This window comes from Zingiber officinale, chromosome 2B (assembly GCF_018446385.1).
Source record: "Zingiber officinale cultivar Zhangliang chromosome 2B, Zo_v1.1, whole genome shotgun sequence".
NCBI classification, from domain to species: Eukaryota; Viridiplantae; Streptophyta; class Magnoliopsida; order Zingiberales; family Zingiberaceae; genus Zingiber; species Zingiber officinale.
The window spans coordinates 4672580-4813529 of NC_055989.1; the positions used below are offsets into that span (position 1 = coordinate 4672580).

General features: G+C 37.5%; 13 protein-coding genes across 36 annotated transcripts in view; 7 read left to right on the forward strand and 6 right to left on the reverse strand.

The window, feature by feature from the left end:
* The window catches only part of LOC122045139 (tRNA ligase 1-like), a 49810-nt gene extending 44403 nt beyond the window's left edge, over positions 1–5407 (forward strand). For both annotated transcript variants that reach the window (XM_042605223.1, XM_042605224.1), the window contains exons 19-27: positions 1049–1146; positions 1236–1296; positions 1761–1837; positions 1926–1997; positions 2083–2159; positions 2402–2482; positions 3195–3297; positions 4444–4602; positions 4696–5407. In XM_042605223.1, coding sequence (XP_042461157.1) covers positions 1049–1146; positions 1236–1296; positions 1761–1837; positions 1926–1997; positions 2083–2159; positions 2402–2482; positions 3195–3297; positions 4444–4602; positions 4696–5088 — 1121 coding nt within the window. In that variant the 3' untranslated portion in view covers positions 5089–5407. The remainder of the gene's footprint in view (positions 1–1048; positions 1147–1235; positions 1297–1760; positions 1838–1925; positions 1998–2082; positions 2160–2401; positions 2483–3194; positions 3298–4443; positions 4603–4695) is intronic.
* Positions 5408–5442: 35 nt separating this feature from the next.
* Positions 5443–11031, reverse strand: LOC122045138 (protein NETWORKED 1A-like). Of its 7 annotated transcripts, none has more exons than XM_042605219.1 (6): positions 10922–11031; positions 10620–10837; positions 10320–10508; positions 8762–10200; positions 6989–8698; positions 5443–6819 (listed from the first exon to the last, which is right to left on the reverse strand). In XM_042605219.1, the coding sequence occupies exons 3-6, from the start codon at positions 10420–10422 to the stop codon at positions 5743–5745; spliced, it is 4329 nt and encodes a 1442-aa protein (XP_042461153.1). In that variant the 5' UTR covers positions 10423–10508; positions 10620–10837; positions 10922–11031; the 3' UTR covers positions 5443–5742. The 7 variants fall into 7 exon arrangements, with proteins under 7 accessions (XP_042461153.1, XP_042461155.1, XP_042461152.1 ...); XM_042605221.1 differs by having other exon boundaries at positions 10620–10829; positions 10922–11023; XM_042605218.1 differs by having other exon boundaries at positions 10620–10832; positions 10922–11023.
* Positions 11032–14107: 3076 nt separating this feature from the next.
* On the forward strand, positions 14108–18942 carry LOC122045140 (type I inositol polyphosphate 5-phosphatase 4-like). The gene is made up of 12 exons (XM_042605225.1): positions 14108–15464; positions 15550–15640; positions 15711–15779; positions 15859–15922; positions 15994–16098; positions 16195–16698; positions 16784–16925; positions 17016–17209; positions 17319–17427; positions 17612–17760; positions 17835–18207; positions 18295–18942. The coding sequence occupies exons 1-11, from the start codon at positions 15435–15437 to the stop codon at positions 18049–18051; spliced, it is 1674 nt and encodes a 557-aa protein (XP_042461159.1). The 5' UTR covers positions 14108–15434; the 3' UTR covers positions 18052–18207; positions 18295–18942.
* Positions 18943–20485: 1543 nt separating this feature from the next.
* On the reverse strand, positions 20486–25412 carry LOC122045141 (cationic amino acid transporter 2, vacuolar-like). Of its 2 annotated transcripts, none has more exons than XM_042605226.1 (14): positions 25053–25412; positions 24518–24719; positions 24255–24339; positions 23145–23285; positions 22948–23066; positions 22777–22873; positions 22532–22704; positions 22369–22435; positions 21918–22076; positions 21549–21819; positions 21282–21390; positions 20997–21112; positions 20856–20931; positions 20486–20777 (listed from the first exon to the last, which is right to left on the reverse strand). In XM_042605226.1, the coding sequence occupies exons 1-14, from the start codon at positions 25204–25206 to the stop codon at positions 20624–20626; spliced, it is 1923 nt and encodes a 640-aa protein (XP_042461160.1). In that variant the 5' UTR covers positions 25207–25412; the 3' UTR covers positions 20486–20623. The 2 variants fall into 2 exon arrangements, with proteins under 2 accessions (XP_042461160.1, XP_042461161.1); XM_042605227.1 differs by having other exon boundaries at positions 20997–21109; positions 25053–25411.
* Positions 25413–44388: 18976 nt separating this feature from the next.
* On the forward strand, positions 44389–67175 carry LOC122045142 (ubiquitin C-terminal hydrolase 12-like). Of its 4 annotated transcripts, none has more exons than XM_042605230.1 (32): positions 44389–44548; positions 44835–44901; positions 45085–45232; positions 45355–45512; positions 47926–48191; positions 48263–48481; positions 48571–48679; positions 48754–48869; positions 49714–49812; positions 51996–52105; positions 52711–52785; positions 53769–53847; positions 53939–54085; positions 54158–54238; positions 54322–54441; positions 55673–55795; positions 57301–57378; positions 57546–57634; positions 58734–58842; positions 60237–60305; positions 60384–60494; positions 62065–62120; positions 62217–62394; positions 62467–62568; positions 62649–62720; positions 63986–64051; positions 64414–64479; positions 64669–64755; positions 66072–66188; positions 66278–66352; positions 66417–66503; positions 66582–67175. In XM_042605230.1, the coding sequence occupies exons 1-32, from the start codon at positions 44519–44521 to the stop codon at positions 66621–66623; spliced, it is 3351 nt and encodes a 1116-aa protein (XP_042461164.1). In that variant the 5' UTR covers positions 44389–44518; the 3' UTR covers positions 66624–67175. The 4 variants fall into 4 exon arrangements, with proteins under 4 accessions (XP_042461164.1, XP_042461165.1, XP_042461162.1 ...); XM_042605231.1 differs by having other exon boundaries at positions 44838–44901; XM_042605228.1 differs by having other exon boundaries at positions 44405–44901.
* A 659-nt stretch (positions 67176–67834) lies between these two features.
* On the reverse strand, positions 67835–74746 carry LOC122045144. 3 transcript variants are annotated; one of them, XM_042605233.1, is made up of 14 exons: positions 74510–74746; positions 73539–73612; positions 73352–73466; positions 73194–73282; positions 72929–73097; positions 72603–72835; positions 70904–71091; positions 70709–70804; positions 70106–70227; positions 69116–69217; positions 68919–69034; positions 68728–68815; positions 68436–68638; positions 67835–68305 (listed from the first exon to the last, which is right to left on the reverse strand). In XM_042605233.1, exons 1-14 carry the CDS (start codon positions 74537–74539, stop codon positions 68107–68109), a joined length of 1824 nt encoding a protein of 607 aa, XP_042461167.1. In that variant the 5' UTR covers positions 74540–74746; the 3' UTR covers positions 67835–68106. The 3 variants fall into 3 exon arrangements, with proteins under 3 accessions (XP_042461167.1, XP_042461166.1, XP_042461168.1); XM_042605232.1 differs by having other exon boundaries at positions 73352–73478; XM_042605234.1 differs by having other exon boundaries at positions 68164–68305; positions 68554–68638; positions 73352–73478; positions 74510–74739.
* Positions 74747–75061: 315 nt separating this feature from the next.
* On the forward strand, positions 75062–78983 carry LOC122045145 (uncharacterized protein At2g39795, mitochondrial-like). Of its 2 annotated transcripts, none has more exons than XM_042605235.1 (3): positions 75062–75303; positions 75389–75726; positions 78583–78983. In XM_042605235.1, exons 1-3 carry the CDS (start codon positions 75112–75114, stop codon positions 78752–78754), a joined length of 702 nt encoding a protein of 233 aa, XP_042461169.1. In that variant the 5' UTR covers positions 75062–75111; the 3' UTR covers positions 78755–78983. The 2 variants fall into 2 exon arrangements, with proteins under 2 accessions (XP_042461169.1, XP_042461170.1); XM_042605236.1 differs by having other exon boundaries at positions 75425–75726.
* Positions 78984–80628: 1645 nt separating this feature from the next.
* Positions 80629–86970, forward strand: LOC122045146 (protein IQ-DOMAIN 5-like). Of its 10 annotated transcripts, none has more exons than XM_042605244.1 (8): positions 80629–80966; positions 81094–81204; positions 82513–82627; positions 83087–83327; positions 83516–83743; positions 84368–84481; positions 85193–85685; positions 86121–86969. In XM_042605244.1, exons 3-8 carry the CDS (start codon positions 82593–82595, stop codon positions 86267–86269), a joined length of 1260 nt encoding a protein of 419 aa, XP_042461178.1. In that variant the 5' UTR covers positions 80629–80966; positions 81094–81204; positions 82513–82592; the 3' UTR covers positions 86270–86969. The 10 variants fall into 10 exon arrangements, with proteins under 10 accessions (XP_042461178.1, XP_042461171.1, XP_042461173.1 ...); XM_042605237.1 differs by having other exon boundaries at positions 83094–83327; XM_042605239.1 differs by having other exon boundaries at positions 81113–81204; positions 83094–83327.
* A 1351-nt stretch (positions 86971–88321) lies between these two features.
* LOC122045148 (peroxisomal membrane protein 13-like) lies at positions 88322–91901 on the reverse strand. The gene is made up of 5 exons (XM_042605248.1): positions 91744–91901; positions 89539–89766; positions 89170–89459; positions 88966–89058; positions 88322–88877 (listed from the first exon to the last, which is right to left on the reverse strand). The coding sequence occupies exons 1-5, from the start codon at positions 91766–91768 to the stop codon at positions 88668–88670; spliced, it is 846 nt and encodes a 281-aa protein (XP_042461182.1). The 5' UTR covers positions 91769–91901; the 3' UTR covers positions 88322–88667.
* A 260-nt stretch (positions 91902–92161) lies between these two features.
* Positions 92162–93758, forward strand: LOC122045149 (F-box protein At5g46170-like). Its single transcript, XM_042605249.1, has one exon. It carries the CDS (start codon positions 92499–92501, stop codon positions 93630–93632), a length of 1134 nt encoding a protein of 377 aa, XP_042461183.1. The 5' UTR covers positions 92162–92498; the 3' UTR covers positions 93633–93758.
* A 12274-nt stretch (positions 93759–106032) lies between these two features.
* On the reverse strand, positions 106033–108032 carry LOC122045150 (phospholipase A1-Igamma1, chloroplastic-like). The gene has a single exon (XM_042605250.1). It carries the CDS (start codon positions 107893–107895, stop codon positions 106228–106230), a length of 1668 nt encoding a protein of 555 aa, XP_042461184.1. The 5' UTR covers positions 107896–108032; the 3' UTR covers positions 106033–106227.
* Positions 108033–127547: 19515 nt separating this feature from the next.
* On the reverse strand, positions 127548–129444 carry LOC122045151 (phospholipase A1-Igamma1, chloroplastic-like). Its single transcript, XM_042605251.1, has one exon. The coding sequence runs from the start codon at positions 129156–129158 to the stop codon at positions 127605–127607; it is 1554 nt and encodes a 517-aa protein (XP_042461185.1). The 5' UTR covers positions 129159–129444; the 3' UTR covers positions 127548–127604.
* Positions 129445–136694: 7250 nt separating this feature from the next.
* Positions 136695–138098, forward strand: LOC122048104 (probable aspartic protease At2g35615). The gene is made up of 2 exons (XM_042609710.1): positions 136695–136906; positions 136991–138098. Exons 1-2 carry the CDS (start codon positions 136695–136697, stop codon positions 138096–138098), a joined length of 1320 nt encoding a protein of 439 aa, XP_042465644.1.
* Positions 138099–140950: the final 2852 nt, after the last annotated feature.

Consider the following 140950-nt stretch of genomic DNA (forward strand, 5'->3'; position numbering starts at 1 on the left):
AGTTGAAGATAATAAAGATGATGGTTGCATAGGGAGAATTACCCTTGAAGGTCGTAAGTTCCACTGACTGCCTTGGAACTTAATGGCTGAATGTTTGGTTGCATCAATTGCTTTGACCCCCTTTGACCGGAGGTATTCCGCAACCTTTTCAACTCGGAATGCAAATCCCACGTTTGGAGTATTTGATAGTCTTGAGGTGATACTTCTTGTTACAAGCAGATTAGCTTCTGCTCCTTCCCATGACTCATATCCATGGGTTTGAATGGAAATCTGAATATGCCTGAAGAAATCTTTAATTGTTAACATAATATCAGGCATAACATATATTAGCTGGTGTCCCTCAGCGAGATCAATCTCCATTGCAGCAATAATGCTTCTATCATCAGTATTCCATCGAGTGTCTCTGAATACTATGAGAGCCATAGTCCCCGCATAGCGTCTATGGAGGATTTGGAAGCGTACCTGCAATATCCCAAGATGGATATATTCTAACTCTGCTTGAGCTAGGCGTTCATAAGAATCTTCCATTATGAAAGTACGGTCTTGCTGGTCTGAGCCAGTAATCAGCATCCTTTCTTCAGATAGTCTTGCCTCAGTTGCAATATTTCTTCTTTCAGTTGATTTTGTTGTTTCAGCAACTGCAGTAAATCTTCTCGTTGTTGTCTAACAATCTTTGAAAGACGGCTGATTTCTTCTAGCTGTGAGCCCTGTTCCTGGAGTTTAGTTCTCACGTCTAGAGTATGAATATTATTTTGCTTGCTTAAAGCAAATAAAGCCTTATTGCCAAGATCCACCCTATAGGCAGTAATTTTTAGATTATGGGCTAAATCTGTTTGCAAAGAAGAATCTAGATTTAAGTAGTCTAGATCTTTTCTATTTTGCCAAGAGTTTTTCCACAAAAGAAATTGATTTTCTATTTATATATGCAATTACTTTCAAAAGCTTTGTTGATTGTGAATCCAATCACACTGTTATAACATTTTAGTATGAACTCATATCCTTTTAAAAGTAAGAACAATGTTCACTAGCATATAATTTATCTTTTCAGGAAGATATTGGCAAAAAGTGGCTGATGAGCGAAAAAAGAGACCCTATGCCATAACTCTTGCAGACAAAAATGCCCCAAATGAAGAAGTGTGGAGGCAGGCAATGATCTACTAACTAGAATTTCTCCAAGTAATTCATATGCATCTTTATTTTGGCAAGTTTGGTTAACCTGTTCATTCAATTCCCAGATTGAAGATATGTGCCGAACAACAAAGGCATCAGCTATTCCTGTCATTCCTGAATCAGAAGGTTTGTTCTTAAAAGAAGATTTTCTGTGTGCTTGCTAAATAGTTTGTATTTTTTTTAATATTTTCATAATTGTTTTACCTTCAATAATCTTTTGATCTCCATCATTGACACATTTAATAGTGCCAAATCACTCCTTTGCTTTTCTTGACTTTAGCAATTTGGTAAATACCCTCGTTGTTAGTTCCTAGGTTGTCATCTACATAATGAAATCACCAAACTATACAATTTTCATTCCAGATAATTCTGTGTAAGTAAACGAAGAGAGGATTTATATTTTTTTCCTTCATCCTATCCATGTATCTGGTTAAGCATGCTTTTGTTATCCCCTATAGATGTACATTTGGGTATTTTCCCCAACCTTAAATTTTCTTCAGAGAAATGAGTTCTTTATAGAAACTAGTTCATCAGAAACGGTTAATATTTCTTCCTTAAGACACTATTTAAATTATTTTATTAATTTGCAGGGACTGATTCTAATCCATTTTCTCTTGATGCTTTGGCTGTCTTCATATTTCGTGTACTACAACGAGTAAACCATCCGGTAATTCCTATTTTCCTATAATTTTAAGAGTTCCAACAATGATTGCCTACTTACAGTTGTTGGCTTTGCTTTTGGCTCAACTTTAAAGGGAAATTTGGACAAGGCATCTCCAAATGCAGGTTATGTGTTGTTAATGTTTTATCACCTCTATGATGGCAAGGCATGTTAATCTGTCACTGTATGTTGAATTAGTAGAACTATTTTACAATTCATTCTCTTGATAAATGGGTGGGCATTTTCTTCAGGATCGCAGGGATTTTGAAAGCGAACTGTATGAGCGATTTGGCTCAGTGGTGAAGATGCCTTTGCTTAAACCAGATAGGTAAATAGATTGTTATGCTTTGCTTACTATGGTCAAATTGCAAAATTTGAAGTTCGTAAGCATTTCATCTGGTAAAGATGAACATTTGTAAAGTGGAAATTCATAAAAATAGGACCTGAAATCAAAGGAAATAAACAATAAACAAATACTTCTGTAATTGAGAATTTGTCAATTATAACTTCTTCACTCTTATGTCATATGGTATGCCCTATCAATTTAGATATGAACTTTGTTTTTTGCAGGAAACCCTTACCAGACTCAGTGAAGGATATATTGAATGAAGGCATAAACCTTTACAGGCTTCATACCAACAGACATGGAAGGTACATTAGAACTTAGAAATTAGAAATTAGAAATGTGATATTTTGTGCTGAATAATTCATTCCTCTCTTTGTCTTGATGCAACAATTTTGGTACAAAAGCTTAAAAATAAGTTATGCGTTTAATAATTGAGTTATTAATAACATGCTTTGTGTCAGGAAAAAAAAAAAAAGAAAAAAAGAAAAATCAAATACAAGATGTTTTCTTAAATCATCTGCTCTAGTTTGATATTATCAAATCTTTATAAATATACACCTAAATCAATAATTTAGTTTTAAGTCATTTTGCAATTCACATCCTGATCCATCTTATCTCAGCACTAAACTTCATCTATCACTTTCTGAAGCAAATAAATATTATTTTATATATTATGGCAATTTTTGTGAATACTTCTCCATTCAAGTTTTCTAGCTTAAATCTTTTATAAGATTCAAAGATACTAAAAATATTCTAACGTGTAAATCTACAACTTTTATAATCAAATCCACCTTTTTTGTACTCCTTTTTCTAGATCTAAAACATTCTCTATTATTATCTTTTGTATTAGCGACACTTGTTTTTATCTGTCTCTTATATTTTCATGTGTTTGTGAATTTATTTAATATATCCGTTTGACTGCAAATTGTTATATATTGACTTCTTAAAAATCTTTGTTAGTTGTATTATTGCATTGTGTGTCTTTTAAATGTTGATTGGCATGATATTGTAATCTAGACTGGAACCTGCCAAAGGTTCATATGCAAAGGAGTGGTCGCGGTGGGAAAAAAGGCTGAGAGAGATTTTATTTGGAAATGCTGATCATCTGAATGCGATTCAGGTAAGTAACTTCTTGTTTTTCACTCAGTTCACTGAACAAACTATTGCCTATGTTTAACTGGCTCATTCCTTGACACGTTTTTAGTTTGAATAGCCCTCTTGTGTAATACATCAGATTTCACAAATTACAATAGCTAAGAAAACATTTTTCCTATTTTTAACTTCGATATCCCATTCTCTCCAATATCTACTCACTATAGAAACAAGGGAATTATTATTTTCTCTGACAGGCCTTTTTACAATCTTGTGAGTGATCCATTGATAAAAAAAGAGCTTAACAATCTATCATTGCAATCATTGTTATTCGCAGTTCCTTCAAGACACGTTTTTAATCTGACATTTTAATTGCATTTGTTTATAAGGCATGAGTAATGACATAGATCTTATTAATTAAAATCTTTACCTCTTCAATTGATCATAGGTTGTATTATGTAAATCGCAACACTAAATCTACCTCTCCAGTAACTCATGTCTTCCCTCCTAGCCTGTCTCCTCAAGCCTACCAGTTTAGCTGCTTGGTTGCTAGCCCTAGTTCAAAATGTGGCCTCTCTTTAATAGAATCATTGTCATTAGGAACATTGTTGTCAGTGATGCCCTCACTGAGCCACTAGACTACATGCTTATGAAAGCTACTGACAACTTTGAGAGGCTATTTAGTGACCGCCTTGGTCATCACAAGCTTGTCGAATAAATCATCGCATGGTGAAGTCAGTTGTGTGGAATGCTAAAACGGGTGATTAGAGTAGGAAGCATGGTAATAAAGTGCATGTAAATCTTAGGTAGATAAGTATGGCTTGTGGTGGACATGAGATGACAAGTTTTTCTAATTAATAATACTAATATCATCTTTCATACTATATAGAGAAATGAAATTAAACTGTCTAATTAAGAATGGTATAAATGAAAACTTCAGCCTAAGTTTTTTGATGGAGATGTATTTTTGCAGCTATTGTAAAATATGAAAACATGTCATGGACAATAAACATTGTTACATCTTATACGCCTTATATATTTTATCTTAATATTGTCTAAATTATACATGTCAAGTTTTATATCCTTAAATCAAATTGCGCTACTAAAATAATTTGCTAGCTACGTCACTCGTCATTATATTTGTTAGTATATAAATTGAAACTTGTGGTTCCAGGTTCCATTTGACTTTGCTGTAAAAAGAGTCCTAGAGCAATTGAAAGATGTGGCGAAAGGGGGGTTCAAGACGCCAGAGAGTGAGAAGAGAAAGTTCGGTAACATTGTTTTTGCTGCCGTCACATTGCCTGTGGAAGAAATTAAAAGCGCCCTGGATAAGGTACCTCTTTGATCTCTCTCTCTCTCCCTCTCTCTCTCTCTCTCTCTGAACCGTTGCATCCAGACAGTAACCTATCAACTTGTGTCTGAACAGGTGGCCTGCACAGATGCAAAAGCCAAGGCTTTCATTGAAGGCAAAAACTTGGCAAACAGCCTGATGAAAGCTCATGTAACGCTAGCCCATAAAAGAAGTCACGGTGTCACTTCTGTTGCTAGCTATGGTGTCTTCCTGAAGCAGAATGTCCCAGTTGATTTTACGGCATTGCTATTCTCCGACAAACTGGCTGCTTTAGAAGTGCAACTGGGATCAATCAACAGCGAAAAGATAGACTCTAAAAATGAATGGCCTCATGCAACTCTTTGGACCGCACCTGGTACACCACCCAAAGAGGCAAATACCTTGTCTCATTTGGCTGCTGAGGGTAAAGCGACAAGAATAGACATCAAACCACCGATCACAGTAAGTGGAGTGCTGGATTTCTTTTGACTGCCCCAACTACTCTCCTAGCAACCATCAACGAGCATCCGATCAAAGAGTATTTAGTATTTAGTTTGAGAAATTGGCCAGATGAGTGAGGTTTCCCATGCATTCTGTACAGAATATGCAATAAAAAAACTTGGGACAGAAGCGTCGTTTTAGATAGGAAATGCATGAGAGATTTTACCGACGTGCTCTTGTGCTTTCTTCCTCACTTAGGGTTTTTGACATTCTTTTGAGGGTGCGTTATGTTAAATAAGTTAATTAAAATTGTGTTGCATTTTGATACGTCCAACCTTTTATCCTATGTGGTTTGATGTGAAATTTATGAAAGAGTGCACTTGAAATGGAGTTTGTACAGTCTGCACGGTTTGAACTCTAGTTGACAACTCTCATATCAGATACCTGTCATAGGTACAATGCTCATTTCAAATTCCATACAGAACACTACATCAATCCATTCCCAACACTATCACTCCCCAATAGAGGGTCTAAACAATCACCTCTATGTAACTGATTAGTTGTTAATTTGCCAGCAATTCTAGACGCGAACAACTTTCAAGGCACAACAATAAGAACAATGCACTGTCAACATATGAAAATTTTATAGCATTCTTGTAGCTACAATTATCATGCTTGCATGAAACCTTTATTTCCAAGAGATCAGTCACCCTTTGTCTTTGGCCTCATGCATCGACAGGAGCCTCTCTTCTTCTTACGAACTTCTCTCTTTCCATATATGTATTCTTTCAGAAGCATCCCAGATTTATCCACAATTTTAGTCTTTCTGATTCTGTTTTCTTCTTCTTCCATTTTCTGCACTTGTAACTGCAATTTCTGCAGCTCCAACTCCAGCTTTCCAATTTTTTCAGACACCTTCTCAGCCCGATCTGAGATTTGCCTTCTGTTTCTGCTTCCTGCATCTTTCTTGATCTCCCTGACTTCGTCGTTGGATTCAGTCAAGTCTCCAGCTTTATTTGTTAACTTGCTGTTGAGCTCAACCAGCTTAGAGATGGTTCCCTCAGCCTCCTTCAATTGTACTTTGACAGCATCGAATTCAAGTGAGGTGCTGTTGATGTTTTCTAGTGCTTCCATTTTCTTGTGTAGTTCTTGAACACTTGCTTGAAGTGCCAAGAGCCTCTGTGCATTAGAACAAAGTCTCTCCATCTCCATTTGGTTCCGTTCATGGTCGGATTCTATCTCAGATTTTTTAGGCTCCCCTAATTTGTCAACGCCCAACTCTTTCTCAGATACCAGCTCATTTGAAGCATGGCTTCTCTCCACTTCCTCAATTACGATGGGCGATTTCTGCTTTTGTTTACTGCTATCCTTTTCAGTTGTTCCCCACATTTCAAGCCTTTGATAAAAGGTTTCCTTGACATTTTCTCTCTTTCTTCCTTCATGAGAATGGATGTCCTTCAATTGTGTTGGCAGTGATGAAGCATTCAACACAATGTCAAGCTCTATATTTCTCATAATCTTTTCATATTTTTTCTTGCGGCTACCGTTATCAGAGTTGTCTTTTGATCTCAGTGCTTCTATTTCGTGCCATGCAGCCTCTAAGCTAGCATTTGAGTCTAACCTTTCCAGCTCCAAGAGGTTCCTGGTATCCTTCACCATCTTCTGAAGTGCCCTGATCTTCGCTTTTAAGTGGCACAATTCTGGGATTCCTAGCTGCGATCGAGCACCATGAGCTTTGTTTGTCTCTTGCTTCTTGTACATATGGCTGACTTGGTTGCCCTGAAAGAAAAAAAACTCGACTTTTTTGTTATAGAACAATGAGTATTAATAAGATTCCTAATTTCTATTAACTTGGTGAAAAATGTAGATTAGTAGCTACTTGACATGACAATTTGGTTCATTTGCTTGATTGGATAAAACTAGTTTCATTTGCTAAACTAAAGAGAACCTGTTTTCCCTGGTTGCTTGGTGATGGATGGTATTTCCCAAAAGATTGAGACTGTTCTTCCAAGATATTGATATCATCCAAGAAAGTCTCTAGAATTGACATATACGTATTGACTTCTTTGTTCAATCTTCTGTTGTCAACCTCAAGGCTATTCACTTTCTCCTTCAGTTCATTGACTGTTTCATCTCTGATCATGATTTCATCATGTAAAGCTTTCCTGTGCAGCATCCCATTTCTCTGTATGCTTTCACATTGCAGTATCTGTTCAATTACTTTGTCTCTAAAGAATGTTACACAAACTGTGGCACTCTGTATGTCGTTCAGCAATGATGAAATTTCTGCTTGATAGTCTGTTCCGATTCCACAATTATCACTTTTCTCCATTTCTTGTTTAGCTAACTTAGCTTCGATAACCTTGATCTTAGATTCTTCTATGTTCCTGTGCAACTCTGATTTTGTAACTTGCACCATGTCTTTATCTAGTAATAGCTTATCTTCACAAGCATTGATTACATTTCTAGCCATGTTCATATCATTGTGAAGCCTCGACAAACATCTTCTGCACTCGTTCAAGTCGGTGAATGATAATTCAAGCTGTTTGTTCTCAAGTTCAAGCATTTTAACTTTTCTATGGACCAGCATTATCTCCTTGATCAGTTCATCTTGTGCCTTGCAAAGATAGTCCCTTTCATCACTCACCAGCTTCAGCTCCAATCCTGTCTCAGCAAGGTAACTCGTGAGCGACGCGCAAAGGTAATCTAAGGTCATGATCTCTACAAGCAAGAAGTTGGCCTCCTCCTCCAAGTTGTCCTTCTTTATTGTCACTGCATTTAGTTTCTTCGAAAGAAGCTGGTTTTCTTCGACCACTCTAGCGGTTTGCCTTTGCAACTTGCGATGAGCCTCTTGTAACTGTGACAACTGCCTGAATAGAATGTCTGCTTCATCCTTCAATAGCTCCTCCCTCTGGTTGCTACTCTGCAACTTTTCCTCCAATTGTTTGTTAGCCTCGAAAATTTTATTGTTCTTTCCTATTAGCACTGTAAATTCCTTTTCCCTTGATTGAGTTTCCATGTTACAAGCCAAAACTTCTCCTCTAAGATCGGCGACATACAATCCAAACTGCTGAAGAAGAGTAACAACCACTGATTTTTCAAGAATCAGAATTTGCTTCTCGTCATGTGCCTCTGAAATAGAATTGATCAAGCGTCTGACTTCATGCAAAATAAGTTGTAAAAGAAATTCTTCTTTGGCATCATCCAATGAACCCCATTTCAGATCAATCTCAAGCATGTTTGTTATCTGAATGATCCAACCCCTTAATTTCTCACTTTTCTTTTCAAAGAATGCAATTTCTTTCTCTTTAGTGATGCACTTTTGCTCGATATCATGTAAACATCTTTGCAAGATGAATACTTCAATCTGACCATTGATGACCATTTGCCGTTCCACTTCCAGTTCTTCCTCCATTTTCCAACACTGCTGTTCCCCAAGGTGGAGCTGGTTTTCTAATGCACTCAGCTGACTTTTACTCGAATGAATGAGAGATTGATGCTTTTCCTTTTCGAGCCTCAGAAATTCTTGCAATTCAGCAACCTTTTGAAGTGCCGAAGCTTTTTCGCGCTCCAGATTTGAGCATTTACCTTCTAATTCAGTGTAGCTACTCTCCAAGTTCCTTAAACTCCAGCTGATTCTTTCGAACTGAGCCAATGACTATTTTTCAGGTTGCATCAGCTATGAATCTATAGCATAATATAAGATTGATAAAGAACATACCTTTGTCTGAAGAGTATCCTTTTCAGAAAGAAGTGAGTATTTCTGACCATGAAGAGATTGGCAACATTCATCTATGATCTTGAAATTTCCTTTCAGTGTATTCAGTTCAACATTCACATCAGAGAGGGAGTTCTCCAAGAATGTATTTCTTCCCAGGAGTTTCTCGATGTTCCGAGCAGCCACATCCATATGAGAGAGGAGCACATCCTTTTCATCTTCGTCCAGAAAAACCCTTCTCCTGATATTTTCATGTCTCTTCTCTAAAATTGTAACATTCTCTCTTAATGTTTCCAGTTCTTCATTTGCATCTGAAAGTGAAGCTTCCAGTATGGCATTCTGCTCCGACATCGATTGAATCTTTCTAAGGTTGTCTGAGTTAACAACTTGTTGACATTCATGGTTCTTGATGATCTCCTTCAAGTCATTGTTTCCATCTTTCAACTCTTTTATCATTGCCTGAAGATTCTCCATCTCCATAGTGACTGCTTGTATTTGCTCTTGCAAGATACTGTGCCTCTGTGCTGAATTAAGAACTTCCTTCTCCCCTCTACATCGTTCGAGTTCTTCTCCAAGTTTGGTATTTTCCTGCCTAACCCTCTCTAATTCTTCCTCTATGCTCAACTTTATCAGTTCCATGTCTTGCAATTTCTCATGCAAGTGTTCCAATTCATGCTCATGTTTCTTGACAAGTTCATGTAGATCCTCTCTGCAAATTTCAAGTTCTTCATTCAGTTTGGCCTTCGAATCCTTCAGGAAAACTATCTCATCCTTCAGATTTAGCATTTCTACAGTAAACATAAGACTTTGTTCATTCAGTCTGTTGTTTTCCTCCTCAACCTTCTCCTTCAGTTTCTCTAAATTGTTTCGGTCTTCTTTGATTTCACAGAGCTCCTGATACTGCAGCTCCTTTTCCTCCTTGAACAACTTCACTTCATCTTGAAGCTTTCCTTTGATTCCTCTCAGAGAAATTATCTCATCCTGAAGATCGATTATCTTGAGAGTAGATGAAAGTTTTTGCTCATTCACTCTGTTGTTTTCCTCCCTGACCTTCTGAAGTTCTTCCATTTCTTTAAGCTTCTCAAGTGTAAACATCTCAGGCAAGTTCTTCAGATCGATTGCCTCCGGAAAAGGTCTATCCATCTTCATGGCCTCATCATCACCATCAAAAAGTTCAAACATTTCAGAATCCATCGGCAGCTCATCAGAAACTTCAAGTGGGATCTGGTTTGGAAAAACAACAGCCATTGTTTGATGAGCCTGGCGAAGAACTCCGGTGGCATTGTCATATCTCTCTGCTAAAGCGCGGTAAGCGCGGTAGAATTCCTCCACTAGTTTCATGAGCTCAGGTCTCTTCTTGTAGTACATTTCTGCTCGTTTTGCAAATGAATCAGCATCCTCTTCTATGATCTTGATCATAACTTTTATCTTGCTATCCATGTCTGTTCAAGTAGTAGTATACGTTCAAATCTAGCTTACAAGTTCTAAATCAGATTCAAGCTGATAGCTAATTGAAGTTCTAAACTTCAAACAAGAACAAAGATGGATCGAAATTCTTCACCTGAGAGGTTCTCTTGAAGCCACTTGGAATTCTTAGGACTGATATGGCTGTTCCACCACCATGAATACAAGCGCCTCGACCCGGAGTGTGAAATTGTTGCCATGATTGAAGGCCAGGACTTAGCTACACTTTTAGTTTGATCCGATTTCAAATCCGAGGAAGAAGATCACATAACTGAACTGGCTGTGCCTGTCCAAGAACAGAGCTACAAAGTGATATTCACTAAATGGCAAATCACATCTGAAAACAACACAAAATTCACATTTAAGGCCCAGTAATCAAGAAAGAAAGATAACAGACAAGGATGAAAAGGACTTCTCTCCCAACATTGAGTTGGTGAGACAGCAACCAAAACCTTAGAATTGAATCCAAACTGATAGATAGCTATTTCACATCTGATCTCCATGAAATGGTGTTCCCAATAGACAGTGCACTATAGCAAGGCTCTTCATGAAAGTCATTGTCAAATTCTTCTTCTTCTTCTTCTTCTTCACAGGTATAAAATTCACACTGCTACTCTTGAAACCAAAGAAATCATCAACAGGACCAATCCATGGAGGCACTTAGAATAGATCATTTGTTTATGACTGAAAGCTGCATACCTAGAATAGATCATTTTTTTTAGCTGCCCTATTCCTTTGATGAGAACAAAGAGGGAGGAGATGGTGGCATCATTGTGGCAATTGTCACTACAGCTTGGAAAAGATGCAATAGTTCCTTTTCTTTTTAATAAATATGCAATTTTAGCATTAGAAGATGCATGGATTAAAATAGTGGAAATAAAAAATAGGAAGAAAAGAAAGAGAAATGCAGTGCCCTTGCTGTCACTTGTCCTTGTTCGCTCTCAGAAAATAAAGCATGCGTTGGCTCTTGACTACTGCCCAATTAAATACACCAAAGTCCTTTCCCTTCTCTATAATTTTTTTTTCAAAGAAAAAAAAAAGAGCTTTGCTGTTCATGTTGCTATGATCATCACGGGGAAAAAGAACATCCTTGAATAATGTTTTAAGCTACTATTTGGATGACATATATATATAACAAAGAAGTTGGTTGAAGCATTGATTTCTTTGTTCTCAAAGTTGAACCACAAACTTAAATGTCCAAAAAAAGAAATACCAATTCAAAACAGTATGAACAACTATTTTATTTACTTCATTAAATTATTTTCCCTGATTCTCCAATTCTTACTGTGACATTTTACCACAAATTTCCCCCTTTTAATATAATAATAATAATTTATCTTTGGGGGTGAATAATCTATTCAATTATTTGAAGGTACCAAGAACAAGAATTGGTGGATTGAACTCCATGAGATGCACCTTCCACTTTTGGGTAGTGATCTACATTTTTTTCTCTCTTTGGCAATGATAATATTCTCAATTGGGTCCAAAAAATTGTTTATTTATTTATTTTAAGTTTGAAGCAAGATTCTAAAGGAACTTTAGGCTTCTAAATTATTGGATAGCCTTTATCTACAAGGACCACTAATTGATTCATGCACTCATTTATTAACTTGAAAATTATTCATTTTTAAAGAGAGATATACATATTTATTATCAGCCCTTAGCTTGTAGTATAAACAAACAAAAAACAGATAAATTGTCATTCTAAAAGTAAATTCTAAAAGTTAAAAAAAAAATAGACAGAGGAAGTACAAGAAACACAGAAGATCAAAAACTGTTGCATATAAACTGACCTCTTGTGATGAAACTTGGAATTATTCTCCATATATAGATCTTACACATATCATAAAATTAATTATTATTATTATTATTATTTTTCAGAAATTAAAGTGGCTGCCCTACAACATATGAAATAGTACACTGACACACATGAAATGTTTCTTTGTCACTTGACAAGAGTGATCACTCTCTGTGACCACAACCACACAAAAATGGGTAGTGAGTTTTTTATCTTCTCCTTTTCTTGTTCTTTTTTTTTTTTGGTTTGAGAAAAAAGAGAGTGATTGTCTTGTTGCATATTTGTGCTATGAAAAAGTTAAAATTATTGATAAGAAATGAAGTCATCCTTGTGTTTATTTGGTTGCATTTGGATTTGAATGGCTTGAACTAAGACAATATATTTCATAGTGATCCCTGAGAGAGTCTCCTTGTCTTTACTTAATTTCTTTGTCTATTAGTACAGTACACTAAAATGACTTCTATCTTATGATTTAATTGTGTAAATATTGTTAATTCGAATTCCATTTTCACTGAATTATATATTTGACACAATCAATTGAACACACAAGTAGAATTCAATTATGGATTATATATATATATATATATAGTTTTGTTGATTTAATTGTCATGTATTATTCTGAAGAATAATATAACATACTTTTCTAAATAAATCCTTGAACTTTAACTAAATAAATGAATTCAACAATAGAAGATGATTTAATTTTATTGGACTAATAAGAGGCCCATAAGTCATTCTTGGGCCATGTTATTTCAAGCCCAGATTTTAGCCCAATAAAACCCTACATGAGAAAATAATTCAAATTACAATAATAGCCAATAATAACAACTATGGCGTAACGGTAAGGCATCCAAGTTATCACCTAGGTACCTGCGGTTCAAGCCCCAGCTATAGTGAATTTTTAGGAATTTCTTAATATGGCTTATATCCCTATTATATTATTATTTAAATAAATTTTATCTTATTTTATTATTATTAATCAAGTTTTTTTTATATTCCTCATTTAATATGAACATTTGTTATAGTTTTATATCGTTTAATTGGAGTATTTATTAATCGTCTAAGTATATATATATTTGTATCATCTTAACTATGACTTTTGAAAATTTCCCTCATAGGTGTAACCCCGATTTTTATCTTATTTTATTATTATTAATCAAGTTTTTTTTTTTGATATTCCTCATTTAATTAATATGAACATTTATTATAATTTTATATCGTTTAATTGGAGTATTTATTAGTCGTCTAAGTATATATTTGTATCATCTTAAATATGTCTTTTGAAAATTTCCCTCATAGGTGCAACCCCGGTTTTTTTCTAATATTTTTATTTTTTTTATGTTCATTCTGGTATGTCAGGACATTTACAACTCTCTATTCTTGTGTCATAACTTAACATACAATTCCACATAACATAATAGATTTAATCATCGTTTTATAAAATTTTCCTTTAAGTTAGAGGTCTTTTAGTATAAAAAAAACATAAAGTGTTCTTTCAAATTAAGTTAAAAAAATTCTCCTAAATTTGGTCGATAATTTTGATATGAAAGCTGTCTGAACATGAAAAAAAAAAAGATGATCATATACGAAATATCCAAATTTAATCTTCAAATTCAATTGAGATCACGCAGCATTTCATGGGTTAAATTACTCGAAAGTAAAATGATTTGCTTTGAAGATTTCATCCAAATATTCTATTTTTCTTCTAATCTAATAATACCTTTTTAAAAGTCGTTTTTTTAATATATATTATTATCGAAAATGGTAGATTTGATCTAGTTCGATAGGATCCTCCTACATTAATTATCGCAAGACCTTAAGATCAAGAATCTAACTTACTGTGTAGATCTAGCTAAAGCTGCTTTAGTTTAACCTCCTTTTTTCTCAATTATTTGCTCCTTTTGATGTGAAACTCCAAGAAAATGACTTGAGGGAAAGGCCAACCTCTATCAAATCGTTATGCGAGACTTCAGTCTATAAAGCTAAATAAGAAGGTCTTAAAGCTGAAAAAGAAAAGTGTTTGGAGAAGAAACTTTACTCCTTTGACTCTTCTTTCTCTCCCTCTCTATTTGTTTATATATTTATGTCTATATATTCTTCATAAGCTTCTCATGATGCAGAGCAAAAAGAAAAAAGAAAGCTTAATATTACAGTCATTCATATTAAACAAGTAGAGGATTGAATATGAAGTTTTGACATGACTGATGCATGGTTGTGAGGTGGAGGAGGTTGATGGAAGATCACAAGGAAGGGCATTCATGGCCTATTGATTGATCAGACAGTTTGATATGAAGGGCTACGTGCCTAGTAATTCTTTGGCAATTCTGAGGCAGCTTCTCCTCAGACAGTTCCCAAGATGGTTCGAGCAAGATCATGAGTGCCAGTGCAACTCACCTTAATTTATGGCCTTGAGGAGCTAAATCAAACAGGGTGTCTCCTATCTGCTCAGTGAAGGCCAGGCAGGAACCTGAATTCGAAGGACGCACGAACTGGTCTGCCCCTTAAATACAGCATTCGAGCAGCAGAGGAGCCCTACAGCCACGAGGAAGCTCGAGGTGGAGATGTTGTGGCAGTTGGTGCAGCAGTAGACAAGAACAGACAGCCCAGCGTTCTAGGAAACAATTGACTGCACGCAGAAAAGTGGCGAAGCTGTTCTAGACATTCCCCTTCCATTTAATGCAAAAGATAAACCAAAAACAGGAAGGGAAAAAAATCACATTTTTACGAGTAGAGAGACTTGTTTGCGATCAAACTATTCTATTGCGAGTAGAAAAATTCGATTTTTTTAAGCTAATAATCATCTCTCGAGGATCAGACGAGTCTTTGTCATTTGTGTTCTTCACTGGTTTTTGTTACTCCTGTAAAGGAACAGTGAGAAAAGAACAGCCAACTGACCGCGGGCAGGATTTTGAGGATGCAGGAGCAGAGTCAGCCTGGAGACAGGGACTGACGAGGGACGGGCAGCAGATGCGTAGTTGTCTACTCGTATTCTACGACTCTCTCTCTCTCTTGGACTCTTCTTACCAGCTTTGTTCTGGTTTTGGGGGAAGCAAAGTGCCTGGGAGGAAGAAGTCGAGGAGAGAGAAAGGCAGGTTTACGAGGGAGGATAAAGCTCCATGCTTCCGCTTTTTCTCCTCTTCAAATTGGACGCTTTGCTGTAGCGGAGTCCGAAAACAAGGCCTAGGCATTGGGGAGAGGGGAGGAAGGCAGTGCGCGCTCTCCCATTCGCTCTTCTTCCCTGAATCTGCGTCCACAATCACAGCTTTCCCCTTTCTTAGGATCCGTAGGCTTCGGATCCCTCTTTCTTTGCGGAAAAACTTCATCTTCTTCGTCGAAAAAAACCGGCCTTTTGCGCTTCTTCGACATCGACATCGGCATCAGCAGCGGTGTGCATGAAGGAGGACTTCTGGAACAATGAGAGATGACAGCTCGAGGAAAGACAAGGTTTTCTATCGCAGAAATGTTTGGTCTTCGAGAATTCTGATCTTGTTTTCTGATATATATATATATAATCTCGTTTTGATTGGAGAAGTCATCTTGGTCCAAGACGGTACGAAAATGGTTCGGCACCAAGAACAAACCTCAGCACTTCCACGCCGATGATGATGCGTTTGGAAGAGGTAGGCCTCGTATCCTGTTCTTGTTGCTGTTCTGTTCTCTCCCCCATTAACGATTCCGAGTTTTCATCAGAAGACGATGGGAAATGGAGTGCCAATTCAGCAGACATGGAGATAAACACAGCGAAGAAAAACAGAAGAGGTAAATACAATGTTGCCATCTCTCTTGTTCTGATCTTTTGACCACAAAAAAGTTAGTCATTTCCTTCCCGATTTCTCAGAGAGACAGTTCAAGAGGAACTCAGATGCTGACACAGCTCAAGTTGCAGATGTTCAGGATTACAAGTAATCAATTCTCTTGCTCCTTGCAACAATTTGCTTTCTGATATCTTATTGATGTGGTTTTTGGTTCATAGAATTTTTGTATCGACATGGAACGTTGGTGGCAAGTCCCCAACAAAGACTCTGAATCTTGAGGAATGGATCCATACATCACCACCTGCAGACATTTATGTTCTGGGGTTGGTTCTGCACTTCACTCAGCTAAATTTTGAGATGTTGAAGTAACATTTTGGTTAGTTCCTTTTTTTTATTCTTCTTCTTCTTCTCCTTTTCAGATTTCAAGAGATTGTTCCTCTCAATGCCGGCAACGTTCTCGGTTCAGAAGACAACATTCCGGCCAAGAAATGGCTGGCACTCATTAGAAAGACATTGAACACTCTTCCAGGCGCAGGTAATTGCGGCAGCTACCGTTTACCGTCTCCGATCCCCAATCCACTGGTTGAGCTAGATGCTGATTTTGAGGGATCCTCTACGAGGCACATGAATTCATCATTCTTCCATCAACCGTCGGTCCTCTACACGAGTCGTAGTTTGAGAATTGGTGATGATATCGCGGTAATGCAACCATGGTTGGATCGAAGGTATAGTGTTTGTGACCGGATGAGCATCGAGAGCAGGCCAAGCAACTTTGATCCCAATTTCAGTTATGGAGGCTCACCCTATGATGAGATTGGCAGGGGAGAATCACCTTATGCTGGTCTTTTCTCACCAATGCCATTTGCTTATGGAGCTCCACAGTATTTGGAAGAAACCGATACGTCCTCATCGGTTCACTCGAGGTGTTTGTTTCGATAATTCCATTGATTTACCTCTTCAGTGGTAGAAATCTTTATCTCAGAAAATGTCTTAATTCCTATGTTACAGTTCTAGATACTGCTTAGTTGCAAGTAAGCAGATGGTTGGCATATTCTTGACAATTTGGGTTCGAAGTGAAATTAGAACCGACATAACGAACTTGAAGGTCTCTTGTGTCGGAAGGGGACTAATGGGTTATCTCGGAAACAAGGTTAACATCTTGCTTCTTGCATCTTGCATCTTGCATTACACTGACTACTTTGTCTATTGGTACTAGCAAACTGTTTGTTTTCGTCTGCAGGGTTCGATAGCAATCAGCATGTGTTTGCATCGAACGAGCTTTTGCTTCGTCTGTAGTCATCTAACTTCAGGAGAGAAAGAAGGAGATGAGTTGCGGAGGAACTCAGATGTGATTGAGATATTAAGGAAAACAAAGTTTCCTCGAGTGCAGAAAGTGTTTGACGACAAGTCTCCCGAAACAATTCTTGATCATGAGTAGGATTAATCTTCACACTTTGCTATTCACTTGTTCATATTGCTCTCATGTGATCTGAAAGGAATGAATTGATGATAGTTTTCTCTTGTTATCATGTTCTTATTTCAGTCGCATTATATGGCTCGGCGACTTGAACTACCGTATTGCACTTTCGTATCAATCAGCAAAAGCTCTAGTTGAGATGCACAACTGGAGAGCATTGTTGCAAAGGGATCAGGTAGTTGGCCAATTCTTTCATAAGTGTTGTTTAAGTGGTAGCTTTTACTTTCTTAGTGTTGCTTTGAACTAATTTGATTGATCAAAAGTATGTGGATTCTCCCTGAGAGGGCAAAATGACTCCTTGTGGACTAGTTAAAAGCTATGAATCTTCTAAACTCAATACATTTTTTGTAAAAAAACAGCTTCGAATAGAGCAACGGTGCGGCCGTGTCTTCCAAGGATGGAAAGAAGGAAGGATATCCTTTCCCCCCACCTACAAATATTCAAACAACTCCGACCGATATGCCGGTGAAGACATACACCGTAAAGAGAAGAGGCGAACACCGGCATGGTAGTGTTATAATTCTTCTTTGGCATAACTTTCTCAAGTTGATCTAGTCTCTTAGCTAAGCAAGATCTTTTTAGGTGTGATCGCATATTATGGCATGGACAAGGCCTTACTCAGCTAGCTTATTTACACGGCGAGTCGAGATTTTCCGACCATAGACCAGTACATAGCATTTTCACCGCGGAGGTCGAAACAGTCAACCGCAATAGAATCAAAAGCACGAGCTCTAGCTCTCGGGTTGAGGTGGAAGAACTATTGCCATACTCTCATGGTTTCGCGGAAACTTACTATTAATTCATTGGCACAAACCACAAATCAAGGTCCCAAACCTTTTTCTTCATCAAAAACAATCCCTTTATGCACAAATCATAGAAGAATCACTCGGTATACTGATCAAAAACATCCCTTTATGCACAAATTATACAAGAATCACTCAAGCAAAGAAAGCAGGTGCTTATTATCTGTTTGTCAAATTTGTTCTTTTTTTTTTCCTTTAAATTTCTCAACTGAATGTTGCTCCTTTTTTCATGAAAACAGCAAGGGATTCAAACCAAAGCAGTATCAACAACTGAGCTCATTTCTGCTTGCTGACTGCCAGAAAAGATGCAAGAGGCCAGTTCCAGGCTTCCACCATAGAATTTTGCTGGCCACAAGATAACCAGATTTGTTTCTTCTTTTTTTTTCACTGGCAAGTCACTTGGCAGTTCCATTGAGTTGATCAAGGAAGATGCCCCAATAAAAGCAACCACTGGTGCCTTTCCCAAGAACTGCCAAGTGGTGTGTCAGTATAGTTTAAGCATTGATGTCTGAGAAAGAGTGCAGGAATATGTTTTTCAATAAAGAATGAGAGGATTGAGACAATTCATTGTAGGCAGAGAGTTCTTTCTGTTGAATATGCTGAAGAAAGGTGGTCAGTTCTGAGTAGACTCATTGCCACTGTCATAAAGAATTAGCAGTTGATGATTTGGTGGATAGTGTTCTTGAGCTTTTTCTTGGAAACAAACTGGAAAAGGGATGAAGATGGAGATAGCAGATCTGGTTGGGGAACTTGCAGACATGAGCTCAAGGACCCCTAAAATTAGGCAGAGGGAATAGGATATCTGAATATTTAATGTGAGTGTCAGTCAAAAGGAATGGAGTATCAGCCTTTAGAGGGAGGAATAAATTTGGTGTTTAATAATAATAAAAATAATAATTAATCAGATTAAATAACATCGAGTCTGAGTGGTTGATCCGACTCCACGGAAGTTATCAAGATAAATCAGGAAGCACTTTGTAGCAGACGGCCGAGAATTTCAATATCCTTTGTAAATCTCATTTGGAAGAAAAATACATCGTAACTGAAAATTAAATCGTGGATATATAGGAGACAACTGAATGTCTTGACCGCTGCATCATAGCTCCGAAGGTTGATGTTGACTTGATAAGAATTTAATTATGCTTGCTCATTAATTAAATGAACAATAATTAAAAAAATAAATTTGAATACAATAATATTCATTATGTTAATTAATAAAACTCTTATAATAGATATTAATATGATAGATAAATAAATAAATTTATCTTATCAAACTTAATAATCAATTAAATAAATTTAAAATATAAAACTTTTAAACAATCAAATAAATTTATAAATTTAGAATTCTATAATTTAAATGAATGAAACTAAAGTTAAATTTAAAACAAACTTATAAACAAAGAAATCAAATCAAACTTAATAATAATTTCAACACTTTGATTCATTTAAAACTTAACTTGATTTGATTATTTTATCAAACAAATTTAAATATCATAAAAAATAATTAATTAGATTTGTAACATTTAGGATGATCAACCCGATCCCATAAAAAATTTTCACCACTGTAAAAATAAATCAAAAAAATACACATAAAAATTCATTTTGACAATCAACATTCTTAAATTTACTATCGATTATGAAAAAAAAATTCTCAATAATACCTCACAACTAAATATCGATCTCTAGATTCCTAATCTTGGAGAACTTAACCATAACACCCTACCTCCGAGCACAAGTTTAAACATCACAAATTTGATCCCAATTAATTTGAGACTGTGTTCATTAAATGCTGGGGAGATCAATAACAAAGGTGAGTGTCTCACAGCTTGATCCATACACAACTAGGCTGAAGGTATTTTTGCTTAAATGGTTAGCCGTTGTGATTACATTATAAGGTCATTATTTAATCAAAATTTGAATATCGAATATACTCCTAGTCAACCGTCACTCGTCGATCGCCCGTCGGCCGTCACCCGTCCACCGCCCGCCGTCGCCGCTATCGATCGCCGGACGCCATCACCGTTGCCGATCGTCGGACATCGTTGTCGGTCGCCGCCGCCGCCGCCACCGGTCGCCCGCCGCCGCCGGTGGTCACCCGTCAACGCCGTCGCCGTCGCCGATCGCCGACAGCCGCAAACTTCGACATAGGTGCAACGACCGTCGGTAGAAATCACAGGATATTTTTATCATTTTATAATAATATGAATTATATTATTTATAAAAAATAATGGATACCAAACAAAAGAATATAATCATCCTTGTAATCAAAGATTACATACATTATTAATTATATTACCTAATGTAATCAAGATTACATTACATTACATTACAAATTTAATTACATTACAAGTTCGATTACATTACATCCAACCAAACATAACCATAATATATTAAATTGTTAAAAAATATATCAAAAATAGAAAAAGTCAATTTAAAAATGTATATAAAAATTATCTTTCTTCTCTGTTTTTGTTTAACAAACCATTTGCACTGGTTTAGGAGGTAGCAACAACTATATATGTTACAGCTCCTCTTCTTTCATAAGAACATGGTTGTGATGTTCCTACTCTATGCTACGAACTCTGAGGCTTTGAATATTTCATCCACATGTGCCCCGGGCACGTAAACAACACCGGTCAGTGAGCTCCGGGTTCGCCCGTAGAACAAGTACACGACGATCCCCAACAGCAGCCACACCGAAACACGGAGCCATGTGCCAGCACTATCATCAAACACACAATCAAACATGATGAGAGAGTGAGATTATCGCAAGACCGTTGTCGGGCAAGTATAGCCTTACCTGAGATTTACCAGTAGATATGTGTTAACGAGGATGCAACAAACGGGAAGAAACGGTACAAAGGGGCAAATGAAACCTGCAGAGACCACCAAAATATTGTAACTTATCGGAATGTGGAGGACAACATTGTAGGTAGTGTACCTCCGGCGTGCCCAAAGCTGTGGCGAGCATTGTCTTGGCCAATCCAGTAAAGCGCAAACAAACCAGCGAGAAGAAGCAAGCCACTGGCTGAGCATGCAGTGTAGCGTAGGAAACTACTAAGACACACGATTGGAAGGTCGTTAGGAATTGCTTATGTATATGAATTGTATAGTTCATTCAAATTCGGTCATTTCGTGATCGCTAATAGTCGTAAATAGTTCACTAGGACTACCAAGAGATGCATGAAGATGACCAGGATTCATCACTAGTATCTGAATTACTTACTCAGGCAAGAATGAGTAAGAAGCTGATATAGTGAGGATAAGCACTCCGGCACATACAAATGCTATGCTCCAAGCTGCTTTCTGCCGCCGAGCTTCTTCGTTCAAATTCTCTACAACGAAACAATGGCAGCAACTAATGCAGGCAAGAAATGCAAATGATGTTTGCTAAACATAAGTTGCATAATCATGAGGATACTGACATATGACATTGGCAATTAATGAAGAAGTTTATAGTTCAGAGATTTAATAGATTTTGAGTCATAATTACCTTTACTAGTTTCCTTCACGATCAGAGGATAATCAAATGATTCTTTAGAGATAGCTTCAGATATATCATCATCTTCTTGGTCATGTTTACTGCAGGTAATTTCAGAAGGAGCGGCATTTTCCTCATTATTTTGAGAATTATGGCAAAATGAAACTGAATCGATCGATTCCCGGAGAGAAGACGGCAGAGGAACCTCGCTTGGAGGAACATATCTCAGTATCAAGATTGAAACGGCAACTATGGTGAATGCAAGAAGTGTGCCAACACTGACCTATGCATTACAGAGTATACAAAATGCAGGGTGGTTAGTAGCTCTATGAAAGTTTGCACACCTACGCAAAGAACATAGGAGAGCCTAAAGTTATTTACCATTCCAGCTAATTGTGAAACGTCCATAAAGAATGTTAGGGATGACGCGAAGACCCCGGTTACAATCGTGCTCTTCACCGGTACTTTTGTGTGCTCATTAACATCAGAGAAAAATGATGGCAACAATCCATCTCTAGACATTGCCATTAGTATTCTAGGCTGGCAAAAAAAAAACATACAGAATTCAGAATATTAGTACATCGAAAACCATGACTAGTTACAGAGTTCAAATAAATATATTTGGTATGAAAAACAGTGTTGACGATCGCCAAAGTACCAATTGAATCTAGAAGTGACAATTCTTCACCTGTTGTTAAAAGAACCTACTCATCTTACTAAAAAAAGGTATTATATTTATACAATGTAAAATCATTTGTTTGATCATTTATGTTTCGGTCCTCGTCAAGTATTGGCGTAGGCTAGAATGCTCATTTATACATGTTTGGAGCACCTGTGGGAGCATTGAACCCATCAAAGCTGAGCAAAGTGCGAGACAAGCGCCCGATGTGATTATGTACCTGATTATCAAGAAGTCAAAGAAAAACAAAATCATGAAGGAAGGAGGAGAACATTACAGAATGACTATCAGGGAGATGCATGAGCAAGTAACTTACACTGCCCAGTGAACATCGTTCTTCGCAAATGCAGATGATATTGGAGTGTCAGGGTCCAAAGCAAAATATGGAACCAAGCCAACTACAACCATGGAGACCATCATATACAAGGAACAACATATGGTCAAAGCAGTTGCTATACCTAAAGGCAAGTCTCTTTGAGGATTCTTAACCTGCATAAACACGATGAACAATTAAGCATCGTGTACATCAGGATCACTAAAAGTAAAATAAATAAATCTAACCTCCTCAGCAGTGCTGGCAACAGAATCAAATCCTATGAATGCAAAGAAGACAGTTGCTGAACCAGCAAGCACTCCATTTACACCATAAGGGAAATACCTGAAACTTTACAATACACCATGAGAACTAGAATTAATTAAAATCTTTGAATGGAATGTTTAGTCATAAATTACCCGCCAGTTACACTATATCCAACCCATCCAGTCTGGAAGCAGATATATCCACCAGCAATGATGACAAATAACAGGACGCAGACATTTAGAGTAGTGACAATTCCTTGTACAAATGTGCTCTGCATTGTAAAGCATCAAAAGTTAAGAAAGCAAACTGCATAAGATTAGCATCGAAAGCCTGGCTGTTAGTGGCATACCTCCTTTATTCCTAAGCAGAGTAATATAGTTACAATCAGCACTAGAGAAGCGGCACAGGGATCAACTACAATATCGGTGCCTGGTATCTGAACACGTGCCAAAAATGAAGGCAGACTATCTTTTCCTCCAAAAACTAATGCCTGAGATCGATATTGTCAAGAGAACCAAGAGTCAAGGTATTTTTTTGGCATTATCATCATTTCTCCAAGAATTTCAGATGTTAAACATATTAACGCATTGTTTATATTTGTTAAAAGAAGCATTCAACAAAGTTGAGAGAAAACACACAAATGTTATTTGTTGAACTTTACAAGTTATTTATCGAGTAAGACAACAAACAAAAGAATATATAGACAAGACAAACAATTTGCATATGATGTTGCAAAAATATCAGTATAACAAAGGACTATGTTGTAATGTGAATACAAGTCACAAGTGATAGAGTTACTTGGAGTGTAACAAAAGAATTCCCGAAAATACTAACTTTTCATCAAATTCTAGTTGTTTTACATTGGCATAGATGATCCTACCAACGATATTCAAGCTCAACTTTCATGGTATCAATGAACGTTGAGAGTGCTAAATATATTGAAACTCAAAGCTAATCATGAATGCTTGAGTTATAGAGAAAAACTTTAGAAACTACAGTTTTAAAGTAAATTAAACCTCATTATATAAGATTCTTTCAATAATAAGAATTGAAAGATATCTAGACCTATTGTTCAACTAGGAGATGTAGAGATTGGGACATGCTGATGCAGATATCATTAAGAAGATAAAAACGCTAGTTAGTTGAAATGAAGGGAGCTATTGAAGTCTTGTGTGATTGTTATGTGCTCCTTGAGTTAAAAGAAAATTTATGGATTGTTGTTTAGTTGGTCATACTTTATGGATAGAAATATTGGGCAAATACAGAATAGCATGTATAAAAAGTTGATATAGCAACAATCAAATTGTTAAAATGGATATGTGAGATTCCTATAACAGATAAAAACGCAACCGTAGATATCCAAGAACATTGTTATATTTTACAAATGGCATATCTGTCATTCTAAATGAGTAACCAATCAACTTAGATAAAAAGCTCAAGGTAATGGAAACTCACTAACCAAGTTTGGAGATATGCCACGAGCAACAGCTGCTCCGCCAATGGAATACTCAAGAATTAAAGCCCAGCCAACAATCCAAGCAACCCTGACAAGAAAGATAACAAACATGAATTACCAACTAGCTTATGTCTGATAAATCAGCACATTCCCCCGATTTTGAAGCTCGAGTAATGCCAGAACTAGTTTAACTAAAATATCTTGCAATGATTCCTTCAGTAATAACACAAATTTGATTTTGCTATTGTAAAGAATTAAATAATCACCCTTCTCCAACACAAATGTATGAATAATGGTAGGCGCTTCCTGCAGAAGGGCAGCGACTTGAAAGCTCCGCGTAGCAGAAAGCTGAAAGAGCAGCTGCTATCCCAGCTATCAGAAAGGAGATGGTGAGAGCTGGTCCTGAATGCTCTCTGGCAGCAGTGCCAACAAGAACATAGACTCCAGCACCTATAGTCGTGCCAACACCTGTACAGATAGGAAGAAGAACAATTATGGCATCAAAATCTAAGGTGATCAAAAGTCGATTTCACGCTAGAAAACAAACAGAATATATAATTGTGTGTCAGACATCAACTTCCCTTAAAAGGAATTCGTTGACGAATTTAGCGACTGCAGGAAATATGACCATTTTTTTTAACCTTCCAGCGAAATCAATAACTAAACGACTAAAAGCATCAAAACTACTATTTTTAGGGCAAAAAGGAAGCAGAGTAACATATCACTCGAGTAGAAATCCAACTGCAAAAAACGAGCTTAGACTTGAAGCAAAGGAAGGACAAAAAGAATGGACGTGCTTACCTATGACCACAAGCTGAGGAACCGACAACGCCTTGGCGAGCTGGTGTCCTCCGCCAGTCCGATTAGAGTCTACCTGTTTCCGCCTCGTCAGGAAGCGGAACCCCACCCCGGAGTCTGCTCTCTCCTCCGCCGCCCCCTCCCTGAATTCCATCATAGAAAAGCACAATTTTGTATTATTATTATCGATAATCGAGATCAAACAGATCCCGCCCCAACAAAGATTGGAGCTTTTTTTGTGCCCCTGGCAGAAGGTAGGAGGGAGAGAGAGAGGGAGGAGACCAGGGAGAAGAAATCGAATTCCTCTCCCTCACTTATTAGTCCTTCCTCTTCTTCCCACCGCCTCCGTGCAAGGAGAGCTCTCCGCCGCCGTCTTGTAGGGGAAGGACGAGTTTATTAATCTTACTAGGATCCCCCCCAATCTCCCTTGCCACCCAAGACGAACAACGCCGCATCACTGCCGTCCAGGTTGATGGAACTCGGCGCTCACCGTTCACGTACACCGAATGAACAGCGGATCGTCGCAAGACTTGGCACGGCACATGGAAGGGGATCCGAAGATCATGGAAGAGGCAACGACTGTCGTCTCTCCCAATCGATGCGGATCAGTGGGTCCCACTTAATCATATCCGTCGTCATTCTCCAGCTGGAAAGCCTTGCCGGCTGTCAAGTTCGGTGAATTTTATTTGGCTAAGGATCGAGTGGTCTCCCGAATCTTCCAGCTCCCCCTTCTGGTCAATTTCCATGAAAATGCTTATACTTCTACGTTTTCGCACGTATTTTAATAAATTTATTTATAAAATATTAAACTAAATAATATCGAATTTGAAAAGACTGATTCAACCTTATTAAAATTTCTTATGACTACTAACGTAGATTAAAAAGTACAATAAATAATCATAAATAATCTAGAAGTTTAACATCCCATAATTATTCAATCTAATTGAAAGAAAACTTTTTATAAATACATCGTAATTGAGTATTGAACCATGATGTATGAGTGAAAACTTGAAGCTTATTACACCTTGCTTTATAAATTTATTTGTTATGACCTAGAGTTGTCAGAAATGAATCAAATATATCGATATGATCAGAGTCAATCCGAAAAATATAGGATTAGGGTTGGGGGTTTTTGAGTTCGGATTTAGAGTTTTTAGGTTATGTTAAGATCATGTTGGATTTATATTGGCCTAGATTGACCTAATTAGGGTTTAGGATTTTTTAGAATTAAATTAAATATTATTTTAAAAATTAAGATGTTTTATGTATATAATAGTTGAATGTTAGTATGATAATGAGAAGTATTAGAATAAAAATAAAAGATTATTAGGAAAATAATAAAAAAATATTTTTTTATCTGGTCAGTTAGATTATTCGGGTTAGTTGGGTTAGCCTAATTCGGATTCGAGTTTGGGATTTTTGGATTGTGCTTAGATTCAGAGTTCGGGATGAAATTTTTTTTATAATATTCTTATTTCTACTGATTTGAATCCATCCGATCTATCCAAATTGACATTGTTGGTGCAATCGACCCAAGTTTGATCGGTACGATCATGGTTTTGATGTGTGTGTCAAAGAGTTTAAATTAGGCTGTCATATGTGTTTGATATGCGTTTGAGTCTTGCAGGACTTGGTGAAACACACATGAGGAGTTTGGTGCAGCTAAGCTTGGGAAGCTCATCCTAGGGCTCGGATCCTTGAGTCGGTGAAGGATGGTGTGGAAGACATCGGAGGGACCACCGGACGAGGAGCAACGGAGTGGAGCCGAGGGAAGCGCACTTCAAGTCAACGTGAAGGATGACACGGAGAGGAGTCGCAGGCTCGGGTGCATCTGAGGGACGAAGGCCGAGGAAGAGGGCTTCAAGAGGGGCGATTCCGGAGAGGATGAGTGAGAGTGTGTAACCGGGGCAGTCGACTGCTAGAAGTTGCAGTCGACTGGTTCAATCGACAGGGAGCGAACAGAAGCATTATGTTCGCTCAGCCAGCGGCTACCAGTCGACTGGTAGTTTTACCAGTCGATTGGTAGTTTTACCAGTCGATTGGTAAATGACTGTTGGCAAACCGTTGGTGGTGTGAAGTAGTTGTTGGCTACCTCTAACGATAGCACCAGTTGACTAATGGTTTTGGCAGTCGACTGGTGCCGAGATGAGTTGATATGTTGATCAACTCTCTTCTCTTATTTAAGGGAAGCTTTGGGGCATGAAGGAGGTCACTCATGCTTATTGAATAACGTAACTCTTAGTCTTTGCTCAAAGCTTCCAAGTCTACTCTCTTCCTCCCAAACCTAAACTTCATTATTGTAAAAGAGGAAGAGATCTTTTGTGAGAGGTTTGCTCCACCGAGAAGGAGAAAGCTCTAGCCGGAGATTGTCGGGGATTGATCCACCGAAGGATCAAAGGTTCGCCCACCTCAAGGACACGCCGTGGAGTATGAGCAAGAAATCTCCGAACCACGTAAATGAATTGTGTTAGCGTTTGTATTCTTGCTTTGCTTTCATTGTTTTAGTTTTAGTATATTCCGCTTGCGTAAACTAACCGTGTAGAAAAGAAAGTAAATTGGGGGTGGCCTAGCTATCCAACCCCCCTTCAAGCCGGCCACCGATCCCTAACAGTTGGTATCAGAGCAAGGATGCCCTTCAACGGACTAATCGCCGAAAAGAGCACTTCATCAAAATGGTCGGTTCAAGCATCTATCCACCCAAGTTCGAAGGAGAATTCTCTTGGTGGAATAAGAGAATGAAGGTATTTTTCGAAACTGATTTTGACATTATGCTAATCATCGGAAATGGTTTTGAAATGCTTAGAGATCAAAACAATGAGATATTAGAGAAAATAAGATGGAATAAGAAGCAAAGGGAAGAGCATCTAGTAAACTCAAAGGCTTTACATCATCACTAAATGTCCTTCCCCAACAAGAAATAACAAGGGTTGGAAACTACTCAAGCACCAAGGAATTATGGGAAAAGCTAGTGGAGTTTCATGAAGGGACATCGGAAGCAAAACTAGCAAGAAGGGATCTTCTCCGAACTCAACTCAACAATATCAAACTCGAAAAAGGAGAAAATGTATCAATACTTCATGCTAGGATTAAAGAAATTTTGAATGGACTAACAAGTGTAGGTGAGAAACTTTCAAACCGAGATATCTTGATGAAAGCCATCAATGTCTTCCCAAGAACCTCGACATGGAGCTCCATTGTGGACTCGTTCTACATTTTAAAGGACCTAGAGAAGAACTCTCTAGATGGATTCTTTTCAACTATGGAGCTTCATGAGACATGAGTTGAAGGGCTAGATAGAGAAAGATCAAGAGGAGTAGCGCTTGTGGCAAACAAGGGAAAGGGGAAGAAGAAGAAAGCTCTATCTCAATCATCTTCCGATTCTGAGGAGTCAAGTGCCTCAACGGATAGTGATCAAGAGGCATATATGGTAAGGAAGATGAGAAAAGCATTTAAATCCTTTTCTACTAACAAATCCTATGCTAGGAAAAATTCAAGAAGCAAAAGTAAGACAAGAAAGATCATTTGCTACAATTGTCAAAGAGAAGGACACATAAGAGATGATTGTCCTCTCTTGAAGAAGAAGGAAGGAAAGAAGAAGGAGGAGAAGAAGACAAAAGAAAAGGGGAAGAAGGCTCACAATCTAAAAGCAACATGGGATGATCCATCGTCATCGGAGGAAGAAGAACATCATGTATCCCATTTTGCTCTAATGAGAATTGATGATGTAGCCTCCACCTCATCCGAACAAGATGAAGAAGGGAGCTCAAGTGAAGGGGGAGGTCAAACATCGGATTTGGACTTCTCGGTAGGTGAGGTACATAATCTTCCTCTTCATGTTTTAATTAAAATTATTACAAGTATAAATGATGATTTGTTTAAGGCAAAAAGAAAGAACAAATCTTTGAAAAATGATATTTGCATGCTTAAGAAAAAATTAGAATCCATGTGTTCTAAGGACAATGATATGCATGTTTCTTCTATAATTTCAAATGATTCATGTTTATTAGAAGAAAATAAGGCCTTAAGGGAAAATGTAGAATATCTTACCAATGCCCTTAGAAATTTTGAAATTGGCTCTAAAACCCTAAATATGATTAGGATACAATGAACCCAACAATGAAAATACCTATCATTGTCTACTTGCTATGGAGCAATCAAAAACTAAAACTATAGATAGAAAATGGATTCCCAAGGAATATTTGGTTAACCCAATTAGAAAGAATTTCTATTGGGTACCAAAATCAATCCTCAAGGGTTAGAGGATTTAGGGTCAAGTCAACCATGGAAATCATAATTTCAATTTTTTTTCTATATGGTTGACTTGAGACTTTAAGGGGGAGCATTTAGCCTTGATAGAAATTTATGAGGGCTAAGTAGAAGTTACCTTTATTTCATCTCACAATGACTTTCATTATTTTCTAAACATAGATGTGAGATGATAGGATGATACAAATAATTCACTTATGTTTATGACATTTTGACAAGTTATGAAATGTATCAATTCTTAGTGATCATTGGACAACTATGCAGAAAGTAAATGTTTAATTAATGGAGATTGTGCCCATAGATCATAGTTGGATATTTTAAATGTTTTGAAAATAATTCTATATTTTATTTACTATGGTATAGTTATTTTGAAACATATGAATTCAAAGTAAGGTTTCAAATTGATACAAACTTGAGTGATTTTCAAGGTGTTTGAGTTTTTATCAAAACTTCAAAAATATTATGAATTTTCATGGAAGCATATTTTTTCTTGTTAAATAACATTATAAGAAATATGTGTTCAAAATTTCATGATTTTTTGAATTTTCTAGAATTTTTTATGCATTTCTGAAGTTGGTTGCGGAAGGCTGAATTTCATATTGGTAATATGCCAGTCGATTGCAACAGATGGTAGTCGACTAGTACCTGTTTTCCAGCACTTTCAATATTTGGTTTTGGGTATTTTTATGTCCACTTTGATACCTTGGTATATGTACTTGTTTGGTACGATTTTTTATGGTGTCAAAGGGGGAGAAATGGGAAGGTTTAAGTTATTATGTGTAAAACTTGAAAATTAAGGATGAGAGCATATGTTAAGGGGGAACTTAGGCTTTATGCTTCATGTTTACATATTGCTTGTAATTTTCAATATTATTATTTGTGTCTAACTTAAACATATTGCCACACATCAAAAAGGGGGAGATTGTTAGTGCAATCGACCCAAGTTTGATTAGTATGATCATGGTTTTGATGTGTGTGTCAAAGAGTTTAAGTTATGTTTTCATATGTGTTTGAGTCTTGCAGGACTTGGTGAAACACACATGAGGAGCTTGGTGCAGCTAAGCTTGGGAAGCTCATCCTAGGGCTCAGATCCTTAAGTCGATGAAGGATGGTGTGGAAGACATTCGAGGGACCGCTGGACAAGGAGCAACGGAGTGGAACCTAGGGGAAGCGGACTTCAAGGCAATGTAAAGGATGACACGGAGAGGAGCCGCGAGCTTGGGTGCATCTGAGGGACGAAGGCCGAGGAAGAGGGCGACTCCGGAGAGAATGAGTGAGAGTGTGTAACCAGGGTAGTCGACTGCTAGAAGTTGCAGTCGACAGGGAGAGAACAAAAGTATTCTGTTCGCTCAGCCAATGGCTACCAGTCGACTGGTAAATGACCGTTGGCAAACCGTTGGTGCTGCGAAGTAGCTGTTGGCTACCTCCAACGGTGGCACCAGTCGATTGATGATTTTGGCAGTCGATTAGTGCCGAGATGAGTTGATATGTTGATCAACTCTCTCCTCTTATTTAAGGGAAGCTTTGGGGCATAAAGGAGGTCACTCATGCTTATTGAATAACTCCTAGTATTTGCCCAAAGTTTCAAAGTCTACTCCCTTCCTCTCAAACCTAAACTTCATTATTGAAAAAGAGGAAGAGATCTTTTGTGAGAGGTTTGCTCCACCGAGAAGGAGAAAGCTCTAGCCAGAGATTGTCGGAGATTGATCCACAGAAGGATCAAGAGTTCGTCCATCTCAAGGACACGCCGTGGAATAGGAGCAAACAATCTCCGAACCACGTAAAAGAATTGTGTTAGCGTTTGTATTCTTGCTTTGCTTTCATTGTTTTAGTTTTAGTATATTCCGCTTGTGTAAACTAACCGTGTAGAAAAGAAAGTAAATTGGAGGTGACCTAGTTATTCAACCCCCCTTTAAGCCGACCACCGATCCCTAACATACACCTCTATCACCTATTATTTTTTAAATATCTTTTATTAAATTTCTAACAAAGATGGGAAGAAAATTGGTTTTATATATATATATATATATATATATATATATATATATATATATATATATATATATATATATATATATATATATATATATATATAACTAAATTACTTAAATAGTTCTTAAAACAAATAACTACAAGTAACATTTTGTACTGGTCATATGGTCCAGAATTTATTCTACGAAAGGAAATATTTAGCTAATGCAGAAACTAAATTGGAAGGTTTTCGGATTGTACTGTCATTGTCCTGAGCTGGCTTATTGATCATTGCCTTCTGTCTCATTACCTGAAAAAGTTAAAATCTATGAGTCGAGAGATTCAGCATGCTTAAAGTCGTATTATACAATAGTTAGCACTTATAATTTAGTGTACTAAGGGGAACACATGCTAGGCAGCTTAGGATTTGCCTACATACATATCATGAACATAAGCATAGGCATCTTCATAAGCATAAGAGCACAAACATAAGTATGTAAATAAGCTATGAATAACAATAGACTTGATCCTAAGCATGTACATAAGCATACGAGCATAAACATCAACATTTGTTGGTTGCTACTCGGAAAACCTAATGGTTCCACTGTACAAAAATTTTGTACAAAGATATGAACCTTTTCCTAGCTACAATGTGTTCTTTTAAATTAAACTCGGATCGCCTGCGGAACTTAACACGTTTGATCCTAAGTTTAATTTATTTGTTCTTTTAGGTTTGGACTTGGATCTCCTGCGGAACTTAACACGTTCGATCCAAATCACCTAGGTTATTAATTCCATTAAATATTAATTTCCAAAATTGACTTCCAGGACTGCATGGCGAGGTACATGACCTTCTTGGATATTGGAACAACCACCACCGCCTAGACAAAGCATTTTAAGGAAAGCTAATATTTAATTTCCTTAAATAACTTTAGGTCAACAAAAAAGAACAATCAAATCACAAGGGAAAGAAAAATAAAAAAACACAACATCAAAAACTAATTCGAAATACTAGAATCGCATACCTCTTGTATTTGGTATTTTTACATGAAGATAAAACTAACATGATGCGGAAAACAATATTAGTTATACCTTACTTAGTAGATAATGACCTCTTGATCTTCTACCGTATTCCTCTTCTAATCTCGAACGTTGTGTGGGCAACGATCTTCCGAGACAAGGACCACCTAGCACCTTCTTCTCCTTCCTTTAAGTTTCGGCCAAGCTCAAAGCTTCCAAAGGATGAAGATCTTTTTCCACCAACCAAGCTCCAAGGGATGCAAGCTTTCTCTCCTTCTTCTCCAAGCTAAAATCCGGCCACCACTTGATCTCCAAAGAGGATGAGAGGTTCGGCCACAAGGATGGAGAGAAGAGAAAGGGAAGAGGTCGCCCACACCAAGGAAGAAAAGAGGGAGAAAATAATAGAGGTTGTTCACATTGAAGGCACCCAAAACACCCTCTTTTATAATCCTTAGCTTTGGCAAATAAGGAAATTTAATTACAATAAAATTTCCTTAACTTTTCTTGACATGAATTAATTAAGAAAAATTAAATAAAATTTCCTAATTAACCATGTCATGGTCGGCCACCTCATGGAGAGCAAACAAGGTAATTTTCAATCAACAATTAAAATTCCTTATTTGTCTTCGGAAATTTTAAAAAATAAAATTTTCCTTTAAAATACCTTCATGGTTGATCAAAAGAAATTTTTATAATTTTAATTTTTCAGCATGTGAATAATTTACAAAGAAGAAAAATAAAATATCCTTCTCATCTACAAATAAGGAAAGAAATTTTATCTCTTTCTTTAATCTTTTGTAGAAACTTATAAAAGAGATATTTTAATTTTTAATCTCTCCAATAAATTATATCTTCCACATAAGAAAATTTTAAAATTAAAAGTCTTTTCTAATTTAATAGGGCCGGCCACCTAAGCTTGGGTTCAAGCTAGGGCCGGCCACCCATGGACCAAGGTTTGGCCGGCCCTAGCTTGATCCTCAAGCTTGCTTGGTCGGCCCCTACACCATGGTTATGAAGGTGGGTATAGGTGGATATAGTACTCTATAACTAAGAGGCTATGATAGGGACCGAGAGGAGGAATTGATTTTGGTCTCCCGATAAAATTAACCATCCCGTGTTCGCCCCGAACACACAACTTAATTTTATCAATAATAATTCATTCCACTAGAGAACTATTATTGAACTACCGCATCAATCCCAAATTATATTTTTGGGCTCCTTCTTATTATGAGTGTGTTAGTCTCCCTGTGTTTAAGATGTCGAATGCCCACTAATTAAGTGAGTTACTGACAACTCATTTAATTAATATCTTAGTCCAAGAGTAGTACCACTCAACCTTATCGTCATGTCGGATTAAGTCCACCTGCAGGGTTTAACATGACAATCCTTATGAGCTCCTCTTGGGGACATTATCAACATAGATCACTAGGACACAATTTCCTTCTATAATTAACAACACACACTATAAGTGATATCATTTCCCAACTTATCGGGCTTATTGATTTATCGAACTAAATCTCACCCATTGATAAATTAAAGAAATAAATATCAAATATATGTGCTCGTTATTATATTAGGATTAAGAGCACACACTTCCATAATAACTGAGGTCTTGTTCCTTTATAAAGTAGTATAAAAGAAACGATCTCTGATGGTCCTACTCAATACACTCTAAGTGTACTAGTGTAATTATATAGTTAAGATAAACTAATACCTAATTACACTACGACCTTCCAATGGTTTGTTCCTTTCCATTTTGGTCGTGAGCTACTATTTATAATTTATAAGGTACTAATAACATTATCTTCTGTATGTGACACCACATACTATGTTATCTACAATATAAATTAATTGAACAACTACAAACAAATGTAGATAATTTGACCAAATGTGATTCTTTATTCAAAATAAATGTTTACAAAAGCTTAGGCTTTCAGTATACACTCTAACAGTAAATAAGCTAAGTATAGAAATACACATAATCATGAGCATGAACATATACAATCATAAACATAACCGTGTAGGGTTGATAAGCTCCAAGGCTAAGCTCACCGGTCACACTCAACCATATAGAATTTGGTGAACTTCCAGGCTAAGGACACCAGTCACACTCAATTACATAGGTTTAGTGAGCTCCCGGGCTAAGGACATCGGTTACACTCATCCATATAGATTTGGTGAGCTCCCAGGTAGACCCGACCCGGGGCTGGGTCTGGCACGGGCCTGGCCCGGGTCTGTAATAGGGTCAATAGGCCGGTTGCCCATTGACCCGGTTCACCAGGTCGAACCGAAACCGGCCCGGCAAGTTATTTGTACAAAATCGACGAACCGCCGGTTAATCGTCGGTTCGACCCACCGGTTCAATATTTATTTATTTTTTTTTTGACCGGCTTGAATCGTCGGTTAACCGGCGATTCATAACCGTTGGAAGAGGGTAGGAGTTTTTTTAGATATTTTTTTTCAACGGTCAGTATCATTTGACCATTTTTAATCAATGACTATAATTTAATGTATGTTACTATCAAAACTCTATAAATAAAGAGTTTATTTCATCATTTTCACACACATCTTCTCTACTTTTAATCTCAATTTCGTATTCTCTACACGCTTTCATTTCCATTTTTCAATTACAATGAAAGGAGGTTGCGGAGGTGCATCATCTCGAGCTCGGAATAAAAAGGAAATAATGAATTCGCGAGAGAAAAACCCCAACATTCAATTCACCGATGATGAGATCAAGTATCTTCCGAATCCGACATCCGAAACACAAGGAAGTACCGATGCAATTACTTCTAAGGTTCGGGAACTTCCTCCTCTAAAGTCTTCTATTTTTACTAAACATTTTGAGAAGGTCACTCTTCCGTCGGGAGAAATGCGTGCAAAATGTAAGCACTGCAATGCTTCCTACAAATTCCAAGCCGACGGCGGCTATGTGTCGTTGAAACGACATGTAGAAACGAAGCACCCGACGGAATATGGACTCGACCGTTCTCAAACATAATTATCAAGATTTTCTTCAACTACCGGTAGTACCGATTCTGGTTTATTTTTATATTCGGATAATAAATTAAGAGAATTATTAGCTAAATTTGTTTCCGTAGAACATCTTTCTTTTAGTTTTGGATCTAAATGCACATTTGAAGATTTTTGTAAAGAATCTCTTAATCCATGTGCTAAACGTGTTCCTAGGACTACACTTACTCGTACAATTAAAAAATTAGTAAAACAAGGAAAAAAGAATTTCACTACAAGAAAATTGGGATTCTACAACACTTAAACGACAACGCTTTTTATAAAAAATGTTGTCTATTTTTTTTTAACAACGCTTTTAGTGAAAAGCGTTGTCTATTTCATTATTTTCTTATTAATAGACAACACTTTTCTAAAAACCGTTGTCTATTAGTGATTTTTACGGGTCAAAGACAACACTTCATAAAAAGCGTTGTCTATTAGCCTTTTTTTTAATGTCTACGACAACGCTTTTTAAAAAGTATTGTTTATTGTTAAGTTCTCATCTAAATCTTGATTAATACAAACCGTTGGATCTAAATCTTGATTAATACAAACCATTGGATCTAGGTAAGGAGTAGAAAACCCGAACCCTTCTCCCAACTCCTATCTTCCGATCGTTTTTGATCCCGAACCCTTCTCCCAACTCCTCATCTCACGCGGCCTTCTCCATCCAACTCCTCTCCGGCAAACCCCTCTCTGGCGAACCCCTCTCCGCGAACCACTCCTCCAAACTCCTCTCCGTCAAGACCGCGGGATTAATCTCTTTGCCTCCGTCGCTTCCTTCACACTGCCCAATCTCTTTGATTCGTGGGATTAATCTCTTACCCGTCCGATATCGAGCAGTTCTTCCTTTTGCTTCAACGGGCGAAGGCGAAAAGGTTTCCTTTTGAACTCTCCGGCGGAACGCGAGCGTCCCGCGAGAGCGTTGCTTCGATTCGTGGGTATCCAGTCCGATCTCCGGCTTACGGCATTCGTTCACGCAAGGTACTCGATATTTGAAGCCCTCTGGATCGCTTCGTGTTCTGCTAGAGAGATCTCTAAGCTTTTTTTGTCCTCGATTTGTTTTAGAATTTAGATCTCGCTTCTGGATCCCTTCTGAACCTGTTCGGATCGATCCTTTTCTGGAGATTTGCCTTCCGTTCTGGTTTGCTTCTGTTTTTTTTTTCCTCTTGCTGTTTGAGCCTCGTGCAGTAGCTTTTGGCTCCGGTTACAACCATAGTGGCATTTACGTTTGCCCGTTGGAGTTGGGTTTGATGTGGTGATTTGATCTGGTGTTGTAGGGTTTAGAATCTAGTTGCTGCTTGCATGGGAGATGGTAGCGCCATGGCTATCGAAGTCATGAAGATTGAGCTGAGTTGTGTGGAGAACAAGCAACCGGGGGCTGCTTCGAGTTCATCCATGTCTGAAGGAAGTTATGGGTTTTCTGGGATGTCTCCGTCCGTTTGTAGCTCCTCGAGGTCTTCCCCATCCCATAGGTACTGCTTAGTTTGTTGTATTACGATTTGGATGCTTAATATGGAATGTTACTGTTCAATCTTTGCCCTTTTACTCACCATTGGTTTCCTGTTGAGTTTTTACTGTTTAATTTACTTGAAATTTTGCAATCTGCATTTTTTTCTACAGTTTTGACTGTTCAATTTCTATAAGATGCAGAGAATCTTTGTCTGAGTTAACTAATCAGTGTTAAGTTTGGTTTTTTATTAGCCTGTATGTATGAGTTCTTACTGTAGGGATCGAGTCAAGTCTGCTTTATCATCACTTGTTTATTTCGATGCTACTCAAAGAACACTGAATCGATCAATCCCAATAAGGTAGACACTCAAATATGCTCATTAGAACTGCCCTTAGTAGATACAAATAGGTGGTCTTTGTATGCAAAAGGTTTAGGAAGGTAAAGATTCTTATACAAGAAAGAAAAGGTTCATTCTTTGTGAGAAAAATAATATAGTGTTTAATCAGTTAAGCTTTACCTAAATAAAGTGGTTGTTCTTTGTCTAATTAGTTGTAAGATGTTATAGATTTTAAAATGTGAGCTAATGTAATATTTTGTGACCTTGACCATGGGTCATAGAAATATAAAAATATGTTATTTGTTAAGCTTTACCTAGAGTGGTTGTTTGTTAAGGGGTTTGATAGAGATTAGTTGTAAGATGTCATGTTATAGGACTTGTGTGATGGCACTTGATTCACCTAACAAAATTTAAAACATTTTAAATGTAAACTAATGTAAAAGTTATAATTTATATTAGAGTGGATATATATCTTGTAGTTATTTTTTTATCTTGTAGTGAGAGTCTTCAATATTACTTTTTCTATAAAATGCTCTAGTTAGTCGTATCCTTTTGACTTCCTAGTAAAATATATTTGATTTGTAAGTAATAGTTTCTCCTGCTTATTAATTTTCACTGTTGCTTATTAGTGGCTTCTTATCAATCCTAGTGGCTAGTCGCTTGGATGTAGATGCTCCAGTTCTAATCAACACATGACACTCTAAAATGGATAAGAACAAGAAGCCAGAGAAGGTGAGTGGAGAAATCCGGTTGGCGGACTTCTCTTCCGGACTGCTGCGCAACAGGAGCTCAAGTGACTGCCATCACTGTGATTTAAGTTTGTTCATAAAATTGTTGCATGACTGCCATCACTGTGATTTGAGTTAAGGAAGGACAGGCTAATGTTTAGTTCTCATTCATCTCGTGAAGGCTAATCACAGTTATCTAAACCATATAGGAACTATTCTCTTGTATAAATTGGACTTGTAAAAAATATATGGATTACAAGTTTTATATTTGGTTAATTAAACTCTTTCTTTTGATTAATAAAGTTAACAAGTTTTTCTTTTCTTTCTGTTTGTGTTTGCAGTGGTGGCGACATAATAGCCTATGCTGATGCAAAGTCAGATCATAATTTTGATGCACCTGGAGCAACCAACAAGAAGAAGTTGGTTGTTCTTGGAACAGGTTGGGCTGGCACTAGTTTCTTGAGAAATGTAGACACCTCCCAGTATGACGTGAAAGTGGTGTCGCCGCGTAACTACTTTCTGTTCACTCCTCTACTGCCAAGCGTCACTTGTGGAACTGTTGAACCACGTAGTATCGCAGAACCTATTCGCAATATCATGCGAAAGGTACGTCCGTATGCAATAACATAGTGATTTTCCTTATTATGAAGCCTTAGAAAATCTGGAGTTGCTGTAATTACTCTCGTTCATTAGAAGTTCTTTCTCTCTAATCTGCTGCTGTATTTAATAGAAAGGTGAGCAGATTCAATTTTGGGAAGCTGAGTGTCATAAGATCGATCCAGTTAACAAGAAAATTCTCTGCCGCTCCAATATTTGCACAAACTCGGAAGGGAAAGGGGAATTTGCATTAGATTATGATTACTTGGTCGTTGCACTCGGAGCAAAGCCGAATACCTTCAACACTCCTGGTGTAGTGGAGAAATCCGGTTGCAGGATGTTGTTTGAGTTGCTTGTTCTAACAGGAGCTCAAGTGGGGATGGACTGGACTACTATACTTCATACTGAAGAAGAGGAATGAATTCAGGTTAGAACTAATGCTAGAAACAGTTTTTATTCAGAGGAAAGTACTTGTTTCGAACAATTTAGAATCTTGAAAGAAATGTTGTGTGGCAGGGTGGCATTTGCTGAATTTAATGCAGAGTCGGTCTCCAAGTTCACAGAGAAGCAGATGGTTTCCATCAGTGTGGAACTGAAGCTGGATTTAGGAAGAGTTAGAGGAATATCACTATCTACTTTGAAATAGAATTAGTGTTAATTTTGATATTTACTAGCTTCTTATGTAATTAAATACTAATATTACTTTAATGTCAGAATTTTATTATTTTGGTATGAGTTTGAAATCATTAGCTGAGTTGATTATATGTAAAATTCGAATCTAGACATGGTAAAAGAAAAATAATAGTTTCATAAATATAAAAATAATGATTTTAAAATTTTTTTTAAAATTTTTTTCTTTAAAACGACAACGCTTTTAAAGTGTTGCAAAAAGTGTTGTCTTTGTAAAAAAAACAACAACGTTTTTAAAGCGTTGTCTTCGCTAAAAACGACAACGCTTTAAAAGCGTTGTCTTCGCTACAAACGACAACGCTTTAAAAGTGTTGTCGTTGAGCAGACTTTTAACAACAGTGCCTTTAACAACGCTTTTTCAGGCACAAAGACAACGCTTTAAAAGCGTTGTCTATTAGCTTTTTTCTTGTAGTGTTTAATTGATGAATTTAGTAAATTATATAATAAAGTTTCTTTATGTTCCGATATTTGAAGTGATCATTGGCAAACACATTCGTATATGGGTGTGACTTGCCATTGGATCGATAACTCTTGGAACCTCCAAAAAAGATTATTAGCTTATAGAGTTTTTGATGAATCATATAATGCTCATAATATCGCACAATTATTATGTTTAATTTTAGAAGAATATGGTTTAACTCATAAAATATTTTCAATATCATTAGATAATGCTAGTTCTAATACCGCTTGTATAGATGATCTAAAATTTGTTTGTCAACCTATTATTGGAGGTTTATTTTTTCATATTCGTTGTGTATGCCATGTTTTAAATTTTTGTGTTCAAGATGGTTTAAAAATTTTAGAAAGTTATATTAAACCAATTAGAATTGCAATTTCTTATTTATGGTCTCATCCATCTATAATGAAACAATGGGGTAGGTTTTGTAAAATTAATGGAATGAGACCTAAAAAATTTTCACGTGATGTACCAACACGTTGGAATTCAACATACCAATTATTACAAGATTCATTTCAATATAAAGAATTATTATGTTCATTTTTTGCACAAAACACTAATACTAATATATATTTATTTTCACAACAATGGAATATTTGTAGTAGTATTTGTGAAATTTTAAAAGTATTTAATGATGCAACCGAACAACTTTCCGGTGTTTATTATCCCACTGCTCAATTAGTTTTAGAAAATTTTTCTAATATAGTATTAGTTTTAAATGAACATATTAATAATGAATCTTTATCTCCTTGCATCTTAGCTATGAAAACTAAATGGGAAAAATATTTTTATTTAATTCCTGAAATTTATTTAATTGCATTTGCTTTAGATCCTAGATTTAAATTAGAAGTTTTACAAGAAATGTTAACTTTATATTATGATGCTTTAATTCCAATTAAAGATTCTTCTTCCCGATCCAATTAATATTATATATAATGTTAGAATTTATTTATATGATATTTATAATCAATATTATGCAAAATATGGAACACAAATTAATATTTATGAAATTCAACAAACTACTAGTAGTAATTTAAAACTTACAAAAGCACAACTCTTATTAAAAGAACGGACAAAACGTCCATGGGGATCCTCGAGTTCCACACAGGAACTTGAGAATTATTTTACGACTTCTTTTGATTTTAATGAAGCAGATAGCGAAAACTTCGATATCTTAAAGTGGTAGTCACAGAAGGCTCAAAGCTTTCCCGTTCTCTCCGTGATCGCAAAAGAAATTTTAGCTTGTCCAGTGTCAACTGTTGCTGTGGAGCAGACGTTCAGTGCCGGCGGCAACATATTAGATGAACGACGATCAACTTTGTCTCCCGACTCATTGGAAGCCCAAGCATTACTGGACGATTGGACCAGAGTGGAGAAAAGAATCCAAGGAATGTAACTTTCAGATGACGAAGTTGAAGATTTTGATACTGAAGGAACAAATACGACAGGAACAGGAAATGGAAGTGAATGAAAATGTAAAAGGATAAAAATGTAAAAGAACTACGTGGGCTTTGATTCCCCTAAAGGGATACATAGGCAACTTAAATAAGTGCAAGCCCTTTTTTTTAATAAATTTTAATTTCTAATTTTTAATGTTTAATGTTTAATGTTTAATTTTTAATTTTTAATTTTTTTTTAACATATTAATCTTGAACCGTGACGAACCGTGAACCGAACCGTGAACCGTAACCGTCTTGGGCGGTTAAGGTTAAGGGTCGACCTGCCTGGAACCGTCGAACCGGCGGTTCCGAACCGTGGTCAGGTCTGCTCCCAGGCTAAGGATACCGGTCACACTTAACCATATAAACATGGGCATAAGCATAATCATGCACTTAACATAAACTTGATCATCATTTAAACATGGACATAATCATAAATCTTCACATAAACATGCAAATTCATAGCATGAGCTTAAATATAGACTTGTGCATCAACATAGCATGAGCATGCATAACAACTTATACATGACATCATCGTAAATCTAAACATAAACATGCAAATTAATATCATATATACATTCTACTAAACTATCATGATATGAAGCAAGAGTAAGCACAAACACCATACTCGCTCAGGATGCTATGATTTACCTCCCTCGTGATGGCCTTAGGTCGGGTGCGGCGGGGACACTGGGGGCGAGCGATTTCACCTTTTGCCACAAGAGTAAGCACAAATACACTAAGCAATTTCTGAAACTTACAAATTCTAACATGATATCATCCTCTAAATAAACAGAGGAGCATAAAAAATCTATGAAATCTGAATCTTGAAAGTTGTAAGAATTAATATGGTATCATCTTCTAAAACAAACCAGCTTGAGAATTTATAAAATCCGTAACTTAATATTTTTACACTACAATTTAAGCATGCAAAGTCTCTATCTTCTAATGTTAATCATATGGAAAACATGAAGTAGTTATGAAGTTATCATCAAGATGAATAACTTATAAAATCTGTGAATGAAAACTCCCCTTAAATAAATTTGAAATTTAAAATTTCTACATTACAATTTGAACATGCAAAGCTCCCTATTTCTAATGGTAATCAAATAAAAAAAACATGGACAATTATAGAGCAACATCATGATGAGTAACCCACCAAAAACAGTGATTAAACTAAACCTATAAATCTGAAACTTACATATTATATAGTTCGAATTGAGTAGTGTTCGAAAATCCAATAATTCAATAAAGTAGGTTTATTTGATTAGTTTAGATTTAATTAAAATTTAATTTAATTTAATTTAATTAATTCGGTTAGGCTCAGTTATGAAATTTGGATTAATAGTAGGATATAAATAAAATTTATTATTCAAATACATGTATAGAAAAATTATCTATATGACACAGTAAATCTATAAAAATTTATAACTCATGTGTATATGGAATTTATAGGACTTAGTATATTTATAAAACTTAGTATAAAAATTTATATGGATAATAACACCTTAAGTATTGATATGTATGGCTATTAAGTGTTAATAAGATACTCATTGTTTGGACTTTGAAGCTCGATATCTTCCGAGTCATTCTTGACTGGACTCAATGCTCATAGCTCACAAGTACGGCGAAGTCGGATTGTTCTTATTTATTTTAAATTTGAAAATAATTAGATAAAAATTTAAATAATCCTCAGGTTAAATATAGGGAAAATATATGTTTTTAAATAAATAAAAATAATTAGGAGTGATTAAAAATTTAAATTAATCAAAACCAAACAGGCTGAATTTGAAAATTCTGCCACAATCAATTTGATGTATTTATTTTTTAAATTTATTTAATTTGATCGACTCGATTTTAATTGAATACTTAGGGGGCGTTTGGTTCTCTCCTAGGAATCGGAATGTGAATGTGTATCATAGTATTATGGAATGGGAATGAATATGAGCTTGGGTATCATTCTTAAAAATGATGTTTGATTAGTTAAATATTTTCAATCGGAATGAACCTAAATTTCCTTTTTTACCCTTACAGCAAAATAAGAAAAAAAATTAGATGGGAGAGAAAATTGAATGTGAGAGAAACATATGATGAGAGAGAAAATATGATGAGAGAGAAAATGTGATGAGAAAAAATAAAGAGAGAAAGTATGATGAGAGAAAATGAAGAGAGAGAAAGTGTGATGGAAAAAATGAAGTGAGAGAAAGTATGATAAGAGAAAATGAAAGAGTGAGGAGAGAGAAAGTATGATGAGAGAGAAAGTGGGTTGAGAGAGATAGAGTGATGGGGAAAAATGAAGAGAGAGAAAGTGTGATGAGAGAAAATGAAAGACTAGGGAGAGAGAAAATGTGTTGGGAAAAATGAAGAGAGAGAAAGTATGACGAGAGAAAATGAAAGGGTGAGGAGAGAGAAAGTATGCTGAGAGAGAAAGTGGGTTGAGAGAGAAAGAGTAATGGGAAAAAATGAAGAGAGAAAAAGTGTGATGAGAAAAAATGAGAGACTGAGGAGAGAGAAAGTATGATGAGTGAGAAATTGTGATTAGAGAAAATAAGGAGAGTGATGAGAGAGAATGAAGAGAGAGAAAGTGTGATGAGAGAAAATGAGGAGAGAGTATGTTAAGAGAGATTGAGGAGAGAGAAAGTATGATGAAAAAATAAGGAGAAAGTGTGTAATGGGAGAGAAAGTGTGATGGAAGAGAATGAAGAGAGAGAAAATGAGGGGAGAGAGTCTATGATGAGAGAGAATATCGAGAGAAAATTATAGATAATGTGTGATGATAGAGAATGAGGAGAGAGAAAGTATGTTGAGAGAGAAAGTGTGATGATAAAATAGGGAGAGAGAAAATATGATGAGAGAGAACAAGGAGAGAGTGTGTGAAATTAAAAAAAATTAAACAAATATACTAAGGGTATTTTTGTCCAAAACTTAAGGATGGAGGTGAGTTTCATCCAAACCCAAGGGAGGAGGTGGGTTTCATCCATACCCAAATTTTTGGATTTCATTCCAAAATTTTGATTCCATTCCCATCAACCAAACACAAGGTTTGGGAATGAATCCATTCCCTCATTCCCAAACCCATAAACCAGGTTCTTACTGTGGCGACAAGGTTTGGGAATTAATCATGTACTAATTTTATTTAATAAAAAATAATTATGCCCCTTTATTTCGAGTAACTAATAAAATAAAATTTGGATTTTATAAATTAAAGTCACATTTTGTTAAAATTAATAGATGAGACGGGTCAGTCCAAGTCGCACCCAGGTTCCTACTGTGGCGACACGAGGGACGATAATGGGACCCGCGTTCTTGCTTCCGATCCGTCGACGTGTAATAAAAACCTTCGCCCGTCGTCGGTACCGACTTCCTGTTTAGGCTTCGTCGCTTGATCCCGTGGAAGGGCACTTCCTCCTCTATCTCCTCCCATCAGTTCTCCTTTCCTCCACCGGCGATCCTCCGCCTCGGATCGGATCGTAACTGCTGCTGCAGCGACCGCCCTCCCATGACTATGATGACGCCGCCCCCTCTCGAAGTATGGTTCTCGCACCCTCGTTCTGACGCCTCATTCGTCAACCTAGTTATTGGTTAGTTAGAGCTCGGGGAAGGAGTAGGTTTGCCCTGTTGATCTCGCTCGCTCCAGCGCAATTCTCGTCAGTTCTAGGGTTTCAAGTGGGCCGCTGCCTACCAGGCACTCGGATCGAATTGGATCTCCACTGGACCCTTCGCGAGTCTGCTAGGGTGTTTTTGTTATCGAAGCTGCATGGTTGTTTATGGATCTGGGCTCTAATTTGCGCGCGCGTGCGCGTGTGTGTTTGCAGCAGCAGGAGGACGAGGAGATGTTGGTCCCGCATCAGGAGTTAACGGAGGGACCCCAGCCGATGGAAGGTAACTGTTATTGATTTTTTAGCCGAGGCTCGTGATTGCGAGGCATTCTATAGTTGGTTGCTGGAAAGTAGTGATTTCGAGCGCTTCTGCTGATTTGAAGATAAAATTGCTTTCGGCTGTGCCGCTTAGTGTGTTTGGCTTACTATTGTTCTTATTTTTCACGTTTCGCTTTTTCTGTGTTAGTTTTATCAGCTGAGACAGTCAGTGCTTCAGAAAACCAACAGGTGGAGGATCCTCCTACGTTAAAATACAGGTGGACAATTGAAAACTTCTCCAGGTTGAATACCAAGAAACTTTATTCTGACATTTTCCATGTCGTGGGGTATAAATGGTAAGCTGAAACATTTAGTGCCTTCATGGCTCTGTATTCTATATGCATGAGTTGGCTCTCTCTGTTAGGATTTAGTAATTTAATGACACTGAAGACCTTTTTTCTTGACTTGATTGTTACAGGCGGGTGCTAATTTTTCCCAAGGGAAATAATGTAGACCACTTGTCTTTATACCTTGATGTTGCTGATTCAGCTACTTTGCCATATGGTTGGAGTAGATATGCTCAGTTCTCACTTGCAGTTGTCAATCAAATTCATGGAAAGTACACAATAAGAAAAGGTATCTCATCCCTTGTGAATGGAAACTTTTGATCATTTCCATTCATTAGTTTTGCCTAAAAGTATTCATGAGAAAATATAATAAGTGGATCCAATTTCAAACTTCACTTTTCATCAGGATCCATGGGAGAAGTGAATTATTGTTTAATATGAGTACTTACCTCAATAGATTTCCATCCAATCCAAAAGGAACTTGAGTGTTTTGGAGTGCGATTAATTCTGAAATGAGTGCATAAATTGCTGGAAGCTGAGGTTTGTCAGTTCAGAACAAGTATTCAATGGCGCCAAGGAAAACCACTTCCAATTTGCTTGAGAGTTTGAAAGCTCAGAAATTACAAGCACGAATACTTCCTTTTTCTCTATGAGAGTGGCGTTGCTTTTGTCAAGAGGGGAAACTATTTTTATATGTAGAAAGAACTACTTGATGTGAACTTAATCAAATTTTGTCTCATTTAATTTCCAAAACACAGGACGGATAAGCTCTTACAATCTCTCTCTAGTAACACTCGTCTCACAGTCAGAAAACACTTCTATTACCCATGCTACAACACTTAACTTCGCAATCTATGTACCCCACGATGCCTTTTTAAGCTCTTAGTTCTTGATCACAACACAACTCTCTCAAAATGCAATTCTCTCACATTCAACGCCAAAAACAGCTTCTACTGCAAGTGACCTAACTGCCAATAATCCATCTCCATGGCCAACATGACCTATAGTTGAAGATAGAGACACTCTGTCATGTGAACATCTGTTAAGTTGTAGAGCTGTAGCTCTACTCGTGATCCATATCACTGCTATGGTTCCGGTGGTTCAAGAAGTAAATGGAGAGCTTAGTCCACCAAAATGACTAATCACCTTAGAGGAAGACACCTCCATGCAATATAAGTATGCTAATAAACCTCTGCACAGGCACATATGAGACTTATTTTGATATGGCACCTCACAAACCATCATGCATTATGATAATGAACAAAATTTCTATTCTAAAATTTCCTTGTACAGTTTAAAGAATGACGAAAGCCAAGTGTCAAGGAAGCATATAACTACACAATGAAATATAAGAGATGCAAAACAACTGTTGATGATAACTTGATGCAGAGATCACATTATTTTGAGAATTTAATACATCAGAAGTTATTTTATTTAAAAACTAAGATCATTTTCCCATACCTTATTATATCTGCTTTTGAAACATTTTCCTTCTCCCCTTGTAATATTAACAGAAGTGTCTGCAGATTTTGCTGACGTGAATTCTAGTATGGATGGCCAACATTGACTTATTTTGTCTTTATATTTATAAGCAAGTGAACTAAGTTCGCCACCTGTGGAATGCCATCTGAATTATTTGTCAAAATTTGCTAGCTAGTAATCGAGGTGTCTATAAGAGGTGATTTGGGATGATATTTTAGCTCTATGAAATGGTTTATCTCCCCTAATTAAACAAAATGAAAACATTAGAGAATGTTAATACAAGCATTGTTTTCTTTTCAGGAAAGGTAGTTTATGGTGAATATCTTTGACATCATCATGGATATTAGTTTCAACTATTAAGGGATGGCTACATGTATCTTATGTCACTTTCAATTACATAAACCAGAATCCTCACACCTTTATAATCTATTTAACTTACTGACTATTGGATCCTTTGGTCATTTTTGGACATTCATATTATCTCAACTTGTCATTGCTTATTTTCTCAATCATGGAAGCTATAACTAAATTATTATTATTATTATTATTATTATTATTATTATTATTATTATTCTCACCTTTTCTACATTATTTCTTTGTCTTCTGTTTTAATTGCCTATCACTCTGGTCTAGAAAATATCAAAGGTCTTACTACTATCTTATACAAATTTCTTTTAGCTAAAAGGCACATGACAATTTTGCAAGAATCTTGAAGTTCCTCTTTGTTTCAACCTTGCATATCCTATTAATGATACGTACTTTAATGTTTTGTTGAATAAAAGATCTTAAAACCCAAAACTCTTTTTTACATAATTTATGTCCATGCATCTCAATTACACCTTTTCTTTTCTTTTTATCGAACGACATTGTAACCATTAAATTAAACTGTCTACAAAATAAATTATTTCTATCATCAGACAAGGAGGACATCATATGAACTTTTTATTGATACGCTGTTTATAAGTCTACAACTGGACATGTGCCACCATTATGAGCTTTCGCAAGCAAACTTATTTTTTTTATTGAGGTAGGTAATATGACTGACATTCTGTGAAGGTTTCAAAGTGGTTGTTACCAAATGTATTGGAATTGTTGCATGTTACATCTCTATGCATATGCATAAGGATATGTCTGAGAATCTGTTTTCTGTTAAAAATATTGATTTTAGCAAAAAAAAACATGATATTTTTAGCATTGCCCTTGTCATTTTTTGATTACAGATACACAACACCAATTTAATGGGCGAGAAAGTGATTGGGGTTTCACTTCGTTTATGTCTCTAAGTGAACTCTATGATCCAAGTAGAGGATATCTAGTCAATGATACATTTGTAATTGAAGCTGAAGTTACTGTACGTAAAGTTGTAGATTACTGGAGTTATGATTCAAAAAAGGAAACAGGCTATGTTGGTTTAAAAAACCAAGGAGCTACTTGTTACATGAACTCTCTCCTTCAGACTTTGTATCATATTCCATACTTCAGAAAGGTAGAAGTGATAGTTCATTTAGTTGCATGATCATTTTGTTCGGTGAATAATCCTATAAATCTCATTTCCAGGCTGTTTATCATATGCCAACGACAGAGAATGATATGCCATCAGGGAGCATTCCCTTGGCACTGCAGAGTCTGTTCTATAAGCTTCAGTACAGTGACAACAGCGTTGCCACGAAGGAATTGACAAAATCTTTTGGTTGGGATACATATGATTCTTTTATGCAACATGATGTGCAAGAACTTAATAGGGTTCTTTGTGAAAAGTTGGAAGACAAGATGAAGGTTTGAAAATTGTGCTTAAACATTCTACGTTAAGTGTTGATGTTGGTCTTTTCATTCACTAAATTGTTGTATTTGAAATACTGGCACAGGGAACTGTGGTTGAGGGCACAATCCAGCATTTATTTGAAGGACATCACATGAATTATATTGAATGCATTAATGTCGACTATAAATCCACTCGAAAAGAGTCATTCTATGGTATCAAACTGTTATGAGTTTGCATTTTTTTTGATATGTTTACAATTAATGCTTCTTGGTTGTACTCTGTGTAGATTTACAGCTGGATGTAAAGGGTTGTCGAGATGTTTATGCTTCATTTGATAAATATGTTGAAGTAGAGCGGCTTGAAGGGGATAATAAATATCAAGCTGAAAACCATGGGTTACAGGTATTTCTATTATATCTGTTTTGATACAGAGATTCTTTAATTAATAACTACATAATTTCTGATCCTCACTAAATTCATAATCATATTCTATGGTGGGTAAAAGTGCTTTGTATGTGACTATTAAATTTGTTTGTATTTTATTGTTCTTGCCATGATATGCAGTCATTCTTTTTGGTCATTAGTTTTCTATAAGACTTTGAATATGCTTTTTGGTCTTTTTGGTTCGTTGCCATGACATTGACAGAGGTAAGTCTCTTTCATTATTTGTTTTCTATAAAATTTTGAATTTCGAGATTATATAAATAAAAAAATATATACTGTGGTTTGTTACTGTGTTCTGAGTTCCCAAAAATCATTTTGTTATCTTGCTCGATAAAATCATTGACAGTGCTTAATTATTCGCCAGGACCCTTATCATTTCCTATGTAACTTTTTTTTAGTGACTCTTAATATTGAATTTTGTTTTATTTAGTGTTGACATACAGAAAAGGGAATGTCTATGGCAAACATGATATCCGTGCTGCATAATTCTTACTTGACTTGTATTTATTAATGCAACATATTTAATTATGGTTCAGTGATTCTCTTCATTTTTTTCCTTCTGATGTTTCTATGATGCTCATTTTTTTTTAGCTATGACTGCCTTTTTTAAAAAATAAAAATGAGCAATTTAAGGATTTTCCATAAAGCATTTAGCAAAACAGGGGAAATAAGTAATTTCCCCATCTAGAAGTTGGAGCCACTGATACTTGTACATTATTTTCCTGCAATTTAAAAAATTTGTCTTTGTGGTGCTATGATGCTCGAGGATTTCCTTTTACGTCTAAAATTGTGTTTCGCTCAGGATGCTAAGAAAGGTGTTCTATTCATTGACTTCCCCCCAGTTTTGCAACTCCAGCTTAAACGTTTTGAATATGATTTCATGCGAGATACAATGGTGAAGGTCAGTGAGGCTTTGGCACTTTTTTATGCATTAATTGTGTTCATTGAATATTTTGTTCCTAGAACAGCTTTGGGTTTTAAGCTTGTGTAGTTCTCCTTGAGATCCTGAAATTTTGTCAATGAAATATGGTCGAATTTTTTCTCTTTTTAATACAAAATCCTACCTTTTCATTTTAAATTATATTTTGTTGTCATGAACATAATTTGAAATCTTGTACCATATCACTGGTATGATCAAAACATATGACTGATAAATTATTGAAACCCTATAGGCTATATCAAGGAATCTCTCCTATGACCCACTTGTGTCTCAGTATTATGCTGTGCTGAGATTCGACATGCTGTAATTTGCATTAAGATGAATTCTAGTAATATTTATTATTTGTTTATCTGCATTTTAGAATATTAATTTACTTGGTTATCTAGTTTCAACAAGAATATCTTTATAAATAAATAAGTTACGTGAAAGAAGATTATAATAATAAAATTTATATGAATTCATTCCGAAGCATATTGAAGGGAAATAAATATATTTTTAAATTCAATTGCCAATTGGTTTGATATGAACTTATTAAAAATATAAAATCTAAATGAAAAGGGACTATATGAGTAATATTCATATAAATTTATTTTGTCATGGTCTAACAGGTGGAAATGCCTCAAATATGAGCACAATATAATTGCTAGAAAATTTAATTCAATTGATTGTTCAATTGTTGTGGTATTAAAGAAATAAATATATCTAAATGCATCTCTAGTTCTCGACATACTAAAGCATGTTGAGTGCTAACATAATACAATGCCAAAGTTATATTATTCCAGTCGGGGATGAAACTGTTGCACAGAATGATCCTTTAAACTTTAACCTCAGATAAGTAACTGACTCTTCTTCTTCTTTATCTCCTTCCACCTTTAATTCACCATTGATACCATGTGCCAACACTTTATCATGGTACCAAAATTGTATTATCCTATTTAAATGCCTAAAGTTTTGCAAAGCTCAAGATTTCAAAGCTTGGTTATGAATTACCGTTTGCTTGTATTTTATCATTTTAACACATAAAATAATGGTCGAAATATTGTTCATGTGAGAGTTTGTCTATAATTAAAATAGTGTAGATTAGGCGTTGTGCTATGGTGACATTCGGCATACTTCAGAATGTGCAAAAATTAATTCATATGAGATCTAATTCTATGATCCTTCTATATAGCTGCTAAATGGTATCTTCAAATATAAGCCTATAACAATTAGAAGTCAATTATATTTAGATCATTGAGCAACAAGTTAATAATAATAATAAGTACCTCAACTTCACATTATACCTTAAAAATATCAAAATCAATGTGCGTGAAATGAGAGCATTGGTTCTTGTAGTTTCTGGAATTTTCCAAGACCTTAAATAATACTCTTATGAAGTCTAGTATTGAAATCAGTTCTTTACATGTCATGATGTCCATAAATATATTTAATCATCTAGAGTTGAACTTAGGCTTGGACTTGGATTGATAACCACGATAGGTAAACGATATGGTTACATTTTGGCTATTTAAACTTGGCATCAATTCTACTATTTGCTTTTTTGCTGCAATGATATTTACTTGTGCCAACACATTATCGGTACAGTCGAAGACCCAAATGGTACATTTTGGCTTTGTAATGGATATGATTGATACTTGATATTAGAAAATAATGTCAAATATTGGAGATCTTTTTACAGCATAATTGTGTGACATAGTGTAATAAAATTACCTATTTGATTTTGCACAATTTTTGGCAAAATAGAAGTGAAGTTACGATTCCAAAATGAATTTTAGTTAATATATTCTAAACTTTATCTTGATTTTTAATGTCATAACCAAACAGATCCACCTATGAGTCTCGTTGCACTTTTACTGGTTCTTTCCAGCCACCAGGCTGCTGTTTACATTCTCTTGGGCTTCTTATGTCTCTTTGACCATTGACTCGAAGATTTATTCTATGAAGTTAAATTTTTTACTCTGGTGGTGAAACTTTGTAACTTTAATTGAGAATATCATGTGCAAAATTCCATATGTTGGTTCAACTTTCAACTTAAAATTTCATATAAATGATTATTTACCAAATTGCATTCTATTGATACCACTGTATAGTTATGATATGTTTTTCTATTTCTAATCTATAAGCAATTCTTCTCTGGTTTGCAGATAAATGATCGTTATGAGTTTCCACTTCAGTTGGACCTTGATAAAGATAATGGTAAATATCTTTCTCCTGATGCAGACAGGAGGGTTCGAAATCTCTATACTCTTCACAGGTAATCTCCCTTTTAAATCAAGGACATTAGATATTATAGAAACTGAGTGGTGGATCCAGGCCCCCAACTGTATTACTAGAATCACTTATCACAACTGCATTTAAACAATTTGGATAGACAGAAAATGCTACAATTTCTCCCAAGTGCTAAAAATTAAATTCTTTGAATTTTCAACTATTTTCTGTACTATCAAATTCAGCTTTCACCTTCTAAATAAACAATCTCTATCAATAAATTATCATTCTGCTCCACAGTGTTCAAATATTCATTGTCCAGAAAAGCAAGTGGAATGTACAACAACTCTTAAAGTTTTAGCTTCATAATGGGAATGCTTTTTTTTTCTTCTACAATTTTTTTGGGTGAAATTCCACCTTTCTTGCAAGAGTGTCAATCTCATTTATAGAAGCAATCTACTATCAAGATGGGTTATAGTTAACAATGCTAATACATCTTAACTGGTTCTTGATGATAACAAAGCATATTGTGTGGTTTTCTACAACCTTATGAAATAAAGTATAGTTCAAAGATTCAAGCCGAGAGGTTCAAATAGTTTAAAGATGCTAAGCGGTAGTGACATTTATATTGCTTTTTTCTCTGGCGTGCAGTGTTCTTGTTCACAGTGGCGGAGTGCACGGTGGACATTATTATGCTTTCATCCGGCCAACTCTATCACATCTGTGGTATTCAACCTTTTGCTTGTATCTTCTATCAATTATCACTTCTGTTAGGTTCTTCAAAATATATGATGAAATTTGACTAAGAGAAATATGGTGAAAGATTGCTTGATACTTTGAGTGTGTTGCTTAATTTTCTTTTCTGAGATAATATTTCTGAATCATACAGTCCTCGCTATTTGGAAATATCTTGTGGGAAGATTTTTTTTTTATGCAATATCATGAATGACAGATTGTTTCACGAAGCTGTGAACTTTATGTTTTTGTAGATTTAGCTAAATACTTTAAATTCTATTCTCAATGTTGGTTTCTACTTTTTCTGTTGTCAACAAGTAAAGCTTTGTACCATGATCAACATTCTACTGTTAATTGATGTTTTTTACAACTGTTGTATTAATACTGTATTAGTGTGATAACATCCAACCAATTCTATAAGCCATTGATATAATGTTATAGGCACACAAATTCAGTCAATTTGGGTTGAAGGATGAAGAGTAGAATGATACTAAAGCAAACTTCATTTAGCACAATTAAAAGTTATTTATAAGAGTTTACACAACCTGAATCAATTAGAGTTGAAGGCGTGAGGATTAAAGGGTGGCTAAACAAAATTCCATTTAAATCAATTAGCAGGAATATAGAAAAACTTAATGCTGTTATTATATTATTTTATATGGTCTAATGGTAGGGCAAAATCAAAGTAGCTGACTCCATATGGTTGGGACTCAGCTTCTTTGCTGATGTATCAAATCTATATAATGAGCTCATATATGTTTTAATGGCAGAAAAGCAACTATGTTTTCTTAATAATTGACTGGTTTTAGTTTCCAGAATAAATTGGATTTGACCTTGCTTGAACCTGCAAGGCTGCAACACTCACTAATTGATCATTGAATTCATGGGTTCTTGCCAACCATTTTAAGAGTGAACTACATTCTAAATAGTAGGTTTTTATGAAATATGTGTAGTTAAGAAATCTTTTGTCACAGGTTTAAGTTTGATGATGAGAAAGTAACAAAGGAAGATGCTAAAAAGGCACTCGAGGAGCAGTATGGTGGTGAAGAGGAGGTTCAAACATTGACCACTGTCTTGTTTGAGTCTAATGCCTTTCTATACTTGTATATAACTATGTTTTTCTTTTACCATTTGGGTCTTGCAGTTACCTCAGACAAATCCAGGCTTGAACAATACAACTTTTAAATTTACAAAGTATTCCAATGCTTATATGCTTGTGTACATTCGTGAAAGTGACAAGGAGAAAATTATGTGTGATGTTGATGAGAAAGACATTGCAGAACACCTCAGAGTATGTTGGTGAGATCATTAGCTCTATGTTGGTTGAGTATTTTTTCAGATAATTCACAATTTATATCTACAGATTAGGTTGAAGAAGGAACAAGAAGAGAAGGAGCACAAGAAGAAAGAGAAAGCTGAGGCTCATCTGTATACTATCATAAAGGTTTGCTGTTGGGTTTCATGGTACTGAGATGACTTTTTTATTTTGCTTTCGTTTCAATTGAATCTTTTTTACCTTTGCGTCAGGTAGCTCGGAATGAGGATTTGATGGAACAGATCGGAAAGGAAATATTTTTTGATCTTGTAGACCATGACAAAGTTCGAGCCTTTCGCATCCAAAAGCAGTTGCCATTCAATCATTTTAAGGTGAAATCATAAAAATGATTAAGCTATTTGAACAAATGAAAGTGATTAATAGAATTGCAAAAGACGTCCATGTATGAATAAATATATACTTCATTAACAAGATTTATTTTATTAGTTTACTTTTAATGTGGTTTAGTACAAGTTGTTAAAAGCAAGCACTTCGCTCGCTTAAGCGCGGAGCACAGCGAGGCACAAGCCTTGCGTTTCAGAGACCTCGGAAGCATATGAGGTCTCTAAAGCGTCACGCAAAAACACAAGTGTTCTCTTTTGCGCGAAGTACAGAAACTTTTTTTTTACCCTTTCCGTGACGCTCTCGGCGTCCCAAGGCATCGCGATGCCGTGGTTAGTGTAGCACCGTGAAAAACTTTGGGAGCGGATTTAATTAATTCAATCAACTCCCAACTTAAATAGGATAATTCAAATAGACTTTTATAAATTCTAATTAAATTATCCCAATAATATATATATATATATATATATATATATATATATATAATTTTAAAAATTCTAATAAATTTTATTAATTCATATAAATCAGATTTATATTCTAAAAATTCTATCATATTTTCAAAGACTTTTGATTTATTTTTAGTCTTTTTAATAATCTACAACTTCATCAAAGAATATTTTGTTTATGGTCATTTGAATTTTTAAAAACATTTTCAAAGACTTTTAATAAATATAAGAGTCCTTTTGTTTATTACGTTTTTTTTCTGTAAAGCGTGCGCTTCGCTTTGCACTTAAAGCCCAAAGACCCTTGACAACTCTTTTCTGTTAGTTCCATGTTATGAATAATCAAGGAAAAGCATTTATATGAAATTATAGTTTTGTTTTTAAGAACTTATTAGTTGGGAGAATGCAAAATGCAAAACATTATACTTTTTTGATTATATACGAAGGGAAATGGAGATGCCAATTTGATTTTTATCAAAATTATTTAGAGCATTGGCTTTATAAATGTACACTTCATAGAGGGAACTCAAATTTTGCATCTTCTGGACCCTTTTATTTCGATATATAGTGTGTGTGATTGCATCACTTGAGCATGTTACAGTGTCTTAAAACCTAGAATCATTCTGGCGCTCCAGTATATTTGAGCCTCAAGTTCTGCAGAATTTTGGACAATCTCCTTATTCCTTAAATATTTTCATTAGTGACTACAACTTGTTTTTTCATTGCCCTCTTGCACTTTTCCGAATGCCAATACTCTACATATTCATCTAATTGACAGGAGGAGGTGTTCAAAGAATTTGGTATTCCAGTTCAGTTTCAGCGGTTCTGGTTGTGGGCCAAGCGACAAAACCATACATATCGGCCCAATCGACCTTTGACACCCCAGGAGGAAACACAGTCTGTGAGTATAGTCACTTCTCTTTCTACTCCTGTATTCTAAATGGTGTAAAAGCATTGCTTGTGATTTCTGAGAATGGACCATTATTACTGCAATTTTTTATGCATATTTGAGGCTTATTGAGATATTGTTCATATTGAAGCTGTAAATGGTTTAAAAGCATTGCTTGTGATTTCTGAGAATGAACCGTTATTGCTGCAATTTTTTATGCATACTTTAGGCTTATCAAGATATTGTTCATATGAAGCTGTGTTTTGCAGTTCCTCAACCATGAGAATATGTCAAAGAATGTATCCATTTGTTGGTACTTTGTTCCGATTTTCTCTATCTAAAGCAAGCAATAAGGGGACTTGGATTGGAGGTCATTCTTGAGCTTGCTGATTCATGTTTCGTTGTTCCCTAAATTTAAACTTTGCTCCTGATACATTTTGAAAGTAATAGAGTTAGAATTGTTATCTGAGTCAGTCATGTTGTCCAAGTATTTCCAGGAGTTCAGTACTCATCCAGATATAGAAGTGTGGGCTGAGGATGTGTAACAGTTTTTTGGGAGTGATTATTGCCATAATTTTTTTTTAAAATCAGTGGTGTAATGTTTTCCTTTTGTAAAACTCATAAAGATTGCATGACCAAGAGATCTAAATATAATACTTTAATTAGACAGAGAAGATATAGAATTTATGCAATACAACTTATTTTCTTGGTTCTTTTCTACATTTGACCTTTTTTTGAAAATTAATTTAGGCACTAAGAGTTAGCACCATGATTTGATTTAACCAAATCATCTTATTTTCTAGTAGTTGATTTGTCTTATTCAGACCTGAGGCATGGGTCCAACATCATTAATTGTTTTTAGCGTGCTTATGGTCATTTAATCTTTTCCTAAAGTATTGTAATGCTTGATTTTATGTAGAATTTGTTACAAATATTATAGGACAGAGATCAAGATACAGGCTTTAAGTAAGATTGATAGATATATAAAACCCACAAAGTGCAACTCATTTGTTTGCTCATTTTGCTGATTAGTTCTTAAATGGTGTCTGTATTATTTATATGGGTCCATAACTAACATCTAGTTATGGTAGTCCTGGGGTTGAGATAGTTTCTTTGTTCCATCCTTGGAAGCTTTGCGAACTAAAGTTTCCACTTTTCTTTGGCTCATATGGGTGGTCTACTTTTTATTTCTAGAGCACATTTCATAGAAAATCTTTCACAGTGATCAAACTTCAACCTGCAGTTTTCTTTTATACATTTTTCAACTCCGCTTTGTATGTATCCTTTGTGATAGATTTTGTGAATCCTCATGGATTGTTCCATCTTTGAGAAAATATTTATTCATGTCATCATGATTTGATAAAACATTTCCTCTGTTTCTTGTAGAATACAAACTAATATTCAATAATACTACTTTCTATTTATTTCATGTATCATGAATTTTGCTGCCATTGCAATATAATTCATTTACTCCTATTTGCCCCATGAAAATAGTTCTCTTATGTTAACACGTATAGGTTGGACAGCTTAGGGAGGTTTCAAATAAGACTCATAATGCTGAATTGAAGCTGTTCTTGGAAGTAGAAATTGGACCGGTAAGTAGCTTTCGCACCTTTGAACAACCTGCATGTAATTGGGTGTTCTCTTTTAATATCTTTAGTCACAGTTTAAGTAAAGGTGAAGAGTTTCACATCAAAAGTTTCAAGTGGCTAGCATATTCTCTGATGCAATTATTTTTCAATTGACAATTGTTGCAACCTAGGACCTTCACTTTCTTCCTCCACCGCTGAAAACCAAGGAGGAGATATTACTTTTCTTCAAGCTATATGATCCTGAAAAAGAAGATCTGAAGTATGTATTATAACTTACCTGTTAATTTTGCTATTTTTTTTTAAGAGAAATGATATGGGCAGCGAATTCGCATAGCGAATTTCCTCCGCGACTGATGTGACAGTGTGCGTGGTCAAGTCCACGTCAGCGAAAAAAAATGCGAAGTAGATCTCACTCGCTGGCTTCCACTTTAACTTTTTCCTCCCCTGCCGTATCTCTCCTTCTCCTTCTCCTTCTTCTTCTTCTTCGCGTTCTTCATTCCTCGTTCTCCATTCCTCTCCCATCTCTCCTCCCGACGCATTGCGTTGACAAGAACCCTGCAGCATCACTTGCTAGAACTGTCGTTGTGTTGACAAGAACCTTGCATCATCACTTGCCAAAAGAATGTGGGCGCTTGGGGCTGGAAAAAAAATGGGGCATGATTCAAGCAAAAATAATAAACTTTAGGATTGGGGCTTAAAAAAAATGGAGCACAAATTGCTCTCACATGGTAGGGGTGAGAAATTAGGGCAAAGAAATTCCAGGCTTCGATTCCTTGGAAGGGAGAGGGAAGAAGAAGAAGGAGGCGTGGCTAAGTTAGGGCTGGGTTGGCCCTAAATGGAGGGCTTCGATTCCTTCATTGGGTTAGCTCACTAATGGGTGGAGCGCTCGCTAACTGGAGGAGCGTCAAGAGAGGGATGAAGAACGTGAAGAAGGAGGAGGAGCGATAGGCAGGGTAGGAGAAGAGTCAGCGACTGGAGGAGAGATGGGAGAGGAATGAAGAACGCCAAGAAAGAGGAGAAATACAGCAGGGGAGGAACAAGAGAATTTTTTTTGCTGATGTGGACTTGACCACGTACGCTGCCACATCAGTCGCGGAAGGAATTCGCTATGCAAATTCGCTGCCTATATCATTTCTCTTTTTTTAATTTCATTTGTGAGAGTAGCAGCCAGTGTAGGATTTGTAGTGGTTCACCATTTGCATATCAGCTAAGCCTTTCTATTGCAGTGGCTAATTTCAGAATGAAGCGCCCCACGTGCGTTGGGCGCCCAGCACAACACTTACCTATAGATATATATTTACTTGTTTTTGGTAGAACTTGTCCTTATTGTTTTCGTGTGTTTTCTTTTGGGATTGTAGATTTGTAGGAAGACTATTCGTGAAGTCTCTGGGAAAGCCGACTGAAGTTTTCTCAAAATTGATTGAAATGGCTGAATTTCCTCCAAATGAAGAAATTGATCTTTATGAGGTTTGTTTTCCATTCAATGCTGTTCAGTTAGTTTCTGTCAACTCTTTATCTCATCATCTGCATTTTGATATAAATTTTTGGTCTAAAGAGAATGAATACATAGCAAATGCATAAACCAGCATACTTGGGACAAATATTAAGCTAAAATTTGTGAAACCTTGCAAGTCCTATTTTTATTTTTAATTGTGATAGCATTATTTTTACATCATGCATATATTATCAGATTAACCTTATTTTTAATTTTCATTAGCAAAATTGCTGAGTTGAAGCAATGACTATGCTGAAACAAAAGAAATGATGGATAGCAAAACCTTGCCCAATTCATTTGCTGAAAAAAGGATTTTTAGAATTTCTTGTCACGCCTTGTATTTTAGTTTTCCTTCATGTTAAAATTCTTCAGAGTAAGAAGTATAAGTTGGCTAATCATATTGTTGGGACGAAGAAAAACTTATTTTATTAGTTGTTTGTTGAATTTTAACACGAAAAATACAGTTCCCACAAAGTCCAGTTATTGTTTTTACGTAATTCAAGACCATAACCCAGACTTCTTGTATTCCAGTTTAAAATTAACCCAGGAGTAGCTCTTTGCACCTGTTTGGGAACCTTTTTTTTTAATTTAAGTTTTGCTTTTTGGAAAATGTGTTTTGTCTCAAAATTATCCTGAAACTGACAATTGTCAGATTTTTTTTTTCCAATTCGATGTACTTTTTGCAACATTTGAAAAGTGATCTTTGTGTTTTAGGAGCATACAGTAATGACACTAATCATCAATTGAAATGTTTACGGCAAACTTAAAGTTTTAGTTTTTTCATAATAACTCTTTCTTTTCTCTTTTACCTGGTTTTTTGTTATCGGGCACTAGAACTAATTGTAGGTTAATTTCAAGAATTAGCCTCAGAATTTGTGCATATTAATAAGACGAAATGTTAATTAAATCCTTTTAGTTATTAATTTTTCATTTTTATGTTCCTTTTGAAAATCTTTCTACCAAATAGGAGCAATCAAAGAATTAGTAATCATGTAACTGCCATACCAAATGCATTTCCCCTTTTTCCATTAGATTAGCTGTTGAAATACCATTTTACTTTCCAGATATTCAACTCTAAAAAAGTGTTTTCTTTTAATGTACGAAACATATTTTTAATGCTTTAAGATTTAAAAAAAATTGAAATCTGCTTGTATTTCTCAATTTTTTCCATAGATTTTTTTTTTTAAAAAAAAGGTGCCCAAAAACAGGGCATAAAACTCTCCTTTTAATCATGTGTTGACTTTTCATACATTTATTTATTTATTAGATGAATACGCCTAGTTAGTTAAACATCCTTCTTTACATTTATGTTTTTTGTTTTGTGTCTTATGTTGATAAGGATTTAATTGCACTATACAATATTTAGGAAATAAAGTTCGAACCAACTGTCATGTGTGAGCATATTGACAAGCGGATATCTTTCAAATCAAGCCAGGTAAATACAATGCACAATGTTTTTAACTTTTCTTTGTTGCTTTCCTACTCATTGGCTTGTCTGGATCTCTGGATGTAGCTTGAAGATGGAGATATCATTTGCTATCAAAAATCTTTAACATCAACAAATAGAAACCAGTTTCGATATCCTGATGTTCCTTCCTTCTTGGAGTATGTTCGCAACCGCCAGGTTTGTCTTTCTAATTTATAATTGAGAAGTGAATGTATAACTTCGGTTTCTACAGATGTGAACCTAAAATTGTATTCTTTGTTGAATTGAATCTATCTTTCCAAGTAGGAATATAATCTATCACGTATTTGTAGAGATTTTTTAATCCATCAGTCTTTCAAACTGTCAAATCTGTCATACAGTAGATTTCTCAAACAAATTTATCTCCTAGTTTACCATCATCTCTCCATTGCTAACTCTTTGATGGAATGCCAATTCAGCCAAGTGGTCTACATCACTTGCCAACTCAGCAACTATTCATTAATTTAATACAGTTGCTCTTTAAAGTTCTCTTGGAAGAACTCATCAGCATGAGCTCTTATGTCCTTGGCCTGCTGCCCCAGCTTCAACTTCAAAGAGCCTTAGACTTCATCCTCCTGGTTAGGTCCATCGTCAACTTCATTATAGTGCACCTCCTTGCCTGTTCCTCTACCTCTACTCCTCAATCACACGACCTATGATGCTATTGGGTTTGCTGTCGGGCTCATAGGAACCACAATCTCAAATGGATTGATTGCTCTAGAAGAGGATGGATCAGAGTTTGAGGTACCTAACAACCCCCAACCTATATTGCTGAATGAAGTCTTATAGGCATTGTACATGGGTTGGAACAGTATTTTGTGTCACTAAACTCTGAATGGTATGGAGTTTGTAATGGAGAAAGACTTGTCACCGACTAGATTTAAGACTTCAGTGCTGGTTTTGACGTGCGTAAATAATGTTATTTTCGAGTGTTCACAAGGCTGACAGAATCACAAAGGTAGAAGCAAAGAATGGAGAAACCAAATAGAGGCTGATTGATAATGGTTTCTTTGCAGTTGTGCAGGTGGAAGGCATTGTAGGGCAGTAGCCATAGTGTCTCACCCATTTTGAGCCGTGAGAGAGAGATGGATCATTAAGGCCTTCCTTCAGCCCCCCTGGTCTGTCCACCAGTAGTTGAGGGAGTGCAGACTACAGAGACCTCAGTGACAGATAGATCTAGTAATTAACATTCGACCAAAAGATTTAGTAATTAGCTCTTTCAAATTTTCTTATAAATTCAGGAGAGGATCTGCTTGTATTTAACTACTTGTGTTTGATGCTTCTAAAACAATTGAAGTACAAAATATGGATGCTAATCAGGTTGTGGTGACTACTAAGCAGTGTCTTCTTGGTGGTAATGTCACACCATTGTGATATTATACCTTTACACAGTTTTAATTAGTAACTGTCAAGTGTTTATTCTGCCTCTTTTCTTTTCTTAAAATCCTTGCTGCACCTCTAAAAGGAACAAAAAATATAAATTGTGGGGTATTTGAGTGAGAAAATTGCAGAATAAACAGTAGGCAAGCAAGAGTGAAGTAACTACCTACCATTTTCTCCTCCATACATTTTCAAAATGTAATATAGGAGATCAGTGCCTGACTGGTTGGTATTTGCCAACTTTTGGTCTATTATATTCTTTATTTAATCCTCTACATTCCCACTCTCTTCTGCCCTACCATGGATTTGAGAGGCTTGGTCTCAATGTTTGGATAATATGATGTTGTAGGTTGTTTTTTTTCGGGCTTTGGAGAAGCCAAAGGAGGAGGATTTTTCCTTGGAATTGTAAGTACTTGAGTATATAGATAACTTGTATAATTGATTATTATACCTGCCTAAGTTATCTTTCTAACCTTTTACTCTGATACGATACCTGTTCAGATCTAAACTTTTCACATATGACGATGTTGTTGAAAGGGTTGCACGTCAACTTGGTGTAGATGATCCATCAAAAATTCGTCTTTCATCTCATAACTGCTATTCTCAGCAACCTAAACCACAACCCATTAAGTACCGGGGTGTGGACCACCTTGTAGACATGCTTGTTCATTATAACCAGGTTATATAACCAATACTAATTGTTTTCTGTGAATTTTGTTACAATTATTTCATACTGATTCAACTGCTACAGACTTCTGACATTTTGTACTATGAGATATTGGATATTCCTCTGCCCGAATTGCAAGGTTTAAAAACTCTGAAAGTAGCATTCCATCATGCCATAAAGGAAGAGGTGGTTTAAACGTTCAGTTCTTCTATGTCTATACTGTTGTTTTATGAAGCTTTCATAAACCTAGATAGTTTTGATTTCAGGTGGTAATTCACATCATCAGACTTCCTAAGAATAGCACCGTAGCTGATGTAATCAATGACCTAAAGACCAAGGTAATTTCATGTATGTGATGTGCTTATTATCTTCTTGAAAGTGTAGTTTGTGACAGAAGGAATATAATTCACTATATGTTAATTGACTTTATTGTTTTAATTGTGGATGGCAATCTCGATTGATCTTGATATGAATCGCCCAGGTTGGATCGCGATCAACCACTGCTGATCTGTTTCTGGGTGATTTTTCACACATCCCTGCATGTATGTGTGAAATCTAGAATAGTCAGGCTATAATTGATGAAATTAGTGAATTAATTCGTCATAATCATGGGAGAATAGAAGAAATCAGTTGAAATTGGCTGATATCTCTATATGTAGATCTAGAGTTGACTACTAAGTATTGCCTTTATGATAGGAGCAAACCTTGAGGAGATCGATTGTGCCTTGCTAGAAGATCGTTGTGCAGAAGTGGATATGTTTGTGTTCTTGAGTAGGATGATGGGGTTGTCTTCTTGTGTAGGAAGACAAGCATGACCTCTAAGTTTTTGAAGAAGATGAAGTGCAATGATGGTGTGGGTACTTCCATGGGTGTTGCTGCATGTGTTCTTATTACAGCAAAATGTGATAACCCTCACCTTGGGGCCTGTCCAGGATGCCCAATGCGATTTGGAAGGGAGGTAAATCACGTGGGCTTTGCCCAACACAGTGGCCCTTTGCATGGGGTTAGGTGACTTGCAATGTATTTCGCACATGACCTATTGCAGCGACATCACGTGCAAGTACCAACTGTGCTAGCCCGTGGGGGTAGTTGCATGTGTTCCTAGAATATATCAAGGAATGACCCTCCATATATAAATTAATTAAAAATTAATATTAGTCTATTTGTTAATCATTAAATTGAACAACTAATTAATAAATACATATAATTGTTTATACATTTAATTATATTAATACTTCAAAAATTAATTTAATATTATTTCGTCAATTATTAATAATTTATTGTTAATTAATTATTTTTATTAGTTTAATTAAGTAATTTATTCTTATTGACTTATTGGAAACAGAAATTATAAAGTAAAACTTCTGCAATGTGTAATATTCATATTTGATTATCTATAATTCACATTTTTTTAGATTTTGAAATATCTTTTATTTTCTTATTTTTAATTTTAATTTTTTAATATTGGTTCTGATCCCACAACCCAATATGGTCTATACCTAGTTTTTTTTTTTATATAATTTCTGATATACATACTATCACTCATGGTTTTACTGATTGATGTATGGCTTACAGTTTCTTATGGTTCTTTTTCCCCATTTAGGTTGAGCTCTCTCGTCCTGATGCTGAAGTCAGATTACTTGAGGTTTTCTATCACAAGATCTACAAGGTACCATTTTATTATTGATATTTTTAGTGGAAGGTTGAAAAGCTTACATAAGCAAGGTTACTGTTAGTATTTTGACTACTTTTATATGGGATTCGTCCAGAAAATTAATTATCTGCTCAGCTACATTTGAAAGGTATTACTGGCCTTTTAGCAAAACAAAGTGTCTCATATACCTCAAAAGTGAGAATGTGCTCACATTTGTATTTCTTTTTCTATAGCATGTACTGACAAAAATACTATCCTGTTGGACATTTAGTAACTTTCACCAATTATTTTCCATGCTCCTCTACAGTTGGAAATTCCGTCTACTCAAAGCTTTTTTGAAGTATTCTTGCCTCCATCTTTACTTTTTGTCCATGCAGATATTTCCACCAGGTGAGAAAATTGAAAACATTAATGATCAATACTGGACTTTACGTGCAGAGGAGGTTGGTTTCCATTTTCAATTTTTCATTGGAGGCTACTTTTAATTAATTTGTTCTTTTTGTTGATATTCATTATAATGCTGTCTTATGTGCTAGTAACCTAGCAGGTCTATCATTGTAAAGACAAATTTGGGTGGTTTTGTTACATATATTTGTGATTTATGATTTTTCTAATAAGTATTGTCCTTGCAGATTCCAGAGGAAGAGAAAAGCCTTGGCCTTCATGATCGCTTGATTCATGTCTATCACTTTACTAGAGATTCTAATCAGAACCAAATGGTAACTTTAATGTGTTTGAGTTGTCATTTTGCTATATCTTCACAAAGTAGAATAGAATCATATCTTTTCTAATAAAGTCTGGTGTAGTTTATTTTCTCCACCAACAAAATTCATGTATGTTTCCTTTTACCTCTATCATAGCATTTTTCTCTACAAGGTTTCCGAGCTAAGTGCCAAAATAATTTTATTTGTATGTCTGGTGACATACTGCATTTTGTTAGTCTAGTGGTTGCACTTTGACAGATAGGTTAGTCTTTTGTCTCTCTTATGCTGTTCTCTAGTTCGTGGAGATGTGAAGATTTTACATTCTCCTGTTTGACATCTTATTATCTTTTTGAAGTAATATTGTGGCAAACTTTACTCAGTCTCACTTGTGATATTAAGTCTCCTACATATATTCTAATTTCTCTGCAATCTGTGATAAGTCATTTCATTAGCAAGCATAGGAATTATGGTATCTTCCATTTGATACTCATGAAGATTTTACCGATTTGAAAATCAGATATATCTTTTTAAAGTCTGGCAGGATTGTCAAGTCTCTCAATTCCAACAAATGTTATGTCTTGATCATGCATTGCGTGTTTCTTCTTCATTTTTATTTTCTACATAAGGTAGTGTTCTACTTTTATGTGAACGAGACTTATAAGTTACTAGATTCATTTTTTTATATTGTGTAATAGGTTTGATCCCACAGACTTTATTATTTTTGTTGGATGTTATGTTTGCGTCTCATTTATATGTGAGGTATTAGTTATATTTTAAGAGTACAATTCTTTCTTCTCAACTAATGCAATTGTCTTTATCCATCAATTCTGCAATTTCTTTTCATGCTTCTGTTTGTTCAAATTTAATAGAGAGAGATTTCCATATGCTTCATTGCATACTTGAATTTTCTGCTGTAGCAAAGCCGGAACCATATATCCATGGAGAAGGAACCCAAAATTGCCCCCAGAACTATTGAGGGCGTTATTTATTTTAAATCTATGGTGCCTTTTCAATATCGTTTTCTGTTTTGCACAATGGTTATTTGGGTTTCTCAGCTTGGATTATGTTGTGGGTGTCAATACACCCTACACCACGTGATTTACTGATTTAATTTCTTGAAAAAATTGTTTCTATCCATGAAATTTCCCCCCTTTTCCCCCTGTTTGAATTCTCTTACATGCCAATAACGGACATTCCATTTTCTTAATGATTTTTTCTTTGTTTTCAACTCTGTTTTTTATATCATGTTTTATGGGTATAATTAGTTAATTTATCGTAATGATGTTTCTTTTGTTTATCCCCAAAATCAATCATTTAATGCTTCCTTGCAGCAAGTTCAGAATTTTGGAGAGCCTTTCTTCCTTGTTATTAAGGAAGGTGAGACTTTAACCGATATCAAAATACGCATTCAGAAGAAACTGCAAGTTCCCGATGATGAATTTTCAAAGGTATTTTACTATTTTTTCTTGTTACTTTTGTGACTTTTAGTACTTACTTAAAGGTCAATGAATCTAATATAATTCTTTTGTTCAATCAGTGGAAGTTTGCTTTTATATCACTTGGACGTCCTGAATACCTCCAGGATTCAGACATTGTATCCAATAGATTTCAGGTATGTTTATTTTGTTGTTTGTTTCTGTTTTTTAGTCCCAATGACATTGTTTAAGTTGGTGCAGAGAAGAGATATTTATGGAGCCTGGGAGCAGTATCTTGGTTTAGAGCATTCCGACACTGCTCCAAAAAAAGCTTACACGACTAATCAGGTAAACTTCCCTTGAGCTTGTTATGATTCTGTTTCATCAATTTGGCAAAATATCAGTAATACTATGTTTTCCCTGCAGAACCGTCACACCTTCGAGAAGCCAGTGAAAATTTATAATTGAAAGTGACTAGATCCCCTCCCAAAACATCCCATGCTGTCATCTCACAAGTGCATGGATAGCGGAGAATGACATGTAGATTTTAGAAATAAATGCAGCAAGGTGAGGTGAAATGAAGTGGGATTTCGTCACCAGAATTGTTCTGGTGTTGCTGAGAGGACGTTGACGACAGAATCGGTGCTCTATCTTCAGCTCCTGTAATGGTTTGCCCATGTTCTTGGTATAACTTTTCTCCCTATATTAGGTTTCCACATTGTTGGTTCAGTATAATTTGGTATATAAGATTTTGGATTAGGGGGGCAGTTATAGGGTATAGTTGGGTGTCTCTTTTGACCTTTCACTTTTTTGTCTATCCCTCTTTCCCACCTTCGTTATATGTTCGACCTTTCTTCTTGGGTTGTAAAATAGGGCGATTTGATGTAACAGGTTGCCTTAGTGTTCCATGACCATGTACAAGAAAGAACCGACGAAGACTCCACTCCATGTATCATGTTCAGACTCGTACACAATTTTTCTCTACGACGAGAATACCGAGTGCAACTTCTTAATTTTAAATGATGTTTATCCATCTATAGCAAGCAGGCAGTCCATTTCGTTTTGCTTCATATTTAACACTTTTTGTTGTTTATAAGTTGGATGTGATTAGTTCTCTACCCTTGGTGATCGTTAATGTCACTTATAGCATCTTATATTCTCAGTGGGTCGATCGGTCGGCCGGTTCAGTCAGTAGTTACTCTGCCCGACTGGATCATTGAAAAGCTTCGTTGAAATGTATCTTGTGTAAACTGAAATAAAAAAAGTTAATGGTTGAACCGGTCCAGTTATAAAAACATTGCTGTTTGTTCGTGTTCAGTGTCAATCTTTTGGGTCGTGACTTTCCACAAGTCTATTGAATAATAAACCATTGTCCTTCCAATATTGAATAACTTAATCCACAATAAGAATAAAATGGCATGTTAAAGTTGAAACGGAATGAACTAAGCTAATAAAATAATAATAATTAGTATTGATTCTTGGAAGACAATCTCTTCTGGTCAACTATAATCCTGTTGATGTGATTTTTTTTTTCATAAAGTACTTGCATAATGAATTGGTTAACTAAAGTGAAACCAAATTAACAACCAACCTAGGTTAGTCCCTAATGCTGAGACAAACTTTGGAAGAAGAATAGATAGAACAATATAAAAGCCTTTGGAGATAAACACACCAGAACAAGGGGAATACGTAATTGTAAATTTGCACCAGAAATAACTTGTCTATAAGCAAGTTTAGTTCATATGTGAGTGAATTACAAAATAAGATACAGAAATAAGTACAAAATGTGCAGCATGAAATGCTACTCCAGGTTAGACAAGACAAACCATAGGCACCACGACCTGATTCCGACGGACGCACAAGTTACTTGAACATCTGTGGCAAAGGCTTGCAAATTTAAGTAAATAAACAGTTGCAGGAAGTGTCACCTTTCCATTACCGGACTGGTTTCTTAATCATCAAGGATGGAAGTGATGTTAGCAGTATAAACACCATCATAAAAACTGAGCCGCTCCAGAATTGCACCTCTCAGAGAAGGATTCATAACCGCAGCAGGAAGCCCAAAGGCATTACCATCAGGCACTTCTTTTTGAGAGCAGATAGATTTGAGAGCAACATTTAGGGCAAGTGAAGTAGGTTCCGTCTTCAGACTGCAAAACAAAACAATAAATAAATACATAAATGTATCCTTCAAAACACGCATGTCATTGATGTACAATGCATGAATTGTTAAAGACTAAGATTAAATTAACCAAAGGAGTCAATTGATTCTTAACATACAAAGACTGGAAAGTAGTCCCCTCAGAGCTCATCACAGACCAAACACCATACACAACCCATGGCGGAATAATTGCATCCTTTAGTTCGACACTAAAACAAAGATCACCTACGGATATACCAGGTATAGTTTCTGTATAGCTAGCATCTGAGCCACTAGATGAAGGAACGACCATATCAGCTTTCCGTATCTCCTTACATGTCATCTAAAAATCAGCAGAAATCTTCAGTAAGCATACTAGTAGAAACAGCATTACAAGAACAGTGATCACAAAAAGTCTGCATGCACACTTACCTCTGGAACATGTAAAGTTGCATTCTGGAATGGGACAGGTGCATACAAGACAGGAACATCTGAACCGGTAAAGGAATTCAAGGTTTCCCTAAAGAGCACATAGCCAGTAAACAATTAGCAGTCAACGATTTCTTTTAAGGCTTGCGTTCACTGTTCGCTGCTAGAAATTGAAGAGGCTTTTAGTGGAATACCTATAGTTTATGAGTATATCATATAGGGATTGGACCTCCTCATGCCCACTAAATGAAAGGAGGGACCGAGAGGTATTGTTATCCACTTCCCCCGTTGTAGATTTTGGATGGAAAATCTGCATAATGATCACAAGTTATCATCATGCTTGAGTTAAGTTATAAAGCATAGCAAAGCCTGAAAAGACAGTTATTGATACCTGGCCCAATCTTTTCTTCTCAATTTCCATAAGTTCAACCAAGTCATCCTCAGTTGATCTATCCACTTCAACTTCACCAAATGGCATAGTAAAACTTATTTTCTGATAATTATAAAGTTCAAAGTTTATCAGACAAAGAATTTAGCTATTTACAACCCTTCTCAACAGAAAATGAAATTTCAAAATGAACGCAACTAAATACTTTTCTCCATTGTCTGAAAGAGTTCATCTATGAGCATAAAAAAATTAGGATGTTATTAAAAAAAATAATAATTAATTTGATACTTTTGTGTGATTTTATGATTTCAGATTGTGTCATTTAGTTATTGCTGAGTGTGCTTCCTATTTTGAAGTTGCAACATATTATCATCTTCTCCCATATTTTCGACCAACTCATTAGCTTTCACAAGCGTATATTCAACTCCAAAACTCAAACGTGTATATTCAACAAACCCAATTTACTTGCTTCATCAACTTGGCAGCCATCACTCTAGTTGGTCTCTAGGAACTAACTATTAACTAGTAAATTATATATATATATATATATAATTTTTATTCCATTTTTAAAAATCTTTGTTATAAAGATCCATTATTGAGTCTTACTAATTACTATAAATCAGATAAAACTAGACCTTGTTTCTAGGAGAATAAATCTTTTTTACATTCTATAAGAGAGCTCCCACATCCTTATGCAATGTATATTCTTAAATTTTTAATAATATTCTCATCAGTTTTTCTTTGAGTGAGTTCTTTACCATACCTATGAAACGAGCACAACTAAATTGTATTGATCAATTGTTGCCTACCATGAATATATTAATCACTGTCTGATAATGAAAACGTAAGTTCTATTCAGTTGATACTCAATGAAACATTTGCCTCGTTCCAAGCAAATGCAGAGAGGCATATAATATGCAATTTAAATGATTAGACTAGAAGTTAAGAATAATAAATGCAATCCAAGCTACCTAATGAAATAGCTGAGCATACATTTTTTCTTAGCAAGGATCGTAGACCATGTGTAGATTGTGATATGTAAGCATTACATGAGCGCTTCTTTTTCCCAAGTAAGTTGCCCCCAATGAACAAAACCACAAACTGCACAGTATAAACTGCAATTTTCACAAGAATCAAATGCACATACAAGAATGCATTCTGAATAAAATAAAGGAGAGGTCAGCATCAATATCACACAGTAAATAAAGATTGACGTGTAAGAAATCATAGTATTTTGTGATGGCATAATCAAATCTTCATAAAAACAAATAATGCTGTGCTAGAAAACATAGTATTTTGTGACGGTATAATCAAATCTTTATAAATTCAGATAACATTGTTAACTGAAGACTTCTTAATGCATGTAACTTCTTGCGCCAAGTAATAGTAAGCTGTAATTTGTATAATTATTTTTTAGTCTGTCACAGAATTGCAATGCCTGTTTATCCAAGAATAGCCATCACATAAAAAAATAATTCTTCAGGTCATAATAATGTAGTAACAGCAAAGAGAGATGCAGGTTGTCTAACCAACTATTTAGTGAAATAGTTGTTCAAGATGATGGAAGACTAATATGATTAAAGTTTAGTGAAATACCATAGAACATGTTACAAATGTTCTTTCTTAGCATGTAGTATAGGCTTCGAAACGAATCTTCCCAATCCTGCTGCCTTTTCAGCCAAAAGTGTGAGTCTAAAAAATTATGAATATAAATGGCAAAATACAAGAGTCAGTGGCCAACCTATACAAAAGAATAATATATCAAAAAAGAAAAGTAGTTCATTAACTGACCATCCTTTCCAGCAGATGAGGCCAAAACTGACACAACTGAAGCAGGTAGAGAAGACTGAGGATATACCCATGAGTGCAGTGATTTATAGAATTTCACCTGGGGAGTAGCACCATCTACACTTGTTGACCACAAGCTGTATGGATTACAACTTGCATCAATTGAAGGAGTTGCAAATGACCTGTGACACCTACATGCGAAATTAACCTTTTTTTCATCAAAAGCGATAAAACATGGAGAGAGACTACAAATTCGGCATCAGAATATACTGAAAACAATTATGATAATCAGGAGTATTCAATAGTTACAAAGTCCAAAGCAGACAAGCTGGTTCGTAAACATCAACAAATCCCAATGCCAGTTCAATTTTTTCTATGCTCAGAACTACCCGAAACAAGTCACCTAACCAACATGAGTGCTCAAGCCAAGTTGCAATAGGTTGACCTAGCCTGACTAAATTAGAACATCTAAATGTATCAAGTGTTTATAAACTAGAATCAAAGTTGGAAACTATGTTACTCGTACTTGGATACGAATAACCAATGTAGGTAGTGCCTAACATAGTTATTTCTAGAATCTTTTATATGTGATCAACAGAAATATTAAGTGCACGCTTAAAGTGTCAGAGTCAAGGTGTAGGACAACACAGGTATGGAGAAGATAGATGAGAAGTACAAATAAATGTCCACACCAATCCAATTGTTTCCAGCAGACATAAACCATTTTCTCAATCATTGGAATAAAGCTAACCCATAGCATTAGCATTAATGATACATGTCTCTAACCACAGATATCCACACTCACCAAGAGAATCAAATGATAAACTGTGAGCACAACTAAGTTCATGCAGATGGATTACCATACCAAGAAGTTATCTGGAAATCACCTTAAAAGGTATAGATAGGCTATTAAATGGTAATGCACTTGAATCATAAAAAAAAACAAGGAACAAGGTGTTGTGTATATGCTTCTGCATCAGATATTCAGTAGGTAGTATATGCAAGTAGATTCTTATGAAAGGTGTAAATGACCTCACCACATCGACAGTAATACCTTCTTTGATGCCACACTAATTTAATTATTAGTTTAACAAGGGCTAAGCAAACAAGTCCAACAAACCAAATTTAAACCATTCTTGTTAATAAAACCAACGAAATTATTTTCTAAAAAAATCCATATATGTCAAAACTTAGTAATGAGAATATGCTAGACAATAATTTGAACAAGTCTAAAGGTTGAACCTCTCAACATATAAAAATAAAATAAAATCAGTTTTCATAAAAGAGATGCTCAAGAGATGAACAAATTAGGACATCTAAATCATGTCATGTGCTTATAAACTAGAATCATAATTATAAAAAGTTAAAAACTAGTGGAATCATACTTAGAAAATTGAGGGAAAAGGAACTGTATCCCAGAAACAGTCCACACAAAAGATTACTATCCATTTGCTTTTAGCAGATACAATGCATCTTCTCATTCAAATATTTACTTATTGTCACTAAACTATGGTCTCCATCGTCTATAGAACAAAGCATATTTAATAAGCAATTTGCACCTCATTAAATTTAGGTATAGAGTGTCACCAATTGATAACTAGATACAGAGATCAATAAATGACTATAGACTCAGCATGTTTAAACTTTGTACATATTACAATTTACAAAGAATATATCTAAGGAGTCTGACTATAACACTCACCATTTAACAGAGGATGATAAAACCAACCGCAAGCTGGTTTTCAAGGTAAAATCAAAAGGGATTCTAGGACTTGGAATCTCAAACTCAGAAGTAATTCTAGGACCTGGCCTCGCAAATTCAGAACAAAAAGCACTTGAATTTGGAGATTGATTGTCAATTTTTCCAGAATCAACTGGCACCGAAGTTGAATTAGTAGGAATATTACGAGCATCCAACTCCTTTAGGGCTTTTTCCTAGGAAACACATCACATGAACATGCTGAGAAATGGTACCAAACAAAGTTAGGAGCATAAACTAGAGAGATAGCAAATTTGCAGAAGATATACCATATCAATTTTGGCAGGAATATCAAGATTCTCATCTCCCATATGGAGCTCCACAACATTGCGCAGCATATTTTGGCTACATCTATCAATCTTCCTGAAACCTTGGTAATTTTTCTCTATGCACGTTTTATCAGCACCTTCAGTTTTATTTAACATAGTCACATTTTCACTGCATTAAAGAAGGAACTTCTCTTTAATTTGTCCATTAGTAGGAACAGTGAAACTAAATGAAGATAGTTTGAAGTACAAGAAAAGCAAGTAATACCACAAAATTGATGTTTTGCCCTCAGCTGGTAAAGAAGGATCAGAAGGGTTAGGAATAACATTAGGATATCCATCAACACTAGAGAATTCCTGTTTAGCAAATTCATCAGATTAGCTTTTGTAGTTGAATACTTAGTGCCAATGAATGAGAATTTAAACCTTGGCCTTCGCATCTCCATATAGAACTTTGCATCTCTCACTTGACTTCTTAACAGGATAGATCTCATTGACACGAGTGTTAAAGTATTTTTGAATCTTCAACTGCTCACCTTTCCTGATCTCATTACTACCCAAACAGTCAGTAAAATGACCTCAGAAATATGAGAATTGCTTTATGTTAACTTACCTTTCTGGATCAAGAAGAGTTGGCACAAGTTTTTCTGTGATTATCTGACCATTTCTTTGCTTCAACTGTTCACTCTGTCATGTAGGTTAATGTCAATCAAACATTTGATTCTCTAACAATAAGGCCATATACATCTTTATAGTTTCTACCATGGACGCCTAAATCATGTCACACCACTATGTATGTATATATATCCATGCCAAGTCCTCTCTCTCTCTCCCCATGATACAAATTGGAGATGGATCTACAGGCATCTCCTTCATCTTCTACTGAAAGTTCAAAATAATAAACACAGAAGCCAACTTATATCTACTTCTTGATGTATAGCATATGGGATTGAAATGTGCATTAACCAAACAAATTCTGAATGTAAATTGTTAGGTTAATAAAATCTATTGTCCTGAGAAACAATTGTCTTAAGTCTCAATACTTTGATAATTGCAAAAAATAGTAAACATTAGCAAAGCACAATTAGAAAAACACTCAAAGTTCCACCATGGAGAACTTATAGTCATTTGTCCAAGACCTTATAAAATCAGATCAACATAATCCTAGGACAATTAGAACAAACAACTATCGATGTATTTGTACTTATATGGCAAAGCAAACACAAGATAAAAGATAAAGTACTGTAATCCTATTAAGGAATCTAATACTAACTAAAATGTAGGCATGCCAGTCAAAATTTAAAGAAACGGATGATTCGTACTTTCTTGTATCCCACTCCTGCAGGTCTATGAAAAATGAAATAAATCTAGGAGTGAATGAATCACAGAGAAACAAACAAAACAAGAATCCTGGAGTAGGAAACCTAAGGTCGACAAGACAGGACATGAACTAAAAAAAATCTAAATGGAGAAAAACCAATGATTGTTCAATCGACTGCTGAAAGGATCAATTGAACAACATTGAGCTGTCTTTTATTAATCCGACATCTATCGAGTTTACCAGTAAAGAAGAGTAAACTGTACCCTAAGTTCCGATGGGGTCTTCCGTTTCATCGTTCCACCAGCCTTCTCTGCCGTCGGCGAGGCCACTGGCAAAGGCAATCGGCAGCGTCGGCACGGCGAGTGAAGACGAGTGGCGACGAAGGAGCAGAGAGGGGCGACGAGATCTGGGCAGGACAGGGGGGAGAATGGGCGGCGAATTTGAAAAATGAGGGGGAACTTGATCGCGGGCGAAGATGCAGAAGTTTCCGGAAGTGGCCAAAATTTTGTGCTGGAAAGGGGGGATCTTATAGCCCTTTAACAAAAATTGGTCCCGTTACCCAGCAGATCGCTACCCAGAGTCATGTTCTCAGTAGATGCGTTGGATAAATAAGTGGCGCCCAGTACTTGTCGAATAAAAGTGAAGGTAGGGATTGTAGGGCAATAGCGCATGGGATTTAGTCCTAACTGGATTGGTAGCTGGCTCGGGTTCGGGTTGAACCGCTTTGAGTTGATGGATCTATTATAGCGGATCGTCGGTTCGTGTTTGGACCCGTTAGAAATTCAGTCGAACCAACTCGAACTTATACTCCTCTCTCTTTCTCTCTCTCTCCTAAAACCCGGACCGGAACAGACGAATTGCTGAGATGTGGCGACGAGGCGTTCAGACTTTGCGGCGATGCGGCGGCAGCGGCAGCGGCGGCCCCGCCGCTTCCCTGCCCCTGCGCTCCTTCGACCTAAGATCCCTGTCTTCCGGAGCTGCCTCCGCCGTGGACTCCATCATCCTTCGCTCGCTCAAGGAACACTACATCGAGGTTTCCAAGATGAATCCGCCGCCGGTACATTTCTCTCCTTTCTATGGTGTGTGTTCGCCGTTTTCAGACTAGGATTCTCTAAGCAAGATCCTTCCTCCTTGGTGCTCAGAAAGTGAATCCACCTTCGGCCTACTCTATTGTGAAGGGCGCGCTGGACCGGGATGGTCCCGTCCTCCGCAGAACCTACAAGGAGGAGGAGATCACGATATCCGTGATGCGACTTGAGAACATCATGCCCTCTGGTGTCGGTGATGACGATGGCGACGACTCGATCAACCAGCTGTTCCTCCATGTCGATGTGTCCAAGCCTGGGCGGGAGGAATCAATTCAGTTCCTTTGCGGGTTGTATCCAGATGTCGTCGGGATACATGCCGTGCGCCTTCGACCCAATGTCTCGGAGCCCGCTGGACGGAGCAATATGGCCAAGTATCAGGAACGCGTGTTTCAGTATGCTCTTCCACTCGCTCAATTCCCTTTTCTTCGCTTCCTCTTTTATCCTTCTCAGTTGTTCGATTCTGTTCACTTTTTTTCTGCATAGGAGAAATTATCAACTTTTTTTGCTGGGTTTTAACATTTGTTTCCTCGATAATGTGCAAGGGGTTTCAGCCTGCATTGCAATGAATTGATTAGATGATGTAGTTCTTATGATGGACGAACGCCGGTTTTCTTTTTTTTGTTTCATTTTGTTTAAACAAAAACAACAACACCCACGGAGAATTAAAATTTGTATTTTGCTTCAAACAATTGTGGGGGGAGTCATGTACTGGTTTTCCTAGTTATGTGCTTAGTCTGTTAGTGTTTGGGAGAGGGCAATGCGTATTGACCAGGTAGATACCATTGCTACGCCAACTTCAAAGTCTGATTGCCCACAGATCATTGAAGCTGCTTACAGCTGGTTCAATCCTGAATTTGTTTCAGGATTGTGTTATATAGCCATGAGCCTGAGAACTAAATTCCTCGTCTCACCTCAAGGTGGGTTTAAGCTCATGAAATGAAGCTGCTATATTGGCAGCAACCAACTTCATCATTAGTCTTACTCCTGAACATTGGTTATTGGTCTTCCTTATCTAATCTTTTCCATGGATGCCGTTGATATTAGGAGACTGAAGTTATTGGTGATAGAATATTAAGAAAATTCTATTTAAGGAGCTATATAACTAATAATGAGCCTTAATTCCTCTAGTAGGTCATCAATGGTGGTCAAAACTCCTGTCAGCGACATCATGCATTGGTAGAGAAATTGGTCTCTTTGAGACTTTCATCTTACAGCGTAGGTACAAATGCTCAAGTTCAAATGACCAACCTCTAGCAGAGCTTCAGCATGCCACAAGCATCCTAGATGAACTTGGGCTGACTATGTTTGGAGTCTCAAGTAAATTCCTTAGTTTCATGATTCAACATTGAGGAATAACAACAAATCCAAAAAAAAAAAATTCTAGTTTCTATAAAGTTTACCTGCTAGATTGGAATGTTCAATAACAGATGAATAGGCTCTCGACAAGTCCATGTCTGATTTGGTCGAGTGATGTCTTCTTTTTTTAAAGTATCCTAGTATATGTTCCAGTGACATGATGAGATGCAAAACAAACACATCAAATTGCCTTGTTGCTTCTTAACCTATTCCAAGAATAACATTAAAGTTTACCTCTGAGACATTGTTGAAGCAATAATCCTCCCTCTAGAAACCAGGATTATCCTGAGCTTTGACTATCAAGACCATTGACTTTTCCTGAAAAAGAAGTCCACCCTTTGAGGATCCTAGAGAAGCTGGAGGATTGACTTTCACAAACATGGCTGGCCAACCAACTAGGCAGTGCAACAAGAAGGTCAAGACCCGGAAATGGGAGATTGGATGCCTCTAGAATGACATATTGGTACAGTAGTCACGTGGCAATTTCACAAGTACCAACATGGGACTATTGTAAAACTAATACCATCCAAGAAGATACATACAATTTTTTATATAACAGAAAGGAGATAACTTGAATGTGGCATAAAATGTTTATTAATAAACCTATCATGCTCCTAAAAACTGCTAAAATAAGATTCCTCTGTAATACTAAACATTGCATCAGAACTGATGATAAAATCTAGTGAAATCATTGTAAGATCTTTCTTTCGAACATCATGGGTTCAACTTAATATGATGCTCCAAACACAGGTGGCAAAATCAGTTAATACCAATACGATCACCTGAGATGGATCAGTATTGCCAAAACATTGCTATATTTTAGTTTGGCAAGAGTTCATTTGATTTGGTAGGAGTTCCTTGGGTTATTGCATTTCCCAATTAATTATGAAAATTTTCCTAGTATGGTTAGAATTAAGGTTATACATGTCATGCCCCTATGTATTAATCAATTTTTGGTTATCAAAGTTTTTTCCTTTTGATTTTTTGTGAGATCTTCTTTTCTTCATGCAAGATAGCTGCCCCACTTCATCCAAATTCTGTGTGAGTTTCGGATTGATTTTTGGTGTTGCATCAATTTAGTGTCGGAGTGATTTCCTACTAATGTCAATTTGGTGTCCGAGTAACTTCATTCTTTGCATTAGTGTGCCCTTGTTGGCTTTCATGAAGGAGCGGTTTTGGCCAATTTTACCACGAAGAAGAGAAGGGGAATGGTTGATCGTTGAAGAAGTTTGTTAAAATATAGTTGAGAAGGTCAATATTCATAATTTTGTAGTTTACTAGAACTTGCTCAATGTACTTGTTTTGTGAGCCTTACATGTCACTACTGCCCAAAATGCATGGAGCATTTTTTGGTTTATCTGTATCAAAACAAGGCCTGCCACTTTCCTGAAGAATATCCTTAAAAATCATTTAGAGCCATTGGTATAACTTTCATATTCTGTAACTGGAATGCAGTGTTCTGTTTTTGTTCAGTAGTTTACATTTATTTCTCTAACAATCACAAATGCTGAATATAAAAGTTGAATTTCTCTTTTATAAAAACTTGGTCTTCTGTCTTCATAAACTAAGCTGCCTCTTGATTGAATCGTTTGTCACTCAGACGAAGTAATGCTTGTATGGCTAGATTCTTACAGTCGTTTTTGTTTTACTTCACGTATGACTGCTAGCAACCAACAAAGCATTATGCAATCCCTTTTTATATGTTTGAAATTGTAAAGGTTTAGCATGACAAACATTTTTAGTGTCATTGTTTTCAAGCAAGGCATTTGGATTCGAAAAGGTTTCAAGAGTCTACTATAGATAAATGTCATGCTTTTGATGGAATCACTTTGTTGAGATTCTTAATGATGTCAATGCAATGTTTTTCACTAATCATGGTTCTTCAACCTCAGGGAACTAGACCAAAAGGTCAGGGATGCATTCCATATTTTCATAGAGACGCGCGGTATCGACGAGAAGCTTTTCCCATTTCTGCAAGCTTGGATGTATGTGAAAGATCATAGAAACCTCATTCGCTGGTTCAAAGACGTGGGCTCCTTTATCAATGAATCGGAACCCGCCTGAGCTGCAAATTTCTTGCTCATGGTAATGTTAGCGACCGGAAGGCACATTTAGGTTGCTATTTCCTTTCCTTTTCGCGAATTAACTGAAAAGGATATATGATATGTAGGAAGGCTATCTATTCTTGTTGTAAGAACTTCGAAGAAAAATAATCTTTTTGTTGTTGTTTTGGTTTTTGAACTGCTTTGTTTCTGGTTGACTAGAAGAGAAACAGGATAGTTAATTGGTCATAGTCTAAGAAAGCTGTGCTTTCACTGTGAATTTCCATTTCCTTTTCCATTTACATTTGCTCATGTACCTACTTTTTCTTTTGCTATTTAACATTTTGCCAAACAAATAGTTTTGTTGTGTTTTTAATTGGAATTAGATATTAATTTGCTGATTTTAATTTTAAGGATAATAAAAAGTTTTCTTTTAGTCATCGAGATAAGAAAGTATTCACAATATCATTGTGGCAAAAGATGAATACGTTCGTCTCCAACATTTTGGTTAATATTTTGATCAATCTGTCTTAGAGTCAACACGGAGGAGATAAATCACGGATGATTATTAGCCTTTGGAATATTTGGAATAATGACTAGCACATAAGGGAGATATTTATCTCGACTTTGTCGAGATTCGAATCTCAGATTTTATTATGACAATACCTCATGCGCTAACCACTAAATCCATTCGAGGAGATAAGTATTTACAATATCAACTCATTGACCTTGTGATTTTATATCAACTATTTTAAATTTAGATTATGATATAAAAAAATTAAGATGCAGATAAAATTATTCTGGTATTCTATCATCATCATCTTCATCTGATAATTTAAATATTTAGCTTTTTAACTGGTTAAGCCACCATATTAATTTTTTTATAAGAATAAATTAAGAAATATTCATACAGGTTATTCTTAGACATTGCACTTCAGCTTCAGACCATATCCTTGTATTCATATTAAATTATACAACTTGTATCATCTACTTTTGATGATTTGTTCCAAATTCTTTATTTTGCTAACAATTGATATTATAGTATTCGCACCATTCTCTTTAAGTATAGAATTTATAGTAAATTTTATATTTTATTTTAAAAATTTTTTACATCAATTATCCTATTTATTTCTTAAATTTAGATTTTATCAATATTATTTCTCTAAATTTTAAAGATATAATCTTTTCTTTAAAGATTAAAATATTATTTAATTTGAAAGAGAAAAAAATAAAGAGAATGAATTAGTTAATGGAAAATAAGTATTATATAATGAGAGAAAAATAAATAGTAAAAGAGAAAAGAAAATAATAAAAATGATAAAAATTTTAGAGTAATTAATACCGTGTTTTGAATTATCAAAAGAGTAAATCTTGCTGGCCAGAATCTGGCCAGCTAGAAATCTGGCCAGATTCTGGCCGTTTAGCAATACCCTTATCAAAATTTAAAGTGGATACTTTACTTTAAATTCTAAGGATATTATTGATAAAAAGTGATGGTTAAGAAAAAGAGAAAGCAAAATATTCTTTTTAAGGATTTTGTCGGAATATTTTGTCTTTTCCTAGCAGTAAAGCAAGCTGTGTTTGAACCAGCAGGGACCCACCCCTACCTACATTCACAAGACGGGTACCGGAACAAGTTTCAAAATTCACGAGCAAAGTTTTTTTTACGACTCCTGCAGAATAACGTGTCGTCAGCTTCGATCTCGGTCCCACCAATTAAGCCAATGAATCATCGCCACGTTTGCAGTGGAAAGTTCATCATGAAGTATAAGGGCGTAACTGATAAATGTAACGTAGGGAGAGGTGAAATTGTATATTCCAAGGATGAAAGTGAACAAAAAATAATACTTCTTGTCATTTATTTAACCGTTAACTAAAATGTAAGAAAATGCCGTCCTGCGACTGCTCTCGACTACGGAAACGGAAGGGAGACGAGGAAAGGGAGAGAAGACGAAGCAGGCCAGGTGAAAAATTACCGGCCACAAGCGAAAGGAGGCGAAGAAAACAGCGAAAAGGGAAGGAGATCAGAGACAGTACGTCCCTCGGATCGATCTCCCGAGGTGAGCTGACGATGCGAAGTTCGAACCCTTGCTACACTCCCTCCTGTGGGACTTCTAGTGTTGACTTGGATATCAGATCTGCTCTCTTGCCTGGTCTGCCCCCGTCTTCTTGATTCCATCCGATGCAATTGAGATCTTCGTTTGGGTTCTGCGACCTCAAAGGCGGGATCTTTGGTGATTATTATTGATTTTCCTTTCCTTGTATTTCTTTTTTCTGCATTGGGACGCTTAGGATCTTCTTAGACGAATCTCGCTTTCTTTACCACTTGGGAAGAACTTTTAAAGTCTTAAACTGGGACAGTTCTATTTTTGTTTGCGAGATCTTGCCCCGGTGTTAGATAAGTGGCGTGAAGTGCCTGTTCTGAGCTGAAAAGGGTCGATTCGCTTGCTTGGACTGAAATGATAGTTACAGGTTGGATTCTTATGTTTGGTGCTCGTCAATCTTTACGCACTTTCTGTAAATTTCCCGTTTTCATGTATCGGTATCTCGTGCATTACTGTCTTGAATCCGTTGATCTCTTGGTATTCCCTTCTGCATTCTCATTTAAGCGCGAATTTTCTTCTGCCTTCTTGCTTGGAGTTATCTGACTATCCAAGCTATGCTTTTGAGATTCTGATCCACTCCCTTCAATTACGTGGATGCTGTTTCCATTTTCTTGTTCTAGTCACAAAGTCTAGCACGAGCAATGCTGGTCTGATTTTGACGTTTGAGAATGAAATTGAATTTGATTGTTCTAGCTCCAGCGTATATGATCCAGTAGGGAACTGGTGAGTCAACTAGAGTCAAAAAGTTAGTTTTTCAAGCAAGCTAATTCTTCTTCTTTAACCAACCTTGATATCCATTTATCATGTTATCTGCATTTGAGATATTTATCCTGAGAAGGGAAGATAATAATACAAGGCAAAGCTTCCATTAAACAATAGAAGAAGAAGAAGAATTCACTCGTACACTTCTCCTTTTAATTGAATTGTCCTATAATGATACGTTGCCTGACCCTGTTAGATTCAGTTTAGGTTTTTGAGGGGTTCATTTTCTTAAGTGATTTCTGTTCAGTTGGACTTGTACCAATTCAAATGGTACTGAATATTTCTTTCCTTGATGCACTATGTATATTGGACAAAAATGATCACTATTGATGTTGCTGGAGTTTCCTATTTTTGAAAAAATAAAATGGTTCCAAGTCTATTCTGTGTCAATCCTAATCCTACCCCTTGCTTGGTTGCATCAAGCATGCTGCAGTAACAATTCCAAGAAATAACTTAACTAGAATCAGCTAGTTTTGATTGATCAGTAAAACTTTGATTCCAGTGAATCATAGGAAATTGCCAATTTCTTTTGTAGGTTTCTGATGAGTATGACTAATTGGACACTTTCAGAAAATTTATTACCCTGAATAGCACCAATCCACTTTTTCAATATCTGTTATGAATCCAGGTATTCTTACCAAATCTAATGGCAACTCCATTCTGATCTTAACTGGAAACTCAATTTTATTGCCAGAGATGCCTATATAATCCTGAACTGCACTATTTAATTTATCTGTTTTGAATAGTATAATTATTTAGCCTTAGCTTACACTTCAGAATGTTCTGTTTTTATTTTTTGCACAAATAAATGATGTAATAACCTGCAGTTTGATAAATCTCTTTCTCCAATATCATTAACCATCAGTAATATGCTATAGGTTAGATTGTAATTTTCATATTTTTATTTTGGCAGGTTATTGTCTAAAGTTTGACTGACATGCATCATGGGTTTCTCTGCAAAGTGGCTAAGATCATTAGTTGGCATAAGGAAACATGAAAAAGATCAATATCCAGAAAATGATAAAAATGTGAGTAAAATTCTTTGGATGTGACTTTTATTACTGGTTTGTCTCTGTTGGACCATTATTTTTTCTGGTGATGAGTTGCATCTTATTCTTCTTGGGTTATACTTCTAGCTGTAAGAATGAGATAGGTTCTGTTGGAATAAACTTATATGTCAAGTCAATAATTGACAAATGGAACAACTTACAACTGTGAAATCTCAGTCTAACCTACAATGAGTTGAGCCTAATTGTGTGTTCAAATAACCATAGAATATCTGAATGATGAAAAACAATCTATAAAGATTGATATGTCCTATTACTTATTATGGCTTGTGTCACATAATATTGATTTGAAAATTGAAATAATGTCTAGCAGTTTCCCTTGCATCGTATCATCCCTATGTCTGTCTTATGTTTTCTTGAGATGTTGCTGCAGTTTTTTTGTTCATATGTTTATTATTCTCTGCCTCACGGTATCACTAGATTACAGAATAGCTTATCTTCCAATAAACATGGCCAGAAAAAAACCTCTGTTACTACTCCAGAAGCAGTGTTTGCTCCTGGAACAGCTCTATCAACAGGAGACACCATTATCCAGTCAGATTCACACTCTGCTTCGTCTCCTGCCACATTAAATAACAGACTAATAACATGTCAGACTCAAGAAAAAACAAGGGAGGAATGGGCTGCCACAGTCATTCAAACTGCTTTCAGGGCATTCCTGGTATGTTAATTGTTATTGTTAGTTGTATTGTAAATATCATCAAAAAGTTTCCTTTATATCAAATTAGTTTATTTTTTCTTTAAATAATCCCAACTACAACAGCGTGAGGTAAATTGAGATATGAAACATTAATCATGAAGTAGGAACTTAAATGAACCCTTTTTTATCGTCAATCTCATTCCACCCAGGCTAGAAGAGCTTTACGAGCTCTTAAAGGGCTGGTAAGGTTACAAGCCCTTGTTAGGGGTCATGCTGTAAGAAAGCAAGCTGCAATAACTCTTCGCTGCATGCAAGCTCTTGTCAGAGTTCAGGCTCGTGTAAGAGCTAGACGAGTACGCATTGCATTAGAAAGTCAATTGGGGCATCAAAAGATTCAAGAACAGGAGTCACATGAATCTCATGTCAGAGAAATCGAGGTAAGCTGCCAAAACAACACTAACAACTATGATTTTGATAAGGTCAAGGTCAACTGTATTTCTTCTTTCTCATGCATTGTGATTAACTTCCTGCAAAGACTAGGGGCACAACCTATTTCTCTCTGCAAGTCTTTTATGAATTTGTAGGCCTAACTGCCTAAGTAATCTACCAGAGGAGCATTTTACTGTACTTTGTATAGCAACAAACTAAAACATGTGATCCTTTATCTCACATAACTGTTAGGTTAAATGAAAATTAAGGAATGAATGACTTAGTACATACCATCTGTAATCTTATTGCAATTTTCATCTATCAATTGCCTCATGATCACACCTATCTTATGCATCTGTCTTATATCTGGAGCTTTCCTATATAAAATCCTTTAATAACAGCAAGAGGTAGTCATTGGGTGGTCCCTATGTTTTTCTTTTATACTCTTTTCCAATATTTAACTAGAAATTACAAATTACTTTCTTAATGATATCATAAATTAGTCCAGGATGTGCCTAATTTTATGAAATTTTGACCTTTTGTGCTCGTGTCTTTGTTTCATCAAGATAAATTAAATTGTTGTTTCTGTTTAAACTTTTTGGAGTGACTTCTATTCTGCAATTGTAATACAGGAAGGATGGTGTGACATTGTTGGCTCTGTGGAGGAAATTCAGGCAAAGTTGTTGAAGAGGCAAGAAGCTGCGGCCAAGCGTGAGAGAGCGATGGCATATGCTCTCACTCATCAGGTATCCTGTAATGGGAACGTAAAGTCATATAGAGCGAAGCTTGATTGTGAAGTTCAGATTATCAATGTGCTCATTCTTTAACCTTTACCATGGCAACATACAAATCTGGAATATTTGAGCTTATGCTGTCCTTTTTTCTAATTGCTCCCTCCAATTCCACCAACAGGAAGAAAATAGCAGTACAACACATGGTATTTGGCTACTTGTATAAGCTGAAAGTTTCCTTTTTTCACTTCTTGAATTTTCATTTCCCAATTTTTTTTATAATAATCTTGTTCTTGTTTTTTAGGAAAGATTAAGCTTCTTTTGTATATAGATGAAATTTATTAAAGTGATGCCTAAAATATGATAAATGTTCTTTCTCTTTTCAAATTTAAACTGGAACTCTGTCTATATCTCTATTTTCTATTCCAGCAAACGTAAGTTCAAATATGGTATTAGATTTTTGTGTTAATCCAGTAAGGCATTCTGCTTTCATTTTTATATGTATGCTTTCTTTTGAAGAAGATCACTATCTTGCTAATATTGATTAGTTGCTGGAGTGTGCCAATTCTTGATAATGTATCTTCTAATATTTTAGTTATACAACTGAGTGTGTATATCTAGTGTATATATGTGGTAATATATCTTCTAATATTTAGGTATGTTTTCCCTCCTTTTCTAGTAGTTAATATTATACGAGCCATTAAATTGACTTCACTTATGCTCTAGTGGCAAGCTGGTTCAAGGAAGCCAGCTGCCCCTACAGGTTTTGAACCAGATAAAAATAATTGGGGTTGGCATTGGTTAGAGAGATGGATGGCTGTCCGTCCGTGGGAGAATAGATTCCTTGATATTAATCTCAAAGATGGGGTTAAACTTAATGAAGATGGAACGACGGAAGGAAAGAATGCCATCAGCACGTCCATGACTCCCTCCAAAGCTACTGGCAGAAAACCCATTTCAACTCTGCAATCCAATTCCCTAAACCACAAATCCATTCCTCCAATGTCCGAGGGAAGTGGTTCTTTGTCAACCCGATCTGCTAGCTTGATGACCTCTTCTGCCCTTCGTTCCAGTAAACCAAAACAAAAACCATCTGATGAGGCATATGGAGAAGTCAATTCTCGAGTTTTGGCAATCGGTTCTCGATCATACAGCAACCCAAAGGAGAGGACTTCTCAACTGGAATCACAGGCTAGGAGGTTGTCATTACCAAACAGCGGTATGACATTTCCCAGAAGCATAACATATTCAAACTTTACCTTATACATTGTAGCAGTTTGTTTTCTCAAAAATCAAATATCATTTTTCGTAGTGTTATTTGTCCTTTATTATGCTTCTCTGGCTCCTTTGTTATGGTGTCTGTGCTTCTGATATTACCTTATTCTACCTTTCTGAATAAGAGTTGACGCATGTAATCAATCAGGTTGCTGAATTCTCTTTCAAGAAACATGAAAAATGATACTTCTACAATTGCATTAATTGTGCCAATCAAGCACATCATATTCTTGTAATTTGATAAACTTATTTCCCTAACGAATAACACATTTATGGCAATTGTTCTTCTATATTTTTTGGATTCTACATAGCAAATCCTGAATGAATGATTCATCAACTGTTCTCACTTGCTCACAAACATGTTTTTGACAACATGCAGGCTTAGGAGTTGGAAAACAAGCTTCCTATAAAGTTGCAATAAACCAGTCAGCAAATAAGAAGCCCCTTAAAGATGCACAAAAGTCTGAAAGGGAAGATAATGAAATTCCTACAAATCCATCTTCAAAAACAAAGGAAGTGGAGAGATAAGAGACTAATTCTATTTGTTGTTGTAGTATCTAGTCCTAGGTTTTTCTTTTTCTCTTGATCCAACATTTTATTGTACATATTTACATGAGCTTGTTCGGGTAGTTCACAGTTGGTCCAATGTGTTTCTCCATACACTCAACTTCGGTCACGGACCCAAGACGATCCATCATGGTAGGATCAGATCGCCATGTTGTACTATGGGTTGTGATTGCTTGCTATTCTCATGTTTTATGCAATATTCTATGTAATTGTCTGTTTCGTCGACTATTGGTACTCATAATGTTTCCATATCCTTGTTTTAAGAATGTAAAATGGTTTTGTTTAGGTTAACCGAGTGAGAGTTAGAGTGATAATGTCTATATCTTTTCAAGGCAATAGTGGTGGTGTAAGCTGCACCAGAATCAAACCTAAGTTTTGATATTGTCAAATGTTCAAGTCTTGTTGTGATCTAATAAGTTGATTAAGTGTGCAGGCTGTTTACTCAATCGGGAAAGACTTAGTTGGAGGTTAGGCAAGAGAAGTCTTAGCAGATCGTGGAATTCAGGTGGAAAGACCAAGTGGGTCGAGAGAACTCGACACTTGACAGTGAGATCGAGAGGCCTGGAGGATCGAAGATCGAGATCTGGAGGATCGAATCTCAAGAGAAAGTCCTGGCGAGCCGATCAAGGCTAAATGAAAAGTCCAAATAGATCTGGAGGATCAACGTTTGACAGGTAGGTTGAGGTAAGTAACTGAAGGAGCGACAGTGAGGTCGTGTTCCTGAAAGAAACAACCTAAGATCGCTGATCCAATTGAAGAAATCAGAAAAGTTTTTAAGTTGAGATCAAGACAGTTGAACTGTTTATTATTATTACTCATGCATTAGATATATTATTACTGTGCTAATATTTGTTTTGCAAGATTTTTGTCTAACACTGTTTTGCAGGTTCGGCTTGATCGGTCGACCGAATCAGATGAGCTGTTGACCGAACAAGGCTAACTCAGAGTAGATATTAGTTCAGACCAAAATAGAGCAAGGTTCGATCAAAGCTTGATCGGTCGATCGAATCAGAGGACCAGTCGATTGAACCCTGATGACTCAGCACAGTTCAGATCGAGCAGAAGCAAAGAAGGAAGAGCGACTGATCGGTTGACCGAACCAGGGGATCGGTTGATCGAACAATCATCACTTAATGGCGCATTAATTTCAGATCTCGGCGAACAGGGAGGGATCTTTGTTAAGTCGACCCAACAAGGGGATCGGTTGACCGAACACTTAATTGTCATTAAATGCCGAAGATTGAATCAGCATTAGATCTCAGCAAGATTGAAGGGAGCTAGTTCGGTTGACCGAACTAAAGGATCGATCGACCGAACGTCGACGATTCTTATAAAAGTGAACTCGAGGTCGGATAACGAAATTTGATTGGTTCGAAGTTCATCTTTGTGCAAACTACTGCCCGTGTTACAACTACTCTTCACATGCAAGCTACTGCTCGAAGAAGTGCCGACAAACTGAATACTCATTCTTAAGTCGGTATAATTTTTCTAGTTTGTAATTGTACTTATTTATTACAAAGATAATAAGTTGTTATTATCTTACTCATTTGTACACACTCCTTCTTTCCGAAGTTTTCGGAAAGAAGAATTTTAATGGATTGTCCATCGGTGTGATCAAGGATCGCGGACCTTGAAGTAAGAGTCGATCTGGGCTTCGAATCAAGTAACCAAATTATGTTTTCTATTTTCCACTTCATGCCTTTAATTTTAACAAGTAAAATAGTTATTTTTGAAAATACGATATTCATCCCCTCTATCGCACTCTTTCGATCGTTCAAATAGTTCGATTATGAATTGCATTCTTAAGTTTAATGAATGTATATCCTTGTGTATTCTGTGAAGCCTGTTACTCCCATCAATTAGACTTTTATGGATGTAACGTAAAGGATTATACTTTTTACTAGAAATATTCTAATAATTTGTTACAATTGTCATGTAATATTTTTCTTTTACATAAGTCACACATGTGATATCCACTTTATCTCAAAAATAAAGCACGTATGACAACAGATAAGAGATTAAAGCTCAATAGGAATAAATATTCTAAAAACCAACCTTTAAGTGGGCATAAATTATACTAGAGTTTGTTCAGAGATATCTCAGAAACATCGCAATAACTTCAGGCATTTTCACTGAACCAGGACTCCTCACATTGCAAATGCACAAACCATATTATGTCTATTTTTTTCCTTTCTGTTTTAGAAACACAAGTAATCAAAGCATAATCGTAAACAATACGCACGTCTAGTGCAAGCAACATGAGGAATCAGATGGTTCCCAGCAAAATGCACAAGTGATGGAGTGATGACGGCAAGTTTAACGATCCTCACTTCTGACCTAAAACAATTCCGCATTCACTTTAGGAAGATCCCTTCATATCGTCAGCCCAAACGCTATCCCATGAACCGCTGCTACCTTTAGGACCCTCGGCGAAATGCTGCCCGGCGGCAGCTGGAAACTCACCAGGCGGTCCCAGTTGCTGCTGTTTTCTAGGCTTTGTGCGGATGCCCAGTATCCTCAATACAAATCTTGCGAGCTCACCGTATAGCATTCCGGAACGATCGAAAAGCTACAGATGTTAGGTAATAGGTTATTTCAATAACGTTGTGACATCCTCGAATAATAAAGACTGAGCTAAGTTTGGCTACAAGTCTAACCTGAAGAAGAGCGGTCATGAACAAGTGGAAGGCCTGAGTATTCTGATCGATTAGTATAGAAATTCGACCGAAGAAATTCACAACGCCATGCATCTGCAAACCATAATGGAAGTACAGTAAGCTGCACATCTCATCTTGTTTCATCAATCAGCAGTAAGAAGAAGACAAATCGAGAATCCTTCGATTCAAATAAAGGTATCTTACCACACGAAGAAAGGACATCCAAAAGCCTGGAGGAGACGATGGAGGACCATATGGATTGTTTGGGTCTTGGTTACCATAAGGTCCTCCCATTCCCATACCATAACCGCCCATCGGTCCACCAAAGCCACTATTGTACATGCCACCTCCATACATTCCTGAATTTCCATACAGCCCCCCATACCCTGATTGCATATTGTTTCCATAAAGACCACCATATGATCCTCCAAGGCCCCCATATGAACCATACATGCCAGAACCATAGCTTGAATTGTACATGTTTGATCCGTAGCCTGCTTAAGAAATGGGAGTTTCAGTACCTAGTTAACGATATAGATGATAACAACTCAGAAAAGGTCCCAACACAGTTACCTCCGTAACTAGTGCCAATGTTTTGCCATGGTCTCGGAGGCACAGGTCTTGTAAGAGTATTGTTAATAGTAGTTGCACTCCTGTCAACAACTGGAACAACTTCACCTGGTTTTGCAGTTCCAGATGCTTCGACAACATCGCTGGTACTGCCTGCAGATGGGGGCTTGAACGGTGCAGAACCTGATGAACCTGCTGCCACTCTTTCCCATGGTTTTGGAGGTGCAGGACCTGCAGCCATCCAAAACTTAAATTTTAATTTGCAACTCTTCATGTTTGTGGATCACCATATTAAGTGACATAGTACTAAAATTATTTTTATTTTGTACAGAATATGAAGGTATATCTGATCGTTAGTTTTTTTATTCATTCTATCAAGCTGAATAGTTAATTGAGTCAATGCACCTAATAAGTTTAGAGCGTTAATTGAACTAGCGTCTGTAAGTATCCAATATTCATAAATCACAAAGGATGAAGTCCTCAAGTTTGTGGAAACAAGTTGAAAGGAAAAAAAATCATGTCTGAATTAAAGATGACTGAGATAATATAAGACTCTTGAGAACCGCAAATATTGATCATGCTTGGAAATATATAATGTCTGAATTATAGGATTCAACTGTCTATGGAAACTCCACTTGAAAAGAGTACTGTCATCAACACATAACACATGAATCTCAAATAAGAATATATAATGTGGCAATCAGTGATAAGGGTTTTCAAGGGTTGAAATACTAACAAACTAGGATTTCTTAAAACAGAAGTCTGAACTAGGAGAAAATCATAATAGGAAAAGGCAATCATATCCAAATAATAACTACAAAAGAGCATGCCAAACAAAAACTATCAAAAACATAGAGAAAATATGAAAAAATCACTGCCCCTGAGTAATTGACAAATCAAAAACACATAAAATATGAGAAAAAACTGAAGTTAACCAATGTTGGTGTTAGCAAATTAAATGACACATAGTTCGGCCAAGCTATCAAAGTTGGGAACAGGCCAACTAAGAGTAAAGATGTTAGAAAAAAAATCATAAACCATATGTTCTTAGGCAACCCAATAGAGAGATATGCATCTCAAAGAACGGATGCCAAAGATGGGAAGCTGAAAGAATTGAATAACAAATATCCATTAACATGCACCAAAATAGACAAACTGAAGTGATACAGACAAGTGCTAGATCATATAAGTTGCTAACTTAGAACCCAACATTTCAATGAGTATTGCTTGAACATCTTATTTGCACGAAATGTTAAAAATGTCTACTAAAAGCAAAGGAAATAAAAAAACATAGACTTTCTCAAAGCAATCTAAAGTTGCATATCATAGAGATGGTTGCAGTAATATAAATTGTCATAACTACTATTGCGTAATCAACTTGGAAGGAATTAATGAAAATTTGTTTTCATTGAGTCATTGTTTAAGATAGAATGAACTGTCATAACTATCAGTGCATAATCAATATAAAAGGGATACTAAAGAAAATTTGTTTAAAGTTGGTTTGTTACTCTTCCAGTATAATTGTCACTAAAAAATTAATTGGAATGATGTTGATTTTTTTTTAAAAAAATATTTAAATTACTTTTTAGGTCATGATAGGTTGGGTGTTATCTATTTTTAGGTTATGATTTAATAAATTATTTTCATCATCTAAGGGTTATATATTACTTCTTCTTTAAAAAAAAATTTCAATTTGTTACTTTGATGCTTTCATGAGTCATATTTTAATTATAACAACTTTTATATTTTAGGTATTCCAGCTCCAAGTGTTTTAAATGAAAAACTACAAAATAAAAAAAAAGTTAAATAGCATAATTTTCAACTTCTAGAATTGCCAGTTATTCGTTAACTTAACTAGCAGGTTACGAGTTCAAGAAATGATTAGTCGAAGTATGTGTGCACTAAAATGTTCCTAAGGCAATATATGATCCAGCAGTCTATTTCCTCTCCTTCCTTCTTCCCAACTCCCTAGAAATATAAGAAAATTGACACCGGAAGCCATCTTTATTTAAACTGCCTAATTCCATCTTGTTAATAAGGAAAATTTCCAACCTAGCAAAAATAACTCAGCAATGAAATCGGGAATAAAAACAAAAGCAATTCCCAGAAAACAAAAAGAAAACTATAGGAAACCCTAAAAAAACAGATGAATTACACGGAACCACAGATGCGCGTCAAAACGAAAAAGGGAGTCAAAGATTCACTAACCTGCGGGTCCTGAATTGGATGCCATGGCGTTGGCGAGGGCAATTTACAGGAAGCGCGCTCACCGCTCCTCCTCAGCTCGCCCCCTTTTCTCGTTTCCTCTTATCGCTCGAGCCTCGAGGAAACCGACGAGAAATCGCCGACCGGTTTCCAACAACGGCCCGACGGTATGCGGATCCGGATGCTGACCCGTAACCCATCCGGCCTGGCTTGAGGTCAAATGAGCCCGGCCCACTTTGCTTCTCCGTTGCCAACCGAAGTTGACAAAGTCAACGGTCAGCCCGCGTGACCGTTTAGAAGTCAACCCTCGCCAGTCAACTGGAACTTAATCGGCAAAGATAATTACGCGGATTGGCTCTTAATAAATATAATTATCTGATCTCACTCGTTAATTAATTTGTTTGCGTTTGCATCACAGAAATACTTTCAGAGCACGAAAAGGAATTGAATTTTTCTTCCACTCGTTTTTAATTTTAATTTATTTTTTGGGGAGAAAAATGATCGATTAAATCCATAAAAAAAATAATTAATAAATGATATTAGATTAGGTTTGTGGATCTCTCTCCTCTAATTCTTTATTTTTTTTTTCTATTTATATTCTTCTTCGCAATCTAATGGGAGAGTGTCCTTTCTCGGCTTTCCCCTTCTTCGTTCATTAGGGTTTGGATTCTTCGTCAATCGGCCGATCGATCGGACTGCGGAATTGTGGGTGGGTGTCGAGGATTTTCGAGCGCTGTTTTGTTCTTCATTTGGATCTGATGTCGCACGGCTTTTCGGTGGCGGTGGCGGATCTCGACGGCTTGCGGTCGGTCGGCCAGGACTCGGCGGCGGGGGAGGAGGGGGTCGATCGGTTTGACGTCTTGCCGGACGCGTTGCTTCTCGTCATCTTCAACCGGGTCGGCGACGTTAGGGCCCTCGGTCGGCTCTGCGCTGTGTCGCGCCGCTTCCGCGACCTCGTTGCCCATGTGGACGACGTTGTCGTCCGCGTCGACTGCGTCGTCTCCGACGAGCCCTCCCCCTCCGATGGCGCTGGTGCCGGGTTCGGTAAGCCTCGCGGCGTCTTCTCTAAGCTCACCCATCTCTTCCTGGGTTCGCTCGTCAAGCCCTTCCAAGCTCTCGGTCAGATCCTCTCTCCTCCCCCCTCGTGTACCTGCGCAGATGCTGCCTACGGGAAACCTTCCTCATCCGAGGTCCCTCACCATTCCCCGTCTGAAGTCTTGAAGAACTTTGAGGAAATCCGACGCCTCCGCATAGAGCTCCCGGACGGCGAACTCGGGGCCAACGAAGGCGTTCTGCTGAAGTGGAGGGCCAACTTTGGCTCCACCCTCGAGAATTGCGTCATCCTCGGCGCGGCCTCCGTGGAATCCTCATCCAACCCTGGCCAAACTCCCAGCTTTAATGGCGCATCTACTGGTGGAGACGTCTGCGGTGGCATCCCGGACGCTTTCTACACGGACGGGAGCTTGAAGCGCAGGGTGGTGTGGACTATCAGCTCACTGATCGCTGCTTCCGCCCGCCATTATCTTCTCTACCCAATTGCAGTGGACCACGGGTCTTTACAGAGCTTACATCTTACAGACGCAGATGGGCAAGGAGTGCTGTCTATGGACCAGCGGCAGATACAGGAACTCCGAGCGAAGCCATTGATTGCTTCAGGGGGCTCTCAGCGGACCTTGTTGCCGGCGCTAAGCATGCGGCTATGGTACGCTCACCGGCTGGAGTTGCCTTGTGGGATGGTACTGAACGGTGCGACATTGTTGGCTATCAGACCCAGCAACACCGAGGAGGCTGGTGGTTGTTGGGCTGCAGAGGCTTTTGAGGAGCCATACAGGACGGCCACAAAGTTGTTGATGAAGACGAAGACTTACTGTCTTGAAATGAATTCTTTCTGATCCTTGTAAACGACTGCAGAATCTAATCTTTAAAGGTACAAGGAACTGAACTCACATAAGAAATGGATCACTACAAGTTGTATTTCTTGCATCTTTCTTCAATGGATTGTGCTCTCTCTTAACACATGGATCAGTAGAATGATTTTCTTTTCCATACACAAATCATTGCTTGCAAAATCCTAGCTTTGTTAATTTGTTGCTATCCTGATTCATTAAAGATCTGTCTATTGATTGAGAATGCTCAAAACTACAAGCTGTCTTTGTTCATGTGTTTTGTTCCTCGTTAATGAACGTAGAGACCTTAACACAAATATCAAGGTTGCTTCATTCCTTTATGGTTGGTGGCTAAGATTTGATTCATTCTTTGAGAACAATAAAATAAATTGATAATCTTCTTCCAAGAAATGGTAGATGAATACGACATATGAATTAAAATAAACAAAATAGTTAGAAGGACCACCATGATAAAAGTGGGACACCAACCCAATTGGGAAAACCCTTACCAACTATTTTAGTTGTTTCCTTCAACTCAAATTTGAGTCATGAAAAGATTGCCTTCCATGCAAAGTGACCTTTTAGGTAGAAGAGCCATACAACTCATTTCCATGTGCTATCTAAATGACCTTAAGTATTATTAAGTGGTTGATATTGAGTTGTGAAATATAAATAAATACTTGAGCCACAATGCTTGTTATCTCTGTATCTATTATTCACCTTAACTTTGGTTATGCTACATGTCTTGAAAACCTTTTTTTTCAAATAAAAAAAACAACAATTATGTTGTTGCTTAAGATGCATCTTTCAAATTTACAATTACATGTGGTTGACAGAGTAAAAAACCAAATGATTCTTTAGCAACCAAAAGCTAACCACTTAGGTTGAATACTTCCAATTATCCAGAATCATTGTCTTTTGCCATGTTGTAATGTCCCTTTCATGATGATAATGTTTCAGTGAAACAAATCCACAAATAACAAATCAACTTACTACATCATTGATTAGTTAGACTCTAATTTGGGGCAAATTAAATTTTGATTTTTTTGTAACAAAAACACTACTTTCGGACAGATTATCTGTAGAATTATCACAATTTTGAATTCTATTGTTTGTAGCACTATCCAACTACTTTTTGTTGCGATCGATACTATCAGATGATATGTTTGGGCGATGTAGTAGGAAAGAAATACTCCTCATTGACCTGGTGTTAGATCCTTGGTCATTTGACCACCTTTGTTGAAGGTGATTGATATGAGTTTTTGACTTAATTTGATCTTGTTTTGGTCAACCATAAGATTTTTCTTAGGCCAACTCAAGAATTCAAAAAATTGCATTTGATTAGCTTTTTATTGTAAAATAAGAATATAATGCATCTATATAGGGACCATAATAAAATATTTTAGATAAAATATAATGTACTTTTTAGAGTAATTGCTTAAACACTTTATTACTTTTATTTTATTTTATTTTATTTTTCAAAATAAAATGGTCCACTTAAAAGGTTGGAAGATGAATTGCTCACTTGAATGTAAATTAAATGAAACTCATCACATTCACATTGTCATCAAACTATCTCTTCAACCTTATCTTAAATGCAATTTTTTTTATTTTTTGTCTTTCTAAAACATGAGCACGGATCCTTAGTCCGTAAATTGCGGACAAGAAGATGATCTATTTTGTTTAGACCCTTGATTTAGATGGATCCCATTTACTTAAAAGTAGGGTTCATCCAAATCAAGGGTCCTTCTGATCCCTATTGCTAAAACATAAATTTTCTCTTCTAATTTTTGTTTTTCAAAAAAACCAAAAAAAAATATATGATGAGAAATAGATATTAATCAGGGAGGGGCAGACTACTCTAATAATATTGAAAAATTAGGAGGGAAAGTCTTTTTAGTATTGTTTAATATTAATGATGATTAAAATAAAGAATATCTTTTTAGTATTTTTTTCTAAAAATAAGGATAAAAGTTGTAGTTGAAAATTAAAACAAAACTAAAAGCATCTAAAATAATACATTGAATTAATCCATTAAAATGAATTCGTACATTTATGGTTAATATGTAATCTGTGTTAAGGGAAAATAAAACAATAATAGAAAGTCATGAAATAAACAAGGGGATCATAATATTTCTTTAATCATTGATAACATAAATAGTCTAAGCTATTAACATAATTACATAACGGCTGAGTTGACATGTCCAGTTGGTATAATTGATTTCTAAGATTTTAATGTTCATTTAATAATATGTTGGCTAGGATTGATTGGATAATTGATAAAAAAAAATGAGTTAGTGAGAAATTTAAGTAAATTAAGGTTGATTAGATATATGACAGTGAAATAAAAAGTTTTGATAGATTAAGGCTGACTTAGGTAAGTGAGAAGTTCTGACAGGTCAAGACTGATCTAGGTAACTGAGAACTCTTGACACGTCAAAGCTGACTTAGGTAAGGAAAAAGTCTAGGCAAGTCAAGGTTGACTAGATGTCTGATAAAAATAAGTCCATGTAGATCAAGGTTAACGGGATATTTAGCAAGAGAAAATGTCAAGCATGTTAAGGGTGATCAAATACTTATTAAAGAAAAATGCTAAGGAAGTGAACCTTATATAATGATAAGTCTTAGAAAATTGAACTCCAAGCGAATGTGACTAAATATTGCTAAACATTGTGTACTTTATCATTTTTATCTATTATGCTAAATTTAATATTGCAACTTGCAAGAAAGTTTTAGAGGATCAAGCTGATATGACACTAAGCAGAAGAATAAGACCAAATAGATTAGCTGGATCGGATGTTTGGTGAGTAAATATAGTAAGACTTAGAAAGACCTTTTGTTCAGGAAGATAATAAGGGTGTGCCTCAGTTGAGACAACCTTAGACATTGGTTCGACTGAATAGATCAATAGAGGTTCTAAATCGAGATCAAATGGTCTTAATTGTGAGTCTGATTTATTTAAAATTATCTACTTCTAATTATGTTATATAGGATTACCATCATGTCTATTGTGCTAGCTTTTTTTTTTTATAGAAAAATAAATATTTTGGTTGACCGAAGTCTTCAGTCGATCAAACATGGTGGTTCGGTCAATTGATCCAAGTATATAAGCACATATCAAATCCGTATCCAAGTAAAAAAGGAAATAAAAGTTAAGTCAACTGATCAGGAGGATTAGTCGATCACACATATATGAAAGGAGTAGATCGGATGTGATCGAATCAAATAGCTAAGGAAATTCTGAGTCTAGTTGCCTGAACAGACATTTAGTCAACCAGATAAGTGGATTGCACGAGAATGATGATCGGATCGGAGCAAACGATAAAAGATCAAAGTTCAGTCACTTGATATAAGAGGTTCAGTTGATTGGAGGGTTCAGTCGACTGATGGATTTTCAGTTAACCAGATGAAGACTATAAAGAAGCATTGAGATTTGAGACTCAGAAGTTAAATTCAATCAAGTCTTTCAAACTCCTCGTTCTGCTTTGTGATCAAGGTTTGTTCGTTCGTGCTTCATTAACTACCAATAACCTATGCTGAGTTTCAATCTATTCTAGTTGTTAACATTTATTAGTGCATATTTCACTTATAATACAAAATAGTTTTGTATCAGTCTTTATATCATTGTACAAGCCTTAATTTCTCGCCTTAATTTCTCCACCTCTGAGAGATTCTCGGAAGGTGAAGATTAGTGTATAGCCTAATCGAAAGTGATCCAAGGTGCAGATTGAATATGAGTAGGAAGGAAAGCTAGACGTATAATATCCTACAAATTAATATACCCTCTCTAGAAAACAAGACCCTACAAATTAATATCAGAGTAGGACGTTCTTCACTGCATTAATCGCCTGAGATGCAAGCTAGACGTATAATTTTTTAATCTTCTTTTCTTTTATTTGTTTAACAAAAAAGGTGCAGATTGAATATGGAGTAGGAAGGAAAGCTCGGCCGATGCATCTACTAGCCACCACTGTATACAAGAGAATAATTCGAGTTTTATAGGCCGTTGATGAAAACTTCATCCTAATGGGCAACTTTGACAGGAGGCGGGATCCTCTGACTAGAGGATATTCCCTTAACGTACATTGATAGGGAGACAGGTCATTACGTGCATTGATGAGGATATTCCTGTCGATCGGACGGATTACATTATATCTCAAGAATACAGTGCACGTCACAAAAATGTCATGACGGTCCGATCGACGAGGGGATATGGGGACACGGGAATCTTGGGACAGAGGATCTGATTTCCATGTATGTGAGATCAGATCCTCTGTCCCAAGATTCCTGTGTCCGCATGTCCCCTCGCCGATCGGACGGATTAGATTATATCTCAAGAATGCAGTGCACATCACAAAAATATCATGACGGTCCGATCGGCGAGGGGACATGGGGACACGGGAATCTTGGGACAGATGATCTGATTTCCATGTAGGTGAGATCAGATTCTCTGTCCCAAGATTCCCATGTCCCCTAGCCGATCGGACGGATTAGATTACATCTCAAGAATGCAGTGCATATCACAAAAATATCATGACGGTCCGAAATCTTAAAAAATCTTCAAATATACATTTAGAGCCAAAACTAAAAGAAAGATATTCTATGGAAATAAATTTAGCTAATGATTTTCTTAATTTATTATTCGAATATAAAATAAACCAGAATAAGTACTACTGCTAGTTGAAGAAAATCTTGATAATTGTGTTTGAGAACGGTTGAGTCCATATTCCATCGAGTTCTTCGTTTCTACATGTCGTTTCAATAACCCATAGTCGTCATCGGCTTGGAATTTGTAGGAAGCATTGCAGTGCTTACATTTTGCACGCATTTCTCCTGACGGAAGAGTGACAATTTCAAGATATTTAGTGAAAATAGAAGACTTTAGAGGAGGAATTCCCTAAATTTTAGAAGTAATTGCATCGGTACTTCCTTGTGCTTTGGGTGTTGGATTCGGAAGGTGCTCGATCTCATCATGGTGGATTGAATGTTGTGGTTCTCCTCCCGCGAATTCACAATTTCCTTTCCCTTCCAAACTTGAGATGATGCACCTCCGCGACTTCCTTCTATTGTAATTGAAAATTAGAAATGAAAGTACATAGAAATGAAGACAAAAATGTATAGAGAATACGGAATTGAGATTAAGAGTAGAGAAGATGTGTGTAAATTATAGTCATTGATAAAAAACAGTCAAATGATTCTAACCGTTGAAAAAAATATCCAAACCCCCCTCCCCTCCCCCCACCTTCCTCAATGGCTAGGAACCGTCGGTTCGAACGAGGGGAAAAAATATGTTGAATCAGCTGGCCAAATCGGCGGTTTACCGGTGGTCCGTCGGTTTTGACCTTAATGAACTGGAAACCAGTTCGGCAACTTGCTGGGCTGGTTCCAGTTCAGCCCGGTGAACCAGGTCAACGAGCAACCGGCCCGTTGACCCGGTTACAGGCCCGAGCTAGACCCGGGCCAGGGTCGGGTCTACCTACACGTCTCTCTTTTTTCTTCTCTCACAAGATACGACATTCCTTTTTCTCCAGAAAACTACACAATCAAGGGTTCTCATTGTTAAATTTCAAAAGTATGTTTTTAATAAAATTTTTTGAATCAACCGAGTCGATAGTATCCACTGCATCACTTGGTATCAAATTCTTATATTCGTGTGTGAATCAATGGAGTCAATCGTATCCACTGTGTCAAGAATATAGTTTCTATGAAGTTTACAAGTGTCTATAAAAGTCTTGCAAAAAAGTCTATAGAAAGAATTTTTTTCACAACTATGTGAGACTATAAAAGTCAATAAAAATCTATCAACTCTACAAAAGTCTATTATTAAAAAAAAAGTCAATGAAAGTCATTCAATCTCTTGATTGAATACACCCTCTAACAAATGCAGGAATTAAACGAATTCAATTTCAATAGAACAAAGGAAATCAACCAACATGTTTCAAACAACCGAACTAATTGGAAGCTACAACTATTGATGATTGAGTCTCCCTTGATCCCAATTTAGGCTTACGAATCAAACTAGAGAATCCCCAAGCTCATGGTGAGAATGGCTTCGAAGAGGAAGGTCAGCAGATAGCTGATCGATGGTGCTCTCCAGGGATGAAAGTGATGATGATCTTGTGCGTACCTCATGGTAGTTTTGATGTAATTAACCAAATCAAATTAGGTCCTGTTGCATTTTGAAATCCCTATGTCTAAGTGTGCAGAAATTTAAAAGCACAGGAAGTCGAACGAAAGACGCAGCTAGCGAGAAGGACGGTACGGGAGAGAGTCGACGGGCTTGGTGCGTCCGAGGGAAGAGGTGCTATGGAAGAGTACGCTGGCGAATGAGAAGGAGGCATGCGGCGTTTCCGAGAGATGAGAAGATGGAGCGAAAGGTTACTCGAGAAGACCGGAAAATGAGTTCGGGTGAGTTCTATTCAGGATAGTCGAAATCACCCAAGCGAACGGAACCGAAACAAGAGCTCGAACCGAAAAGTCAATAGGTTGTTAACTCATGGTCCGGGCGCCTGGACCAGGTCCAGGCCCCCGGACCAGAAAGATTATCCAAACACGTACTATAAATACAACCTCGGCCTGTCGCGATCCGATGCAACGGGGATAAAGTTTTATCCCCTTCTAAGCACTTGGAACCTTTCCAAGTGCCTCGATCAGTGCTATAAATACAACCTAATCCCATAAGCTAAAAACAACATTTGTAATCAATTCCATTTGATTTTAGCTTTGTAATTGTGAGCTTTGATTGCTTTGAAGTAGACTTTAGTGAGCTTTAGTTTCTTTGGATTAGCAATCCGCTGATTGCAAACCAAGTAACTCTTTTTGTGCCTCTTTCTTTTAATTAGCTTCTTAATTCTTTTATGTAAGTATTAATTTTAATCAAGCTGTAAAGTTTGAGAAAGATTTATTTTTATTGTGCAGGCTACTCACCCTCTTCTAACTGGCTGACAAAGGACCAACAGATCTGATCAACATGGAAGAAATGGACTTATAGAGAGGAAGGGAATCCCCTTCTTCTTCACAAGCTCCATTGATGATGGAGATCCCTGATTGGCTATGGCGGTGGAAGATAGATAGAGAAGGAAATCCCCTTTACTCTCGTGAAGTGTCGGTGAAGATGAATGATGGTCGGATTGAAGAAGGGAAACCCCTTGACTCCCGTCCAATGGTTGGCAGTGAGGAAGATGGCATCGGTGAGGATGAATGACGTGGGATCGCCAGAGCTTCTAATGGAGATGAAGATGGATGAGGAATGACAATCCCCTTCACCTCAGTAAATGAAGGTGGAACTGCAGTTGTTGGCGATGAATAATCCCTTGACTCCTCTTCAAAATGATAGATTCATCTTTTGAATCAAAGCCGATGATCTATCAACAGTCCAAAATTCTTCAGATCTGGATCAACAACTAGAATTAGTTTAAATTTGAATCAAAGGTACCCATCTTGGTCTATCATGATGATATATTTTTCATTGAATTGGATGGTCAGGATTATAATGGACAGCCCATATTTTTTAGAATCTTAGATGAAGAACTGAGATTGCTCCAGATTGATTCACCACCTCTGTCGCTCTGTCGCCAACAACAAAAGCCCCATCGACCTCGTCGACTCGCCCACCACACCGGGAGCAGCGACACACGGACGATGTGTGTATTATAGTAATTTTAATCAAAGTAATTTTAACTGATATTAGATTAACTTTAATTAACATTGCAATAATTTTAACTGATGCTAAGACTACTCTAATAATATTGAAAAATTAACATAGAAAGTCTTTTAAGTATTATTTAATGTTAATGATGATTAATTTTATAAAAGATAAAATCTGTCATCCTCATCACTGCCCTATAACATTAAAAGAAAGTAATTAGAAAATTAAAATTAGTGTGATGAAAATATTAATGATGATTAAGTCCCACGGTATGGTGGGCTGATAAGGGAAATCATACTTTCTGAAAAGCAACCGGAGTTTAAAATCCATGCAATGCATGAATGTGATGTTTGAATAAGGGATTCCATGTTGGTAAGTTATTAGGGCATTCATAGTCTTAAACCTCTTAAAGAAGTTTATGCTCTATCACATCATTGTCACATCAAAAGTAAAAAAATCTTAGTTCATTTAAAAATCATTCTCTATTATCATAAAACCTAACTCTTTTAAAAACTCCACTTTTTTTAAAATTCTTTCTCTATCCTCTCTTCACTATTTTTTTTTATAAATATGGTCCCAAAATTTTGAAACAGGTTTATAAAAAAAATTATAAACCCCACCTATATAGTGGGGAAGGGTTTATATTGAGAAATTTATAGCATAAATTGCATGCTATAAACCTCCTACTGCAGATGCTCTTAGGACATCCGCAATCGTAAACTTCTTAAAAAGGTTTATGCTCTGTCACATCATTGTCACATCAAAAGTTAAAAACCTTCTTTTACAAATCACTCTCTATTATCATAAAACATCTCTGTTGTGCCCAAAGGATGTCCACATATCTCCACAATGACATGATATTGTCCACTTTGGGCCTAAGCCCTCATGGTTTTGCTCTTGGACTTTCTCCAAAAGGCCTCATGCCAATGGAGATATCTTGCATCCTTTTTAACCCCATGATCTTTACCAAATATTTCTAATGTGGGACTTTGATTGAACCCCAACAATCCTACCCTCAAACGAAGGACCACAATTACTCTCATGGTCCGGGCCTCCCCGCGAGCATCCGGTCATCTTGACCTGCTCTGGGCCTCCCCGCAAGCATTCGCGCCCGGTCACCTTGACCTACTCCGGGGCTACCTGTGAGCATCCGGCCACCCTGACCTACTCTAGGTCTCCCCGCAAGTACTCGGTCACCCTGACCTACTTGCCCCTTGTAAGTATTCGTTCACCTTGACCTGCTCCGGACCTCCCCGCCAGCATCCGCGCTCGGTCACCTTGACCTACTCCGGGCCTACCTGCGAGCATCCGGCCACCCTGACTTACTCGCCTCACCGCAAGTACTTGGTCACCCTGACCGCGAGTATCTGGTCACCCCGACCTGCTTCGGGCCTCCCTGCGAGCATCTGGTCACCCTGACCTGCTTGCTTCCGCACAAGTATCCAATTACCCTGACCTACTCCGGGCCCACCCTCAATTTCGTTCAAGGCCGTCCCACATGACATCTGGTTCGTACCATAACTCTGATACCATTTGTTGTGCCCAAAGAATGTCCACATATCTCCACAATGACATGATATTGTTCACTTTGGGCCTAGGCCCTCATGACTTTGCTCTTGGACTCTCCCCAAAAGGCCTCATGCCAATGGAGATATCTTGCATCCTTTTTAACCCTATGATCTTTACCAAATATTTTCAATATGAGACTTTGATTGAACCCCAACACAGTGACATCACAAAGTTGACAACACCCTAAGTAAGGGCATGGATTGGGGGTGGCAGCCGAAGACCGAGGTTGCCAAGGACCCGGAGGGCAGGGTTCGTGGCCATGTGAAGCACTGAACCTGCAGAAGGAGATGATTTACTGTAATGGGAAGCAACAAAGGCAGTGGGAGTATGAGGCACATCAATTTGTGTTGAGAGTCGGACATCAAAATTGAGTAATTTCTCATACAACTCATCAAACGAGATGGAGGTGTCACGAGTCTGAATAGCATAAGAGAGTTCTTTGTAATTGTTGTCAAAGGCTATTGACAACCTTGAGAGTGAGGTCTTCATTGTCGACAATGACATTCATGAGGGCAATATAGGATAATGCCGGATGTAGTTGTGTGCTAAAATATGTTTTAGAAAATATGTGTAGTGGAAATAAAAATATAATAATTCCTAATTATTACATCACACACACCACATATACGTAAGGATACAACACGGCAAAACATGATCATAAAATAAAATTTTCTAAAATAACTTTTATTTTAGGTATATCTAACGGATGATGTAAATTGGAAAGAACATCAACTAATAAACCTAATGGAGTTTGTCTCTACTCGTATCCATGCTGAGTTGTCGTTGAGACAATTTCACAAAGTCACAAGTCGTTCATTTTTTATCGGTACTAGCCAAGCGTGAAGACAAAACAATCCGAGAGAATTCCCACGGCATTATTTGATGGGCGCGGTGTGGCACCAAAATCGTCGACACTGAATTTGTTGGCATTGAAATCGTCAGCACCAAATTCATCAGCACTAAATTCTTTAGCACTGAATTTGATGGTTAGAGATGGATGGTGGTAACTCTTGGGCGACAAGAGCTTTGGCGGCGACTAGAGAGAGGGAGAAGAGGATGAAAAGAAATTCTAATTAAATTAGAGTTTTCTTTTAAAGAATAAAATTACTCATCTCCTTCTCATAGAAGGGTATTTATATACTGAATTTGTTGGCATTGAAATCGTCAGCACCAAAATTGTCGACACCAAATTCATCAGCACCAAATTCTTTAGCACCGAATTTGGTGGTTAGAGATGGATGGTGGTAACTCTTGGGCGACAAGAGCTTGGGCGACGACTAGAGAGAGAGAGAGAAGAGGATGAAAAGAAACTCTAATTAAATTAGAGTTTTCTTTTAAAGAATAAAATTACTCATCTCCTTCTCATAGAAGGGTATTTATATACTTCTACATGACTTGGGGAACAAGTCATTTCCCAAATTCAATAAGCAAAGTCAACCCGAACAATTCCCATTAAGATTAAGTTTGGTTCAAAACCAAACCATTTGATTCATAATTAAACCAAACCCTTTTAATTTATTATTAGACTAATTTGTTTCATAACTAAATCAATCTCCTTTTAGTTTATTATCAAACCATAATGAATTAATATCTCTTACAATAGTCATGGCTTGTTCGCGCTTCCGTTCCGATAAATATCTTTTCATATTTATCCTCTCCGTTTAGTCCAACTAAACTCTATCTCTCTCTCGATTTGAGAATCCAATTCTCAAACTCGTTTTAAGTCTCTAAGATAAACTTGTAGTGTGTGTCACCTTATATGTTCCCGATTATGTTGGTCGTCCATAATTAACCATTAATTATGGATCGATCATGAGTGACACTAGTAATACATCATGATCTTCAATTAACTAAAAAATCATAGTTGATTTCAGAATCACTTCTAAACTCTTTAGTAGCTATAGTGAATCGTACCAAGTTCCTTTCATTCATCTTATATCCACTTAGTTCAAGACATGGTTTATGTGTTAGTCTCCACTAGGTTGACTACGTCACACCTAGTCCAAGAAATACTTCCTCATCCTATGGATTTAAATTACTCGTACATATGTCCAAGAGTACAATACTCTTAATATGTGATGCTTTGGCCAAATACTTTAAGTAATAATTCTGACAAGTAGCCGTAAGGTATACATCTCCTGAGTGACGAATTCAAGAATTCTAGCATGGAGGGACAATTTTTACGTAGAACAAAGGGCGGTATCCTATATCTCCACCGGTGGAACCTCATAATACTAGGGGTTTCGGGGGCGACCGCCGATGCCGCCCCCCTCTGGATCCGCCCCTGATCTCCTTGCAAGAAGAGGTGAATCCTCTCTGGGCTATTCAAACACTTTCGGGTACTTTGACTTATACCCAATTATCTCGGGTTCATACCTCTACGGAGATGTTTGCTTAAGATGTCAAAGTATAACTCTCAATAGCCAAGGTGACTTGAATACCTTAAGTCAAAGAAAACATACACTCGAGCTGTAATGAGATCTTCATTGACATATCTATATATGTAAAGAACTATATGAAGTCTGATCATTCCAATAAATTAGTTACCATAACTAATATCCATATTTAACTCTCAACATCTCAATGTCTTCTGCCAATAAGAAACAACTGTTTGGGTAGATCTCACCAAATCGATGATGTCTGAACTCATCAATTCATCAACTAGGGATTATTTTAATACATTTATAATTACATATATATAGATACTTACAAGTTATGATCCAATTTTAAATTATCTGATACTATAAATTATATTACGGATATTTAATAAATAAATTTTAAAAAAAATTATACATCAAAATATACACTCAGTTAGTGGAGGTACAGTGAAGGAGGCCACTGGCGTGATTATTATTTTGAGAATGAGTGTGAGACAACTATTTAGGTAGACTTTGGATTAATCTCACAAAATTGATGATACATAAATTCATCAATTCATCAACTATGGATTATTTTAAAATATATATATACTTACCGGTTATGATCCAATTTTAAATTATCTGATATTATAAATTATATTACATATGTTTAGTAAATAAATTTAAAAATAATTATACATCAAAATGTACACTCAGTTATTAAGTCAAGGAGGCCACTGGCGTGATTATTGTTTTGAGGATCCAGGAGTGTCTAATCATTGATAAAATAAATAATCTATTTATAAACTAATTACATAACTTAAACAAAACACTAACTTTTCAATTCTATCTTATTAACTCCACATCTATTAATCAGTACTAATTTCAACATTATCCCACTAAATCAACTACATACATATCTTCCATTGAAGGACAACTCTCTACTAATACTAATTATAATCACTATCATAATTAATTAGCAACCCACTAATTATCACCTAATTAATGGTTAATTATTAATTTTGAATCATTCTTCAACAGAGTGAATGTACAGACAACTTCTCCCCAATTCTTCCGCCAGGGCATCCGCTACCTCTCTGTAAGGCGAGGGGATGTCCTCCGCCTCCCTCTCCGGCTTCACCCACCGGCCGAAGGAGTTGCGCACCATGCCCTTGTTCGCCGCCTGACTCCAGTTCGGCGGAATCCGGAGCTCCTCCCGCAGCATCCCGCTCCCCTTGTTCACCAGCGCCACGTCGCGACGGGCTTCCCTTCTGAACCCCCTCTCTCGGCTCACGAACCCGTCTACCAAGTGGAGGTACGTCTCCAGGTGGTGGAATCCGGCGACGTCGACGCCATGTTTCAGGAACGGCGACGATTTCACGTCCAGCCCCAGCTCAATCCCGACGTGCTCGTACACCCACTCCATCTTCTTCTCCACCACCCCTTCTAACGTCTTCAGACGCTCGTTGAACAAGATCCCCGGCAACCGCCGCACCAGGTCCTTCCCCAGATCCACCCCGACGTGCTCGTACACCCACTCCATCTTCTTCCCCACCCCTTCTAACGTCTTCAGACGCTCGTTGAACAGGATCCCCGGCAACCGCGGCACCAAGTCCTGCTTCACTACAGCCCGCAGCACCTTCACTTGCTTCTCCCTCAGCCGCTCCCCGAACGCCGCGTTCCCTACCTGTGGCCCCGCGAAGGAGATCACGCTCACGGGGACGTCCTCGGGCAGCGCCGACGCGGCCTCGTACGCGTTGAGCAGCGCCAGAGCGCCGCCGAGGCTGTGGCCGGTGATGGTCAGCGTCACGCGCTCGCCCTGTTCAAGGTAAAGGTTCACCAAGCGGCGGAGCTCCGCCATGACCTGCTCCGACGCGCTCGTCTTGTTGTAGCGCGTCCGCTCGCTCTTGGAGGTGTAGACGTCGAGGAAGCCTCGCTCCACCTTGGCGTCGCCGTGGCCGTCGCCGAGAGGGCGGAGAGTCGCCTGGATGTCCTCGAACCACTCGGTGGGCGCTTTGGTGCCGCGCCAGGCGACAACTATGTCGCGGCAGCCGATGCGGCGGGACTCGGCGTCGTCGCTCACCGCGACGAAGCCCATCCAGTTGGAGTCAGTGCTCCAGGCGTCGGCGTGTAGGGAGTGCTCGAGCCACCGGGGGAGCTCGATCTGAGACATAGCGTAGACGTACTTTGTGACGGTGTAGCCAGTGCGCGCGAGGCCGACCTTGGCGAGGAGGCGGTCGCGGCCATAGAGGCAGCTGCCGCAGAACTCGGAGAAGGGGTTGAAGTCGAATCCGTCGTAGGTGACCTGGGCGAGCTCGCCGTACTTGATGATCTCTCGGCGGAGCCAGGGGTGGAGCGGGTGGAGGAGGCCGCTCCAGTCGCCGCGGCCGTGGATCTCCTGGAACAGAGAGGATATGTCTTCTTTGGGGGAGAAGGCCGGCGTGTGGGGCCGGATAGCCGCCGGGGTTGGCAGATCGCCGGCGGCGGTGCCAGCGCCGTGCGTGCTCCCGACGTGGAGATGGAGGAGGTTGGAGAGGGTGGTAGGGACATGTAACGAAGCGCTTAACCGGCGCTCCTGGTGCTGCGGCGTCTCAACGGCGGATGCCCTGGGGATGGCCTGGGCTAGAGAGGAGTGCATGGTGTCGGACAAAGGCGGAGAATAATGGCCAGGGGAGGAGGAAGACGGCAACGCCATCAACTCCGTCTGCAAGTTATGATGAAGAAACAGGGGAAACTGGAAGATTCAGAGAGCAGAATTCGGACAAATCTTCAACTGAATTGAATAAACTGAGACGAGAAAGAAGATTGAACTGAATGGATATAAATAGAGACAGAGAGAGACGATCTGAGGAATGGAGAAGACTTGATCAAGTCAAGGTTGGACTTTGGAGCTCGATTCCAGCACAGCATTGGATTTTGGAGCTTGCTGCCTGGAAAAGATTAAATTTTGAAGTAGTCTCAATTTTAGAACGAGTGGTAGAATCAGGTAAAAGGAGTCATTGTCGCAGGAGCAAGTTGTTGAAACTTACAATTGTAGAAGTCAAACTTTTCGACCAATTGGGGGTCGGACCGTACCGTACCTAACTTCATCTCCATATGATTATTTTTTTAAAAAAAATTATGTGATTATTTCATAATTTATTTTTTTATTTACATAATTTATAATTAATCAGTCAAGGTAATATTAAATTTATGATCATCAATCTATCTTCGCAGAATTTTTTCATCAGCCGTTAAAATAAATAAGAAAGTACTCACGACGAATAATTTAGAAGCTCAATATTTTTTACTTGTGCATCTTATTTAAAGGAAAATTTTTATAAATACATGTAGCTATGAATCAAACCAAGAATATACCTAAGTGATAACTAGATATCATTCCACTATACCATAAAATTTGACTATTGAACAATAAGACATAAGGGGTTGATTTGTTACAATTGAACATATTATTTTAAGTGATCCTGTCCAAAAACGGGAAGGTAGAAAACTGGAGATGTAGTGGCTTCGCTAACCGTCTGAAAATCACCCTCTGTTCTACGTACAAAACAAGTAACGTCAGTGTCAGGTCAGGGAAGGGATCTCAGGCGTTGGTCCTCCGATGCTCAAGTCAGTCATCGAAATGTGGAAGAAAGTGGAGCAACTGTAGAACTATGCCCAAACAGTAGATAACATGTACATCTGTCGGTGATGGACTCTTTTTTATATAGAGTCTTAGTGGGCGATGTGTACGCTTCTCGAGACATGGGCAATATATCCTATGAAAGAACTTGTTAGGAAAGTATCTCTGACAATATACCTTAACAAGGCATGCATATCCCTGAAGAGACAGTAGAAGATTTCATTGTCTGATTTACCTGTCGACCATGCCTTGTGTAGGTGACACTACCTCCCAAAATGATATAGAGAGATACTACAGTGGTCTCGTTGCTTGGTCGAGTGGGGTAGGCACTCGGTCGGGACTCCGCTCTGTCCGCAGCTAGGTCCCGTTGCTTGGCCGAGCGAGGTAACCGCTCGACTGAGAGCCCTCCGCTCTATCGACTTCAGTTGCTATTCCGTGCGATGACTATGCATCATATTCCTTTCCCCGTTTGGACAAGCTATCCAGTCTCCCTCGACATCTTGCTGTCCTGTATCGAGCGTCGGCTGTCTTACGCATCATCCCGAGCTAGACTAGAGGTCGGCTCCAGTCTAGCTCGGACCTGTTTCTTGTCGGTCAGGGTCTGACTGTCCGACCAATCATTGCAATTGCCCTCCGTTTGGTCCTTTGACATCCGTGCGTTGACCACCTTAACTTTGACCTCTACCCTAGCAATTGATCCCGTACCAGGTAGGCCTCCTCCCATCACTACATTAAGAAAAGTTTAGGTAGGATGCACCCCGTTCGCCTTTGAGATTAGTGTTCGCTATTGTGGCGTCGGCACGACCGACCGTCTCTATACGATCATAGACCAGTCGATCCTCAACCTTGACAGGACGGGTTACACCCTGTCCATCACATGCTCGCTCGGAAGCTACGATTTACCTCCCTCGTGATGACCTTGGGTCGGGTACGACGGGGACACTAGGGGTGAGCGTTTTGCCTTTTGCCACAATTAAGAAAAGTTTAGGATTATATTGCTCTCCGAACTTAGAATCTTTTTGAAGCACAACAATCATTCTTCTTCGACCAAGGTACAGGAAGATTCATTTTCTTTTGTTTATTCTCTTCAAATTGGACTTTGTCTTCTCGTCTCGAAGCGTTGTATCCTCACAGCCCTAACAGTTTGTGTCAAGATCAACACACGTTAATGGATATTGTGATGTCCGACAAAATCCCTCAAGCCACTAAAACAAAACACTATGTTATTAAAAAATCAACACATGTTTTCTTCGATTGCGGCAATTGTCGTTCGTTGCCACTTATATTAAATTGTAAATGCTCTTCATTGTTGCATCAGCTACGAATCATGATAAAATCATCCCTGCTGTCCAAATCGATAACAATAATGAATTAGGAACATAACTCTACGATTGACCAAATAAAGATTCTTGTACCATCCTATCACATCGAAAGTATTAATGCCGGATCAAGAAAAGGATCCCTAATATTAACATTTCAATATTCAAGTTAGTGATTGATTTGGAAGAAGAAAGTAATGGAAGTAAATTATAGTAAAGAGTGTATGTAAATATAAGAAAATTTTTGCATACAGTTCCTAATTCTAATTTAAATTTTGTATGCCGTCCTCATATCCAAAAATCATTATTTTCACTCCCTAATAAAAAATAATAAACATCAATTTACCTAATTATCCCTCATATTGTTAGATATAAAAAGTCTAAAAATGAGTATAATCCTTCTTAAAATTAGTACATTAAACTAGAATCTAATATATTTTCTATCAAATTGAACATGACTCTTTTTTTATCTCAATTGGATAAAAAATATATTAGATTCTATTTAAATGGTACTCAATTGGATGAAAAATATACTAATTTTTTTTAAATGGTACTAAATTTAGGAGTAATTATATTAAACAGGAAAAAATGAATAAAAAATAAAAGAAACACGTCAAATACGAACAAAACCTAATTCCATCGCAACTGCCTTCTCCTCCACGCCTTAACGCTGCTTCTCCCTTCTTCTCTGCCCACGACTGCCGCCTCCCCACCGACCCCGGTAGGCTCCAATAGTTAGTCCTTCCACCTCCATGAGAGCTCCCCCTACGTCTTGACCAGACGACAAGCTTCGCTTGTTGATATTGGAACCCTAAGGTCGTTTTGGTGTGATCAACAAGTTAAGTTAGGTCATGTCGATTTTTAACCTTGTGTCTAAGTGTGCAGGAGCTTAGGAGCACAGGGAGTCGAGCAGAAGACGCACCTAGCATGAAGGACGGCACGCGGTGCGTCTAAGGGACGAGGCGTTGCGGCAGAGTACATCGGCGGACGAGAAGGAAGCGTGCGGTGGTTCCGAGGGACGAGAAGCCGAAGCGGAAGACTGCTCGGGGAGCAAGAGACGCAGCTAGCGAGAAGGTCGGCACGGGGTGCGACAGAGGGACGAAGACTGCGGATGAGTACGATGGCGGGCGAGAAGGAAGCACGCGACGATTCTGCGGGACGAGAAGCCGGAGCGGAAGTCTGTTCGAGAAGACCGAAAGTTGGGTTCGGGTGAGCCCTATTCCGGATGACAAAGATCACCCAAGTGAGCGGAAGACTCGGACTGAGGCGAACGGAGTCAAAGCAGAAGACTCGGGCTAAAAAAGTCAACGGGGTTGACTTTCTCGCCCGAGGCGCCTGGACCGAAAATAAATCCAGATCTCGGTCAAACCGAGATCTATGCGTCAGGGATAAAGTTTTATCCTCCAGGGCGCCCGGAACACTTCGGGGCGTCCCGACTAAGGCTATAAATATAGCCTTTGTCCAGAAGCTTTTCATCAACTCAGAAATTATGTATTCCAACACTTGTGCGCTCCCAGTTGTAGTTTAGCTTCTATTTCTCTGTGCGTTATTGCTGTAAGAGGCTTTTCCGCCTGAAGGAGTACTAGTGCGATATTTTCCTTGGATTAACAACCTCCCCGGTTGTAACCAAGTCAAATCTTTGTGAGCCTCTTCTTTTACTTTCTGCTTATTTATTTTCTGCAAGTGTTAGTTTAAGAAAAGTCGAGAAGGGTTTTCGATTTTGTTTTTGCAGGCTATTCAACCCTCCTTCTAGCCGGCCGCTGCGGTCCAACAAGTGGTATCAGAGCCAAGGCGCTTCAGGAGGACTAACCGCCGAACGAAGCAACGAAATAATGGTCGGACCGAGTATCTACCCGCCGAAGTTCGAAGGGGAATTCGCTAGCTGGAAAAAATGAATGTAGGTATTTTTCAAAATCGATTTTGATTTAATGTTAATTAGGGAATTCGATTTTACAGCACTGGAAGGTAAGGAGAAATACCACTGGACGAAAAAGGAGCAGGTCGACTACGTGGCAAACGACAAAGCAGAGTACCATCTACTAACCGTTCTTCCATCACAAGAAGTCAACCGGATCGGCAACTACGACTCCGCGAAGGAACTTTGGGAGAAGTTCCTTGAGCTGCATGAAGGAACGTCCGAAGCCAAGCTCGCTAGATGGAATCTACTTCGCAATCAGCTCACTAGCCCGTGACTTGGGGAAGACGAGACAGTTGCGCATCTACACTCGAGAATTAAAGAAATCATCACCGGAATTTCGAATCTTGGAGAAAAGGTAAGTAACTGAGATTCGCTCAGGTACGCAGTAAATTCTTTTCCTAGAAATACAAAATGGGCATCACTAGTAGATGCCTTTTACATTTCGAAAGATTTAGAAAAAATTACATTGGAAGAATTATTCTTGACATTTGAAGTGCACGATCAAGATGTGCAGGTACGAAGGAGCCCAAGAAAAATGTCACCCTCAAAGCATCGAGAGACGAACCTGAGTCGGAGTCTTCTCTCGACGACGAGGAAATGGTAATGATGGTAAGATGATTCAAGAATCTTTGTAAGTCTAGAAAACTAATCATCCACAGGGCAGAAAGAAAAAGACCATCCGCTGCTACCACTGCGGCGAAGAAGGGCACGTCAAGGACAACTGCCCCAAGCTAAAGAACAAGGACAAAGATAAAAGTAAGAAGCCTGCCCAAAAACTCAAGGTGTTAAAAGCGACGTGAGACGATACGTCGTCCGAATCGGAAGTCGAAGCCTTCTCCGGACTTGCACTAATGGCAAGTCATCAAGACGACGACTGTGAGTCAAGCTCTTTCGAAATGAGCATCGATGAAGGGGGAGCCACGTTAGAAGAGAGCAGTAGTTCAGGGGGAGACACAGACAACGAGATCGATAAGGTAAGTCAAGTACGATCTCTTCCTCCCGATAAATTGTTTAAATTCGTTAAACTGTTAACAAAAGATTGCTGTAAATTAGAAAAAATTAAAAATTTAAAAATAATATTAGCTAAATCTTGCCCAATAGAAGAATTCAAAAGAATTAAATTAGAAAATGATAATTTAAAAGTACAATTAAATAACTTGAGAAACTATGCATGCTCATCTAATACCAATGTTAGAAAATTTAACAATTTAAATTGGTATTTTAGATATTATAAGGGACAAATTAGAAATATTTTAAAGAAATATGTCCCTAAGAAATTCTTAGTTAATCCAGTTGGCTGGAACCTATATTGGGTTCCTAAGTCTTGCTTAATCTAAATTTTAATCGGATTTAGCGCTTACAGTGAGAAAATTAAACAGTGAGTTTCTTTATGAGGCTTTGTCTAAGGAGGTGGTTGTTGCTCCAATAACCAAGAAGACCTAGTGCTTCGCCACGACCTGGAAGCCAAAATATTGAAATAAAAATGTTTAATTAACTTTCTGATAAAACATTAAGGTTGAAATTAAATAATGCTTTAAAAAGTTTTTAAAATATTTTTTTACTTAGATTATTTTTTTTTGTAAAACTTTTACTTAGAAATATAAGTTAAAAGTTCTTCTGAAATTAGAAATTTCGGCTTAAATTTTTACTTAGATTTTTTTTTCAAAAATATTTTATGAAAAATTTCCTAAGTCAGAATTTTTTTTCTCTTACTTACAGCTTTACTTAGAAAATTTTCTTACTTAAAATTTTAATTAGAAATCTTTTAACTTAGAACATTTTTTTTTCATTGAAAATTATTGCAAAATTTTTCAAATTTTTAAATTTTTTCCCTTAGAGTGTTTCTTTGAACCCAATTTTTTATGTGATCAAAGGGGGAGAAAGAAAAGTATAAGTCTAGGGGGAGATAGACCAAAATTTAAATTTTCCATCTTTTTACACTTTATTACAAAATTAGTTAGTTTAGTTTTTTTTTATGTCTATTTACCCTATCTTAACTTGGCTTTCTCACATAAAAAAGGGTCAGTTTGTTGGAACCCCAAGGTTATTTTGGTGTGATCAACAAGTTAAGTTAGGTCCTGTCAGTTTTTTACCTTGTGTCTAAGTGTGCAGGAGCTTAGGATAACATGGAGTCAAGCAGAAGACGCAGCTAGCGTGAAGGACGGCACGCGGTGCGTCCGAGGGACGAGGCGCTGCGGAAGAGTACATTAGCGGACGAGAAGGAAGCGTTCGGTGGTTCCAAGGGACGAGAAACCGGAGTGGAAGACTGCTCGGGGAGCAAGAGACGTAGCTAGCAAGAAGGTCGGCATAGGGTGCGACCGAGAGACGAAGATTGCGGATGACTATGCTGGCGGACGAGAAGGAAGCACGCAACGATTCCGAGGGACGAGAATCCGGAGCGGAAGCCTGCTCGAGAAGACCGGAAGTCGGGTTCGGGTGAGCTTTATTCCGGATGGCAGAGATCACCCAAGCGAGCGGAAGACTCGGACTGAGGTGAACGGAGCTGGAGCAGAAGACCCGGGCTGAAAAAGTCAATGGGGTTGACTTTCCCGCCCGGGGCGCCTGGAACTGTCCAGGGTGCCTGGACCAGTCCGGGGCGCCCGGAACCCTTCCGGGCATCCAGACCGAAAATATATCCAGATCTCGGTCAAACCGAGTTCTATGTGTTGGGGATAAAGTTTTATCCCTCCTAGGGTGCCTAGAACACTTCGGGGCGTTCCGACCAAGGCTATAAATATAGCCTTGGTCCAGAAGCTTTTCATCAACTCAGAAATTGTGTATTCCAATACTTGTGTGCTCCTAGTTGTAGTTTAGCTTCTATTTCTCTGTGCGTTATTGCTGTAAGAGGCTTCTCCGCCTATAGGAGTACTAGTGCGATATTTTTCTTGGATTAACAACCTCCCCGGTTGTAACCAAGTCAAATCTTTGTGAGCCTCTTCTTTTACTTTCTGCTTATTTATTTTATGCAAATGTTAGTTTAAGAAAAGTCGAGAAGGGTTTTCAGTTTTGTTTTTGCATCCTATTCAACCTCCCTTCTAGTCAGCTGCCGCGGTCCAACATCTAATCAATTCCATGCTAAAGGTGTGCGTTCAGAGCCCATGCTAAAGTTTCAATCAATTCTTGCCAATATCCACCGCCTCGGCTCTGCTTGCTGCCGCCCACCTCTCCCTTCTTCTCTACCCACGGTCGCCACCTCCCCACCGACCCTGGCAGGCTCCAGCGCCAACTCCAGCAGTCCTTCCACCTCCACGAGAGCTGCCCCTACGTCGTGGCTAGACGAAAAGCTCCGCTTGCTTCCACCCCACCTCTCCCTTGTCCTTCCACCCCTGTCGTCAGTTCCCCATCGAGGACCCATATTGACGGCCTCCCCCTCTTCCTCTACGTCATGATCCGTGATCCTTGGCAGGATGCAGCCCTTTTACTGTGCCATCTATCTCACCGAGTTCTTGCCAGACGACAAGTTCTGCTTGCTGCCCCCTCCATCCGACCTGGCAGCGGTGTTCACAGGCCACAGAGTAGGATGCAACCTTCTCCCTTTCCCTCGACGGTATCTCCTACCCTTTCCATTCTTCTCGGGGTCACGAAGAATGTTTCTTTTGCTGTTATAATTTGAAAAATTCATGCATTTCATTCTCTCTAATATCATTTCTCATTTATTTTCTTATTTTACGTTCGGTGGCTCTATGTCATTATTATGCATAATAATTCTTGTCAAGTTTGACTTTCAGACTAAATTGTTAGGATCTCTCTTTTTAATGCTCTTCAGTGTTGTTGTAGAAAAGTATTGTGCATCAAACTATTGTAGGCACCATGCCAATATTAACTTGCTTGTAGCAATGGATGCACTTACTTGGTAGTTTTATAGATAGAGTATGATGTTGAACTTGTATGGTCTGTTACTACTGGTTATATGTATTTATAACAGCAAAAGAAATATATTAAATTTATTTCCATCTTCAGTTTTTTTTTCTAATTATGTTCTTAAACATTTCTTTGTGCTATTGTTTATTTCCATCTTCAATTTTGTTTTAATTTAGGTTGTAAAATTATTATGGAGCAAGAACTATTAATTGAGGGTGATGTGTAAGTGTTAGGTAATTCGTCAAGCTTAAATGCAGTTGATACTCCACAAGTTGGAATGTATTTTTCATCTGAAGAAGAAGTTCGTAATTTTTACAAATCATATGCCCAAGGTCTTGGTTTTGGTATTTCAAAGTTGGGTTCCAAAAAAGGAGATGATGGCCAGATGGAGTATTTTTCTTTCAGATGCTCTAAAAATGGTAGGACCATTCCTAGAGTGAAAATTTTCTTTTATCCTAAACCTTATAGCAAAATAGATTGCAAAGCAAAGATTAATATTATAGTTTAGAATGATGAATTATGTGTCATTACTAGTATTCATCTAGAACACAATCACCCATTAAGTCCAAGGAAGTCAATATATTTTAGAAGTAATAAAGTGTTGTATTCCCAAACTAAGAGGAAATTAGAGTTGAATGATCAAGCGGGAATAATCTTGAGGAAGAGTTTTCAATCATCTGTTATTAAACCTGGTGGCTATGAAAATTTGTCGTTTGATGAGATAAAGTGTAGAAATTATGTGACTGAAGCATGGGGATTAAGGCTTGGGAACGGTGATGTAGAAGCCTTGAATAATTACTTTTGTCATATACAAAGTAGAAATTCAAATTTCTTTTATGTGATTGACGTAGATGAAGATTCTCGCATAAGAAATATATTTTGGGCTGATGCAAGATGTAGAGCTGCATGTGATTCTTTTTCTGATGTCGTTACATTTGATATTATATATCTTACCAATAGTTATGATATGTTATTTGCTCGGTTTGTTGGAGTAAATCGTTATGGTGAATCCATATTACTTGACTGTGGTTTGATATCTAAAAAAGATTCAAAAACTTTTATTTGGTTATTTAAATCATGGTTGACATGCATGCATGAGATGACGAGCTCCACGAGCTATTATTATAGATCAATGCAAAGTCATAGAAATTACAATTCTTGAGGTATTTTCGGACTCACATCATCGTTTATGTTTTTGGCATATTATGAAAAAACTTCTAGCCAAATTTAGTAGTCATGCTAACTATAAGTTTATAAAGAGAAACTTGAAGAATATTGTTTACAATTCTTTGACATCCACAGAATGTGATAGCAACTGGGAAAAAATGATCGAAGAATTTAGCTTGGAGAAAAATGATTGGTTGAATTCTTTATATGAAATTTGTCATAAGTGGATGCCTGTGTATGTGAAAGATAAATTTTGGATAGGGATGTCGACACATCAAAGAAGTGAGAGTATAAATGCATTTTTTGATGATTATGTTATTTCGAAAACAACTTTGAAGCAGTTTATTGAACAATATGAGCATGCTTTGAAAAGCAAGATTGAAAAGGAAGATAATTCTAATTTTGCGCCTTTCAATTCAATTATTTCACTCATAAGTGACAATCCAATTGAAAAGTAGTTTCAAAGTGTTTACACTAACAAGATATTCAAGTTGTTTCAAAATGAACTGCGAGGTTTGATGTTTGGTAATACTTCATTTGTGAAACAAGAAGGGTCAACACTTTTTTTTTTGAGGTGATGGAAACTGTATATGGAAAAGAGGAAACAACTCTAAAAGAAATTTCCTTTGGGTACAATATAGTGAGTTACAATGTCAAATGAAGTGTTTGTATCGTCTCTTTGAGTTTCGTGGAATTGTGTGTAGACATTTGATGTCTGTTTTGGTGAAAAGAAATGTATTACAGTTCCAGAAAATTATATTTTGGAACGATGGTGCAAAGGCATTAAACGTGGATATCAACAAATCACCAATATTTATGATGATTCTTGTCAGCATGCAGAGGAAACACGAAGATATAATAATCTTCAACCATTGTTACAAGAAGTGGGATTCAAAAAATGATGAGAGGTGCTTTGTTTTAATAAGGATATTGAAAGAAGCAAAAAAAGATTTATGGATATCAATATTGGTGATTCATTAGATGGTGACCAGGACAGTAACATAATATATGAAGAATCAAGAAATGAGAGCAAAAAGATTCATAGTCCACTAAAAGTAAGGTCTCATGGGCGTCCATCAACGAAATGAAAATAATCCAAAATTGAGCAAATTGAGAAAAGGGCAAAGGTAAAGTCTAAAAAAAAGATTTAGTTTATATATTTGGTGCAATTTGCTACTTTGATGTTATGTTTTGGTGATAATTGATTTTACTTTTGTTATTTGTTACAAGGTTCTACAATGGATAGAAAGTCAGATGAGTTATCAAACATTAAACAAACTGAAAAATTTTCAAGTTTGATAGTTGTTCAGATACCATTGTCGTTCAGGTTTTAATTATTCTCCATTTTTTGTCTTTTATTTCAGAAAAAAAGATCCACAAGTGTTGCTTCTTCTTCTTTGTTTTTGTTCTTCTTTCTTGTGAAATTTTGTGGTTAGTTTGTTTCTGCAAGCTTCGATAATGCAGGTTGAGGAAGGGAGCATGTGATTGCTTGTTCTGTGACTAGCAATGAAGTTCTCATCTGATGTAACTGTAGGATGCAAGTAATAATATTCTTAAACTGATGTAACTGATGTAATTACAGTTATTAAAATTTTTAGTTCAATTGTCATTGAAATTTCTTGATATTTACTCATATTAATCTATTCTCAAACTGATGTAACTGCAGGATGCAATCAAAAAGTTTCTCATATAGATAATGCAGTTTCAGCATGAGTTTCCTGGAGTCTTGAGTTGTGTTTTGTTGGAAGATATTAGTTAACCCTCTTTTGTAGTCTTAAAAACTAAAACAACTTTGGTTATTGTTTCTTCTACTATGCAAGTATTGTAACTTAAGAGAAATTGTTGAATGAATTCAATTTCTTATATTGTATGCTTATGTTGGTACTAAAGTGAATGATGAATCTCTATATTGATGACTATTCTTAGCTTGCAGATTGAAGACCATTGTTTGTATCTTGTTTAAATTATATTTTTTTCAACTACCATCAAAAGGTCTTCATGGTGACGAAAGGAACTTCGAAAGATTATAATGATGAAGCTCAAGAAACCAAATAAACTATTTTTTCATAAATCTTATATTTATAAGAATCTATGAACCATGTAACGAAAGGAACTTCGAACATGGTAAGTTGCCACAAACTCCAAAACATTAGCTTAGATTTAGAACGTGATATCTATAAGAATATAAAAATAGTAGCTCACAAACTCTAAATAGAAATTTCAAAATTAGAAACCAAAAGTTCCTCACCTATTGTTGCTCATCTATCTCCACCATGAACTCATGCATATTAGCAAATTTAACACTGAGAAGGAACATTAAACAATGAACTACATATCAAAACCTCAAACACCATACATTTATCATGCTGATTGGATAGTTGTATCAAATATTAAACCATAAAACACTGAGAAGAAACATTAAATACCCCAAAACACCTTTCATTACTTCATTTGCTTATAGCATATTACATCAATCACCTCAAAATCATCAAAATCCAAGTAAATACAACTACAACGATAACAACTCTAAACTTCCTATTCAGTGAACATATTTCATTACTCAACTTCATAGAAACAAAGTTGTTCACATACTCTAAGAGATCATTGTTGGTGCAATCGACCTCTAGGGTTTCGATGTTTGACAATATGACCAAGGGTTGACCCAAACATGACTTGATGTTTGGGAGAGAGAAGTCTAGTCAATACTAGATGACTAGTAAAGGTAAGTCTTAACCAAAGGTTAGGCAAAGTAGAAGTCCCGGTGAGTGAAGCCAGGCCCTAGTGAGTGAAGCTAGGTGGTGGAAGTCCTGGTGAGTGAAGCCGGGCCCTAGTGAGTGAAGTTAGGTGGTGGAAGTCCCGGTGAGTGAAACCGGACCCTAGTGAGTGAAGCTAGGTGGAGGAAGTCCTGGTGAGTGAAGCTAGACAATGGAAGTCCTAGTGATTGAAGCTAGACAACCCTAGGAGGTAACCCTAGGTTATACTTGAATTCTGTTAACACTGTTTTTATCTATTGTGCTAACTCAGTATTACAGGGAAGTTTAACTAGGTCGACGAGTTGACCAGGTAGCTGACACGAAGTCTAGACGGGTCAACGGGTTGACCGGATGTCTGGCGGATAAGTTGAGGTAAGTCACTGGAGGCGAGTGACTGTGAGGACGCGTTCCCGGGAAGGGAACATTAGGCGTGGATCCAACTTAGATCCACTTCGAAAATCTAAGTTGAGATCGTGACTAGATTCCGGTCTCGAGGAGACGAAATCTAATTAATACTTATTCCTTATATAAATTGTGCTAATACTTTGTTTTGCAGGGTAGTTTTACATTTTACCTCGGACTAACGTTTTCTTACAGGTTGCTAGAAAACATAGGTCCGGGCGCTTGGAATGCAAAGTATATCCCCTTATCACTTCACCACGTGGAGCACTCTGGTTGAACGAGCTACGTCACATTCTAGGCGCTCGGAAGGGATCCAGGTGCCCGGAGCCTCCTATATAAGGAGGATGCACCCTGGAGCAAAGAATAACTCACAAAAAAGCCTTCCAAAGCTTGCTCCGCCGTGTTGTGCTCCTACGACGCCTCGAAGCGACTCCAACAATGTGCTGCCTTTATTTCTTTACTATTGTCGGTATTTGTTTTAAGTTCTTGTGCCTTAAATTTGTAATCAAAATTTTGAACTGCTAGTGGATTGCCCAACGAAAGCACTCAACGAGTGCGGGCCTTGGAGTAGGAGTCGACCAAGGCTCCAAACCAAGTAAAAAATTACTTGTGTTAGAGTTGCTTTAATTTTATTTTTTCCGCTGCGTACTCAATATTCTTTTCGACGTTTTAAATCAATATTCACCCTCCTCTATCGACTTTCATGATCCAACAATCACTACAATCAACTGCACCCTCGTAACTATTACATTTCTTCAATTCACTAATCTCCATATGTAATTTTTTATTATCTCTCTTCAAATCATTAATAATTGTCTTAGTTCTATCCAACAATTCTGGGTAATGCCATAAGAAGAAGTTGTTGGATCGTAAGCGTTCGATAGGGTGGGGGTGAATATCGATTAAAAAAATATCGAGAATACGCAGCAGAAAATAATAAAGCGAATGAAAGAGAGACACAAATAGTTTTACTTGGTTCGGAGCCTGTGTCGACTCCTACTCCAAGGCCCGCATGCAAGGGTGCTTTGGATGGACAATTTACTAGCAATTCGAAATAGTTGTTTACAAATGAAGTACAAAAATGCTAATAAAAAGAAATAATACTGACAAAAAAGGAATTAAAGAAATAGCGCTTTGTCAGAATATCTTTGCAGCGTCGCAGGAGCACAAGAGAGCGAATCGTGAGTTGTTATTGGAGTTTCGACCTTGACCCTCCTTATATAGGAGGTTTGGGGTGCTTGAAACCTTCAGGGTGCCCTGGATGTGACATAGCCGAAACAATCAGTGAGCTCCACTTGGCGAGGCAACGTTGGGATAAAATTTCACCTCCGGGCACCTGGAACCATCCCGGGCGCCCGGACCCTCATTTTCCAGCAGATTCCTTCCTGCAAGAAACGTTAGTCCGGAGGCAAATATAAGATATATATCCTGCAAAACAGAGTATTAACACATTTAAAAATTGAACAGAATAGTAATTAGATTCCGTTTCCTCGAGACCAGAATCTAGTCAAGATCTCGACTTAGAGTTCCGAAATGGTTCTAAGTCGGATCGACGCCTAAGTTCCCTTCCTGGGAACACGTCCTCACAGTCACTCCCCTCCAGTGACTTACCTCCACTTACCTGCCAGACATCCGGTCAGCCCTTCGACTAGTCTGGGCTTCGTGCCAGCTATCTGGTCAGCCCGTCGACCTAGCTGGACTTCGTGCCAAACTTTCGATCAGCCCGTCGACCCGTTTGGACTTCGTGCCAGCTATCCGGTTGGCCCGTCGACCTAGCTGGGCTTTGTGCCAGACATCAGGTTAGCCCGTCAACCTAGCTAGGCTTCGTGCTAAACATCAGGTCAACCCATCGACTTGTCTGTGCTTCTCCTGCACACTCGATCAGAGTGTTAGATAATAATGAAACTAACTTAACCTATTTTGTCATTTATCAAAATTTGAGTCAGACCGTTAGTGCTAACCGCACCAACAGAAGTCACATCCCCTTTCCTAAATATTGAATAAACATAATGAAAACCCAATAGTTAAAAGCATATAAATACAGTTGATTTTAAAACAATTTTATATAAAGAAATTTACTCTAAATTTTGGACATGAAAAAGATCACCTTCCTGAGTTGGTTTCCTTTCATGATGTCCAGAGAGTAGCTCTTAACTCATAATGATATAATATATGGGGAATTTGACCTTGTTCATCATACATGTGTTTTCGTGTGAAGGATGTGTTGCTGATAAAGAGTTGGCTGATGAAGAGTTGGCTGTCATTGTTCCTTTATCTTGCAATTTTTTTTTAGTCCAGCCAATTTTGTCATCATTTGTAAAAATTGATATAGAACAATGAATTCACCATATCCTTTCTTCCTAGTGTTAATATAACTCTGATATATGCAAGTAGATGAAAAAGAATCAGAGCTTCCAATGATACTTCTTGATAGTATGATTTAAACTATGACAACTAATAAACTACACTATCAATGTATTGTATACTCATAACCAAGTTTGCAAGTTGAAATTATCTAGGAGGAACAGAACAACGCCTTCAAACTATACAGATTAAACAAGAAATCATGTAGGATGTAGACCACGAGTGGAACAAACATAACACTAAGCTCAAATTCACACAGAAGAGAAAAGAAAATTTCCAAGTAGGATTTTTACTACACTATCAATGTATTGTATACTCATAACCAAGTTTGCAAGCTAAAATTACCTAGGAGGAATAGAACAACACCTTCAAACTATACAAATTAAACAAGAAAATCATATAGGATGCAGACCGCGAGTCGAACAAACATAACACTAAGCTCAAATTCATACAGAAGAGAAAAGAAAATTTACCAAGTAGGATTTTTCATTATATTTCTAGAAAACGAAGTGATAAATGGAAACATAATATACATGCAACCAAGGTCATCCCAAATCAGCCATAGAATAAATAAGGAAAATTAATAGCAAAAGAAACATTCTTCATGACCCCGAAAGAATGGAAAGGGTAGGAGATACCGTCGAGGGAAAGGGAGAAGGTTATGTCCTGCTCTGTGGGTTGTGAACACTGCTGCCAAGTTGCACGGAGGCCACAGCAAGAAGAGCTTGTCATCTGGCAAAAACTCGGCGAGGCAGACGGCACAGTCAAAGGGCTGCTTGCACTGAACCATGTTGACTCGTGTGCGGAAACAACCTGCGCGCGCCGAATGCCGGACCGGTTGGGGTAAAATTTACCCAAGTAGAACAATCAACATTTTGCCACATAAATTTTTTTGTTGCTGTGTAACGATGCATTAAATTTGAGATTAATGCAGAATCAAAACAGTCGAGTGATAATAGGTGAAACGATGGGCGTTTCATTACTCTACGAGTAATGGTCATTAATCGATCATTAACGTTGTCGTTGATCTAAGCTCCTATATAAGGAGGCTGCGATCATAGCCAGAGGAGACACACAGCAACGCAACATAAGCTCTCCACCTTCATTCCTTCCTCCACTGTCGTTCAACTCCTGCTCGGCAGAGTGCACGTGATAGCAATCGGGTGTCTCTCTGTTCGCCATGACCACCAGTGCTTGGTCGGATTCACGGTCAGCCGTTGTATCTTGGGAAACAAATAACCCGAGCACAGCCGGAGGTGGGACGAATCTGTTTCAAGGAAACTGCGACTCTCGCGGGCCTTAGTCATCTCGCCCGATCAACCCCTTCGCTCGACTAGCCTCTCCTCTCGCCCGGTCGGTCTCTTCGTCCACCCGACTAACTTCTCTGACCGCTCAACCTGTCACTTATCCCGAACGCCCGACCTGTCGGTTCGCCCGAACGCTCGGCCTGTCTCTTCGCTCGACCTGTCGCTTCGACCACTCGACCTATTGCTTCGCCCGGCCTGCTTGCTTTTCCCGGCTTGTCTGTTTCGCCTGGCCTGTCTGCTTCGCCCGGCCTATCTGCTCGATCGGCCTGTCTGCTTCGCCTAGCTTGTCTGCCCGATTTGCCTATCTGCTTCGCCCAGCTTGTCTGCTCGACCGACATGTCTGCTTCGCTCGGCCTGCCTCTCGCCCTGCCTATCTGCTCGACCCGGCAAGCCTCTCGCTTGGCCAGTCTGCTCGACCACTCGGTTCTATATCTCGGTCAACTGCTCTACCCGCCCGGCTGATCCTCCTGCACAAACTTTCTGCTCGGCTGATCTGCTCGTCCGGCTACTCAGCCCACTCTGTCAATACTATGCAAACTGCCTTAATTTCTTGGCAGAAACTAGCTCCTGTTGACAACATGAGATTATCAGCTCAGATCATTTCAATTGTAAGTTGAATTTAATTCGAGTATTTAAATTCAGCTAATACCCCATATATCTCCGACAACAGATTGTTTGTTTCCAATAATTTCTTGCAACAAATGTTAGTAATAATGCAACAACAATACTTCATCCTCAAACCTCTAAGAATCGGTAGCTTCAAATCTTTTCAAGACCCTCTTTTATAGGGCTATTATTGGGATAGTTTCCACCTATTAGCCGGCTGTCTCTTAGAATCTGACTGTTACACCTATAGAACGGCTATTTCCAACTCAGTTTCACCACTATTAATCAACTGTTAAATCTCATTGATTGGCTACTAGGCAATCGTTGAGTTTCTAATCAATTTCTAAACATTTTATTCGTTGTTACAGTGCCAACAATTTATTGCTAAACCCTAACAATTGATTGCTACCTTAATAGCTTATAGCAAACTCTAAAATACCTAAAATCTTAATGTTGAGGTTTAGAATCTATCGATTAATCGATACATCCTATCAATCGATTAATACTCCTATTTCAACCTTATTAATATGAATGCTCGTCTTGGCCAGTATTTGGTTGAACTCAATCTATTAGAACTTCTTTTGCCGAGCATCCGATCAACTTTGACTTTCCTGGACTTCTAGTCGCCTAACATTTGATTAATTTTGAACTGTCGGGACTTCTTGTCATTGCTAAGTGTCAAGTTCTTAATGACTAACTTAGACTTCATCAACGGTAAATGTCTGGTTAACCATAATTCACTTGGACTTGTCTTTTTTATGTCAAGTGTCTAATTCTCCATAATCTACTTGGACTTCCCTCTTGCCAACTCCATGTTAGAGTTTCAATCGCTAAGTATCTTGTCAATATCGACCTACTTAAAATTTTCTCTTTCCAATTATACCCTATTGGCCTTTCGATCACTAAATATCCGATCATTCGTGACTCATTTGGATTTTTTTTCTTTATCAAATATCTGGTTAATCTTGACTTATTTGACTCTTACTCAACCAGCTAACATATTAATTAAATATCTAAACTCAATTCGAGTCAAATCAAATTTAGTTAAGTTTGATCGTGATTGATAGTACCAATATTTTTTTTTGATACCATTCAAATTTCATTTTTACTTTTGCAATAACTTTCCTTCCCAATAAACTTAGAAACCTCAATTATAAATTTTTAAACCACATCTCCTAAAAAATCCCCTAAACAGAAAATTAGAGATAAAAAGCTATGCTCCTTTTTTTGCCCAAGCCCAAGCCCAAACCTCCGATGCAGAGCACCATCTGGTTTGAAGCCCTACTCCTATTTCCCGAGTCCTACCGCAAAGTCTAATATTTTTCTTGAAAATTTTCCCTCTATATCCAATCCGGTTAAGATCGACCTAGCTCAGCCCAACCTGACCCACGTACCTCCCAACCTGACTCACGTACCTCGACTTCTTGAGCTATCCCAAGGATGCTAATATATAAGATACTATCATCATGAAATCTAGAGTTTGAATCTCAGTATAACCGAAGTAAATACCTTCTTTATATGTCAGTCATTATTTCAAAGACTAATAATCACCCGTAATTTACTTCTTGTATATTAACCTTGAAATGGATTGACGAGGACGTTGAAAGTACTGAAATGAGCGTAGTGACATTTTATCGCCATGAGCTGTCCTAGGTATCATTAATGACAATTAAAATAAAGAATATCTTTTTAGGTTTAACTAAAAAAACACACGAAAGATAAAAGTGGTTGAAAATCTTAAAAACAAAACTAAAAGCATCTCTAGAAAATAAATTGAATTTATCTATTAAAGTGAATTCGTAGATTTTATGGTTAATCTGTAACAGTCCGATGCGTTAAGTAAAAAAAAAAATACTAGGAGGTCAAAAATAAATAATAAGATCCAGATTATTTTCAAAATTCCAACTCATAAATTTTATCACAAAATAACAATTTTATTGTTATATCAAAACTCCCCTTCATCATACTATCTTTCTCTAATAATTGATAAACCTATCACTAACTCTTCCAATTCTACCTCAGTAATTCCACGTCTATAGTCAACTATTATATCCACTAATTATCAACTCATTAGCTCATTAATTGTATTCTTTGAATTGCTACTGTAGTTAAAACATAAGGTATTATTATATTAGATCATCAAATCGAAAAACTTGACATGTAATCTATCCTAAGGACATCTCCAATCCTTAAAACTTTGAATGAGATTTTTTTAAAATTTTAACATGCCACATCAACATTGTCAAAACTCATTGAAACATTCTCAATCATTAAAGTTTTGAGTGAATTTTTTTTTTAGTAATTCTCTCCGCATATAATTGCATGATTCCATACATATTACATCAATTTCAATATAAATATACTATTCTCTCCACAATTTAAAAAAAAACATAAATACAATTTTTTTCATTTAATATCTTTATATAATTTTCATTTGATATTTTAATTAATTATAATCTTTAATTTAATTTATTTATAATTAACAATTAATAAATTAATTAATTTATAATTTTTAATTTAATATAATTTATCATTTTATTTAATATTTAAATATTTGATAAATTTAATTTAATTATAATCATTTGTATATTTTTTAACTTATCTCAAATATAATTATTTTTAAAGAAAAAAAATATAATTTTAATTAAACATTATAATTAGTTTATCAAATAATTTATTTTAAAATTATTTAAAAAGGGTACATTAATTATTGACTTCACTTTAAAAGAAAAAGCATGTTTGAAAATTCAAACGTCTTCTTGAATTAAAAATTTCAAACCTCACTTGCACAATTATAAAAAAAATTTTAATGAAATTTTTAAATTTTATAAATCTTTGACAAATTTTACATTAGAGATGCTCTAAATATGAATATATCATCCTCATATTTTGACCACTACATTGATGAAAACGTGACATGTAGTCATTTAAAATATAAATATATTTAATTGTACTAATGGTTAAATGGTTAATAGTGTAATTATTTTACTTATATGGTTCTATATACAAATTAAAGGGACACTGAGCGGATAGAATTTTGCCACGTCAGCTCATTAGTTGTCCTCTAATAAAAAATTAATATTAATCATTCTGCAACATGATGAATGTACGGACTTCTTGTTCCCAATTCTTCGGCCATGGCATCCGTTGCCTCTCTGTAAGGCGAGGGGATGTCCTCCGCCTCCCTCGTCGGCTTCACCCACCGGCCGTAGGCGTTGCACATCATCCCCTTGTTCGCCGCTTGATTCCAGTTAGGCGGAATCCGGAGCTCCTCCAGCAGCATCCCGCTCGTCTTGTTCACAAGCGCCACGTCGCGACGCGCCTCCGTTCTGAACTCCCTCTCTCGGCTCACGAACCCGTCGACCAGGTGGAGGTACATCTCCAGGTTGTGGAATCCGGCGACGTCGACGCCGTGCTTCAGGAACGGCGACGATTTCACGTCCAGCCCCAGCTCCATCCCGACGTGCTCGTACACCCACTCCATCTTCTTCCCCACCACCCCTTCTAACGTCTTCAGCCGCTCGTTGAACAGAATCCCCGGCAACCGCGGCACCACGTCCTGCTTCACCACCGCCCGCAGCACCTTCACCTTCTTCTCCTTCAGCCGCTCCCCGAAAGCCGAGTTCCCTACCCGTGGCCCCGCGAAGGAGATCACGCTCACGGAGACGTCCTCGGGCAGCGCCGACGCGGCCTCGTACGCGTTGAGCAGCGCCAGAGCGCCGCCTAGGCTGTGGCCGGTGATGGTCAGCGTCACGCGCTCGCCCTGTTCAAGGTAAAGGTTCACCAAGCGGCGGAGTTCAGCCATGACCTGCTCCGACGCGCTCGTCTTGTTGTAGCGTGTCCGCTCGCTCTTGGAGGTGTAGACGTCGAGGAAGCCTCGCTCCACCTTGGCGTCGCCGTGGCCGTCGCCGAGCGGGCGGAGCGTCCCCTGAATGTCCTCGAACCACTCGGCGGGCGCGATGGTGCCGCGCCAGGCGACAACTATGTCGCGGCAGCCGATGCGGCGGGACTCGGCGTCGTCGCTAACCGCGACGAAGCCCATCCAGTTGGAATCAGTGCTCCAGGCGTCGGCGTGGAGGGAGCGCTCGAGCCACCGGGGGATCCCGATCTGGGACATAGCGTAGACGTACTTGGTGACGGTGTAGCCAGTGCGGGCGAGGCCGAGCTTGGCGAGGAGGCGGTCGCGGCCATAGAGGCAGCTGCCGCAGAACTCGGAGAAGGGGTTGAAGTCGAATCCGTCGTAGGTGACCTGGGCGAGCTCGCCGTACTTGATGATCTCGCGGCGGAGCCAGGGGTGGAGCGGGTGGAGGAGGCCGCTCCAGTCGCCGCGGCCGTGGATCTGCTGGAACAGAGAGGATATGTCTTCTTTGGGGGAGAAGGCGGGCGTGTCGGGCCGGATAGCCGCCGGGGTTGGCAGGTCGCCGGCGGTGGTTCCGGCGGCGTGCGCGCTTCCGACGTGGAGGTGGAGGAGGTTGGAGAGGGTGGTGGGTACATGTATCGAAGTTCTCGACTGGCGCTTCTGGTTCGGAGGCGCCTCAACGGCGGATGCCCGGGGGAAGGCCTGCGCTAGAGAGGAGTGCGTGGTGGCGGACAAAGGCGGAAAGTGATGGCCAAGGGAGGCGGAAGACGGTAACGCCATTAACTCCGACTGCAAGTTATGCTCCAGAAACAGAGGAAACCAGAAAATGAAAGATTCAGAGAGCAGAATTCGAACAAATCTCTAATAATTCCCCAATTGAATTGAATCAACTGAAGCGAGAAAGAAGATTGAACTGAATGGATATAAATAGAGAGAGAGAGACGGTCTGAGTAAGGGAGAAGACTTGATCAGGTCAAGATTGAATTTTGGAGCTTGCTGCAAGAAAAAAGATTAGATTTTGAAGCAGTCTCAATCTAAGAACGAGTGGTAGCAATAAGTAAGATTCAATCGAAGGAGGCATTGTCGCAGGAGCAAGTTGTTGAAATCTACAATTGTTGAAGTCAAACTTTTAGAATATCTTGTTCAAATGTACGCGGTTTGATATTTCAATTAGTATTTTGATGAATCTGACTATTGGACGATACAACTCGAACATATATTATTTTGTTTGAATTTACACGGTTTAAATTTTGAATATATTATTTTGTTGATAGAATATTTGTTTAAAAAAATAATTAGGGGTCTTCTGTCGAGATCCACTAGGCAACTCTCTCCTAATTGGTCGGTAAATCTGAAAGCGCGCAGCTGATCTCCCAGTTGAATTATTCTCCTTCAGCAGTCCAGCCTTTTCTTTTATCTTGGTACAGCGAATAGTTGAGATTGGAGTTAAGAAAATTGGCTAATATGGTGATCAAATTTAAAGAGGAGTCAATATTTCTCTGGGGCGTGACAATCGATACTTTCGATGTTCATTTCGGATGAGTTTATTTTTTCTTGGTGATATGCCATTAGCGCAAGCTCAACGTAGGCCGTGGGCTTCATTCTCCAACTCTGATGATATTTCGTCCCATGTTGACATGTCATTCTTCATTGCAGTGATAACATCTCACTTTCCTTTTTCTTCTTTTAGTCTGCACTTGATTGAATTTATTTGTTCTAAATTTTTTTTTAAAACTTTCTTACCATAAACATCATTTCGTCATCGTCGAGAGATGTTTTGGAATCTAGTCCGTCCATTTTTGCCTTTAATTAAGACAATGTTCTGCTTCAACTCCTTCTTTAGATCTGCATCTCTAGACTCATAAATTTCAAAAGTAGAAAATAGTTCTTCTAAATTACTTATCTCTAAGTCTTTAGAGATGTAATATGCATTTACTAGAGTCGACCATTCAGATGATCTAGAAAAAGCGTTAAGCGCATGCCTTAATGAATTTCGGTTGGTTGCCTTTTCTATAAGATTCGTGAGTTTGGTGCCTAGCTCCTTTAGTTTGACGTACAGCTGAGGAACTGTTTCACGTTCCTTTAGTCGTAGATTTATCAGTTGATTCTGAAGTAAATCTCTTATTGCGAGCTTGGCTTCAGAGGATCCTTCATGAAGCTCTAAGAATTTTTCTCAAAGATCTTTTACAGATTCTTTGACTCCAATTTTGTTTACCTCTTGAGGTGGCAGCGTGCTTAGCAGATGAAATTCTACTTTTCCATTGGCCACGAACTTAGCTTGTTCTTTCTTTGTCCAACTTTCTTCTTTCTTTAACTCACCATTTCTATCGGTAGGTACTACAAATTATTTTTCAAAATTAAAAATATATCAAAATTAATTTTAAAATATACCTCCATTTTCTTCTTACAGTGGGTGAAGTCTCCCTCAAACTTCGACGGATGGATGCCTGTTCCGACCATCATCTTTACTTCAGTTGGTGGTTAGTCCTTCTGAGGAGACCTTGCTCTAATACAAATTGTAAATCCCTTGTGGGCGATAAGGGGGGGGGGGGGGGGGGGTGAATTGTCCTGCACAAATAAATAACAAGTACCTTTCTCAAACAATCAGACTTTAAATGATTACACACTTAAAGAAATATTACAGAATAAAAACAAGTATGAGACAAACAATTTACTTGGTTGGCAATTAGAGGATTGCTACTCCAAGGAAAATAACCTCTACTCCAAGGCAAATAACCTCACTATGAAGATCTCTTTCTTTAACAAAACATTGGAGGCAGAGAATCCTCGTACATGGAAATTAAGCTAAAAAGTGAAAAACAGAAATAGATTAGAAGTACAGAGTGTGTCGTTCAAAAAGAAGAATATCAGGGCTCTATTTATAGCCCACTAGTTAAAACTGACCATTTGCTGACATGACATGGTCCGGGTGCCTGAACTCCGGGCACCCCTAGCATGGCAAATCTCATCTTTTTACAAATGGCTACGCATTGAGCACCCGAACCCTTACTGATGCTGATCCACAGTGCTGAGGAGTCGAGGCGCTTCTGTCGGCCCAAAGTGGTTCAGGCACCCGGAATAGCTTCGGGTGCCTAGACATGAGTCAACTCCTTGTTGACTTTTTGTTTGGGCTTCCACTCCTACTGCTCTCGCTTGGGTGATTTTGACCATTCGGAATTGAGCTCATCTGAACCCATCTTCCGACCTTCTCGAGCAATCTTCCACTCTGCTTCTCATCCCTCGGAAATGCCGTGCGCTTTCTTCTCATCCACCATCCTACTCTTCAATAACACCTCGTCTCTCAGACGCACCGAGCCCGTCGGCTCCTTCCCGTGCTATCCTTCTTATTAGCTACGTCTCTCGCTTGATTTCTTGTGCGCCTAAGTTCCTGCACACTTAGACACAAGGATCAAAACATAATAGGACCTAACTTGATTTGGTTGATCAATCAAAACTACCACAGGGTACTTACATATATGACCATTTATGCTCATACTATTATGCTAGCAATACTATATTGTAGCATAGTCGTGGAAGTTAATTATCGGCTTGATATTTATTCATGCTTGTGTATTTGTAAGATTATACCACAGTGTAAGATATTGAGTATCCCACTTGACCTTGTCTGTTATTTAGGCTCATGCCTAAATACTAGTGAGGCTAGACCCTTCTATGTATTATTACATTATTATATCTTGTTGACCATTGTCTTCCACTTATGGTTGAGAAAGTCATATATGACTGTTGGTATATCTTGTCAACCATTGTCTCTCACTTGTGGTTGAGAGAGTAGTCAACAATCATGATATATATGACTACCCATGAGACCATTCATGGAAGTGAGTTGGCGTGAGGTCCTTGGCTAGACAACTATGTATATACCCTGTCTGTCCATGAGACCATTTGTGATAGCAAGTTTTCCCATAGATAGCGATTGTTTACTTACCCTGTCTCCCCATGAGACTATTATACGCTATCTGCCCATGAGACCATTCGTGGTAGAGAGTTTGCCCGTAGATAGTGACTATTTATTTACCTTGATTGTCCACGAGACCATTTATCATAGAGCATTCTCCTGCAGTCAATGCTTGTTATATACTTGCTATACGTCAGTCATGTATTTGTTCATGCAGGTTGGGATGTACTGTATGCACTCCCGATTTATTGGTCACATCTAGTTGAGCAGGTTGGTGGAGAATTATTAATGTTGGTTATGCTTTAGTTAGCAGAAAAAAACTTACTTTTGTAGTAAGTATTTTCCTAAGATTGTATACTTTTGTTCTCCTTATGTTATTATCATGCACTATCTTCTATTAACTGTAAAGTTATTTGGACTCACTACCTATTGTATTTTTCTTCCTTCAGATAGTAGATGATATACGTATGGAGTTTCTTGGATGATCCTGTCTGCCATTACCACGCCGCATCTAGAGTTTTGTTTCTGTTGTTGCTTTTACTCATATTTTGATTTTCTAAATATGTTTATGTAATAATTAACCTGAGTGTCTGTAACGCCCCGGCCCGGGCCGGCCCCACCCGGACCAAACCAAGAACGCCGCCAGAATTGCCTATCGGGTTGACGACTAGCTCCACAAACCACCGGAGGTCCTTTCAACATGCTTTTGTCCTCACTCGCACGCACCCTGGAAAACTTCCCAGGAGGTCACTCATTCTCAGATTTCTCCAAGCCAAGCACGCTTAACTTTGGAGTTCTAAAGTTTGGGCTTCCGAAAAGGAAGGTGCACCTTGGTGATATGGATAGTACCATCTAACCTTTTAAAGTCATATTTAACCAGAATCTCAAAACCGGGGTATTACAATCACCCCCACTTAAAGACACAACGTCCTCGTTGTGTAACCAAGAATCACACCACAAACAAATCCCAGAATCTCCCTCGCTAGGTGGTGCCCTTGGTGCTCCTGCCACAGGCGCACTCACGGTCGCAAGATTGCTCTGATACCATCTGTAACGCCCCGGCTCGGGCTGGCCCCACCCGGACCGAACCAAGAACGCCGCCAGAATTGCCTATCGGGTTGACGACTAGCTCCACAAACCACCGGAGGTCCTTTCAGCATGCTTTTGTCCTCACTCGTACGCACCCTGGAAAAATTCCCAGGAGGTCACCCATCCTCAGATTTCTCCAAGCCAAGCACGCTTAACTTTGGAGTTCTTAAGTTTGGGTTTCCGAAAAGGAAGATGCACCTTGGTGATATGGATAGTACCATCTAACCTTTTTAAATCATATTTAACCAGAATCTCATAACCGGGGTATTACAGTGTCGATTTTTTAACTTGTGTTGGTATTTTGTTTGATTTGATGGTTGTTGTGTCAAGTCGGGCCAGCTCATAGTCCTTTGTTTTGTTCATGTACTTTACCTTATGTCTTCCGTTGTGTTTTTCTCCTAACCGCGCGGGCTGCTATTTATCTTGCGTGGTTATGGTTGTTTCTAGCCATGCAGACTGATATTATTATTCTTGTTTAGCCATGTGTCTTGTATCTAGGTTTCATATATTGTCATAAAGGGGGAGATGCTGTCTGTTTATCGGGTAGGACTCCCTCGGGGCATGACAATTTATTAATTGGTATCAGAGCCTAGGTTGCGAAGCCTATTTTTGTTTTTCGGATTTCATGATCTATTTTCTCAAAGTGACTTTTTGAGTTTTGGGACCAGGCAGTGATATGATATCTCCGAGCTATAGGAAGAAAGGTATATCTTTGGTGTTGTTATGCTTATTTTGGTTTACTACCTTGTTTAGATATTGTTAGATCGGTTGAATGTTGTAAGAATAAATTTATGGTTAGTTAGACTTTCTCCAACGTAGTTAGATTGGGCAACTGCCTCTATACCTATTTGTTAAGTACTCATTGACTTAGTGTTAGCATGGTGACACTAAGTGAGTCAGCCTTATTTACAGTCATGGTCGAGAACGCTCATAAACGTAACAAGTTGACATTATAGGACCCGAGCCTAATACGCAGAATATAGATTCTTTGGTAACACCAACCGATATCAAGTTGGATGTAGGTGTTAGGCCCATCAACAATCTATTGGAAACTAAGGATTACAGTCTTAGGAAATACTACCAACCATACTAACCCTGGCTACTACCAGCTAGGTGAAAGATAGAGTTATTTATTCTTCTTGGTTTGGTTAGTAGAGCATCGACTTACTTTATTTCATAGAGATTCTGAACCTTAGATTTCTCATGGTTGGTTAGATAACATAGAAGACATATTTGAGTACATAACTTGTACAGATGTATAAAAGATTGATTTACCTACATACCATCTATGAGATTAGACTGTTACTTGGTGGAAAATATAGAGGATGATTTTCAGGAAATAAATCATTTCTAATTGATGATTTTGAGATGCTTTAGAGAGATAGTATTTAAATGCTTTCAAATAGGAAAAAAGGTGGCATGGTGTTTGAATCTTGTGAAAAAGGTGAAATTCTTGAGAAAAAGAAGGGAAAAATGGGAGAATCGGTGGGGAGTCACCTTGTTCTTCATCGATGATGGCGTGAATAGAGGCGACGACTCGCTTCTGTGTAGTTATGATTCTAGGATTGGAGGCACCTTCGTTGAAGGGAGACACCTCAATTGGCTTGAACGGAGGCGCCTCTATTGGTTTTGAGGCACCTCACTTGACTTTGAGTGGGAAAGTTATCGCCTTGGTGCGAGGTGCCTAAGATAGCTTGAGGCACCTCCGACAGGTTAATTTCACATATTTAATTGGGTGTACTGTTTTAGAATATTTTTTTTTTAATTTAAATTTTGAGAATGGATTCTAAGTGAAAATTTGAAATTAGTTTTTAGATTTTTAAATTAATTTTTAATTAAGTTTGAGTTTTTCTTGAATTTAAAAATTATATAGTTTGATTTTATTGGTATATTACGTTTAATTTAGTACAAAGTTTAAATTTTAATTTAATTTTAATTTATTTAGTTTTAATTTTAATTTTAATTTATAATTTATTTATAATTTAATTTTCATTTTCATTTAATTTTATTTAGTTTAAATTTTAAATTTTAATTTAATTTTAATTTTAATTTAATTTAATTTAATTTTAAATTTCATTTTAATTTTAAAATTTAATTTATTTTTATTTAATTTATTTTTAATTTAACCTTAATAATCTCATCCGATCTAATTCTTTAACCAAGATATTCTTATAGTTTTGTGAGATGAATTATATTAAAATTTTAATTTGAAGATAATTTGATCTTGTGTTAAATTCAGGTTTAACCGCCACTTAGTTAAATATATATATATATTTTAAAAATTGACTTCCAGATTATACCGAGACACATGAGTCATTTTGTGTATCAGATCAATGACCACTTCTAGACAAAACTTTTTTAATAAATTGGACATTTAACCTTCTTATTGATAAACCTTGATCTAATTAGTGTAGGATGTGGCCAGGTAGCTACGGTTAGTTTCACTTAACTAAGTAGATCAAGCAGGGTATGCCTTACCCTAATTGACTCCTTAGACTAAGTTTTTCTAACGTACTATCATCTCATCCCACCTTGGTATTATATTAGACAAGAATCAAAGTATATGTTTAGTCTAGTCCTAATTAGTCAAACGGGTAGACTTATATTTTGGATGTGTCAACTAATTTGATGTCTCCTCTTGAATCATTGAACTTGTGTTTGTTGTTAAGTTGTTGATTAGGTTTATGTTGAATTATTTTGTAGTTATAATATACTTGATTATATCTTTGTTTATGAAATTTATATTTTTTTATTTGAGTTAGACTTGTGGCTAAGTCTGTGTTAGTTAGTTGTTTTGGTTTATTAGATTTATAATTTTATTTTTTTATATAGTAAATTTTATTTTTAGGCACATATAAATTACTTTTATTTGGTAATTTTTAAATTTAGAATGCTAGTAAAAATTTAAGTCTTTTATCTAACATAGTGATATATTAATTACATTATATTGTAAAGTTGTCTTTTACCTAGTAATATAGTATTAATTATATTACATTATAATGATTATCATATTATAAATTTAATTATATTACCCTTAATTAAACATAGCCTAAATGCATTTTTTGTATTTTTATTCTCTTTGCATTAAAATGATTTTTTTTTAAAAAGTTGAAAATGGAATATAAATTAAGCCGAAATTACATTGCATTAATTATATACTTTTTGATATCATTTAATTGTCATTATTATTCCTTTTGCAGTAATTTTCCTTTCAAAAAAACATGGAAACCTCGATTATAAATTCTTTAGCCTTGTCAAGTAATACGACATCGCACACTCTCTCACTCCTAGTCACTCATTTGTATCGAAACATGGCGATCGTGATTTTACTTGTGCTCTCTATGGCGGCGGCCGCAATGACAACGGCAGCGGCCGCAACTTTTAGCATCGAGCTTATCCATCGTGACTCCCCTAAATCTCCGTTCTACAATCACTCTGCCACGTCACTAGATCGCGCACGTGCCTCAATCTATCGATCCGCCCTCCAAGCCCGCCAGATTGCTGCACGTGTGCAAAGAAAAGGGTATAATTTTTTTATTTTTTTAAATATTTATTATTTATTTTTAAATTAAAAAAATGATTTTGAATGATAACTGTCGGGTTGCAGTGGCATCGAGACGTCCGACGCGGTCTCCAGGCTGGTCCCCGACACGTTCGAGTATCTGATGGAGCTTCGTGTCGGCACGCCGCCGATCTCCGTCCTGGCCATCGCCGACACCGGCAGCGACCTCATCTGGGCGAACTGCGTCCCCTGCACCAAGTGCTACAGGCAGACGGCGCCGTTATTCGATAAGCGCAACTCCTCCTCCTACCGGACAGAACCCTGCGACTCCAACCTTTGCAAGGCCCTCTCCAGCAGCGCTTGCGGCGTCGGCCGCTCCTGCGAATATCATTATGCCTACCAAGACGGGTCGAAGATCGACGGCGTACTCGCCACCGAGGACCTCACTTTCTACTCCACCGACGGGTCTCCGCTCGTCTTCTCCAATATCGCCTTCGGCTGCAACTACCAGAGCAGCGGCTCCTTCAGCAGCCGCACCGCCGGTTTGGCAGGGCTCGGCGGCGGTGCCGTCTCTCTCGTCTCACAGATCGTTCCTTCTCTTGACAAGATTTACTTCTCTTATTGCCTGGTTCCCAAGTCAGACACGCAGGCCAGCAGCAAAGTCATCTTCGGCTCCGCCGGCGTGGTCGCCGGAAGCAAGGTCACCACCCCGATGATGGTGGAAGAATCCTTCTTCGTCCTCCGGCTAGAAGAGATCATAGTTGACGGTGCCGGCTCGGTCCCAGTCCCACCTTCCGCCCCTGGATTAACGACAGGCAACATCATCATCGCCTCTGGCACGACCATAAACTACTTGCCCGGCGGCGTGCTCTCGAGTTTGGTGCAGGAGGTGTCGAGGGTGGTCAGCCTGCCCAAGGTTGCTGATTCGGAAGGCATTATGCCGCTGTGCTTCACGGTGACCGGCGAGGCCGACAGGCAGAAGTTGCCGTTTATCACGTTCAAGTTCGCGGGAGAGGCGTCGGTGAGGCTGAGCCCGACGAGCATCTTCATGGATGAATTTTCCTTCGCCGGAGCGGCAGCTTGCCTCGCGGTGGCGAATTCTGGCTCCGGCCCGCCGTTATTTGGGAACATGGCTCAGCAAAATTTACACGTTGGGTACGATCTCGCTGTCCAGGCAGTGTCCTTCGCTAGCGCCGATTGCACTAAACTTTAGGGTTCATGTTGCGGCAAATAAATGTCTTTACTAAATTTAGTGAAAATTGATCCATTTTTTCATGAGAAATTTTAGATCCCTATTCAATTTTCAAAATATTTGACAATCTGTGGAGAAAAATGATTATGCTCATCCAAATGCCCTGATTCCGTATGGAAGCGGCGAACTGTGGACCACTAGTCAACTACCAAAAAAAGTTGATCGGAAATATGACTTCCACGGAATCGAACTCCATAAATCATCTGCAAATACCAATAAAGGGGAGGGTCCCTGACGTAGTTATTCTGACGATCATGTCAAAAACAAAGAGAGCAAAGTAGTGACACAAAGAGAGTAAAGTAGTGGCATAAATGAAAGATAATATTATTGAATCACGAAAGACGATAGAGAAGGGGTGAATCTTGTTCTATTAAAAATTTTTCATTTCTTTCATAAAACTAGAGTACGTATTGAAATAAGGTAAAGAAAGTAAGACAAAAGATAAGTCTCTTTCTTAGTTTGGAGCTCAGTTGACTCATACTCCAAATCCTGCGATCCTTATCCGCTTTCGTTAGGCAATTGTAATATTAGTTCTTCCGAGGAAGCAAGATCGTACAAATATGATATGATGATAGTAACAGTTCTACTATCTTCAAAGAATAAGTGCAAGTATATAAAAAGGTTATCGATAACACTAGATTGAAGAATAAGCACAGTTGTTGGAGAACTTCTCAAAGCAATGGCGTTGAAACTTGCACGGACAATCGTGGCAGAAGCAGAATGAATTGGAGGTGAGAGTTGTATCTAGCTCGGAGCTCGAGAGCTTCTTTATAGGTTGCATTCTGTCGACTGATAAAAGGTTTCGCCGACTGAACCTATTTGTTGACTGATAAGCTTATTCGTCGATGAATCCTTTGTTTCTTCCTTGTTTGTTACAATCTGATCTCTAAGATCCCGAAAATTATATTGTTCCATTGACTAATCCACATTATTCGTCAATATGAAATCTCTGGTTTTCCTTTTCTGACCTTCGATCCGATAATTTTGCACTTTTCAACTTTATATGTCAACTGATCCACCTGATCCGTCGAGGGAACCTCCGAATTTTCTTTCTAACACTTCAATATGATCATTTTATAGTTTTTAACTTTTATCTGTCAACTGATCCCTTTGATCAATTGATGGATCCTTTCAGTCAACTGATAAAATGTAAATCTCTGAATTGTGTATCTATGAGTTCTACACATGTGGCCATTGACAGAGCCTGATTCGGAGTCCTGTGTCAAAAATTATGATCCTTTGAAGTTCAAAGGATCATATGATCTTGCAAAACAGAATTAGCACAATAGATAGTAATGATGCATGAATATGACAATTATGGCTGTCTTGATTTCAACTTAGAAACCTCTGTTGGTTCTTTTATTGGATCAACTTCTAAGGTGTTAGAACTTGAGGGATGTCGTAAGACAATCGCCTTAGACTTTTTTCTATTTATTTGATAAGTTTAGATTCATTATTTGAGTGCATATTATATGTTTGATTATCTTAAACTCATTTACTAAATGCCCGTAATATAATTCATAGCATGAGAGAATTTGTGATTAGATATAACTAGTGATTATCTCTACATGTGCAATTATGAATATATTGAAATTTCCCTAGTCGTCGAATTGATGCATTCGGACACCATCAATTATGTAAGACTAGCATGGGTTATACTTCTTAGTTCGGCCAAGCAGTTGTTTTCTCACTGGCTGGAGGCATTGGGATGTCGAGAGTTAAACGTGGATGCCGGTTATGGTAACTAGTTCATTGAAGTAACTCGCTGTAAGACTTCATATGATTTTCTACATATATATAGATATGTTTGTGAACTTCTTATTGCAGCACTGTGCAAGTTTCCTTCGACTTGAGGTATACTAGTCATTTTGGTCATGAAGACTTATACTTTGACATCTTAAGCAAGCATTTCATTGAAGTGTGGACCCGGGATGATTGAGTATGAGTTGAAGTGCCCGAAGGTGTTTGGATAGCCCACAGACGATCCACCGCTCCTTGTAAGGAGACGTATACCCTATCACCACTCGTTAGGATTATTACTCAAAGTCTTTAGCCAAAGCATCACATGTTAAGAGTGCGAGACTCTTGTACACATGTATGAGTAATTTGAATCCGCAGAACAAGAAAGTATTACTTGGACTAGGTGTGGCGTAGTCAGCCTAGTGGGGACAAGACACATAGACCATTTCTTGAACCAAGTGGGTATAAGACGAGTGAAAGGAACGAGACACGGCTCACTATAGCTGTTGAAAGGTTTAGAATTAATTCTACGATCAACTATGATTTTCTGACTAATTGGAGATCATGATGTATTATTAGGTGTCACTCATGATCGTTCTATAATTAAGTAGTTAATTATGGATGGTCAAGATAAACCGGGAACCTATTAGGTCAGACGCACTAACGAGTCTCTAAAAGACGTAAAACAATTTAAAGAATATGATTCTTAGATCAAGAGATAAATATTTGGTTGGATCATATATAAGACAAATATGGAAATATTTATCGCAATGGATGTCACGCCCCAGAGGAGTCCTTGCATTGCAAATGGATAGTATCTCCCTTGTAACTGTGACAATATGAATCATGAATACAATCACAAGAATACTCACAAGCTATAATCATCAGCCCATACGGCTGAAACATATACAACCACGCAGTTATATGCACAACCCACTTGGCTGGAATAAAATGATCACAACAACGCAGTTGTATAATAAACAACCCACACGACTGTGGTAAAAATATAGCGGAAAATGAAAGGACAGCTCATACAAACCAAAAATATACAATGCATGCCGACATGACTTAAA

Bases quoted from the DNA above. Each gene is read 5' to 3' on its own strand.
- LOC122045138 (XM_042605219.1), bottom strand. From the start codon at position 10,422: ATGGCAACAATTTCACACTCCGGGTCGAGGCGCTTGTATTCATGGTGG. The intron at 8,699-8,761 runs GTATGTTCTTTA...CCTGAAAAATAG, and splicing joins AGGATACTCTTCAGACAAAG to TCATTGGCTCAGTTCGAAAG. The intron at 6,820-6,988 runs GTTCTCTTTAGT...TTTTTCTTTCAG, and splicing joins CAAGCAACCAGGGAAAACAG to GGCAACCAAGTCAGCCATAT.
- LOC122045140 (XM_042605225.1), top strand. From the start codon at position 15,435: ATGAGAGATGACAGCTCGAGGAAAGACAAG. The intron at 16,099-16,194 runs GTTGGTTCTGCA...TCTCCTTTTCAG, and splicing joins GCAGACATTTATGTTCTGGG to ATTTCAAGAGATTGTTCCTC. The intron at 16,926-17,015 runs GTTAACATCTTG...TTTCGTCTGCAG, and splicing joins TGGGTTATCTCGGAAACAAG to GGTTCGATAGCAATCAGCAT.
- LOC122045141 (XM_042605226.1), bottom strand. From the start codon at position 25,206: ATGATGGAATTCAGGGAGGGGGCGGCGGAGGAGAGAGCAGACTCCGGG. The intron at 23,067-23,144 runs GTATGCCACTAA...TTTACAATGCAG, and splicing joins TCTGCTTAGGAATAAAGGAG to AGCACATTTGTACAAGGAAT. The intron at 22,436-22,531 runs GTAAGTTACTTG...CTTGATAATCAG, and splicing joins AACGATGTTCACTGGGCAGT to GTACATAATCACATCGGGCG.
- LOC122045142 (XM_042605228.1), top strand. From the start codon at position 44,787: ATGGATCTGGGCTCTAATTTGCGCGCGCGTGCGCGTGTGTGTTTGCAG. The intron at 49,813-51,995 runs GTCAGTGAGGCT...TCTGGTTTGCAG, and splicing joins TGCGAGATACAATGGTGAAG to ATAAATGATCGTTATGAGTT. The intron at 64,756-66,071 runs GTAACTTTAATG...GCTTCCTTGCAG, and splicing joins ATTCTAATCAGAACCAAATG to CAAGTTCAGAATTTTGGAGA.
- LOC122045144 (XM_042605232.1), bottom strand. From the start codon at position 74,539: ATGAAACGGAAGACCCCATCGGAACTTAGG. The intron at 73,479-73,538 runs GTAAGTTAACAT...CTGTTTGGGTAG, and splicing joins ACTCTTCTTGATCCAGAAAG to TAATGAGATCAGGAAAGGTG. The intron at 68,639-68,727 runs GTAAGTGTGCAT...GCTGATTTTTAG, and splicing joins CAACTTTACATGTTCCAGAG to ATGACATGTAAGGAGATACG.
- LOC122045145 (XM_042605235.1), top strand. From the start codon at position 75,112: ATGTGGCGACGAGGCGTTCAGACTTTGCGGCGATGCGGCGGCAGCGGC. The intron at 75,304-75,388 runs GTACATTTCTCT...CTTGGTGCTCAG, and splicing joins CCAAGATGAATCCGCCGCCG to AAAGTGAATCCACCTTCGGC. The intron at 75,727-78,582 runs GTATGCTCTTCC...CTTCAACCTCAG, and splicing joins TATCAGGAACGCGTGTTTCA to GGAACTAGACCAAAAGGTCA.
- LOC122045146 (XM_042605240.1), top strand. From the start codon at position 82,544: ATGGGTTTCTCTGCAAAGTGGCTAAGATCATTAGTTGGCATAAGGAAA. The intron at 82,628-83,093 runs GTGAGTAAAATT...ACTAGATTACAG, and splicing joins ATCCAGAAAATGATAAAAAT to AATAGCTTATCTTCCAATAA. The intron at 83,744-84,367 runs GTAAGCTGCCAA...ATTGTAATACAG, and splicing joins CTCATGTCAGAGAAATCGAG to GAAGGATGGTGTGACATTGT.
- LOC122045148 (XM_042605248.1), bottom strand. From the start codon at position 91,768: ATGGCATCCAATTCAGGACCCGCAG. The intron at 89,767-91,743 runs GTTAGTGAATCT...GGATGGCTGCAG, and splicing joins ATCCAATTCAGGACCCGCAG to GTCCTGCACCTCCAAAACCA. The intron at 89,059-89,169 runs GTAAGATACCTT...TATGGTTTGCAG, and splicing joins GGATGTCCTTTCTTCGTGTG to ATGCATGGCGTTGTGAATTT.
- LOC122045149 (XM_042605249.1), top strand. From the start codon at position 92,499: ATGTCGCACGGCTTTTCGGTGGCGGTGGCGGATCTCGACGGCTTGCGG.
- LOC122045150 (XM_042605250.1), bottom strand. From the start codon at position 107,895: ATGGCGTTGCCGTCTTCCTCCTCCCCTGGCCATTATTCTCCGCCTTTG.
- LOC122045151 (XM_042605251.1), bottom strand. From the start codon at position 129,158: ATGGCGTTACCGTCTTCCGCCTCCCTTGGCCATCACTTTCCGCCTTTG.
- LOC122048104 (XM_042609710.1), top strand. From the start codon at position 136,695: ATGGCGATCGTGATTTTACTTGTGCTCTCTATGGCGGCGGCCGCAATG. The intron at 136,907-136,990 runs GTATAATTTTTT...GTCGGGTTGCAG, and splicing joins GCACGTGTGCAAAGAAAAGG to TGGCATCGAGACGTCCGACG.